This window comes from Amblyomma americanum, chromosome 9, assembly GCF_052857255.1.
Source record: "Amblyomma americanum isolate KBUSLIRL-KWMA chromosome 9, ASM5285725v1, whole genome shotgun sequence".
NCBI classification, from domain to species: domain Eukaryota; kingdom Metazoa; phylum Arthropoda; class Arachnida; order Ixodida; family Ixodidae; genus Amblyomma; species Amblyomma americanum.
Window position 1 is genome coordinate 127387538 of NC_135505.1, and position 143253 is coordinate 127530790.

General features: G+C 45.9%; 4 protein-coding genes across 6 annotated transcripts; 2 read left to right on the plus strand and 2 right to left on the minus strand.

Annotated features, from left to right (window-relative positions):
* Window positions 1-5845: 5845 nt before the first annotated feature.
* On the minus strand, window positions 5846-35315 carry sip1 (septin interacting protein 1). 2 transcript variants are annotated; one of them, XM_077637180.1, is made up of 16 exons: window positions 35045-35315; window positions 33806-33923; window positions 31870-32024; window positions 29120-29223; window positions 25437-25494; window positions 22627-22836; window positions 20734-20884; window positions 19555-19837; window positions 17675-17822; window positions 15143-15333; window positions 14491-14687; window positions 13124-13342; window positions 9728-9934; window positions 8318-8490; window positions 7637-7711; window positions 5846-6966 (listed from the first exon to the last, which is right to left on the minus strand). In XM_077637180.1, exons 2-16 carry the CDS (start codon window positions 33912-33914, stop codon window positions 6793-6795), a joined length of 2454 nt encoding a protein of 817 aa, XP_077493306.1. In that variant the 5' UTR covers window positions 33915-33923; window positions 35045-35315; the 3' UTR covers window positions 5846-6792. The 2 variants fall into 2 exon arrangements, with proteins under 2 accessions (XP_077493306.1, XP_077493307.1); XM_077637181.1 differs by having other exon boundaries at window positions 25463-25494; window positions 35045-35309.
* A 415-nt stretch (window positions 35316-35730) lies between these two features.
* LOC144104282 (T-complex protein 11-like protein 1) lies at window positions 35731-58434 on the plus strand. 2 transcript variants are annotated; one of them, XM_077637183.1, is made up of 9 exons: window positions 35731-35958; window positions 43149-43386; window positions 43950-44082; window positions 45099-45219; window positions 47509-47729; window positions 48231-48567; window positions 50901-51085; window positions 53216-53388; window positions 54432-58434. In XM_077637183.1, the coding sequence occupies exons 2-9, from the start codon at window positions 43218-43220 to the stop codon at window positions 54626-54628; spliced, it is 1536 nt and encodes a 511-aa protein (XP_077493309.1). In that variant the 5' UTR covers window positions 35731-35958; window positions 43149-43217; the 3' UTR covers window positions 54629-58434. The 2 variants fall into 2 exon arrangements, with proteins under 2 accessions (XP_077493309.1, XP_077493308.1); XM_077637182.1 differs by having other exon boundaries at window positions 35764-35958; window positions 43149-43479.
* A 1528-nt stretch (window positions 58435-59962) lies between these two features.
* Window positions 59963-118729, plus strand: LOC144104285 (poly [ADP-ribose] polymerase 1-like). The gene is made up of 25 exons (XM_077637184.1): window positions 59963-60211; window positions 63476-63617; window positions 67716-67825; window positions 69289-69422; window positions 70186-70257; window positions 78384-78480; window positions 83931-84047; window positions 84809-84891; window positions 85498-85620; window positions 86584-86664; window positions 88336-88493; window positions 89206-89351; window positions 91778-91817; window positions 91951-92031; window positions 93226-93358; window positions 94277-94475; window positions 95929-96051; window positions 97437-97520; window positions 99807-99929; window positions 102022-102255; window positions 106278-106430; window positions 107982-108109; window positions 113859-113920; window positions 115270-115390; window positions 117137-118729. The coding sequence occupies exons 1-25, from the start codon at window positions 60098-60100 to the stop codon at window positions 117207-117209; spliced, it is 2931 nt and encodes a 976-aa protein (XP_077493310.1). The 5' UTR covers window positions 59963-60097; the 3' UTR covers window positions 117210-118729.
* Window positions 118730-127359: 8630 nt separating this feature from the next.
* On the minus strand, window positions 127360-139198 carry LOC144103661 (uncharacterized). The gene is made up of 4 exons (XM_077636323.1): window positions 139153-139198; window positions 134426-134638; window positions 132478-132840; window positions 127360-129240 (listed from the first exon to the last, which is right to left on the minus strand). The coding sequence occupies exons 1-4, from the start codon at window positions 139183-139185 to the stop codon at window positions 127600-127602; spliced, it is 2250 nt and encodes a 749-aa protein (XP_077492449.1). The 5' UTR covers window positions 139186-139198; the 3' UTR covers window positions 127360-127599.
* Between the last annotated feature and the right edge of the window lie 4055 nt (window positions 139199-143253).

The following is a 143253-nucleotide window of genomic DNA, read 5'->3' on the forward strand; positions in this document are numbered from 1 at the left end:
GGAAGCACGGAGTCACGGAGTTCTCACGGAGAGACGCTTCAACAGCTGGAGTCGGCAAGAGGAGACGGTAATGGCGGCCGATCCGCGATAGCACGATCGCAACCTCATCGTCTTCGCGGACAGCTTGCGCCACCTGGCAACACTAGGTGGCATTATTCCCCCCTCCGAAAAAGAAGGGCATCGCAGTGGTGCCGCCAGCAGCGTAGGCGCGCTAAGGTTCAGAAGGGAAACAGAGAAGAACGCGAGGAAAACGGAGCGCACACAGAGTCACAACGGAGGGCCGCTAAGCCGTTATCGGGCATAGTACGGCTTAAGCCGCACAACGTGCACAATGTCAGAGCTGTTGGGCTGTCGACGTCTCGGTTGCGCGGCACCGTCGGGAACCACTTCATAGGTAACATCACTGATACGCCGTAGCACTTTATAGGGGCCAAAGTACCGGCAGAGTAGTTTCTCGGACAAGCCCTGGCGGCGGACAGGTGTCCACACCCAAACTTGTTCACCGGGATTGTAGTCGACCTGTCGGTGTCGAAGGTTGTAACGGCGCGCATCAGTGCCCTGCTGCTGGCCGATGTGTACGCGGGCAAGCTGACGGGCCTCTTCAGCGCGTTGGGCAATTTCATGAACATCGGGTGCGAGTTGGTCGTCATCGAGGCATGGTAGCATCGCGTCAAGCATGCTCTGGACTTCACGTCCATATACAAGACGAAAGGGAGTAAAGCGTGTAGTCTCCTGGAGGGCCGTGTTGTACGCAAATGTGACGTACGGTAGCACCTCATCCCAAGTTTTGTGCTGAACGTCTACGTACATTGACAGCATGTCCGCAATGGTCTTGTTTAAGCGTTCGGTTAGCCCATTGCTCTGCGGATGATAAGCTGTGGTCTTGCGATGGCTAGTGCAGCTCAACGTAAATATATGGTCGATTAGCTGCGCTGTAAACGCTGTGCCTCTGTCGGTAATAACGCACGAAGGGGCTCCGTGCCGCAAGACGATGTTTTGCATGAAAAAGTCGGCGACCTCTGAAGCTGTGGCACAGGGTATCGCCTTGGTCTCGGCGTAGCGAGTCAAATAGTCAGTAGCGACTATGATCCACTTGTTTCCTGAGAGTGACAACGGAAAAGGACCGAGAAGGTCCATTCCTATTTGATCGAACGGAGAGCGGGGTGTAGTAACGGGCTTGAGAAAACCCGCCGGCTTAAGCGGTGGCGTCTTCCGGTGCTGGCATTCACGGCAGCTTTTTACGTACCTTTGGACATCGTCCGAGAGTCCGGGCCAGTAGTACATGTTGCGTATCCTGGCGAGCGTCCGGGAAAAACCCAGATGGCCTGAAGTGGGCTCGTCGTGGCATGCCAATAAAATGTCGGCGCGAAGATCGGCCGGAAGTACCAGAAGGTAAGCTCTTTCTTGGCCTCTCGAGTTCTTCTTGTATAAGATACCTTCGCGCAAACAGAAAGAGCCGAGACGTCGAGCGAAGTGTCGTGGTAGAGGCATGGCGTGACCTTCAAGGTTGTCAATCAGCGGTCGGAGGTCCGTGTCAGCCCGCTGCCGGGCTATTATGTCCGATGCATTAAGTATACCGAGGAAACCGCTGTCGTCGTCGATTTCGGGACCGGAAGAGTCGAGTGGTGCACGCGACAGCGTGTCGGCGTCTTCGTGTTTACGGCCCGACTTATATACGATGGTAATGTCGAATTCTTGGAGCCGTAAACTCCAGCGGGCCAATCGTCCAGACGGGTCGGTTACGACTTTGAATGCGCGGCCGTAAAGGTAAGGGCGAAATTTCATGGTGGCCCACACGACAGCAAGGCATTCCTTCTCTGACGTAGAGTAATTGCGTTCGGCGCGGGAGAGAGTACGGCTAGCATAGGCTATAACTCTCTCAATGCCCTCTTGGTGTTGGACAAGGACAGCTCCAAGACCGATATTGCTGGCGTCGGTGTGGATCTCGGTGTCGGCCTCTTCGTCGAAGTGTGCAAGAACGGGAGATGTCTGAAGGCGTTGGCGGAGCGAAGAGAAAGCCGTCTCTTGGTCTATTGTCCAAACGAAGGAGGTGTTGCTCCTGGTGAGGCGCGTCAACGGCTCTGCAATCCTTGAGAAGTCCGCAATAAACCGTCGGTAATATGCACAGAGACCCAGAAAACGCTGGACAGCTTTCTTGTCAGTCGGAGTAGGAAAATTGGCGACGGCGGCTGTCTTGTCGGGGTCGGGTCGAACTCCGTCGGCGCTCACAACGTGACCGAGGAACTTGAGCTCTGTGTAACCGAAGTGGCACTTCTGGGGCTTCAGCGTAAGGTCAGCGGAATGGAGGGCTCTGAGGACAGTTCGCAGGCGCACGAGATGCTGTTCAAAAGTTTCTGAAAAAACGACAACGTCGTCCAGGTATACAAGACAACTTTGCCACTTGAGGCCGGTGAGGACAGTGTCCATCATCCGTTGAAACGTCGCTGGCGCAGAGCACAAGCCAAAAGGCAGCACTTTGAATTCATAGAGGCCATCTGGTGTAACGAAGGCAGTTTTTTCGCGGTCCCGTTCGTCCACTTCAATTTGCCAATAACCGCTCTTCAGGTCAATGGATGAAAAGTACTTAGCACGCCGTAATCTGTCCAGTGAGTCATCAATGCGGGGCAACGGGTAGACGTCCTTTTTAGTCACATTGTTTAATTTACGGTAGTCCACGCAGAATCGAAGTGTTCCATCCTTCTTTTTAACAAGGACAACAGGCGAAGACCACGGGCTTTGGGAAGGTTGAACTACACCGTCGTCAATCATCTCCTGAACTTGCTTTTGGATTACTTCCCGTTCTTTGGCGGAAACACAATAAGGCTGCTGGCGGATAGGGCGAGCGTCGTCATACGTAATGATCCGGTGTTGCGTTAGGGGCGTTTGACGAACTTTCGACGAAGAAGCGAAACACTGTTTATACTCCAATAGCAAGTGCTCTAAGGCCAGGCGCTTTCCTTCGGGAAGGTTGCAGTTGATGTCGACATTCGGAACAGATTGGTCGTCAGTGGCGCGCGATGATTGGTCGTCAGGGGCCGCTGCCGCGAACGCAAAGCAGATCGGAACATCCACAACAGCTTCAGCGGTAGCGATCGCAGTTCCAGAGAAAAGGTGCCGGTGCTCTGGAGAAAAATTTGTAACAAGGATCGCAGACCGGCCAGCGCGAATTGTTAGTAAGCTTCGAGCGGCGCAGATGCCTTGAGTCAGGAGGAGCGAATGATTAGCCTCGGCGACTGCTTCAGCGTCGTGCAACTCAGCACAGGCGACTTCAATCAAAACACTGCTACGGGGCGGAAGTGTGACGCTGTCGGCGAAAACGCGAAGTGCGGCACTGCGTTGGCAGGAGTTGTCGAGTTCGGCGGCTTGCTCTGTGGAAAACATGACGATTCGGTTGCGCAGATCGATAATTGCTCCATACTCCCGCAGAAAGTCGATGCCGAGGATTAGGTCCCGAGAACACTCGCCCAGGACGATGCAGCTGACGACGAACGTGGACTTGCTGATCTGAACGCGAGCAGTGCACATACCCTTGGGCGTAACCAGATGACCGCCGGCAGTTCGAAGGTGCGCGCCAGGCCAAGGGGTAATCACTTTTTTCAGAATGGTCGCCAGTTGTCCACTTAAGATCGAATAATCGGCCCCGGTATCAACTAATGCGCTTACTCTGCGACCATCGATAAGAACGGGTATTTCTAAAGAAACGCGGTTTTTTAACTCTGGTGATGGCGTCGGCGGATTTTTGTCGGATTGTAGCGGCGACGACGGGAGGTCTTCAGCACAGCGCCCCCCAGCGACCTCGCCCCCGAAGGTCGCTGGTTTCAGTTTTCCCGACGAGGACTTGGCGATCGGCCCGGTGCCGCTCGCGAGAAGCCGGGAGGTGTCGGGGAAGAGCGCCTCGGTGAGGGTGAGCGCGACTGCCGCTGCACTCGGGATGGATTGCGCTGGTCCGCAAGGAATTCTTCAATTTCAGGGGGTCGTTCACCTTGACGGGGTCTCGGTGAGTAGGTGCGGAAGCCTTGGATGCCGATGCGTCGGTAATAACAATTTCGATAAAGATGACCTGGCTCTCCGCAGTGAAAACAGAGCGGTCGTCGGTTAGGTGCACGCCAAACGTCGGCCTTTCGGAGGGGTGCTCGACGATCCTCGAAGTACTGCACCGGTTGCACAGAGGGCCGCGGGGCTTGAGGCGTGGCGTGAATTGGTGGCGGCGAAGCGGGAGCCGGACGCCTTGCAACTTCGGCGTATGTCGGACGGTGGTAGTCCCCAGGCAGAGGTGGTACGTCGACCGCAGGAACAGGGCCCCGGAACGCCTGTTGCACCTCCTCTCGTACAAGAGCGGAGATGGAACCGAGCGCAGGCTGCGACGGGCTACAAAATTTGTGAAGCTCCTCACGCACGATTGTGCGAATAAGTTCCCGCAAATCATCAGGATGCTGTCCGATGGTGGCAAACGATGATGTGACTGCAGCAGCATGCACGGGCCGGTCGTAACTGGCGCAACGCTGTTGCAGGACCTTCTCCATCGTTGTGGCTTCCGAAAGAAATGCAGCAACTGTAGATGGTGGGCTGCGCACGAGGCCTGCGAACAGCTGCTCTTTGACGCCTCTCATTAAGTGCCGAAGTTTCTTCACTTCAGGCATGGCAGGATCAGCTCTCCTGAAGAGCCGCGTCATGTCCTCGACGTACATTTGTACGCTTTCGTTCGGTAGCTGGACGCGGGACTGGATTGCCCGCTCCGCTCTTTCGCGGCGATCCGCGCTGGTGTAGGCCTCCAGCAGGCGACGGCGAAACTCTCGCCAGGAAGTTAGAACTTCCTCACGGTTCTCAAACCACGTGCGGGCGCCATCCTCTAGGCTAAAGTAGACGTTTCTTAGTTTCGCGGCGTCGTCCCACTGGTTATAAGCAGCCACACGCTCGAAGTGAAGGAACCAGTCCTCCACGTCTTCGAAAAGGTCCCCGTGGAAGGCCTTGGGAACCCGCGGGGTCTGCAAGGTATAGTGGGCAGGTGTAGCACCGGCAGCTTGCGTGAGAATACCGGTGGCTGGTATCATGACTGTCGCGAGTGGTCCAAGCTCCGGTGAAAGTCCCTGCAGCCTCCGGCTGAAGCGGTGTACCGGGGTGTCAATCGGCGCAGGGCTGGCGGCACGGCTCCCTGGAGGGGTTTCTTGCATGGGATACTCGTACCCAGCACCTCCACCAAATTGTCACGGAGTTCTCACGGAGAGACGCTTCAACAGCTGGAGTCGGCAAGAGGAGACGGTAATGGCGGCCGATCCGCGATAGCACGATCGCAACCTCATCGTCTTCGCGGACAGCTTGCGCCACCTGGCAACACTAGGTGGCAATATGAAAGTGCTGCTGTGGTCCTACTGAATGCATTCCTTTCAGGATTGCAAGCGCATTTCCATGCGGTAATACCCAATTATTCACGTATACCTTTTTATCTCAAGGTGAAGCACATTTCAAACAAGCGGCTTGGTTAATTGTTGAAATTCATCTAAACCAAACTCTTCTTTGGCCAGAAGGCTTTGAGGGAGCTGCATATCTTTATGTGGCTACATCGTTGCACTCGGGTAAATGTTTAGTGCAATCATTTCCTTCGTTTACTATGTTTAGATTTATAAAAGCATAGTGCAACTAACTAGGTAATCCAATCAAACTTTCTGTAACTTAATGTGGTGAAAGGGCTGTATATATGTATGCCCTGTTGCGGTTATTGCTGTTGTCATCCCACAATGCCTACAATTAAATTAATCCTAAAGTAAAATTAACCCATAGCAACATTAAAAATGTGCTTCTCATTCCTTGAGCCAAAGTGAAGCCCATGAAAAAAAGGAACAAGAGATGCATGCACCAGGAGAATTTATTTACAATGAGCTTGGCAAGTGAGACTAATTGGGTTACACCCGCAAAAGTGACTGCAATTCAAAAGATCAGATGTCACACCACAGTTGATGTGGCATATTATGCACCATACAAGGTGGCAGGCAACATGAAATTTTAACAACAAAAACACAAATGACAACTGCTTTATGTACATATGTAGCACTTATCCATAATACCTGCATACAGTAAACACAGGCGACATCAAACCATCTGCACAAATATTACAAAGAGGATTTCTGTCATGGACTATAAAATTGACTTTCTCATTAGACAAATCATTCCAATTTTCAGCCATCTGCCTGGCTCAGGAACCCAAAAGACCCAAACGCTGTTGCAGTTATTTCATGGTGATGCAGAGCTGAATCCCTGTGATAAGCAACACATCCATTTGCCAGCTGCCATATTATCATAAATAAGTCAACCACGCAAGCAACTACCGAGCAGGCACTTCCCCGAAGAAATGGTAACATGTCCATGACACAGCTTTTTCACTTGTCACACGTGCGACCCGAGTCACAAGATGCAGCAGCAGCTGGCATGATGGAATGATGACAACAGTAGTGGCAATGGAACCTTCACTGGTGGTTGTTTGCAAGCTCCGTTGCTGTTTAAAAAGGCCTGTGATGGGTTTTGGCAACAAGGGCAGTTTCAGCTAACAGCAAAGCAGAAGTGATTGTTATCAGCAGCTCTGACCCTTCACTGCTGATGCAAACAAGGACCCCACTGTCACTACATACATCGTAGCAATCGTCACGAGTGCTGTCACAATTCGTGATGAAGTCTGTGCCTGATTCATCTATGTGAAGCCAGCACGCGGTAAAGTAGCACAGCAACACTCTCCCAACTATCGACCGCTGCAGTAATACAAGTGCGTCACAACCGTGACAGAAGCCGCTAACAGCACTGTCAACCAGCCATATCGAGCAGAGATTGTAAAGATGTTGGCACCCAGGTCTTGCCATTGAACACAAAGATGACATTGCGATCCAGGTAGAGCATCACGTGACCGAGTCGGTAGACCTGTTTGCCCTCTTGGAACCGGTGTGCCATGGGGACGAATAGCAGATTTTTCTCCTGGGCCTGAAAGCATCATGCACATGAGCAAAGTCTGTCACTGGGTTGAATGTGCGCAGCAAACACTGCTTGTTAACCCTGCTGCTAAATGCCCCCTTCCTTGCACTAATTTTTTTCTTCCGATTCTAGACTGATGCGAAAACCCAAGACTACAAGTATGAACTTAATAAAGGACTTGGTCAACTAACACCTACAGCACTGCTGGTGGCAGGCTAAGGTGATCACAATTACGTTTTGAAGAAGTGAATGCTACAGAGTATGCCCACAGTCCTTGAAAGTTATTTATTTACTAAATACTGCAGAAGTAGTGATCAATTTGTCAAAAGAGTCAATAGTTCTAATCACATAAGAAAGCAGCTTGTTCTATTCCTCAATTATGCATGAATAAAATGAGTACTTAAAGGCATTTTTTTTGGTGTGGTATGGAGTTAAAGATTCAGCATGATGATGCCTTGTATGTCGAGTAGTAAGCGGCATAAGATAAGGTTGAGGAGACCAGCACTACGTAGCACATTTTAACTTTATGGGTGCAATTTTTGCCAAAGAGAAATGAATTTAAAATAAGAAGCTGCGCAGTGATCTACCAGACGTGTTTGGTGCAGTGCATGCATGCTCTGTTCAGCAGTGCAGTGCAAATCACAGCTATGGCAGGGCGTCTGAAAGACTTCTGACTTACCCTCTGCTCGATAAGTTCCTTGAAGGTCATCTGTGCGTTGGCTGCAGTGGTAGAGCTTCGTATTGTCGGCATGTGCTGGAGGCAGAAAAGGTAATTCATTAGTATTGTGACTTCAGGTCCCTCTACAGAAGCCACACCTCTCTCCGGCAGGCTACACTGCCCAAGAGTTCAAAGTGACTCGTGAGTAGACATCTCAAGAATATCGCCGGAGTATAATGCAGTCAACAGTTGATAAGTACTATGTGTGAGAAAAGGAGCAAATTAAGATGATATGTTACACTGATGGGTGTCAAGACTATCTTTTAAACTGCAGTTTTGAAATCTCTGAGGAGCCTACTTAAAGGCACTGTGAAAACCACTTGGCCACACAAGGAGATATGTTTGAATGTCGCTGAACATGGCACAGTTCTTGTCAAATGGTTGAATTCATGGCCATGAGAACAGCAGCAAGCGAATTTCAGTTATATAGTAAACAATAGTAGCCCATTGCTCACCAAGTGCTTGGTGAGATGCAACAATGGGTGTTTGAGACAGCCATGAACGGAAAACGTACTTTTTTTTAACCCGGACTGCAGGACATGTTTTTTAAGCAAGCCTGAACCACAACTTCAGCAAGATCACAGCCAGCTACAGCAAAGAATTTTCCCACGATGCCAGATGGCACACATCAAAGACACTCACACTGTACTCTGGTCGTCCCCCGATTGGCTCCTGTGGCGGCACGTGCTGGGGTGGTGCTGGTCGGTACCCTAGCAGCCCGGGTGGAGCCTGTTGCCCAACTCCTCCCACAGGGGGTGCAACCGGAAGTCCAGACACGGCGCGGTTCATCATGTCCAGTGCCACCTTGAATTGCTCTGCAGCCACAAAGGTACGATCATAACCTTCAGCAGCACAGGCACATTTGCTGCAGGATCACCCAGTGAGCTACAATGACTCCTGGCCAGTGCCAACTGGGCTCACTCCATCCATTAGCAGATTTCATATCTCGTAACAAATTCTTTCTGTTGTCCACAACTGAATCCCCCAACCTCTAGTCACTCCAAACAGACAACTCATCATCTTGTACTTGCTTGCCATTTGCATAGGTGCAAATGGCAAGCGTACTGTCATAGAAAGAATTTTCCATTCTGTTCTCTAACTGGATGTTATGCCGTAAACAATGTAAAACCTGGTAGGTAGGTCTCAATGACACCGCCCACTAAACTATTTGCTGGGGCTGTTCTCGGGGCACTCCAAAGCTCTAAAATTTTCCATTCTGTTCTCTAACTGGATGTTATGCCGTAAACAATGCAAAAACCTGGTAGGTAAGTCTCAATGACACTGCCCACTAAACTATTTGCTGGGGCTGTTCTCAGGGCACTCCAAAGCTCTAAAGTGAGGATGGCTGCCCTTAGCTTCTAATCCCGCATGATCTGCTGCACACCCCCGACACTGCAATTCCCTGCCTGTTGGCTCACACAATTTATTTGTTGTTTGTAATGTACTAACTCCAGAACTAGGTACTGCATCAGAATGGATGTTCACAATACGCAAATTAAGAAGAAGAATAAGGTGGAAGTTAAAACAGAAACAACCATAAAATATAAAAGGACAAATATGTGAAACAGCATGCTGCAATACAAAATGAAACAGGCAACAATAGTTTTACACAGCAATCAAACACACACACACAAATACTAAAAGATGTAAAGCTCCACACATGTGCACATTAAACACCTGCACTAAAACAGGAAACCATGCCAGAAATTAAAACAAGCTATGTCTAGGGGGCGGGGGATGTCTCCCAGCACTTTACGGTACATTTTATGGTAGCTTATGACTTGAAACTGTCAGCACAGCGCTCAATACTGTTGGCAGACAGGAAAAGGGCAAGCACGTCGTAAATCACTGATCTCCACAGAAAGACAAAGCTTCCTCAATAGTAAGTCAACAGCAATTCCTCAATAGAAAGTCAATAGACATTCTTCAATTCTAACTCAACAATAAGCCAATAGCAATTCCTCAATAAAAAGTCAACAAACATTCCTCAATTGTGAGTCAACAATAAGTCAACAGCAATTCCTCTACGGTAAGTCAACAGCCATTGCTCACCGCGTACGCTGGGCTGCTGGAGCAGGGCATCCGAGAATAGTGACTTCCAGCCCGTGTACCACTTGGAGATCTCCTGGTAGTTGGGGCTGTGCTGCAGCCAGCCGGCGAGCACCTGCAGCCACTGGGGGAAGAAGGTCTTCTCCAGCAAGGTGGCCATGCTGGATGCCGGACAGAGGTCCTCCCATGCCATCACCCACTGCCACACGTCTGCACGAGCAGGAGCAACCGAGGGGAGGAGAAAAAAAAAAAGACAGTGTTCAGGCATGGCCCAATGCTCAAAACAAGAACATGCACCAAGAAAAAAATTCTCAACAGCATAAGCATGAATGGAGCACCACATTCGATATCAATGGCAGCTTAACAGGGTGAAACTAAGGGCGAGTTGGTACTGCATTTTCTTCGAAGCAGAATGTGCGAAACATATGTGAAACAAGCTAGACTTTTTTCACAGACTCCATGTTTTGACACAGACACACAGGGCTGTCAGCATCAATGTTTCACCCCGTATCTCGTCCGTCTTGTGCCGTGTTTTACAAAAAAAAGCAATGCAGCCCCGTGCAGAAGCGTCACCTCGTAACAAATACGTTTTTATACATTATAATGTCCAAGACACAAATGTGCTGCACCAAGCAGGGTATCAAATAATGTGTAATTCTTCCTCAGTGGTCCATGATGTGGCTCCACCAGACCGCAGCAGACTGACCACACCATTCTTTGGTGCAATGCTTGCTACATTGCTGTATTTATTACAGTCAACAAACCCTGCAGGATGCAACTCTACACTCAATTATGTATGACATAGCTATGGCCAGGCTGTACTGGTGGAAAGTGGAATAAAGTGGAAATAATCAATGCTGGAAGCATTGGTGCTTTGCACGAATACCTCCGCACCAATACCTTCACCAGTTAGAGACACACAAGACAACAGTGTTATTACCATTTGCATTAATTTGTTTACTTTTTTACCTTTATCAAACTGCAAAATATTAGCCTTCTGCTGCAGTACAATGTTCGTGCATGAAGTTACAGTTACACTATCACAATATTTCAAGAACTTTTTCAAAATATGTAATGCACCATCAATGGATTCATGAGAAACAGCATTATGAAAAAAAAAAATTAAAGTAATTGCCTCAACGTTACGGTGTGCGATTAAATAACTATTGCATAATTTATTTTGCATATACTGAGCATCTTTCATATTAACTGTAGCTAGTATACATTGTAAATTGTGGTGTTTAATGTCGCAAAGCAACACGTGGACCACGAGGAATGGCATACTGTAGGGCTCCGGATAATTTAGGATATTTGGGATCCTCTAACGTGCAGTGACATCACACAGCACAAGATCGTTTTTGCATTTCGACTCCACTCAAAATGCGGCTGCCGTCGCTGGGATTCACTTCCGCCATCTTGGGGATCAGCAGCCGAATACCAAAGCAACTAAACTAATGTGATGAGACTTCTGAGGTTAGTATAGTCGATTCGATACTCGTTAATTTGAGCCTGTCAGACTGCATAAAATATTCGAATTGTCATATTTACTTGCTTAGCGCTCTTTTTCTCCTAAAATAAAGGCTTCAAAAAGGAGGTGCGCATATTATGCAGAGATTTAGCGACCTCGTCCTAAAAAACTCTGCAAAGGTCATAACACGCACTGCATACGGAGGGTCGTTTTGTCTGGTGTGATGTCATCATGCCGCGCACTAAGTTAGAGGGATGCTGCTGTCTGCGCAATGGTGTGTTAGGCACTGGAAAGTCTGATGAGGCGTTACGATGCCTAATACTAGCTGGCGCGCCTATTACAAGTGGTGCAACACTGCGTTATAAGTCGAAAATGGCTGTTTCTGGTTTTGCGGCGAATGGTCCTATTTCATAAAAACCTATTCCACCAAAACTCCCAGGGTGCATCACGGCGGCTGTGGTGTAGCGCAACTGCTTGTGAAATAGGTCTATTTGGCTGTTCCTGCATTGCAACCCTAGGTCTTTCAATTAACCAGGCCAGTGCCAACTTCTGGTTAAAATTATCCGGATAAAATTTACATAACATAACAAAATACAAAACACAAAAATCATATGAATTATCTAGGATTTTAAATTAGCCGAGCCCAAATTATTGAGGTTCTACTGCAAAGCTATGCTCAAGTAGTGCAAATTAAGAGATATTGAAAGAGATGCATTTGTAGTTTATAAATCTAAGGAAGTGGTTTCTCATGTTCAGTGCAATATTGTAACGTTCTAGATGATAGCGAACATTTAAGCTACGTGCATTTTTTTAAGCAATTCTTATTTCTGTTGCTGTTTCTTTTTTTCTCTACTGTAACCACTCCTGCTTGGGCCCCAGAGGGGCCAGCAGCCTATGGAACTTAAATAAACTAACAACAAAATAATGCTCTAGCAGTGCTGTTCCCGCATGCATAAGTTGCACAGAACCTCCACCATCACAAGGACACACTATTACAAACTATTATCCATACCATGCTGGTACTTATCCATAAATGCATATGGGCTTTCTTGGCCATGAGCATCTGCGAGTGTGTAGTTAACAGGTCGTTAGTGGGTTGCATCTCTCTAGTCTAGAAAAATAATACAGCCTAGCACGTGACTTACTAAACACAGTGCGAGTTGTTTATGCTAGTGGCATGAAACCCATTGAAGAAATGAAGGACAAAGCAAACTTTAATGTTCAATAGAAAAAATTCATGCATTTTTTTTTTGGCTAATGGGAATGTGAAGTGCAATACGTAGTGAAAGGAAAAAATTTTTAAAAATGTGTGCTATTAAAAAGCAGATTCTTAGGTTCAAAACTGTACACAGCTGGAGGTTCTCCAAATTGGTTCTGCGAAACCCTGGGGTTTCACAGAGTGTTTTTTGGATTCTTCAAGCACCCCAATCCATGCACGCCTTTTAGAAGCTGTTGGAGTTCCCCCCAGAAACTAAAAAAAAAAAGGGTAAAAAAATTTCTAGTTGCACATGCCTTGAAAACACTCAGTATATCTGGAAATCAAATTTGGCTATCCTAGCTGTTCGCAGGCAACTGCCAAAAACATGAAGCAAACAATATTCTTTGAGGAGAGCAACATATCGTGGTGGCTGACCCCCAAGCAATTCTTAACGTGGTCATCAAACGCACATTTGGCCATTGCACATTTTCTGCAATACACATCAATTAAAAAATAATTATGCTGAATTGCATTGATCTGGGTATTGAATAGATCCATCATAAAAAATGTGACAGGTGACGATATCCCAGCCTGATCAACTCGTCACATCACCACAAAAACTGTGACGGGAGACAATATGCCAGCCTGTTTGCCTCGTCACACCCGTCACAAAGATTGTGACAGATGGCAAGATGTCAGCCTTGCACCAAAACGACAAAATGCGGTCGCTGACCCAGGTGTTGCTGGTGGGGGTTGATGGGCATGGCCTGCAGGGCGAGCGCCAGCTTTGGCAAGATGTTGGCGACGACAAACGCCTCCAGGGTCCCCTGGGAGAAGACCGCCCGCCAGGGCTCCAGGATGAGCTTGGCCGAGCCGTCGCTGGGGTGCCAGGCACTGAGGGCATTGGCCAGCTTGAGACGGATGGGGGGGTACAGTGGCTCCAGTCGCGACCCTGCGTGCACAAAAGACAGGCTGTGAGACAACACGCCAACATCAGTGTCCATGATGTCCATGATATAGGAATTGTGAATACGAATCCAAATACCCAGTTGGAACTGATGGAATACCACTGACTTTTCAGAAATTCTGTCCATGGCAAAACCACAATATCTGGACAAATTATCCAGAGATAGAGTTTGAAGTGCTGGAAAATAAAAGTACAAAAGTGTGTGTTGCTTAAAGCACAGACCGGTCACATTCCTCAGCTTTTGTCGTCGGATGCAACGTGACTTGGACCCCCACACGAAAGCCCCACGAACCCCACTTGACGAAAACAAGACGGCCGATTACATGCTTCAAATTACTGTGACGCAAAAGTGATGGTTTTCCTCTTTGTGTTTCATACTCTACGGCCGCACCCGTGGCACTCTTTCTGCTGCCTTCACACCTCTACACCAGGCCAACTAGGGTACTGGCCCAGTGGTTAGAAAATCCGCCCTGCATTTGGGAGGTGCTGGGTTCTATCCCCAGTGCTAGATTCCCCTTGGCCTGGTGCTCGGCTCTCCTGGGGTAAAACTCTTGAGAAATCTATATTTGGCAACTCCTCCCACCGTTTCTTCAACTGGATCATTGATCCTCAAGCAACTAAAATCCGCTTTGTGCAGTAAAACCCATCGTGGCCCTTAAACCAAGCATTTCATCCCAGAGAAAGATGAGCACCAAGCTGGGGGAAAGCCTGTGGGTGCCCGAAGGCACTGGGATCGAACACCACACCCCCTGCAAGCTCCGCCATCTTGTTTTGGTCAACTGCGATATGCGGAAAAGCCCACTCAGGGATTTTCGTGCGGGACTTCTGAAGTGAGGTCAAACTGAGGTACCACCGGAACAGCAAGGGATGGTGTAAAAATTCTGCCTATAGCATGATGCATTGTAGCCCACGCACATCTGATATGCACTTAATGGTAAGCATGACAAGGATATGAGGGCCCATGTCGCTAGGCAAAAAATATAACCTGGTCACATAAATTCGCTTTCTGAGCTTCGCCACCAGCACCTGGACACGATGGCTATCGGCCGCGCATATGCCATCCGACCGCAACCAGTGGTGCACTGCTTTCGGATGCCGACTGAGAGATTGACCCCGACAGTTCTGTAACGTACCCATCAGGGGGAGCCACGGATGCAGCCACGAATGAATCGGCACGGTGTCTGTCAGTGGATTCCACGCCTCAACCTCGGTCTGCAGCCTCGGAAGCACGAACTGTTCGAGAAGGTTCTCCAGGATCCATCGCGGCAGCAATGGCATCCACGTCTCGAGCAGCTCGATCACAGGGTCGCAGTCTCGCGGACACCACGCCCTGATGCCATGCAGAAAAAACGCAGGCTCAGGAGAGGACTTTCAACAAACACAAAATACACCCTCTGTATCTGAAGCAGTAGATTACTTACAAACAGTAAAAGCTCACTGTGAAGAGAATAAGGTTCACATACATGAGTGATACATGATAACATACAAATTGTATTGATTGATTGACACAGGAAACTGCCTCTGGGCCTCCATTTTTAGCACAAAATTTGAAGTATGTTCTGTTACCGCATTATTGCGCGAGTGACGAGTGTGCATACACCAGGTAAATGCTTGCACACTTCTAATTACTTTGTCATTGATGCAGAACCGACTCCACAGATGTCCTTTGTCCTGACAGCTCTACTGAACACAGCAAGTCTGAATGCTCAGAAAGGACCGCTGTTTTTTTTTTTTTTCTCCCCCATTCATTTCCTTCAGCTTACTCAGTGAGGAGTTAAGACTTACAGCACAGCTTGCCGCACTGGCGGCATCCACGTCTCCCAGATCAGGTGGTGGTACGGGTCTTCCTCGGGGGAATCCCGATGGTCGTGCAGCCGGCTTCCGCTCGTGTCGAGTATGTCCTTCCAGGTGCAAAACATGCTGACGTGCGCATCCCGCTCTTTCAGTGGTGACCACGACTCTAGCTCCTTCTTCACCTGAAGGGAAATGAGCGAGGTTCTTGGTAACTGGGCACGGAAAAGGCTTAGCTACCCAATTAAGGCGGCAGATACTGTATGTCTCCATTGGCAAAGAAACACCAAAGTTGTTTCTGTAAAGGGAGACACGGTATGAATGGTGATTGGCAAGATAACGAAGTGCATTCCAGGAGGAGGGAAACGCAGCAGCTAGCAGCAGGATGTTGGGTGGACAATGAGATCCGTAAATTTCTGGGGATAAAATGGCCGCAGCTAGCACAAAATGGGATTAACAGGAGATCAATGAGAAAAATCTCTATCCTGCAGTGGCCCTAGCCGGCTGATGAAGATGATGATGCCATCTTACTGCCCCGCAGGGCTGGAACAAGGAGGCTGAAGAAAACCCTTGAAAATAAATTAAGGGCAGTTCAGTATTTATTTATTTATTTATTCACAGAATACTGCAGACCGAATCGGTCCAAGCAGGAGAGGGTACATACATTTCTTACTAAGCACTATGCCTTGGAATCAGCAACAATGGTGAAGTTACAATTTGCAACAAGAAGTATGCTATGGAAAGGAAAATGATAGGGGTAGGCAGACAGAAAGAGTGATATACGTGGGTTATAGAACAAGATAAGCTTAACAATAACCCAGTGGAAATAGAGCAAGGAGGTGGGCCTGGGCGGGGCATGTAATGCGACAAACAGATAAATGACAGACTGCCAGGGCAACAGAGCAGATTTTGTGCGAAGGGAAGCGTAACTGGGAGGCAACTCCCGAGCCAGCTGGAGAGATGAGATGTGAAGTCTAGTGAGTTTGGGTGGTCACAGTTGGCACGGGTAGGCATAATTAAAGAGGATTAGGGTGTGATCTATACTCTGCAGGTAATGTAATCTGGCTGATGATGATAACGACATCACAGTGCTATATGCAGCACTAGGCACAAAACACTGTTCACCGATGAGCTCATCGTAAGGTGACATCACATTGAGAAGCCCGATTACATTCAATGTCTTACATAAGCTCGTATTAAGGTTCCCAAAGCAAACTGCTGCCGTGCCTAAACAAAGCGATGCACTAAATTTTTCTACACTGCACAACAGTGACTTCGCCTCCAGGTATGAAACTAGAAATTGGCATCTCAATACCTGTGGAATGCCCTTACAAAGTGGAGCAGCTGGGTTTGCAGAGATTAAAGATTACAGCAGCACCACCAGCAGTAGCTGTACCAGGGAATTTTTTTTCAGCTGCTGTACTTCACTGCTATTTGTAAAGGCAGTACCACAAAAACCCGTATTAATACGAGTTTTTTTTTTCCGGATTTTAGCACATCAGGTTTCCACCTCATGTCACATGTAGATCCAAAGAATTTTTTTAGCCCAAATCTACAATTCTGGAGTTTTGTTATAATTCAGTGCTGTCACCATCAGACTTGCAGCGAGAGGAGGTGCTATCAAGCGCCTATCTAGCACCTCACACGATGTCGAGACCGTGAAAGCAGCACTCTGCCGCTTTCAAAAGGAAAATAATTGAAGCTGCTCAAAGCATCAGGCCCACGTCAAGCGCTGCTGCATGGACTGGATGAGGTGGAAAGAGCCTGCAGTTACTGCTGCCGGACGACTGAAGCGGGCCTCTCCAACTATGTTCTGTAGTTCGATCGCGGATGCCTCGGCCAGCATTTCCAGGAGCTCGTCGGTCACGCTTTCAAGAAATGCGGGATACCAGATGCGGTCGACGGTATCGAAGACTAGTTCCTATGAAAAGACATCTCTGGCAAGGAGCTCTCAGAAGATGGCACATCTCACGACCATGAATGCTAAAGTGTAAAATGCACAGACAATAAATGCTTTCTATGAGCTTTCCTCACTCACATTACATGCGGATGAAAACTTTTTTTTCGTTTTTGCTATCCCAAATTACACCTCGTATCATACGTGGGTCCATATTATACGAGAGTTTTTAAGGTATGCTGAGAATCGTCAGCAATTCTACTACTCTATTTGTTTTTCGCAACAGCACACTCACAGACAGTGGCAAGAACCCACACAAAGACTGCATTAGTCGTAGGCAAAAAAAAAAACTCCCATTCCTTAAAGAAAGAGTGGTGCAATTTTACCTCTCAAAGCCCAATTTGCAATCATGCAAAAGTACCAACTAGCCCGGCAACTTGCCCTTCTAAACTCCGTTTTGCCCACATGTTCAAAAAAAAAAAATTCCCTTTATGGGCTGTAAAAGAACATTTTTGACTGCTAATCACAACAATCGCTGAAGTTATGCCACAAAATAATGCACACTGCTTGCTCAGCTCGTACAGCTCTTGTGGTTTTGGTGAGAGTCTAAAGCCAAACGGCGCACTCACCATGGGGCACACCAGAGTTATGGCCAGGTCCGAAAGTCCATACATCTTGTACTCCTCGTAGTATTCATCTTGAAATGTGTGAAACATCACTGCACACTCTTCCAAGGTCAGGGGCTCCACGTGGTCCTCTTGGCTTCGGTCGACCATCCTAGAATGATTAATAAAAAAAACAAAAAACAAAGAGAAATTAAAAGGTGAAGACCTTGAACTGACAGGCTTCAATGGTCCCTTTTTAAGTAAACAGAGAGGTACACAAAAAGATTAAGGCATTGAGCACTTAAATTTAACCAGCCATCTTTCAATTGGAGTTTTAGTATGTTCTTTGCATTGCATCTCTCATAAAAGAGCTGTATATATATACAGTGAAACTTTGCTGATATGTGTAAATAAAAAAGGAAAAACATTATCCGTCAAAATGCATGATCCAAACCACCCAATTTAGAACAATGTAGCCGATGAATGAGGTACGAAGGCATTTATTGAATTTTCACTTCATAAAAATCTTGATTAGCAATTCTAGCAACAAAGTCTACGCAGCTCGTCTCCTAGCGCTCACCGAATTCAGTACGCATTGGTGTTGTTCTTGGCGGAGAAGAAACTTCAAAACACACAAGGTCCATTTACAGCGACGGCAAACATTTGTGATCTCTTCCTCGCCTAAGGATGCTTCGCCCCCTTGCACGAATGCACAGCAGAGAAGCTGCTGTGCAGCTGACTGTCTTGGCGTTTTTGCTCTGTGTTCCCCAGACCAGGCCCGCTTGCACATACGCCCGTCTGTGGAGTGTGGAGTGCCCTAAGGCACTCTGAAGAAGCTGCTGCATTTATCCTTTTCATTTAATCCTCTTAACACCAGATGGCACTAGAATTCGTACCTAAGTGCACTAACAATATTAACTATTGGCAAATGAACTTGCACATGGGGAAGTACACATGCTTCTTGTTCACCTCAGCCTTTTAAGGGGAGACACTGGTCTTTGGGACCAAAAAATGACCCTAAAATTAATTTTAAAAAATGACATTTTTGGAGCCTGTAGCTATTATTCTTCAACTCTACGAGTTCTCTCCTCCATGAAATTTGTATTTTGACCATAATATTAAATTGAGATGACTGTGTGGGCTCAATTTGTGCAGGAGCAGACGATTTAACACCATGAAAATTTTGGACACCTGGCTGTCTTAGTGCGTCAATATCTCAACGTTTAGGACAGATAGACATATCATATTGTTTGCTAAGGGAAGCTGAAGGCACAATGTATACAATAATCGAAGCACAATTGTTCAATCACGCTTCAGGAATTTATAATTTTGCGAATTTTATTTCTGCATGATATTCACACTTTGAATGCTGCTATTCCAAGTGCTGTAAAATTACTAATGAGGGTAAAATTATAAAACTGCTGTGATTACTCCATTCTTTACTCACCACACTATGTAGCCACAGTTAAAAATTAATTTTTATTGAGCCATTTTTTCTGTACCGAGGTACTAATAAATTACTCATTAAAACTAATTATCTTAGGAACTAACAATTTAATTTAAAAAGAAATTTCATACTTGAAATCAGTAAAAAAGAAACTGAGCAAGTTGATACAGTTTCATTAAGATTGAACTAAAAATAAGGAAAATAGGTCTAAGACCAGTGTCCCCCCTTAAGCACACAAATTCCCAGCAGTTGCACTAATTACCGTTACGAAATAATTGCAGCAAAGGAATATCACTCAATGATAAGAACTGACCCAATTAATATTAAGTGCAAACAGTGTCTTTTAATTACTCTGACATTCCATCTGCCCTTTGTTAGCGGAAGGTGCTTACACAATCGTGTTCTGAACTGATCATAACGACGAACCAAAAAAACCATCTCGTTTTAACCAACTCACGTCTTGACGATGTCACTGAGCTTGGCGAGTCTCCGCTCTTGCTTTTCCTCAGCTGTGATGAGCTCTTCGAGGCGTTCCAGCTCGTGCTGAAGGTTGATGGTGCGGTCATCCTCGTGCTTCGCCTCGCGGTCATTCTGCACGATCCTCTGCTCCGTCATGTCAACCAGGAGCTCCAGGTTGTTGGTCAGCTCCGGCACCGAGAAGTGCGATCCGACGGCGCGCTTGAGCTCTATTTCTTCGCGCTCATCGGGCCTTGAATGCTGCTGGTGAAGTTCGTGGTAACCTGGGAGTAGCACAAATAACAGAACGCGATTAGCCGCCTCCAGCCAAGCACAATTTTCATAACTAGTTTGAGACCAGTGACTATTAGTTTTAGCCAGACTCACGTGAATGGTGGCTTTTCAGTTAAAACCCAATTTGAGGTGAACAGTAATTTTCTTCCAATAATTATGGGGTGAATATTCCGGACACCTTTGTGCAGAAAAATGGGGTGTTGTGGATTTTTGAAAACCACTCACTTTTCCAATCACAAAGTAATTAGTATACACAGTAAAATGAAAGAGTGCACATAAGTTTTCAAACACAACTGTAAAAATTTCAAACAGAGCACCCCCCGAGCACAGAAAGCAATGTCAGCTTGCTTGGTATCAAATAAAGATAAACAACAATTACAAAGTCACAATAATCTGTTTCATACATCAGGTACAATGCTGTGAAAGGTACGGAAAAATAAAGGGAGGCGTCTTACTCCGCGCTTGTTCCGTCGCCTAGTGGTCTAAGGAGAAAGCGACAGCTTGTCGTCAGCAGTAAGAGTGCATTTAATCAAGCTGATGACAAATGTGTCATGTATTAAGCCTGCAGGCAAAGCCTTTATATGTTTCGCTCGCCACAAGGAGCACACTACATTTTGTTCGTGGATGCAGGCAGCGCAAACAAGAGAGCTAGCTTTGACAGCGTTGCACCTGATGTATGAAACGAAGTATAAACAATATTACTAACAATAATAACGAAAACATTCATCATCCATTACGTAATCAAGTCAAGTGTTTGGAGGTTACATTAAACATTCAAATCGAATTCAATACCGAATGTTTTACTTTTCACTCAAAACTAGTTCCAACTGCTAAAAGTACGATGCCAGTTCAAATCACTACAGCTTACAAGAATCGGCACACGTACCCGACAGCACCCGTTGTTCTGGCCCAGTCATGTCAATGACCTTGACTTTGCTGAGCTTGCTCTGCGGTCCTGTCGATGGTTTCCTGTACACCCCTTCCGACTTGACCTCTTCAATCGTCTTGTAGACATACGTCACCTTCTTCTCACCCTCCTTGTAAGGTGTAAACATGCAATGCCATGAACACCGAAGCTCAAAAAAAAAAAAAAAATCTTCCTACCATGAAATTCATCACAGGTAACTATATTTCCATTCCCCGTCAAAAATATTAATCCTGAAGCCTGAAATTTCCTCCACTGCACTTCCACAGCTGTCAGCGGACAGAGCCGTCAATCAACAGACACACTGATTTTACACGACTTTGGTTTGGATAAGCTGACGACACATGCAATGAAAACCACCATGACAGACGGGTGCGCAACACCAGAACAAGAAACATCTCGGCACCTATCTGAAACAATTCAGCACTGTATGGATCTGGCGGCAATTACTTCGATTCAGCTTTATGTGTAATGTGTAGAGAAGCAGTTCTGAAACATAAAAACTCATTTCCCGTGCGCAGAACTGCCCAGAGGGATTCTTCTTTTCAGTTTTCACACTTATGTGCTGCTCAGTCTCATGGTTTACACTATTACCTTTCCTGTGGTATGGGTTATGAGGTTATGCCGCGACTATAACTCCTTGCATGGTATCTGAAAAGGGTGCTTTACACATGCTATGTATGCTATGACGTCGTCTCAAAGTTGTTTGTGCACTTGGAAACATGTCACACAAAGATAAATTTTTTTTTCATTGCTAAATGACGATAATGAATTCAACTGACTGATCTCAAAGAGTAACCTAAATGCGACCGCGAGAGCTGAAATTAAAAAAAAAGTTATCGGTGGAAAACAAAATGCTCCATGTGAGATCACAGCAGTCATGCAAAGTCAATTCCAGAATGTCCACTAATCCTCCTGTCACACCAGAAGATGTGAAATCAGAAAAAAGAAGTGCCAACCAAAGGCTGCAGTAAAAAAATATTATACATAGACATTTCGACTTCTGAACAGTAAGCTTGAAACGCAAACCTTATGTGCGGTTCAAATTGTCCAAGGCATTTTGCATACGTGCAAAAACTTACAATTTCTTTTTTACGCCAACCTTTGTTTGGCAATTCCTTTTGCTGTTGTGACATGAACTTACTATCCTACCAGACGAGGTTTCGCCAAATCTTAAGCTACATCTAAATTCCGTGCTATTTAAGTTAGATGACGTTAGCATCTAATGTCAATGACTTAACTGGCTGTTAGAAACATTTAATGACAGCTGTGACTGAATAAGCTCTGTGAACTCATTCAAAGGTCACTAGTAAAAACAATCACTGTGCAATAACAATCCGTACAAACCTTAAAAAAAAAAAATTCTAGCATTTGATATTACACTCAGGTTAGCTTCAGCAAAAACGGCTGTATCCGCACCAAAAACTGTTGGAGGTACTCACCCAGGAAGTCACTGTGACTGTTTGGAATGAAAGAACACCTCATCACAGCAGAAATTTCACTAAAGCAGCCGAGTCCAGCATAACAGCGTAGCAGACTGGCCCTTCAACACCGAAAGAGGACTGGGCAGACCTTTCTATGCTTTATCAATGGCATGTACGGAGCAAAAATATGAAACAAACAAAAAAAGAAAACTGTAAACTGCTTTCAAAAGAGGTATGAATACCAAACCGGCTTCAGTCTAGATCAGCTACAATAGTGCATCGTGGACCACATTTTTCACAGCAGATATTTAACATGGCATATGCTTTTGCAGTCACAAATATTTGAGCCCACATTAATTTACAGATGCCAATCAGCCACAAACTTTGCATAGCCTCAAATCACAGAGCCCGCACAGAACTTCCACTTCACCTTGCGCTTTCGCCATTGGTTCAACTCAGTTTGGGCTGGTTTGCGGCCCATGGAATCCTCCACGGTTCCTTCGGTCACCAACAGCTTAGGCCCCGCGGTCTCTGGACCGTAGAGACCGATGGCTCCCTTGCCCTTGCGAACCTTCGCTTCTATGGGGGCCGAGATGCCCTGAAGGTCCCGGCCAAGACCTCTACCCGGTTGGTAGCCCATCTGGAAAAAAACCGGGAAAAAAGATATGCTGTCATGCCAACGTTCCCCGATGTCACAAAAAGGACCGTTACAATGCAAACCTGGAGCTCCAGCATGAAGTATATGATGAATGTGATCAAACATCAAGAGTGATGAAAGATGAGGCAGTCTTACGCAGGTCTACGAGATTAGAAAATAGCCCTGGGCAAAAATCACGGCTTCTCTAAGGAAGAACTCTAAAATTAAGTTCCTGCATCAAAATGGTGCAGGCAAAAATCAGTATGTGAATGTCCTTGCTAAGAGCCGGAGGGATGACCATGGCAAATAACAAGAAGGTTTGCGATTACAGTATTTTATCAAGTATGATAACGAAACTACATTATACTAACAAAAAAGAAAATCGGTGTTCAGAAGAGCATTACTATCATGCACCTAATTGAGAAACCATGGTAAGAAAATGCAAACACGCATGAATTAACTTTAAATCCTCTTTTCTTTTTTGTTAATGCCATGACATGCTATCAAAGTCATTCAGCTTCTTACACTTTATTCATGATGTCTTCACACATCTGTAACGTCAGTATGCCTAAGCTGTAATATATTTTTATAATGACCTTTTACAAACAACTTCTCCATCCTATTTACTCTTCATTTGTATGGTCTACATGGCCATTTTTCTTTTTTGCTACTGCACAAAATGAATGTTACACCTACAACCCCCCATGGTAACACCCCATAGGTTTGGTAGGTATTACAGTACACTAGCAAATAATGTACACTTTGATGCAGGTGAAAATTTGTTTATGGACACATATACACCCCCTATGGTGCAAGAAGGGCTGCACTTGGGTGGATGTTAATGAGCAATTCCCCACTTTTTACACCCTGTATAATGCCTAAATGCTTTGTCTAACCATGTTCAGAATGCATATTGTTTGTTATTTGCTTCTAACAGAAAAAGCCCGGAAAAGTCTCCACCCTACATGGCGTAAGGCCTGCACTTGGGTGGAGGCTAATGAGCAATTCCACCTTTTTTACACCCTGTACAATGCCTAAATGCTTTTTCTAACCATGCTCAAAAGCATACTGTTTGTAATTTGCTTTTAATAGAAAAAGCCCAGAATAGCCACTGCCTTTAATTCCTATTTTCAACAGTAATCCACTAACTGCTACATGATGAACAGGCCGTATTGTGCAGATATGTTAATTAATGCTAAGCTAATTAAGTCTCAAACGAGTTCTGGGAGACAAGCAAGAAGACATTGCATAAAGTTACATAACTAACAGCTTCAAACGCTGTCAGCCAGTGCTGCATAGAGAAGTAGACTAGAAGGAACATACAAAAACAATCATCTATAGTTCAGCTGTGTGGTAAGATGTTTAAAGGCAAAAAGTGCAAAGATTAAAGGCAGTTTTAAAAGTACTGGTAAAGAACTGCAAAATATGTTGATGTTTTTAGAATTAACAAGGTATTCAAATGCCAAGTTTTTATCAATTAAAGCTTGTTGGAAATAACTGTGATCAAATGATGCGATGCTGGGGATTTTGAAACAAGGAAAAAAAAATGACAAGGTAATTAGTATTTGCACTTCTACTTCCCACTCTATTAGTACTACAAGCTGCACCTGCCTTGTCTCGTGTGTTTCTTAGCATCTGTAACAGTCTTAATATTTGTTACCTTTTAACTACTTCAATAAAATATGGCTAAAAATTCACTGATGGTGTTAGACAGCATAGTGCACAAAGCTTTAAACTGAGCCCATATTTTAACTTGCGTCCCTTTAAAAAAAATGTCCCTTTCGGACAATCTGGTGTCACCGAAAAGGACGTTTTCGAAACACGTGAAAGTTAGAATGTGGACAGTTAAGTTTTACAAGTGCAACATTTAGTCCTTAAGTGTTGCATTTACAACATGCAGGTCACGCATTGCTTTGGGTACCTCTCCTTCTCTCCTCTTCCAGTGCAAATGAAGATTATTACTATTACTAAGTTTCAGTACTAATCACAGTTCAGCAAATAAAAAATATGCATTTTATACAGAACAGCATAAAAGTGCCTACATGCTTTTCATGTGTGTACAACACTTTCGTGAATGCTAAAGGCATTAACAGCTTTTTCTAAACGTAAATGGTTCCATGCAAAAAAACTGATTTACAATCCTTTTACACCATCTAAAGTCAATAACTGCTCACTGCACTAATTTTGGGGTTGGGCTAATCACTTAGCACAAAGATATAAAAAGGGTCTGCTCAATGATCCGTTTCACACACGCAAAAAAAATCAGCCAATCAATTTAAAAATCCTCTCAATCATTTCAGAGCCAATCCTATGAGCAATTTCATACATCTGAAAGACCTCATTCACATCGATGCTGTGTTGGTGCTTGTCACTTAGAAAAAAAAAGGGGATTAAAATAAAACGGCTTTGGGATGTGGTTACCCCGTAACAACTAACTAAGCCGTCAAGGATTCCTTCAGCATCCTTCCAGCTAACTGCACAGCCAACAATCTTTCACCACACGAGCCCTGCGGCTAGGCTTGCCACTCAGTGGGCAAGAATGGGATAAGCATATGGCTTCGCTCGACGAGCATTCCGCAAAAATCAATTGATCAATCTCACACCTGAAGGAGTAACTTAGCTCCAATACCCTTCGTGTGTCGCTCCCAGTTGCCGAAGCCACTGAAAAAAAAAAGAGAAAGAGAGAAAAAAAAACGAAAGTCAGGACACTGCATGAGACACAGACCGCATGTGCAAAAGACGGCTTTGAAATGAAGAAACAGCCTGTTACCGATAGTTGGAGTAGTGTCATCCTGAATCGGATTCCTCTATTAGCAAATCTACTGACACTTGGTAGCTTGGGCATTAGTAAATGAATGAAAAATAATATCGCCCGGCCCAAATCTACTGACACTAGAGGCACTAGTTCGCTTCAAGGTTGGTTACAAGCATCCACGTGAAGCCATATTTGCATGGCTCTGCCTATCTTAATTTGCTCTGAGGTGATCACCAACAAAGAAATGGTACAGTGAAACCTCGTTAAGATGTACTATAAGGAACAAAAGTGGTATACTCCATGCAGCCGGAGCCGTAGCAACGGAAAACTGCATCGTAACACCATCTAGAGGCGGCATCTGGGATCGAGACAGCCAATGAGAGCCCTTTATTATCTGCAGAGATGTCGCTTGACTCGTTTCAATGTTTTGCGCTTTAGATGGTGTTACGATGCAGTTTTCCGTTGCTCTGGCTCCCGCTGCGTGGAGTATACCACTTTTGTTCCTGCAGGACCACAGGAAAATTACATGGAAAATGGCATATGCCCTAACTGAAACAGCTTAAATATATCATCCACTGACTTGGTAAAAGATGATACTCAAGTTATTCCATGAAGAAAAGCACACGAGGAAGCTTTCATTCATGCATGTAGGACAGAAATCTGCTATTTATGTCAGCCGTCAATGGAGCCTCGCAGCTGCTAGTACTTCATCGAAGGCACTGGAACCAGGTCTCAACTACTCAATTAGTCCTCATAACTAGGCAACCAGACAAAGCAAGTCTAGCACGTATGTAGTTTCTGCAGTGGTAGGGCATGGGCTTTCTTCAGCTTCCTCGTTGTCGTCGCTTAATCGGAAGACGTTTCGGCAATGAAAGAATTAACATACCACTATCGGATGATGCTGAGAAGTCTCAAGTACACTGTCTAGCATTCTAAGCATGCAAAAGGTGAGTTTCCACAACGACTTTCAGCTGCAAAACATCTGCAAGGAGTCCTTCACAGGCATCTGCAGCGGTGGTGGTAGTTGGCACTTGGAGCTTCGACCAAATGAGAGACATGTGGGGTGTGATGCCGCCTGGGATACACTAGACGTGGGAAATGATCCAAGACAACACCACTAACGCAACAACACAACAAGATGGGTTCAAATCACAGCTGTGCAGTGACACTGGTCAGCATGCAATGTGGGAATGGTGACTAAGGCACACGGAGAAAAATGAAAGTTTGCCGCAGCCAGCCAAACTGCGGAGCCACTGCGCTACGAAGAACCTGAGTCATGTGACAACAATAAGTGATCACTATATAAATGGGCACGCTCGAGCAGCTTGAACCTTGACCGTTTGGGTACTGGTGGTGGTAGAGGTATGCTGGCGCCTTCAGCGAGGAGAGTCGCCAGAAGTGTCAACATCTACAAGCATGCCCGTCGTGTGTTGTGTTGCATCAGCATCAACATATCGCGATGACCTATGTGGTGGTTTGCGGTGGTGCACCATGTGCACCATAGAGACCCCTTCAGCCTCGTACACAATGATAGGTACACACTAACCGTGATGTGCACGATATGCTGGTATATCGTAAGCTACCAACAAATGCATGAGGTTTAGTGGAAGCCAAGTCAGGGATTTCATGCGACTGTGTCCTACGCGGAACTACCGCGTAAGCGAGTATGCCTAACGAGGTTTTACTGTAATAGAAAATGCAACTACACACGATAACTAAATGTCAGAACAAGCATAAAGACAAGCACTGAAGTTTTCAGCCGAGGAGCTCAAAGTAGCCTGCAAGGTAAATTAAGTAAATTAAGAAACACAAAAAATGTCGTCCACAGAAACACCAGCCTACCTACTGGTATACCGGACTTAGGTACTGATAAACAAGACAAACTACTAGCACACAAAATTTTTCTTTTAGAGTCTAAACATCCTTCACATCTATAACTGTCTTCATTTATAATCAAGGATAACAAAAGGGAATATTTGGCACTTTCTTAGAGTAGCCCTTGGAGGTGCTCCCTTTGATGCCTGGTTATTACTGGTTAAACTAGGCATGAAACGTGCAATGCTAAAAACATTTTCTCGTCATGAGCCTCTACCGAAAGGGCTCAAAAGTTGCATGGTCACCTACTGACTTGCATCAATAAAAGCTCAGAGGAAATTTATTGCTAGGGCCGCACGGAATTCAGGAAACCTGCAAACTAGAAAAATTTCTTCAAGAAAGTTTCCTTTCCAAGAAAAACCTGTGCTTATTACGATGATCATTTGCAAGCGTAATCAGTGACGACAAAACACTGCTCCCTTAATCACAGCTTTGTTTAATGGCCTGGCAACACTGACTAAATTTTCTTTTCTTTTTTACTGCTTCTGGCCTGACCCAGACTTGCTAAAACAGGCAGTAGTTTAAGACAAATGATGCTTGCTGAACATGCACCTTGAAAGTCTCAAGAAACTACTATGCATAAGCCTTGTGCCCTATATTTTTTTTCCACACTGCTTTTGCAGACAGCAACACCACTAGGCAAGCTCTCAGAAACCCAATGCTCGTCTTGCGCAACATTTTCTTCTCTTTGACTTTCACCAGGATTTCATCTCATACTGGTGATAACACAACATGCATTGTACTCCAGTGCAACCACGAACAACCAGCTTATGGCCATTCAGGAGTCAGACTTGTTCTCACTCTGGCAATATTGCGACTAATTGCCCTCGCACTTGTTTCATGACAGGAAAGCAATACAACAGACGCGACAAGCAAGGGCCCAGCCTAAACCTGTATGTAGCTGTTTGTCAATTTACTACCTGTCACATGTAACGCTGAACAACAGAGTGCCACAGAGATGAGAAATTGTGCTTGCAATACACATGAGCCAATCTGTGATCGGTCTACGATATCTGCAAAGACCCGAGGTCCATCCAAAGCCTATTCATGAGCTCAGTGGCCCACTCACTGCTCTTTTTCTAGCATTCTGGATTTAAATTTCTCGCACATAATTTTCTTTCCATCCCAGCAGCATGTTTCAACAGAACAACTGATTGAAGCTATCACCATGGCTCGTTAATTTTTTTTTGAGTGCCCATAGGCCAAATTTTTAAAACAAATAAAGAAAGGCCAGAAACAACAGGTTCAATGCTAATTGGCCTAAATCCTGAAGTCCTGCAAGCTGCTGTGCCACCTATAACAGTCCAATGAGCAGGTAACAGCTGTTTGGAAGTTACGACATGCAGTTACTATACCGGTGCAATTAGAGGACTCCAGCTAACATGACCAAAGCTACTCTAAAGCTTGCAAAAAAAAAAGAAAATAAAGACATGATACTATGCTACATAGCAAGACAATCATTTTAGTGATTGGCGATCAATACACTTGTGTGGCGCAACACTTTCTACAGATCTCTGCGTACGAAATCTCTCTGCCTACTAATTAGGGCATCTGGCTGCAAAAGCTCGCTCAAGTGACTAACTGGTGCACATGGATCTTATGAACCTTACAGATTTACAGATCTTATAAATCTTATGACAAGATGAGAGCCCTTACCCTTCGGAACCTAGCAGGCCATGAGCAACACCACGTCCGCCTGCAAAGCCCATCTTTTTGGACTTCGCCGGAACACGAACTTCTTCCTCGCTGCTTGATGACCGCTGAAATGAAGTAGAGTAGAGTACGTAGGTAAGTAAACAGTGACGTAAAAAGACAGTACCACCACAGCACCATGAGCCACATTCTGAAAAAAAAGAAGAAATAAAGCACAAAAAAAGACCTATGAAAACCACTGAAGCACTAGTGTGCAGGCAAAAAGACACTGATATGACTTGTATCATCATTATTCCCATAAGCTTTTAAGTGGGTCAGTAGAGCCACCTCACGTGCCAGCGTGTAGAAGACGATGGAGAGAGAACGCTTCCAGGAAAGTCCATGGCTGCCTTGCAGAGCTGACCCGTCCGTCAGCTGGTCGCCGTTTTCTCCAACATGCATCATGGGGCTACATCAATAAATGTGGATCACTCTCCCACAACTGGCGACCGCGGACTTCCGGACATTCGTCGCAGGCAACCACACCGACTTCACCTCCACAGTCATTCCTTCGCTAACTCCCGGCCTGGCAGCACCAGAAGCTAGTTCCACCGTGCAGCAGTCTCCACAGCAATGCGAACGGCCCGACACAAGTGTTCTATCATCTGCATCCTGCAGCACGCAATGTCATGGCCCACACCCACAGACTCTGTCGCCACATCGTTTGAGTGCAGTGCCAGCTCACAGCCTACACCTTTCACGACCACAACTTACAAAGGGCATCTATCATTCGCAGCCAAACGCATGTCGTGCACATTTGTTCACCTCAAGGACTTCCACTGCTGTGCCACTCCCAGCCTTTCAGCGACAGCGGCGCCGATACCACCAGCGCAGAGTGAATGCCACCTTGAAACCAGACCTGCACCGTCTCACCCGCCTTTGTCCGCCACACTTTGCATGCTGAGTTTCCAGACAGAATACAGCCCACTACAGCGACTGCCACCTCTGCTGTATCTTCCATCTTCCGACTGCAAGCCTGCCCCCACAACGAGTTTTGCTTTACCGCTCCCCAGCATAGTGGTACCCACAGGCCGACCTCTGCGTTTTGCTCAAGTGCGACCTCTTCAACTTCGATTTTGATTTCTCCTGATTAGTCGTCGGACTACGACCTGAACGCGGACTTACTTTACATAGTGCGTGTAAATAGTTAGTACATAGTTCCCCCATCACTCTCATTCCCCCCCCCCCCGCCCAATTTGTTTAATCTCTACAGCTTTACTTTTTTATCGACCAAAGGTCTAGGAGCGGGGCCCTGTAGCACCACCTCACATGCCAGCGTGTAGAAGACGATGAAGAGAGAGCGTTTCCAGGAACGTCCAAGGCTGCCTCGCAGAGCTGACCCGTCCGTCAGCTGTCCGCCGTTTTCTCCAGCATGCATCATGGGGCTACATCAATAAATGCGGATCACTCTTCCACAGGTCATGTATAATATGACCAAGTATTTAATGACATTTAGCCCATTACTGTCTCCCTCAGCCCCATTTTACTATCACCCAAATATCTTGCCTTTCTGCCAACTGTTTCCTTTCAAGCTATTGCTCATCATATACCTATTAATAAATCACGATATTCCAGATGAAACATTCTCCATTGGTGACCTCAATAACAGAAATAACTTTAGATTTTCTGAGCACAAACATTTTCTTCTTTCCAAGGTTAGAACTAACTATGCCAAATTTTCCACTAAATTTGCTGGTATATCCCTGTGGAATACTTTGTCCTTTGAGATTAAATCATCATGTGCTTTACAATCGTTTCAGACTTGCATTAAACAGCATTTCATAACGATATTTACTGATGCCTAATGAACTATCAGAGAGGTTTTTATTCACTGTATTTGGCTATTTGCTTGCTATCGCTAGTTCGAAAATTTCATCAATGTACTAGTGTAATCACTGTTCACTGCATTTTGTATCACCTTGTAATGTGCTTATAGTTAGGAGGCCCCCTGACAGTTCTCACTTCGGAGCCTCCTAGTGTAATATGTATTGTTTAACCAATGCTGTTGTATATTTTATGATGAATAAACTTGAAACAAAATCAAATGCAAATATTTCAACTACAGTTCTCTACTGACATCACAATGACAGATACAATAAGAGACACGTCTCCAAGATGGAGTGCCAAAGACCAGAAAATTAGAATCAAATCATGGATGACAATTACAATTATTGCCTTCGTTAAATAACTCTTCAGCAAACATTTATGATGCAGTCAGTAACTGCTTGCTTCAACTGAGCAGCTTTGAGTTCTTTGCCACGCAGCTAGCCTGCATAACCAAATACACAGCGCTTGAATGAACTTCCTTTTAAATCTGGAAGGGAGGACATTTGCCGTGATGTCAAACTCTTCATTCAAAAGGTATAAAGTGACAACCTGCCGAATCAACAGTTTGCATGTCGTATCTGTATGCTGTCAAGGAAAGTGTTCACGGCCAAAAATTTGCCAGAACAGCCCAAGCAGCCCATTCGCGAAAGTTAGCAACGGTGCCCCCCAAAATTCATTTCGACAAAGCTCCAGTTATATAGAACTTTTGAACCCATACAGGAAAGCATGAAAGCATGTGTATAAATTCCGAATAACACGTCCCCCCCCCCCCCCCCTTCCCAAATAAAATAAAACAAAGAAAGGAGAAAATTATGTCACCAGGAAGAATTAATAGGAGTGAATCTTGCCTGCAGCAACTGGTGGGATTAGGAAACGGATGCCCTCACCTCCTCTTCGCTGCCTTCCTTCTGTTCTTCCTGCTTTCCAACTTGGCGCACACCGCCACTGACAAAACTGATGGGGGCCGAGAAGTCCTTGTGTTTCTTTGAGGATTGAAAGCTTGGCCGTTCGTCGCCATCGTCTTCGTCATCAGCCCAGACACCTGCAGCAGCAGCAGCCCGGGGGGTCAATCAGCAATTTCATACAACTAATAGGATAAGGTCTGATCCTGCCCAGGTGGTTTCGTAAAATGGAGCCGCTGCCTCGTTTCAACAACGAGCGACTCAGTACTTCTACAATGATCAATGCTAAAAAAAAAAAAAAGCACTGTGTGACAAATACACTAGACTACTTGACAGTTCAAAATCTGAAACAAGGAAAGAAAAAAGGAGACAGAATTTCGACAAAAAGCAACTAGTACACTTGAAACAATGCATTTTCTGCACCGTGACAGTGACAGTTGCCCTCTGTGGATTATGATACATGGCACTGTGCGCTACTGCAAGATATTATCGACTCTCCCATCCGTCTAACTCAAGCAAAAGCAGCCATAGGACCCAAGTGCTGCACCTGTTCATTCGCTGGTGTGACAGCCTAACAGTGTGAACTATACTGCTAGCACTGACCAATGTTAACAGTTGTGTGCTCTACTGACCGAGCTAGCCAAGCAATTAAAGGAAAGGAGTACAGGCATCAAATTTAAGCCTGCACGTTTTCTACTTTCAAATGATGCATAAGATGTTGGTATACATTGATGCGGTATTCCCCTAAGACCGCTAAATAATTTATGACAGAATTTCATCTTGATGCTGTTTCGGTTTCATCAACCGAACTATGGCAGCGACATCTAAGAAATGTTTAGGTCACGTGTGATATAAAAAAAACTGCAATATAATGGCTGATACACAGTTTTAATTTACTGCAACTCTTAAAGGACTATAGACACCTAATTTTATTGCGAGTTTTCTTCTTTCAAATGATGTGTTACAAATTAGGATCGATAGATTACCGCATGGTATTCGCCTACGACCGCTAAAGAAATTATAATCGCACTTCTTCTCTTGTGCTGTTTGGGTCTCATCAACCGAACGATGGCTGTGACGAGTAGTTGATGTTTAGGTCACATGATGCACTAAATAATTGTAATATAACTACTGAAACGTCGTTTTTATTCACTACAACGCTTAAGCCAGCCTCTTTCATGATCTGGAATGACAAAAAATGATAGATGATCAACCATACAGCTGATTTTTCATTCCTCACGTGACCTAAACATCAACTACACGTCACAGCCATCGTTCGGCAGTTGAAACCGAAACAGCGTCAAGAAGAAATTCAATTATAAATTATTTGGCGGCCATAGACGAATACCACAGAGTGCTCCATGAACACCAATGTCCAACGCATCGTTTGAAAGAAGAAAACACGCAAGCAAAAATTTGGTGCCAGTAGTCCTTTAAGCCAGCCTGCTTCAAGAGTTGTAATTACAACACACCATGTATCAGTGGTTATATTGCAGTTTCATTCATGTCTCACATGACCTAAACACTTCTTAGATATCACAGCCATCGTTCAGTTGATGAAACCGAAACAGCATCAAGAAGAAATTCAATTATAAATTATTTAGTGGCCGTAAGGGAATACCACGAGGTAATCCATTTGGTTGTAGGGGAATACCACGTGGTGATCCAGTATTGTAATGTATAATGCATCATTTGGTGTATTATCACGGTATAGTTTAACTTTCTGAAGCTGCATGTGGGCTATGAAAAAGAGACCACAAAGGAGGGCTTTGGATTAATTTCAACCACCTGGGGCCCTTTAATGTTGAAAATTATACATAAACAAACAATTTTCCTGTGAAATTACGATAAGGTACTCAGAAATTTGTGCAACACGCAAATATGTCGGTGACAGCGGACGCAGGAAGTTGATGGGACGCACCGTATATTTGCTGATTTTTCGTGGGCCGCCGTCGAACTCTGTTGATGTTGAATTCGTTGGCGATGTCCCAGTCAGTGATCTCGAAGTTCTCAATTTCCACGTCACCCATGCTGGAAGTCTGAAAAAAAAAAAAAAAATCACACAATTCCTACCAGACCAGACATTTGTTTGTCTGCAACTTGAACTCGCATTGCCCATCTGGTCACCTCACCAAGTATATCTAACACCAAGTATATCGAATCCATACAGAACCGTGCTACACGCTTCATTGCTCGCGATTATATTCGTCATTCCAGCGTCACTAACATCAAGTTATCCCTATCACTTAACTGTTTAGAATCACGTCGTAGAGTTGCACTCCTTTGCTTATTTCATAAAATGGTTTTCAGTCTTCACAGTCACACTCTGCCTTTGTCACGGTCATGTCATACATACATCACACCGCCTCCAAAATCAAAACAGCTTTACGCGTATTTTTGGTCCTACTAAAGCGTTTAACTTGTCTGCCTTAGCACGTGCCATAAGCCTTTGGAATAGCCTTCCTGACGAAGTTATATACACCAGAAATCCTGCCACATTTCTAGATATGATAAGCACCATAATCAACTAATATCTTGGTTTTATGTGGTTTTACCAGAAAACAATTTTACTGCTGCTACATATGAATGAAAGTGCGCCCTTGCTAACTTAAGTGAAAAATCATGTTCCACTTCCATCTTGCCGCATTTTTGAAACTTGTACGACGCCTTTTCAAATTTACTTGTATTCTGCTGAATCTCTCTTGCTAACTATTTATAACACTTCTCTTCAATCGTTGTTTAGCTCTAATGATTTCTGAATTCATGTGTATACTGCCCCACTCCCGTAATGCTCTTATGTAAAATGAGCCTGTGAGTAACTTGAATAAATAAATAAATATCAGCCGAAATGTAAATTTCCGAGACATCAGTCCTGGCGTTCATGAGGCCGGCAACGCAATTGATAGCGGATGACTTGTTTACGCGTGTGCGTTGCATAAGGCCGTTAGAGACGTTAGGTTATCACTGGAAAAAAAAATACAATTGCCGCAAGCAGCGATCTGAGAATGGAATTGAAAAGCCTACTACGATATTCACGAGCAAGCAAGGTCTGAACATACCCTACATGTGGACAAATCGCTCACTGCACCAGACATCTACTGGCCCGCATAAACGTCTAGACGAAACTATAAACCAGTAAAAACAGCTGTGGCAGACCTACCCGGGAGATCAGGTTGATGTCCAAACCATCAATGGGTGAAGTGGGTTATGAACGAGTGACAAGCCGAAGACCCTCAGAAACCAACCACCGACCACAGAGATCGCTCACACGATGCACACCTGAGCAGCACAGTGGTGACGCTCTAGCTTCCTACGTTACTTCCTGCGGGGTAATATTTACGTGAGGCCGCATTTCCCAGACAACTACTTGAATCAGCGACGACACAACCACGCACAACAAGCGAAGGCGAGCTCGCTTCACTAACGGCTGCGGCTGGCTACAAGCCGTTCTTGAACTGCTCCGAGAACAGCCGTTGCGTAGTGAGCATGTAAGAATTTATTTTTTACATGCTACACGTGTTTCAGAATATGTTTCATAGTGTCATAAGAGCAAGTAATTTTTTTTTATTATTTTTCTCGCGACAGTTGCTAAAGGTCTAAACGCTAATTTATGCCATGTCTCTTGTGATTTCAAAGATTGAAGAATTGTGTAGTTGTGCCGGACAGCGCAATTTTAACGATTGCGCGAACTATCGGCAGCATGATGACAGAACAGGAACTGCAGCTATGATGCTATGAACTTGCATGAACCACATGAACCATGAACTTTATCAACATCACAAATGCATCACTTAAATCACGTGGTGCAAGACGTCACATCTTCTGGTCATGCGTCACTTCCCTGGTAAACTTCCGAGCGCTTCCGATCATCTGGCTTTCGCTATGCGTGCGACTGGCGGAGTTTTCTTCGGATAGTCGAGCCGTCGGGGCGCATTTCGAGACGCCGTCACTCCGTTTGTCGGCAGAGCTCTCGAGGAACCGTGCGTGCGTGTGGCATTGGCCATCCTGAGGCATTTAGCCGGCATCAAGCTTGGGGATTAAGCGGGGCCAGCGCCGGACGTTTCTCCACCCGAGGTGAGCATTGCCGTTTCCACTGTTTTCGTTTGCTCAAGCGCCCTTGTGATGTTATGTCACCGCTGTTTAGGAAGCTTGCGCCCGCGCTTTCACCTTGAGAAGCCTCGGCGCTGGAAGACGCGCGACACTTGCCTTAATGCCCGGCCGAAAGTGTTGCTAGCGGGTGTTTTGATTTCTCGATCGACGGTCGTCAAGAGAGCGCCTTTCTCTTATCGCGCACCATAACTGCGCACCTTGGCCGCCGCGCACGACGCAACAGTAGAGTAGCTGTACGCGTTTCCCGCGTTGCGCCACTATGGTTTAGATCTTACAACTGCGTCGCCGATTTTTGTTTGGAACGAATTTCAGCGCCTTGCACCAAGCCGAGAGGAAAATGGCGTAGAATTAGGGCGCCATTGCCTGCTCCTGACCTGCACTGACTTGCGAACAGCTGATTTTTGTTTGTGGTGGTCGGTGCGCTTGTCGCTTGGTTCTCTGAGAATCGGAAACATGCTTTCAATGGACGCCTCGAACAGCTGTGCTCAGTCTTTATTGCTCTGGTTAGAAAGTCACGTGTCTCTTCTTCGAACTTTCGTCCTTTCTAGACAGTTATGAATATAGCGTGATTTACGAGATGTCATGACCTATGGGTTGTAGTCGGTGCATATATTCTCAATTGTATGTCGAGAAAACTTGCACCTTCCTTTTATTGTTTTTTTTGTGAACATTTTTGGTTTTAATATGGGTTAGATAATGGAATAAATGCACCATGAAGTAGTACTGAAACTCCCTTCTCAAAAGCGAGAATAAGAAAGTAAGAAAATGCGTTGCAAGAGGAACATCTCGCAGCTCGGTTTCGTCATTTCGCTTTTTTAATTTCATTATTGTGCACAAGCATACTCTTGTTTAGACCTGTATGGTTAGAACCCCCTTCTGCAGTATATTTGTTCTAAATGTTCTAATTGTCCTAGACAGTGAGCCATATGTATTTACGTTTTCAGCATATTAGGATCTCTCTTTGAGATGTCAACTTTTCGGCATATTTAGTATGTCCTAATTGATACTTATAAGCAGGACGCATCCTGAAAGGGTGAAATAAATATGTGCATTGCAAGATTTTTCCTGGTCGTTTTATTGCAGATGTTTCTGAAAATATTTAGTGGATTACCAGTAATTTTTCACAGATAGCGTGCCAGCTTAATTTTCGCTCTGTGGACTTGAAACGAGAAATATGTTTGCAATCATTAGAAAGTTTACGGTGCAAAAAGAAGTTTTAACTTGTGAAATTGGTTTCCGGAATTTTATTATGAGCAAAGGACAGTTTTAATGAATTAAAATTAACCGTTGCAGAGATGAAAGCACTAGCTGTCATAGGGCATTCAAATGTGTGCTGTCATTATTCAATTTGCTGATCCTATGTTGCATGCTCTGGCATGTATGCCAGGCTGGAGTAACTTTCTTTTCTTGTGAGAATTAATTGCTGTCAGCAAATCTGGGGAATGTGGGCAAAATAAATCCTATTGCAATGTTCCAGGCATATCCTGCATGTTTGATTTAGATGAGTGATGAACTTCTGCTTTCAGGCATTAAATTTTTAAAAATCTTTATGTGGCCACATAAATGTTCATTCATTCAGACTCTGATACGAGATTTTATATTGTTTGATATATACCATACTGCCAAGGACTATTTCATATATAAGTAGAGCTTGTGCAACGACTATAATAGCTAGGCACAGTATCTAGCATGAACAAAGTAAGCTCTTTGTAGTATGGTAGCCAACATGCATATGAATAACTGCCTCTAAAAATGTGTATTTCTCTAGGCAATGGTCAGTGCTTTCATCCGGAGACGCATATCTTACATCATGCTTAGTTTAGTGGTTTGCATAGTAGTAGCATACTCGGAAAGTTAATGTTGACCTATGTTACAGGCCCCTTGAGGTGCTGATTATTATCCAATAGGGAGAAAAATTTTCAACATATCAGATTTGCGTAAGGAGCATGGCAAGAATGCACAGAATAAATTCCCATCATCTTCGATAATTAATTATGCAGTTTCTGTTACTGGCTGTCTGATGATGATGATTGTCTGCATTTATTTCGCATGTGTGGCTTGTGTTTCTACACAATTTCCCACGTCTCAACGCATATAATTGCATCCGCATTAGAGGACATAATTGCACTTTGTTCACGAGGAATTTATTCGTGTTCAAATTGCGTCCTTAAATTCGGACACAGTGTCTGAAGGGGATAATTTCACTTTGTGCATCAATGCTGGTGTTTGTAGTCACGTGGATTACTTCTGTACGCACTGTTCAGCCTCTCTGCTGTCATCAGATCAGCTTTCCAAAATGAACAGTGTCTGTACCAATTTCTTTATACAGCTCCGTGTATTTGGATTTGGCCACATACTGTCGCGGACAGGACTGACTTGTCGTGCTGCATAACAGAAATAGAAATGTTTTGTGCCTTTATGTGCAAGGGAAAAAGTAAGTATTACTTGCATATGCATCAAACATCATTAATTTTCGCTAGGTACCGCGTCAGATGACTTTGACAACCGAAGGATGGTCCACATCCCTACTACTGTACCTTTCTGTTCAATAAAAATTCACATATATATATGATGTGCAAGTGTGCCGTTTGTTGCGGTGCATAATTTTATGGGGTTGCACTGGCCAGAGTAGTAAAGCTTAACGCGGCCACTTTCTCTGACGTCACGGCGACTTAGCAACGCGTCTGCTCACCGTCGCGATTAAGGGGCGCGCGTGCTAGTAGTCTGCTTTCTCTTGCGTCAGCCGGCTGGGTCGGTCGGTGCGCGCGGATATCTCTTCATCGCACCGAGCGAGGAACCCCCTGCCGCCTGCTGCGCGCCCGCTGCCTTTCGAGATAGATTGCGTAACTTCCGCGTTTTTCTTTCTGCTTTCTGAAGAGCGAGGTCGCTAGAAGCGCAACTGGGTCAACCGGCGCAGTTTCAGGGCAGCAGCCGCCGCCAAGAACGGTGCGCGCCGTCTGCCGATGGCAGGAGCGAGACGGAAGTTCGGGTCCCTCCGCTCCGTTTCCATCCAAACAAACGCACCTGTGTGCTGCGCTTTGCACACTTCACACGCTTGAGTTGTACAAGACAAAGAAAAAGGAGTGTAGGACGAGAAAACTCGGGCAACGGGAACGCTCCTCCTCGTCTGCTCGGAACGCTTAAGGAACGCCTGGCGTGCGCTGCCATCTATCGCTCTTGCTTTCGGGCGGTCGTCTGTTCCTAAAATAAGCCACCCGTTCCCCCTCGAAGGCGTTGCTGCAAGATGCGCCCGTTCTCTGCTAGCGCATGCCTTTCAGGGTGCCGTCTGTCGTTTAGTTGAGGCCTGGCACCTCTGTCCGATTTGGGTCGCTAAGGGCGCGCCTGTCTTGCTTGCCATACCGTTAGCGGTGCTAGCTACATGGCTAGGCGCAATTACGCCGCGGATAATGTCAGGACACCGTCGGTTGCCTGCTGCAAATTTACTTTTTTCTTTTCAAAGAAAGCGCTCGGTATTCGAAGCGCATGTTGCCTTGTGCACACAAATAAACTTGGTTTATTGGGCGGCGTCCAAATTTGAAGAACGCCGCGCTTGTGGAGGCACCGCACGACGTTCACGCAACCGCACTTTACACCGGTGATTTGAACAGCGCGCTAACGGAGCCGCCTGTCATTGGCTGTGGCCATGGTGCCCGGGTGGCATGCGTGACTTCCCGTGCGTACTCTTGCGCGTTCGACGTGCGGCCGATCTAAAAGATAAGATAAAGAAATTAAAAGAGGGGCGCGAGAAATACGCTTTTTTATTCGGAAAATTTAGTTGCGCGACTTTCTCGCTCAGAAGGTCGTGTTCATCTGCAGTGCTTTTGCGTGGAGCTTGGACGCCCGCTGACGTTGGAGGTCACGAATTCAAACCGCCGAAGCGACGGTGTGGTCCAGTGCATCACACTCTTAACACGAATACACCTTATATGGGAGTAAAACGGAGTAAGCTGTCCTCTAGTGCACACCCTTTTATAAGAGGGTTTTCGCGAGAGGACAGTATACTCCCTTTTTACTCCTTTCACGTATAGGCTTACGGATTATAGCAAAACTCCGCGTAAGCTGAATGACCCGGCATAAAAATGGTTGACGTTGGCGCTTGAGCGTCGTCGGCTGCGGAGCTGGCGACCTCGCTCGCGAGCAAACCAGACGGCGACGCGTGTGAGTCAGCAACAGGGAAATCGTGTCGCTGGCCTCCGGCGAGAAGCTGTGTGGCCGTCGGTGGGAGGAACGGACGTTCATGGCCGCGAAAAGAAAAAGAAAAATATACGCGAGGGCGGCGGCGCGGCTAACAGCCTCCCCCGTTCCTTGCGACGTCGTGCTGGCCGCCAATTTGCGCCGCCCACGATTGAACGGCGGCGCGCAGTGCCCCAATGTACCCCGCCGTGACTTCGGCGAAGGTGTTGAATTCAAGGTCGGCCGGTTGAATAAACCTTCCCTTTTTCGATTTTTGAGGTGTATACACTAAAGGACATTCACTCTGGCTGCTGTCTAGACTGTGGCAGTGTATCGATCTGTATGTCGGTAGTTGTGGCATATATGTGATCAAAACACTGTGTGTAGGTTGTGGGACAGGCATGTGAGCGAGGCAACATTGTCTCTAGTGTGCAATGCCGACAGCTAGAGAGCAAGGACAATTAAGAGATCAAGAAAGGGCGCTCTGTAGGCACCGTCTTTTCTTCTCGTGCCCTTGTTTTAGTGCAAGGCCCAAACAGTTTGTATAAGCAGGCACTTCATTTGTAAAATGAATGTTATGAACATGTAAGTGTCACAGCTAGGTTCCTGCATTGGATCAGGCCAGGTTGGTGCATCCAGGAAAGCCGAAGACGTTTTGAAGCTCCTGTTTTGAGCCCTACATGAAGTCGCTTATGGTCGACGTGTACCCTGTCACCTGCTGCATTTCATTGTATGGAAATGCACCTAACATAAAGTATGGTGTCGCTATATAATAATAATAATAATTGGTTTTTGGTGGAAAGGAAATGGCGCAGTATCTGTCTCATATATCGTTGTACACCTGAACCCCACAGTAAGGGAAGGGATAAAGGAGGGAGTGAAAGAAGAGAGGAACAAATAGGTCCGTAGTGGAGGGCTCCGGAATAATTTCGACCACCTGGGGATCTTTAACGTGCACTGACATCGCACAGCACACGGGCGCCTTAGCGTTTTTCCTCCATAAAAACGCAGCCGCCGCGGTCGGGTTCGAACCCGGGAACTCCGGATCAGTAGTCGAGCGCCCTAACCACTGAGCCACCGCGGCGGGGCTGGTGTCGCTATATCACTTCCGTTTTTAGCCGTAGTGGAAACAGCATCTGCATGACCTGGAACGTGTGTATAATAAAGCCTAGTGCCACTTCTCAAGTTAATTTGAAACATATCGCAGAACTTATTGTCCTGCATGTTATGACTAACTCAGAGCGCCTACCTGGCCCTGTCACTACAATCACCGGTGCTCTTGCCTTGAAGGAATTCAGTATTGAAATGCTTGGTTATACTTGTTCTTGCATCAAGTTGCTTCTTTTTATTCAAAGAAACAAGTATCTGGGTTTGTCTGCTCTGTGGTTTTCTTGCAAGCAGTTCTCTAGTCTGGCAATCTCCGAACTACATTTTCGATGCTTTAATTTTTTCCGTTTGCTAGCTGAGTCACATAGCCTGTATAAATACTGATTGGTTGTGATACAAGGCCCTTCAAGTACAATTGTAAAAGTTGGAATTCTTATCCTATCTTGCCTTTCCAATGTCACTTTTTCTTTTTTTGGCTGTGGCAGGTAGGCAGAGGGGGTGCGATTGCCTTGAACATGCTGGTAGATGGTTCAGCAAAATGCTTGTGCAAATATTTAAAGCTCAAGCAAATACAAGAGTAGCAGGTATAATAAAGCTTTGTGAAGGATAGTTTATTGGGACCGTTGGGGGTTTGAGTTGGTAAACCTTTCAATCGCCAATTAGTGAACCGTATAATCCGGCACACTGTGTCATCAAACTCTTACCTATTTTTATTGTTCCTGCTGGTGCTACAAATATCACCTGAGAGGCAATGATATTGTGAATTGTTATATTTTATGCATTGTTATATACTCTGTGACAACTTTTCTCTGAGCTGGAACACACCTTCTCTAAATGCATTATATTGGTAACGCACATTATTTATGGTATATTTCTTACATCACATTTTCTACGGTCAAAGAAAAAACAGTTTCTTTGACTGCAACGACTTGTTTAGGTGCACCCAGTTCCAAAAAGCTTCCATAGATGGCACCAGCTGCTCCAGCTACAAAATTGTAAAACCGCGCTGTGAGCAGCGTACGAGGTGGCTGTCCTGCGGCTGAACTGTCGGGGGAGTGACGGTTACAGAGGCTCCAGCACTGTACTGTTCCTTTCAGTGCTAAGAAATGATTTCGCCAAGTATTGTAATGCATATCCCATTTTGTTGTGTGGTTTCTTCTGTGGCTGATTACAAGTGTCAGTACTTCTTTACATGGCGAAACTGATGATATCTTTTTTGAAGTCAAGAGGACGAAATGTACGCGGGAAGAGCACGTACTGTAAGCATCAGATGAAATGCGAGCAGCATAACAGTAATGAGACAGCAATAACTAAAAAATAACTGCTGGATCAGAAGTTTGAGACAAATCAGTTAACACTTCTCCACGATGGCCTTTGGGACACAGAAGCGAATATTGAGTACACTAATATTCAATTTTTATCAACCGAGGTCTTCTTGTTTTGTTCTGTGTGTTGCAACTGTCTTGTTCACATTTCATTTCATGCTTGCAGCACATATGGCTGAGAATAGATAAGTGCTAGCCCCTTAGTGTAAGGATATGTTCCACGAGAAGGTAATTGCAGAAGGGTGTGGTGGGTAGTCATGTGGGCAAATGCTATTTGGAAGTTTGCGGGGATACGCGGCCACAGATAAGTGTTAGTCCCTTAGGGTAAGGATGGATTCTACGAGAAGGTAAATGCAGAAAGGTGTGGTAGGCAGTCATATGGGCAGATGCTATTTGGAAATTTGCGAGGACACGTGGCCACAGCTGATGCTGGACAGGTTTAGTTGAACATAAATGGGAGAGACTTTTGTTCTCAGCTGGGCTCGGCTAAACTGATGATGATGATGGTGGTGGTCTAGGTGCCTCAACTTTTTTTTCTGTTGCTTGCAGAGCTGGAGTCCTCCAAGCAGCGGCTTCAAGGGTGCAAAGCCACGCCAACACCACGCGTAAGGTGTAGACATGAGTGACTCTGGCGATGCCTCTAAGCCTCCAGGTGGCGCCACCGGTGACGGTGATGCCTCTGGTGGCGGACACGTTCCACTCAAGGACGGTGCCCGCTTCCGGACGTCGAGCGAGAGCAGTGGCGGAGAGGCCAGTGACACCATGGAGGGCCTTTCGCTCTCTAATGGTGAGGTCAGGCAGTCCTCGCCTATAAAGAAGCCTCGCGACGATTCAGTGCCCACACCATTGGTCCTCGAAGGAAGCTTTGGTGTTGTGCCCGGTGCGTTTTTTTGTTTGTTTGTTCGTTTTTCTGGTTATGTCTCAAACCAACTCGTGACAGATAAGAGCTTTACCTTGCATATCGTGGCCCTTAGGTTGTTTGGCAGCGCAATACTCTGACAGTCCTCAGTACATTGTTTTGTATCAATGGCAGCCAGTTTGGTCACAAGGGCCAAACCTTTGATTTCAACAGGAGTAAAATTGACGCGTCTATATTTTTGACATTTTTTCGTTTTTCGTTCCAAGTGGCATGCAAAAAGCTTTCTAGCTCTCTCAAAGCCGGAAGCTGGCAAAATGAGTTTTGTCGACATGGATGGACATTCTGTAACCACTTACTTATTCTTGGTTTGCTGATGTAGAAGATGCCAACAGTTTTGTGAGAATTGATTACAGATAATGCATTTAAAAATTTTTGTAAAACACTTTAGAACCTGCTCGGTGGTTTGATTTTTTTCCTCTAATTTCCTTCAGCATCTCCACCGAAGTTTGTCTCCCTGGACCAAATTATGAAGACTGCCAATGGGGTGACGAACATGGCCTTAGCTCATGAGATTGCCATGGAGGACTCCTTTGAGCTGAAGCAAACGGAGTTTCCGCAAAACAGGTAAGGATTGTAAATTTTGCGCGCCTGAGCTGGTATAATATGACTGCTCCATTGCACTTTTGCGTTTCCTACTCTTCATCTTTGGCTGCTATGATTCCATGCCTCCAAAATCACTGGCCTTGAGTTGATAACAAAGAGCGAACACATGATATGGCGTTACGTGGGCCAGTGACGAACGCCGGGAAGTTTAAAACTGGTATGGGATTGGTTTGAGACTCTATATCATACCAGCTCTTCATGCTTGTTATGTGCATGCAGTTACAGGTAATGTACTCGATGTCTGCTGTCATGGTGAGAGGTGTATTTAGAGTTAAAGGTGCACTTGAGAGGAATCTGAAATAGTCTTTTTACTGCGGGAACTGGATCTGCACTCTCCTAGCATTCTTAGAAAGCCTGGATTATTGTCCTGTGTAGTCGATTTTCCGTTTTCTCTTTTTTAACTCACCTTCGAAAAGAGGAGTAGTCAGCCAACACGTGGAGTCCCCTTCAGCCAGTCATGTGGCAGCTTAGCTTTCGCTTTTATTTTGTTTTTTAGGTTTCCGTGAATAAGAACTTTCAGTCGCAGACCACATAGCCGCAAATTAGGTCCATGAAAATAAAAATACATGTGGACTCTTTGCTTTCGCCGATCACTGCGTGTCACACCATGCGTTGCCTGACTCCTCCTCTTTTTGGAATTGAGTTTAAAAAAAAAAAAGCGGAAGCTGGGACATTTTATTTGATTTGATAGGGAAATCGGCCGCACAAGAAAGTAATTCGGAGTTTCTAAGAATGCTTGGAGCGTGTAGGTCGAGTTGCCGCCGTGAAAAGACGAGCTCAGATTCTTCTTTAGTGCATCTTTAAGCGAACAATATAATTGAAATAAAAATTACGAAGAATATATTCTCTGTGTTACTTTTTAAGCTTCTGTGATATTTGTAGAACATCAAGCAAACAAAAAAAGGGCATTTAAGGCTTTCTTCTTTAGATTTTATATGGATATCGACCTTATGCCCCTCCCTGTTTGTCCCCCAAAGCCTCGAGCACTTGGTGAAGGAAACGTTGCACAAGGCCTTCTGGCACATCCTGGAAGAACAGCTGAACGAGAGCCCTCCAAATTATGACCAAGCCATGTGCTTACTACAGGAAGCAAAAGAGGTGAACTTTTTTCTTTTTTTTCCCCATGCAGCATTTGTGGGTTCTTTTAGCTCAGTATGGCAACAACAGTAGCTCAAGCTTGTGAAGTGCATTAGCCCCAAGTGGGCGAAACAGGACAGAAGGAATTGCTAAACGATACAAACATTATTTAGTAATCATGTGGAAGCATTCATTTGCTGCTCCTATTGCTTTGTTTATTGGAACTCCCATACCTGAGTTTTCTTGTGTCGTACTTGGGATCAGAACTTCTGTCTGCACCAAGCGATTGTCACGTGTCATTCGCTGGTGAAGCCCTAACGAATGCTACTGTGAGTGCTCTCATAACTTTGCACTGTAGCGTTGTGCATGTAGATGCATCAGTGGTCGTGAAACAGGTACTTTGGGCTCATTGGAGGCTATGCCCTTGTACACGTAACTGGTTTCATTACATCAATGTCACTGCAAGAAGCCCTAGATATGGTTTGTGGGTAGCTGGTCCAGTGTTTCGCATCCCAGCCTTCATTTTTTGCTGCTACAACTCTGTTATATGCGGCGAATGTAGCAGAGGAAATGCTGTGGTCCGGGGCCAGTTTGACACTAGAGGTTCCATAATGAGGGGTACAGTGGCTTCAGTTGGCTATTGGTTGGGATGGTGAGGCAGTTCCAGCTGGGACTACAGCAAAATAGGGAAGTCTAGGGAAGGTTTTCTGTTAGGCTGCTTCTTTTAGTGAATTAGTTTCGCAGAACTTTGGTAATTACTTTGATGCAAAATATTTTACAGATTCTAATGTCTCCATGGGATTTGCTGCATTGCATATGAGTTAAACCATCAAAAAGCGATGTTATTCAACCTTTGTACAACCTTTGTCTGTAAAGTTTCGAGACCGATTTTTTTTTCTTCTCTATAAAATAATTCCTTAAAACAAATGTTGGTGCATATGTGTAGCGCCATCTTTTCAGGCTAACCTGAGCTATTTATGTTAATTGGTGTGGCAGCTGCTAGATGGCACTACATGTAGAAAAAAATACGTTGTCACTAGTCGTTCGCATATTCTGCTGTGAGTGAATGTGGAGAGATGGACGTCCACCTCATACAGCGTGTAAACATAAAATTCGGTGTGAAGCTTGGCAAGGCAGCCACACAGACGTATGAGCTCCTTCATGACACTTACGGCAACGAGACATTATCGCGGGCGCGAGTTTTCAAGTGGCACAAGGGGTTCGTTTCGGGGAGAACGTCGTTTGAAGACGACACAAGGCAAGGGTACCCTTCAACCTCACGGAATGAAAACAACGTGGCTCGGATCAGGGAAATCGTGCAGCAAGACCGCACCATTACAGTCCGCATGCTGTCGGATGCTCTCGACATTAGTAAGACAACATGCCACCAAATTTTGCTTGAGAACTTGGGGAAACGAAGTCTGAATGCCAGACTTGTTCCGCTGTCCCTCACACAGGACCAGAAGGACACGCGGGCATCAGTGAGGGCTGATTTGCTCTCCGAGACAGAAAAGGATGCTGCATTCATTGACAGCATTATTGCTGAAGACGAAACATGGTGTTTTCAATGCGATCCTCAAACAAAGAGGCAGAGCGCCGAATGGCGGTCCACAAGCTCTCCGGCATCGAGAAAGGTGCGGCGACAGAAGACCTAAACAAAGACGATGTTGATAGTTTTTTTCGATGCCAGAGGTGTCATACACCATGAGTTCGTCCCACAACGGCAGACAATGAATTAGGAGTTTTATATCCGTGTGCTCCAACACATTCGTGATGCACTGCGACGCCGTCGCTCTGACTTATGGGCATCTGGACAATGGAGCCTTCTCCACGATAACGCAAGGCCACACACTGCTCTCAGCATGACAAAATTTCTCGCCAAGCGCAGCATTACTGTACTTCCCCAGCCGCCATACTCGTCTGACCTCTCCCCATGCGATTTTTTCCTGTTTCCTCGTGTGAAGAGAGCCCTAAAAGGATGGGGAGCATGGAGGCCATTCAAGACGCCACAAAGGAGCTGACAGCCCTGCCAAAAGAAGCATTTTCCAACTGTTTCCAAGACCTCAAGAAGCGTTGGAAGCTGTGTATAGACAGCAAGGGAGACTATTTCGAAGGGGTGCTGCACAAATGATTTCAATGTTAAACAAATTTTTTTTAATGGACTCAGTCCCGGAACTTTACGGACAAAGGTTGTATTTTTACCTCGGACATAGTAAAGGTGACGCAGACTCTTTGGAAGATAGCCGAGTGTTGATTGTTGGAAAAAAGACGTGCCGGGGGATCCCTGATGTAGGCGGTTCGTATGCGCAGGTCCTGCTCAGCCTGCTGATGCCGTACAGCACCCGGATGCGGGAAGAGATCGAACAGGTGCTCGACGTGGACCTCATCCGGCAGCAGGCCGAGCACGGAACCCTCGACTTCCACGGCTACGCTCGGCATGTCATCTCCCTGATGGCCCGCATGTGTGCTCCGGTCAGGGACTCCAGCATCAAGGAGCTGCTCGAGATCAAGGAGACTGTGCCACTCTTCAAGTAAGGGGAAGAGGTCATGCAGCCTTTTTTGGATGCTGGGTCACTCTCTGCCCGAGTTTCTGCAGTGATTACCACATGCGCCGATTCTCATGAAGTCAGTGGAAGTCAACCCTTTTGCTGCTACCACAGATGAGTCGTAGCTGTTGCATCTCATAGGATGTGTTAGTGTGGCCTGCTAGACCTGATGTAGCTGTTAGTCAGAATGGTTAGCATTCTTCAGAGCACTGTTAACAGGGCAGATTTGTGAATTTTGCTTCTAGTTACAGTTATTAACGCAATCAGGCGGCAAGTGGTCCACTTGACAGGTTTTTGGTATGATGGGATTTTGTTACATATTGTGCAACTTGAGAGCAAGAAAAGCAGCTGGTAATGCTAGTGGCAGTGTTGGTCATTTCTTGCAGTAATGGATGGTTTTGCTTTTATCGGCATTAAAATGATTTGCCAAGTTTCTTCTGTGAAGATAAAACTGTTCACAACACCAATTGTGGTACCTGGCTACAGGGGCATCATGGAGCAGCTGTACCAGATGAAGATGGACATGGCCAACTTCACCATTCAGCAGACGCGACCGCACATCCAGTCTCACTCGGTCGCCTACGAGCGGGCCAAGTTCCAGGAGTTCCTGGAGGCCCAGACGAGCGCCAACCCGTCGGTCGACCCGCTGACCCATACGCGGGCGTGGCTTAAGCGCAGCTATGACCACCTGCGCAGCCTCAGTGACCAGCACAGCCCGGACCCCATCAACGGCCCCGGATGCAAGGGACCAGGCTTCGCCAGCGTCCTGGCCGGAGCGTACATGGAGCTGCTGTGCTGGCCGGATGACCTGCCATACCCGGAAGTAAGTACCAGTTCCACAGAACTTGGTCCTAGATACAATCGATCCCGAATATGTCAAACTCGAAGGTGATCGTGAAATAGTAATGTAGTGATAATTCGATATATAAAACGTGGCAACAGACAAGCTTAACTGTAAACCAGAAATGTGAATACGGTGCACCCATGCTAGCGACGCACTTTCTGCAGTGGCGAGCTGCCCGCTGGCATAGTGGCGGCACATCGCTTACTGGGTGCGTTAGACCTATCTATTTTAATTAGTACCACTAATTAAGTGACAGCAGTGTGATTAATTAGTGCCACCAATTAATGTCTCTAAACAGGAACTTGCCCATATGTGTTAGTGATAGAGTAGCTGCCACATGGGGAAAGTTCGTGGACGATTTTGTTTCTAACGCTGTCACTTAACACTCTTAGTGAACTTAAGTGTCCCCCCTAAGTTTTTCCCACATGCTCCGCACACTTTGCCTCATGGCCCCAAGACTCCCGAAAAGTTAGCTTTTTCTCGTGCCATTTTATCATCTTTCGGTATTCGTTTGCCTCCGAATGTAGGCCTTTTCACTATGCGGTTACAGGTCTGTGGCTCTGAGATGTCTGAGACTGCGCGCTGGCTGAGGTGTCATCATTTTGCAGAAAGTGCATTGTCATGACCAGGCGTTCTTTCATTCTTCATTAAATATTCATTAAGGGGGGAACACTGGTCTTAGACCTATATTCCTTATTTTTAGTCCAATCCTAATGAAACTGTATCAACTTGCTCAGTTTTTTATACTGATTTCAAATATGAAATTGCTTTTTAAATTAATATGTTAGTTACTAAGATAATTAATTTTAATTAGTCATTTGTTAGTACCTCGGTACAAAAAAAAATGGCTCAATAAAAAATAATTTTTACCCGTGGCTACATAGTATGGTGAGTGAAGAGCGCAATAATCAAAGCAGTTTTTTAATTTTACCCTCTTTGGTAATTTTACTGCACTTAGAATAGCAGCATTCAAAGTGTGAATATCATGCATCGATAAACTTTGAAAAATTTTTAATTCTTGAAGCGTGATCGAACAATTTTGCTTCGATTATTGCATACATTGTGCCTTCAGCTTCCCTTAGCAAACAATGTGACATGTCTGTCTGTCCTAGACGTTGAGATATTGACGTACTAAGACAGCCAGGTGTCCAAAATTTTCATGGTGTTAAATCGCCTGCTCCTACACAAATTGAGCCCACACAGTGATCTAAAGTTAATATTATGGTCAAAATACAAATTTCCTGGAGGAGAAAACTGGTAGAGTTGAAGAATAATAGCTATAGGCTCCAAGAATGTAATTTTAAAAAAATTGATTTTTGGGTCATTTTTTGCTCCCAAAGACCAGTGTCCCCCCTTAAAGCTGTCTTTACTATAAACGTAAGAAAATGTACACTCATCTGTGAAAGGTGAAATGGGACTGCAGTTTTCTTTAACTATATCTAAGTTTACTAGAGCGGGGTTCTGCTGTAGTAGTAGTAGTAGTAGTAGTAGTAGTAGTAGTAGTAGTAGTAGTAGTAGTAGTAGTAGTAGTAGTAGTAGTAGTAGCAGCAGCAATAGTGGTAGTAGCTATAGTGGTAGTAGTAGTAGCAGCAGTAGTAGTAGCAGTAGTAGTAGTGGTGGTGGTGGTAGTGGTAGTAGTAGTAGTGGTAGTAGTAGTAATAGTGGTGGTAGTAGTAGTAGTAATAGTGGTGGTGGTAGCAGTAGTAGTAGTGGTGGTGGTAGCAGTAGTAGTAGTGGTGGTGGTAGCAGTAGTAGTAGTGGTGGTGGTAGCAGCAGTAGTAGTAGTAGTAGTAGTAGTAGTAGTAGTAGTAGTAGTAGTAGTAGTAGTAGTAGCAGCAGTAGTAGTAGTAGTAGTAGTTGTGGTGGTAGCAGTAGTAGTAGTAGTAGTGGTGGTGGTAGCAGTAGTAGTAGCAGTAGTGGTAGTAGTAGTAGCAGCAGCAGCAGTAGTAGTAGTAGTAGTAGTAGTAGTAGTAGTAGTAGTGGTGGTGGTAGCAGTAGTAGTAGCAGTAGTGGTAGTAGTGGTGGTGGTGGTGGTGGTAGTAGTAGTAGTAGTAGTGGTAGTAGTAGTAGTAGTAGTGGTAGTAGTAGTAGTAGCAGCAGCAGTAGTAGCAGTAGTGGTAGTAGCAGTAGTAGCAGGAGTAGTAGTGGTGGTAGTAGTAGTGGTGGTAGTGGTAGTGGTAGTAGCAGCAGTAGTAGTAGTGGTAGTAGTAGACCGCCAGAAATGGTTATGGAGTGGTTTTTCTGCCAGGCTCTTTCGCCCTGCCTCGTCGGTTGACTCTTCGCATGTCGCCTTTGTCGTTTCTCTCGCGAAGACTGTGCGGTTGGACCAGGCACGCTTTGAGGCCCTGAAGGACAAGGTGCACTTGGCTGCACTGGTGGCCAGCATCCTGAGCATCACCTACCGGCTAGGGGGCACTGCACTGCAGGGCATCTCGGACTTCAAGGAGGACCTGAAGAGCCACACCCAGCTCCTCCTGGAAGGCTTTGCAAAGTGCAGGCAAGCATGCTCACGTGGGTCTCTGTGGAAACAAATGGCTGTTTGGAAGTGGGTGACTGCGGAGGAGTTTAGTTTTGAGCGGAGAGGCGTGTGGGAAAGTCAAGGGGGGGAGAGGGTCTTAGCAAAACATTTTTATTAATGAAGTCACAATTACAAAATCTTCAGGGAACATGTATTTTTGCGTGCTGATTCCAAATATGGGATTTAATTTAATGTACAACAATTCCTTGAGCACTTATGCAATATGTTATATAACATTTTGTGGAGAGCTTTCAAGAAATCCTGCGGCAGGGAACTTGCTAGAATGCATGCCACTGGTTTTTCTTGACATTAAGCTATGCAATAAAGCTAAAATTATTATCCTGCCTGTCATAGAAGTTGAGTTATAGAATTTTGATGTTGTCACTTCAGAAACAGGAAGACAAATTTTTCTTCCCGTTTGTGAAGTACGAAGTTCAAAACCCTGTAACTCAACTTCTGTGATAGACAGGATAATAATTTTACCCTTATTGCATAGCTTGTTGTCAAGACAAGCGGACGGCATACATTCTAGCAAGTTCCCTGCAGCAAAATTTCGTTCTCCACAAAAAGTTACATAACATATTGCATCATGTCCACAAGGACAGCTTGTATATTAAATTGAATTTCATATTTGGAATCAGCGTGCAAAAATACATGTTCCCTGAAGATTTCATAATTGCGACTGAATTAATAAAAAAAAAATTTCTAAGACCAGCTTCCCCCCTTAAGCTGAGGTTGAGTTGTATTGAGTGGACTTGAATGGAACACCGTGTAATAGGAGTTTCCCAATTCTTAAGTTGGCCTCTCTGCAATGCACTGTGCCCTTCTAATGGTGGAAAGGCGGTTTTCGGAACAGAAAGTACTATAAGCGCAGTTTTCGCATTTTTCAATGCAGGAAATGCTGGCCTTGCAATATCGAAACCATGTTGACATATCCTGTGTTAGAAAATGCATGAACTGTGCTTAAATTTCTTTTTCGAAAACTGCCTGTTCCGTCATTAGTTGTGCAAACTGCATTGCAGAGACACCAACTAAAGAATCGGGAAACTCACTCACCTACCGTAGAAGGAGTTGGAATCGGCATTATTGCTGTGAGGTGTGGTTGTATTGGAACTTGATGGAGTTTGGTTGAGTTGGAGTGGTGTGTTGTGGAGTGCATTTCAGTACCTGAGGTACATCCTTGCAATGTCTGAATAACTGGAAAAGGGGGGCAGTGCTGGAAAAGAAGGGATACCACAGTTTTGAGAACCGCTAGTGTCTTCATTTGAGGGGCAGAAACTGTCTAGTCAGATGTGGTTGATTCGTGCTTACTGCTTATCAGCTGAAGGGGTAGGGGTGAGGTTAAATGGCCCCGGCTCTATTGTTCGTGTCGTTTGATGTGTCTTACACCTTGCAGATGCTCTTAGAAATGAGTGTCAGTGACAGAACTCCAGATTTACATTTTGAGTGTCTGAGCAATGCACCTCAGGAACACGAAATTATCTCTTAGCATATATGCCCAGGGACTTCGCTGTTCAACTCAACGAAAAAAAAGTCGCCGTTGACCACCTCCCCACAGTGCGACAACGTGACTAACAGCCTAAACCACCTCCCCCTCCCCCACACCTTTCGCATCGCAGCTTTCGTTCCTTTGACCCCCTCCTCCCCTGTATACTTAAAGGACGCTAGCTACTGCCCTCAGTCACCCCTGATGAAGGAGCCGAGTCGGCTTCGAAACGTTGGGGTAAAATTAAAGTTTTTGGTTGGAGATGTGCAGTGTATTATGTCTTCAAACCCAACCAGACAGGCTAATCTGTCAGAATGTTTAATTTTTCATATGTAGACGAGAACCACTGTGTGCATAGCTGGAAAAGTTAGCACAAATAAGTAGAAAAAAGAATCCACAACAATATAGCCTGAGCACATGGTGGGAAAAGAAAAAGAATGATGGAGTTGACGGACTTATCCCTGTTGTGTTCTGGGACACTAGTCACAGGGGGTAGGAGGCCAATCAGCAGTGATCTTTTCAGACTTCATCTTTCATATTGCTTCGTTATGTCGCATTTCATGCTCCGTGCACTCTGTACATCCCGTGTCTCACTCTGTATATTGCACCATTTGCTGCCGCAGTGAGGAGGAGCTGAGGGAGAAGTTGCAGAGTGTGGCCAGCCAGGTGATCAAGGAGGTGCAGGAGTGCCTGCAGAAGCACGGCTTCAACCAGCTCCAGCTCAGCCAGGAGCGTGTGCTCTACGATCAGATCGTCGTCATGGTCTCTTCTGAACACCCTGTCCGGAAGCTGCTCTGTGAGTGCTCTTCACTTGGCCCCAAGCCCTCAAGTAATTTCAGTGGGCATATTCTAATGCGGCAGATCTGTAGAGGTGGTCTCTGCGGGTATTCGAGTCAAATGTGAAAGCACTGCATGGACCTCATAATTTAGAAATAATTTTTAAAAATCGCTATTTGCAGTAGCTCGCAACCAATTAGGGTGACACCTCACTGCCTCGAACCGCACCTCGATGACATCAGTGGGCAGTCTGGGCGAGCCTGCCCACTGACGTCATGGGGAAGTCGGCACCCGTTTGCACCTCTCGCTGCCATTGATGGAGCCCCAGAACCTGTGGCATGGTTGGTTTTAGCCTTTCAGTAGACATCCTGTGCTTATGTTGACTAATGGAGGTAGTAAAAATTATGGTCCAGCTTACCTTTAAGAAGACTTCAGGAGATCAGTACGAGCGGGCACATTAGGTTGGAAGTGTGGTTGGCCACACATTTGAGCTGCAGGGGAATGTAGCTGTTGAAGCTGTCATGAAAGCTCAATGACAAAGCAAGGCTTAAACTTCACGTGGGTGGACCCTAGCTCCAGTGAAAATCTTGAGTTTTCATATAGTGTTACCAGATACTGCTGCCATATACCTGTACTGTATATTGCTGCTGTGTGCTGCTACTGATGCTGCTACTGTATGCTGCTATTGTATATCACTAGCACATATGGTAACCCTACAACGTTACTGTATTCAGCTGCTCTATATTGCTACGGCTCACAGCATACTGCATATCACCACCAGGTGCAGGCACAGTGCAGTTTTGGGCCAATCGGGGGCCACTTTTTCATGTGGTGCTGTTAGGTGGCAGTAGTGATATATGGTAATGCTATGCTAAAATTCTTATATAGCAGTTGTGTCATGTTTCTTAGTATCGCACCTGATGTTATGGAGGCTATGAAAGTGCAAGGCTCCACCCTCTGCTAAGAAGTGTCGTTGCTACATTTACTGCCGCTTATGAGACGGACAGGTATTGCTCCGAGAAACTCTCCTATGAAAACCTCTTGCTCCTCGTGCTATTCCAGTGATGCGGGTCTTGGACTTCATCAAGATGGCAATCTCCGCTGGATCGGCGCGGCCCACCCAGATTCCTCCTGGTCTGTCAGTGCTCGAAAAAGAGCTGACGTCCATCACGGGACAGTTCCTTCGCCTCGTGACCCACAACAGGGCCGTGTTTGGAGAGACGTACGGTGACATTGTGACAGAGCTTAGGAAAGCCTAGACGCACTGCTGGCCTGGGAGGGGAGGGACCGCAGAAGGCCAGGCATGATTTCTGCGTCCTCTCACGCTATGGTGGCACTGATTTTGGCTTAAGCTGTTACGTGCGGGACAGTGCCCTGGAATATGTGATAAGGCAGCAGTAATTTGCGAAGGTTAAAATTGTGAAACGCACTTCCCTGCTGTTTGCTGCAGGTGAAAGAGATGTAGCTAGATTTCGAAGATAAGTTGTCAGGCTGATAAGGTGTCACTTTATGCAGTCTGGCAGCCTTGCTGCATCTGCTGTTGGGGTGATGTTTTGTGCCAGCCTGCGTGCCTGGTAATTTAATGTTATTCACTATAATTTTTTCCACTCAAACTGTGTGGCTATATTAAGTTAGTGATTGTTGCTGAGTGTGATTTGAAAAGCCTAATTTCATTTTGATATTAATGTAGTCTGATTTTGTGTGTCATTAAAAATTAGAACCATTATTAGTGTGTGTTCTTAAGCTCGCTAGCTGACTTAATCATTATCTCTTTTGTTACTATGACCTTAACTCTTGTAACTGGACAGGAAGTGGTATTTTTACGTGTTGTGAAAACAAATCTGCTAGAGAATTCAGTGTATGTTAACGTGTATATTAGGGCTTCATTTTGTAGTGTGAATATTGCAATGAAATATTATGCGTAGAATGCACATGCATTGCATGTTACAGTGGTTTATATTGCAAGAGAAAGCGTTTGCATAGAATCAAAGCCACCAGCTTTTATTTCTCTTTTGGTGCTTGTGCTACGGTTAATTTCCTGCTCAGTGTGCATGTCTATACAATGTACACAGCTAATAGCATGGACATCTGTTTAGTGTGACTATATTGTTATTTATATTTGTTCATATGCTTTGAAGTCTACTGTGGAATTACATACTGTATTTTTTTGTCTTCTGACGCATGAACCAATGTGACTTATTTAGTTCACGAAGTTGCAATTCCGAGTTTTAGCGTTCCCAGTTTCTTTAATTATATTGATGGACAACTAAAACCGTCCTTCATGGGAAATCTTTGACAAGTTCATGGTGTACATGCCTCTGTGACTGTAGCATTTAATTGCGAATTGATTATTTTTTTTTCTTCATTTTTGTCACGTGTACTTCAACCATGCTATGTGTTAGCTTTGAACGTGGTGGTGGCATATAGCTTGAGTGGAAATTGTGCATACTGTCGCAGGTGTTACTAGTGTAATGGCCTTAGCTTCTAGCCTGCCAATGCTTCAATGCCTTCCTAGAAGCCAGTGTCTAAGAGTTGCAGCTTCCAGATCAGTCGTCCACATCTGAGGAGTGTCAGATGGATTTTTTTTTTTTTTGACACGGCTGTTGACTGAGAGTTAACAAAATGCAGGCATGGGCACCTCATGTTTGTGTGTTGTTCACTGCCTGTTTTTTTTAATGCTCCAAAATGCCAGGGGGTGCAAAATCTTAAAGAACTCCCATTGAGTGTTCGAACATTCCATATTCTTTTTAGATACGACCGCAGTCATCCACTGGTCAATGAATGAGCGTCCCTACATCCTACATCCTACTTATATTGGTTTAAACTCGTACAACCAGACTGTTTACTAGTTTGGTTTGAGTTTTCCCTGCATCTTCTTTATCTGAAATTTATTTTACTTATATCCAGGCCATGATTTTTCAGTGGAGTACAAACAGCCACAAATTAGGGGCTTTTTTTTAATCTTTTCCTTGTGCATCGGTGTAGCTGTTACAGGCGTGAACAATATTGTTTGGAAAACTTCTGAAATATATGTGTTTGTCCACTCTTGTCTTCTGTTCATGCTACCATTTTGTGGAGAAAAAAGCAGAAATCAAACAAATTTGATGAAAAAGCATTAAAACCCAGCAGCACCAAAGAATAGAAAACTGAGTGCTTTATACTTTCTGGTGAAGACATGTCCTGAGTTGGAGGGTATGAAGAAAAGGAAGATTGGATAGGATCGAATAAGCCTAAGCACGATGGACGAGGTGTTCAGAAGTAGTGCTAAAGGACTTGTCTGTCTTATGATATAGGGCTACAGTTTTGTTCTACATTTGGGGCATCATTTTTGCTCCAGCACCATGAATCTTCCTCTAATTTTGTTTGTTCGCCACCTTGTGAGCGTTATCTTGACTGTGGGTGCCTCTGCATTCTCTCACAATGTCGTAGCATGAAACAAAAACTGTGAATTAAATGGGTTTGATACTGAATTAAAGTGAAGCAGACCAACCGAAATACTGAAATTTGTTTAAATTAGCTAGAAGTACGAATTATTCGTGCTTGCGTTTATGTTGGCTGTCTGCATGTGTTCTCCACGAAATGAAGCAACATGAGCCTGTTCACAAAGGGGTGTGCTGTTGCCATATTAGAGACTGGACTGTGGGCATCTGCCAGCACTTGCTCGCAAGATTTTATTATTTAGCATATTTTTGAGCCGCCGCGGTGGCTGAGTGGTTATGGCACTCCTCTGCTGGCCCGAAAGACGCGGGTTCGATCCCGGCTGCGTTGGTCGAATTTCGATGGAGGCGAAATTCTAGAGGCCCGTGTACTGTGCGATGTCAGTGCACGTTAAAGAACCTCGAGTGGTCGATATTTTCGGAGCCCTTCACTATGGCGTCTCTCATAGCCTGAGTCGCTTTGGGACGTTAAACCCCCATAAACCAAACCAAACCATTTTGCATTTTTCATTGTTATTAATATTATGTGCTGTACATCTTATGTTGGGTGGTTCCATTATTTTTACCAGTTATTGACCCTCTAGTGAACGTGAACACATAATGTATGCAACTGAAATGTATTTGAGTGTGTGCTTCTAACTACTGCCTGTCCAGGTTCTGTTTTTATGCTGTATGTGGTTCGGTAGTCAGCTCTGCAAGCAAGTTTTTGCCGTTTGTAATTTTTATTTTCTCTGTGGCTTGTTCTGCCAGCGGTGCTAATGCAATGTCTTTTTCTCTCTGAGTGGGCGGGCAAATGATTATGCTTGAAGCACAATTTGCGAGTTTGATGGCAGCTTATTGTTGTTATTTTATAATGAAAACTTGGGGACTGCGTTAGTGTAAACCAAACACTATAATGTTTTGAGTGAAAGTATTGGTATGACTGTTAAACCAGGTAACCTGAAGTCCTTGTTCACTAGAGTGAAATGTGCGGCTGCGTATCAAATAACTTGTCCTTTTGGTGGAGGCCCTCAGAAGCTTCTTAGAAAAAGCTGTATAAAGATTGCACATATCAAAAATTGAGATTTTCAGAGTTACTCAAGGTATGTTCTTTTATCTGGACCAAGTGTTTACTGTTCTAATGGAATGCATCTAATCATAAAATCGACTTACTAAAACTTTAAAAGCTGAATAAATCGAAGTGTCGCAGTTTAGGGCGAGCACTACAAGAACAGCAGAAAAAGAGTATACTTCATGTCTGCATTGATGCCAGCCATTTCTGTTGCTGATGCAGAAATTATGGGTTGGCCTGTACTTGTGTAAGATACAGCCATTTTTATGTAACAAACACATGTGAAGTGAATGTTATAGACACGCTTTGTACGTACCATTTAATCATGATCCAGGCATTTTACTATCTTAAATTTTTTTGCTACCCAGGCACTACATCTCGTGAATACTCTGTGTGTAGACTGACTGCTGTCAGCTTGCCATTTTATTCACAAAGCAACCTAAATTTTCTGTAACTAAACCGAAAGTGAACGTTTTCATACAGATGTGGGCTTCTTGATGTGTAGAGGTCCTCTGCTTTGTCACTATTCGCATGTAGCTTTGAACATGAACAGTTTTATTAAAGACATCCTTTGTTAGCTGTCTTCTTCGGGCAGCTGGTTACTTTAAAGACTGAGCACATTTTTATATTGTATCCTAATATGCATTGTTTCTAAAGTGGCCACGGGAGAAATATGTTTATCCTCCTGCCTCGCGAGGTCTTTGTGATCTTTATGTTGCAGTACAAGCATTTGTCAACGATTTGGCAAAGCGTGCAGTCTTTGTCAAGAGTATACGGGCTACGGAGATTGGCTTGAAGCTTTCTCACAGGGTGCTTATGACACATTTGAAGCTAAAGAACTGCAGGGTTGGGATACAAGGTCTCTCTTGACACTTTTGGCAAAGGTTCTTTGCGACTTATTCTGGAAACCAACCTCCCTATCGCACAGATTCAGAGTTCAGTTGCTCAGGCCAAGTTTAGCGTACATGTGAAAATATTCACTTGCTCTTGATTTATGCTAAGGATTTTCGAGCTTTACAGGATGCTTATATGGTGATACCACAAGATTTTTGCTGCACTTGGTGCGTCATACTTCGCAAATCATGCTTCATCTAGTCTCTTCAGTTTTGTCCAATTTTGGTGCGCTTGAAGAAGTTGCCAGAGGCACACTTCCGTTGAGAAGTATTGCCTCTGTGCAGTCTGTGCTATTGTTCTTGGAAGATTTTAACTAAGGCAACACTTTTGTTCAGAAGTATTGACCTTGTGCTGATAAAACAAATGCTGACAGTGTTTGACTGCAGCCTGTGCTATGCTCCTTGTTTACTTTTTTTTTGTGATGTTTGTTTTGCATAAAAAGGCTGTGCTGTTCAATAAAAACCATGTCTGCTGTATACAACTGTTGGCTACTTTTTTAATGCACTGCAAGTAATGGTTATATTCTAGATATTAGATATTCTGAATTGTAATGTTAGGGGTTGAAATATCTGCTTGCTTCATGTAATGTGCAAGATGCTCGACATTTTGATTGCAAGGAAAATGTCGACCTGCTCTGTGACATATAGTGTACTAGTTATCAAAAATTAAATGGTCAGCGACAAAGAAATTGTGTGTGTGGAGCTGTGTGCTCCTATGACTAATCATTAAATGAGTTTAATGACAGTTCTTGAAAAATTTCATGCATAGTAAAAGACCCCTAGTTAAATAGGTTATGCAGTACCGGTTACTGCATCACTTATCGTCCATCGTGGGATTTGCAAAAAAAAAAAAACGTTTAAAGTGGCGACCACGGCCCGCATTTCTGACAGAAACGACCAATAGGTAATAAAGAGTGCCTAAATATGCAGCGTTCGAGGTGCAAGCCGGCGAAGGCCAGCCACGTGGTCGTTGCTTTCGCGCGCTTTGTGCGAATCAATAGCCTCGTCCCAGGTAGTCCGGAGGGGTCGCGTTTTCTCTTAAAATAACACAAAATAGCTGCGTTCTCATAAAATAACCCTAATTTGTCTACATCATAACTGTTTTAAAGCAAAAGCAAAAAGTTCTTGTGGACACTGATGCTACCGAACTACTCAAACGCTTCACGCTTTCAACGACCGCTGGCTGCGTTCGAGACTGCGCGAGGTTTTTTTGTTTATGCGCGGTTGTTTTGGGGATCTGGATAGCGGCGGAAAGCGTGGTGCGGTGCACTAGGCCCCAATCGCATTTCACGGCCTTCGTGAAAAAAGAGTATTTCGTTCCTCTGCGCCTCGCAACCAAAAGGCGAAATGGCTGAAGACCTTCCCTACATGGCTGAATATGCCAAAAGCGGCCGTTCTTCTTGCAAGGGCTGCAAATCCAAGATCGAAAACGCCGAGCTGCGCCTCGCTGTCATGGTTCAGGTGAGGCCTCGGAGACACCGAAAGAGGACCGGCGTTTTGTGTTGGAAACTGTCAAATGTCGTATCTCAGCGCGGCAGAGATAGCTTGTTCGAAGTCCGAGCGATGCTCCCAAATCTCGCTGATAAGCTGTCAACCTCACGCTTTTTTGTTTATTCCGTGTGTTCTTCATTAGCTTTGCCGACGGGCAGGCCGTTCTTTTGCGCACCGCACCAACGCGCCGACCCCGATTGCGAGCTGCCCGGCGCGTTTTGTCCGTACGAGGGTGGTGAGGCTTGCGCTGTAAGCAGCTAGCTCACAGTTATGTCAGAGAGGCTCATCTTGAAGGCGTTACTGGCTCCCCAAGGCCGCAAGCCGGATTCCGCGGGAGTTTTCGCGCGCGAAACGAGGACGCGGCGGCAGGCAGTTGTATTTTTATCGCGTGACGCGCGCACGGCTGTCGGGTTGCCGGCTGCAAGCCGGGTTCGCCTGACGTATTTGCATTCTTATAGTCATTGCTGTGATCAGAATAAGCAGAGCAAAACGCCGCGCGCTTGTGTAGTGCAGTGTCTTACGAACGCTTGAAGCAACACAAGTTGAATGCGCCTGTTTAGTACAGTGTTTTACGAATGGTCGAAGCTCCACGAGTGGAACGCGGATCGCGTCGGCGACGCGACTACCCGCTTAATCACTGCGGTAGCCGAATTATTTAACTGAAAAATAATAAATGCGCGCCTTGCTGGAAGTGAAAAGGAGAAGCTCCGACCTTTGTCCTCTTCAGTTGCTGACGTTTAGTGCGTGCAATAAAGCTGTAACGGTTTTGTAGCTACCCGCATATCGTTTCGTTGGGCTGTGTGCCAGCTGCTGTTAAAACTGGTAACATCAGAAATAACGGGATAACCGACAACACTAGCGGCGAGTTATTTGCAGCTAAGCGCCATATAGCGCGGATCAACTTTTCCATGGGGTACAGTTTGTAACTTCGCGTAAAACTACTCGTCAAAAAAAAAAAAAGAAATAAACTGCCCGTGCGAAATTCCATTGTTTCTGGTTCATATTTTTTCTTCTTTTGAAGCATTGATGCATGTAGCCAGAATGCTGGGGATGAGCAGAAAACGAATCGTCCGTGCTGTGTAGATCGTGTTAACCGCCTCCAATATGTTTCTTTTTCAATAGGGCATTGCTTGGACTGCACCTGTAATTTTTTTTGCCATATTAAACATTTTACAAATACTCGTTTCGTGCTCTTTCAATTTTGTGTTTATGGTACCCTAAATACAAAGGAGGGATGTCTTGAAATATACATCGCCTTTCCTTGAGCAACCACTTGACCAAATATTGTTCTGTTTTCAATAGCAGTTCATTGTACAGCTTGAAGTTGGAGTCTGTGGCATGGTAAGACACATACAAACATGTTGTTTGTGTTTGTCTTACCTAGTCTGTGAGAAACAGAGTACACAAATATTTTATGAGGGTTTTAACGTCCCAGAGCGACTCGGGCTATGAGGGACGCCGTAGTGAAGGGCTCCAGAAATTTTTATCACCTGGGGTTCTTTAAAGAAACATGTACTGACATCGTACTGTATGCATGCCTCAAGAATTTCACCTCCATCAAAATTCGACCGCCGTGGCCGGGATTGAACCCGCATCTTTTGGGTTAGCAGCCAAGCGCCATAACCATAGGCACCGCAGCGGCCGTACACAATAAATGCGTATGCAGCTTACTTAGCAGTGTATATATAAAGCATCATGTTGCTTCCCCAGGATATGCAGTGGCTTTATGTTGTATAAGTAATGGCATGTTACCCTGTTTTGCTAGAAAATGAATGTTTCTGCCTACCTTGTGTTACTGTAACGCCTGCCATAGATACATGCTTCGGCAGCCAATGAATTCTGCATGTGGGCCAGCATGAATGCTAAGGACCCACTTCTGGCTGTGGTGGTCGAATTTTGATGGAGGCGAAATTCTAGAGACTTGCGTACTTTGCGATGTCAGTGCACATTAAAGAACCCCAACGTAGTCAAAATTTTGGAGCCCTTCACTACGACACCCCTCACAGCCCGAGTCGCTTTGGGACGTTAAACCCGCATAAACTAAACCAAACCTCTTCTGCCAGGCTCCTCGTGTGATTGGATGTATGGGTGCGATTGCTTATGGCAGGTAATAAATTGTATTTGCTTAGCATATACAATGCTACAACTTAGAAGGGTCAGGGTTCGGGCTAGTGGGTAATCAGGATGAGGATTCAAGTCTCTTCCTTCTGGCAGCTTCGAAGAATTAGAGGCACCAAATTTTTGGATTTATATTTTTCTCTTTGTTGTGGTGCCGTGGACAATGGTATACATGAGTCGTGAAGTGGAATTCGTCTGCGGCGACTTAGTAATTTGTAACTGAATTTTTTTTCTTGTTGTTTTGGTTTCAGTTTCAAAAACCAAACTGCAGTTGTGACATACAAGATGTGTTTAGGTTATGTGAGGCATGCAGGAACTGCGATATATGGGCTGTTTGTTTACTTTTGTCACCCTATCCCTTGAGCAGGCCTGCGTAAGAGTTGATGTGAATTAAAACGAGCAGCGACCACGCTGCATTTTTGTATGCCTCACGTAACCTGAACACGTCTTTTACGTCACGGCTATCATTTGGCTGTTGAAACCAAAACAAATGGCAGAAGAAAAATTCCAGGGGTGCACTTAAGTCTGCTTAGGTGGAGTAATGCGAAACCATTTCTGTTACTGCGCGTCCTTCTTCCCTCAAACGCGTCCGCCATCTCGCCTACGCATACACCATCTACTGGACCAGCGCCGTAAATTGCGAGGGGAGGTTTCAGTGGGTGATGCATGATGGCGCTACGACTACAGTTTTTATTCAGTTCGTGTGGACACGCTCTTCCACAACTTCTGGTGACTCCACTCATGAGCCAAGAAATGCTGTCGCATTTAAAAAAAATTCAAATAATTAGTTACCGCTTGTTGGTGTAATCCATGTAGCTGTCTGTTTTCTAATGTGCTGCACATCATTCTAGAGAAAGAAAATACAACTACAGTTTGATGTCCCTGCTTTGAATTTCCGCAGTGATTGTCACATCCGGAATTGGTGCAGAAGCTGAAACAGTGGTTCATTTTGTCCATTTGTATGCCGCGTAAAATACCACGCTGCTCTGTATCTAGAGGTTCTTCTGTATGTTAAGCAATACTTGTCTAGCCCTCATTCTTCCATCAAGTCACAGTGATGTTACTTTCCGCTTCGCCTCTACATTATTCACATGCTTGGTTTCCTCTTCTGTGCAGTCTCCCATGTTTGATGGAAAGACACCCAACTGGTACCACTTCATGTGCTTTTTTGCCAAGCAACGACCAAAGTCCGTTGGTGACATCGACAAGTTCGGCACGCTGCGGTATGAGGACCAAAAGCGCATCCAGGAGAAGATAGGTGATCAACTATGAGCAACGCTTTGCCTAGACACACCAAATTTCTGGGTGCTTGTTTTTTTTCCTTTGGGATTGTGTGCAAGGCAGCTGTGCACCGAAGTCACAACGTAGGATTCACCTACTCCAGCTGAATAATTTATAATTTATTATGTTTGTTTTCATTGTCACTTCATTTCGCTTTCAATGACCGAATGATGGCTGTGACGTAACAGTCAAATTGGGGTCACGTGAGTAATGCGGTAACTTCAGTATAATCACTGCTTATGCATTTTTGTCATTCCAACTCGTGGACAGGCTTGCATTAGAGTTGGTGCGAATTAAAGTGAACGAAGTAGTGATCATATTGCAGTTTTGGTGTGCCTCATGTGACCTCAAATCATCTGTTACGTCACAGCCGTCGTTTAGCTGTTAAAAGCGAAACTGAAACGGCATGAGAGGGGAAAAAATTAAACTTAAATTATTTACCACTTGTTGGTGCAATCCACGTGGCTGTCTATGTTGTCTGATGTGCTGCGCACTGTTCTAAAGAGAGAAAACACAACTAAAATTTAGTGTTTGCACTCCTTTAAAGGAGACTAGCACTGAATCACCAGCTTAACTCATGTACACACTCATGACTGATGGTACAGACGATGCATACGCCTAAAACACTTCGAAAACCGACACATGTGGTTGCACACAATTGTGTACATTATGAACTCACAGCTCTAGTTCAGATTGTGACCTACCTAGCATTGATTTCCTCATTTCAGGCGAACTAAACATTCATCAAAGTCCAAATAGGGTGCTTTTTTTATGCCGACTAGTGAGTGCAGCAATGTCATCAGTAAATTGCAGATTATTTAGGTATTCTCCATTAACTCTTATCCCCAACTGTTTGCAATTCAGGCCTCGGAATACCTCCTGTAAACAGGCGGTGAATAGCATTGACGGGATTGTGTCTCAGGCTAGCCTCATTGGATAAGGTTCTAGCATTAAACGTTGCCAGGTTCCCAATGGCGGCCTGTCCGAAGCCAGTGATTCTTAGCACCCTCCGCTGCGTCACAGGTCTGTCTGCCACCTTGGTCAGTTGCTCCGCAGCCACTGGGGACTTGGGGCTGAGGGTTAATTGGTTTGTTCATAGAAGGTTATGGCCAAGTACTAAACCAGGGTGGCCAAATCCTGTTCTGGTGTGGGAGTGTGTTCATAGAAGGTTATGGCCAAGTACTACACCAGGGTGGCCAAATCCTGTTCTGGTGAGGGAGTGCGTTCAGAGAAGGTTGTGGCCAAGTACTACATCAGGGTGGCCAAATCCTGTTCTGGTGAGGGAGTGCGTTCAGAGAAGGTTGTGGCCAAGTACTACACCAGGGTGGCCAAATCCTGTTCTGGTGAGGGAGTGCGTTCAGAGAAGGTTGTGGCCAAGTACTACACCAGGGTGGCCAAATCCTGTTCTGGTGAGGGAGTGCGTTCAGAGAAGGTTGTGGCCAAGTACTACACCAGGGTGGCCAAATCCTGTTCTGGTGAGGGAGTGCGTTCAGAGAAGGTTGTGGCCAAGTACTACTCCAGGGTGGCCAAATCCTGTTCTGGTGAGGGAGTGCGTTGCGATTTGCTAGTGACATTGCCTTGCTGAGTCACTCAGGAGATTAATTGCAAATCATGATCAATGAGTTAGACAGGCAGAGCAGAATGGTGGGTACAAAAATTAACTTGCAAAAAACCCAAAGTAATGTTCAACAGTCTCGGAAGGGAACAGCAGTTCACAATTGGTAGCGAGGTGCTGGAAGTGGTAAATGAATACGTCTACTTAAGGCAGGTATTGACTGCTGATCTGGATCATGAGAGTGAATTAACTAGAAGAATAAGAATGAGGTGGAGCACATACGGCAGGGTCTCTCTGGTCATGAATGGCAGTTTACCAATTTCCCTCAAAAGAAAAGTGTACAACAGCTGTATCTTACCGGTACTCACCTACGGGGCAGAAACGTGGAGGCTAACGAAAAGGGTTCAGCTTAAGTTAAGGACAACGCAGCGAGCAACGGAAAGAAAAATGATAGGTGTAATGTTAAGAAACCAGAAGCGGGCAGAGTGGGTGAGGGAACTAACGTGGGTTAATGACGTCCTAGTCGCAATCAAGAGGAAGCAATGGGCTTGGGCAGGGCACATAATGCGAAGGCAAGATAACCACTGGTCCTTAAGGGTAACAGAGTGGATACCAAGAGAAGGCAAGCATAGCAGGGGCCAGCGAAAGTAAGGTGGGCGGATGAGATTTATACCTGGTGTCACACGGGCAACTCGGATCTCCTTCAAACTTCCTTCCCTTAAAGGACCTCAAGGGAGTTTCACCTAAAAGGGGTTAGCTTCGTGTCACACGGCCTATAAGCGAGCTTTTGAAAGTTGCCGCTGGGGCCTCATTAGGCGCTTCTCACCTCGTACGCAGTCATGAAAGAAACACGTTATATATTGCTAAAAAATTTTGGTTACTTGTGTTTTCTTACAAAATGCAATTATTTAGGCATTGCATCTTAAAAAGGTCATCTGTCTTAAAGAGAAAAAAATGGCGCGGTCAGGGCAGACGCAGCGGCCATTCCGAGAACGCCCGGTTCGAGAGTCGAATGTAGCTGCTCAACTCAAATATCTGTCAGTGCTCAACTACTATATTATATGCAATAAAAACAGTTATAATTGCGGGTAAAAATGAAATTAATAAAAATTAGGGTGATTTCTTGACTCGAAATTTCTTGACTCCCTTCAGTCTGCAAGGGAGATCTTCCATCTCCTTTCGCTGGGAACTTCCTTAAACATCCTTTGCTAAAGGACTGCCGTGCAACACGGCGCGCATCTCCCTCGAGATAAAGACGTCCTTGGTTGAAGGGAGTTTGAAAGGACTTTAGCCGTGTCCGTGTGACAGGGGTATGAGAAGTTTGTAGTCATACGGTGGGCGTAGCTGGCAAAGGACAGGGTTAATTGGAGAGACATGAGAGATGCCTTTGCGCTGCAGTAGTCATAGTCAGGCTAATGATGAATGCAGCAAATGTTTGTCAGAGCAGCGAGCGTCATACAGCATGACCTTTGCCACATTTTTGTAAACAAATTTTTCCTGCCAGTACTATTGTGGATTATTTTTGCTGAATTTCTGGCGTCGAGTGTATCTTCGCAAAAGAAAATGATTTTGCGATCTCTGGGGTGCTAATTTCACAAATGCTGGTATATTTTAATATTAGGTTCCGCATATTATGACTGGTTATCAGAAATTTTGTATGTGCAAAAAGTTCACTGTTGGTTTGTTCGGTTGGAAAACTAACAATTTGTTTTGAATATACCTTTTCACGACCCTTAAGAAAACTGGTTTTCTGGGCTGTGGGGAGAACATGGGGGAGCTTAATCCTCAACTCTTCCTGTACTACGAGCGCAGCCAAGTGCCCAATGGTGCGGCACCCACCAACCTCTTTTTGAAAAGGTCTATAGAAACGATAAATGGCATCGGAAACGGTTAAGTGTGCTCAAATTATGAGTGGATGGTGAGTCCGGACAAAGATTTTTGTTCACGCTGTGTGGTGATAGTGCACACCTTGTCCACTTTTAAAATAAAACAAAATGTGCTGCCTTCTGCTTGTTGTTGAGCTGAGAAAAAGTACGCAAACTTTTGGAGCAGTGAGCAGTGGTACCATCTATTGTTTAAAAAGCTGATATAGTACCTGATGGCAGTAGACTTCAAAAATGGAGGGCGTTCTCTTTGCCTCCCTAGCCACAGAGGGTGGTATGATTTTTGTGACTAAGTTCTATATTTGTGGGTTGGTGTAGCTCTACTCATAACGTTTTTGAAGAAAGCAAGCAGGCAGTATCACAGAATTTGTTGCTCGATAAAACTTTGCCGTTAAAGAAATCAGTCACTCCAAACTTGTGCAAGGATCAGTGGCAGCAAGTGGTTTCGTACTTGATGCTAAAAATGTACAACACGGCAACACTTTGTCTTTGCATAAGTGTTGTAGAAAATTTGTCCTGGTGATTTGCTGCTTAAAGCAGCAGTGATCGCTAAGAAGGTTTCAGCTTGTTTTGTTGACGATATCAGGCTGTCTTTGCCGAGTATTCTTGTAGCGTTACTCTTTGCGTTCCTTTGTAGAAAGCAAGCTGGAAGCTGGCACAACTGCAGAAGACCTGAAAGACTTTGCAACTGAGTATGCCAAGTCCGGCAAGAGCACCTGCAAAGGCTGCAACGAAAAGATTGCTAAAGTGAGTAGAATAGCCAACAACCCTGGCTGCACATACATTTTAGCAGTGTTGACGAATGGTGTGGGCATGTAACCTTGTCTCATGTCCTAAAGGTGTGCATGAAATTAGTTCTCAGGGTTGATTTGGCCTAAATGAAAAGCTCCTAGTTGTAAAACAAATGAAAACCTCTTAGTTGTAAAACAAACTTGTTGAGAGTCTGGTCTATGACAACCACCTGTGGAGATTTACAGTGACAGCTGTTGAGTGCCCATTCCTGGGTTTCACATTGGTGTAGTAGTAGCAGTAGTAGTAGTAGCATTCGTAGTTGTAGTGGTCGACGGAACCGGTGTGTGGTTGCCATGGGAACCACCGGGAGGGGGGTGACCATGACGAGAGTGAAGGAAGAGTAACCGGAGTGTGGTTACCACCAGAACCTACTGGAAGGCGGTTACCATGGCAGGCAGGAGGGTATGGCAACAGTCGAGGAGTGCGCATTCAGAAGGTTGTTGCCATAAGAAGAACTCTGGGAGTGGTTACTGTGGAAGGAGCAGGGAAAGTAATCTCTCATTACACGATGGTAACCACCCTGTGAGTTTTTTCTTTTAGTTCTTAAAGTTAACTCGTTAAAATTGTTATAAAGAAATGGCTGTGGTTTAGCTGTGTTAAACCTGCAGTGACGCGATGGCTACAGCTGGCCGAGTGGAACTCACTCAGTTGAATTGCAAAGTCAGTCTTTCACTGCGACCTTTCAGTGGGTGTTCCTTCTTCATCTTCGTCCCTGGACGTGGATTCACTCTTCCCCTCTCCACTCCTCCCCACTCGGTTTCACCGGCGTGCCGCGCAGCCGGCAGATGCCATGATGGCCACGGCGCCGCCACGCTGAAGGCTCGAAATGCTAGTGTTATGTAGCCACGCGGCGCACACATCAGCTGCGTGCTCTGACGTCACTCCGCACATGTGCACAACTGATGACACGGGCGGCGTCTGCTCCGCCGTCGGCGCAGTGGCGAGGTGCGCAGCGCGCTAACTAGCTGCGCACTATGACGTCACTCCGCGCATACGCACAGCTGGCGGAGCAGTGGTGCCACGGCTCAGTGCGCAGCCACGCTGACCTCGCAAAGTGGCTGGCGTAGTGTAGCTATCGCTACAAAAATCAGTGCATATCGGAGTTGGTGGCTACGTTGAAATGCCAAGATATCTGCTTGGACTGTGCATCTCTTCTGAATGTTGCATGTACATGCTGGAACATGGTTCCAGTGCAACTTTGTTCGAGTGCACTCATGAGCTTCTGAAGGCTGTTGTGTTTAGCAAAAGCATGCGTCAGATAATGTTACCAATATTGCCTTGAGTGGTAAGGAGGGCCTGAATGGTACGACCAGTTTGCCATGAGTGCTAGTACCACGAATGCCCTCTGCGAACGGCCTGCGTCATGTACGCCGTTGTCCTCGGCAGTAAAAGAAATCTTGTTTTTCTTTTTTCTCCAGGGAGAGGTGAGGATCTCCAAGAATGACTATGACAGCGGCTATGCCAAGATGCGAGGTGCCATCCCCATGTGGTTTCATGTCGACTGCTTTGTCCAGAAACGCGACGAGCTCGACTACACATTGGGTGCTGACAGGTAACTGTTTATGGATGATGCCGTGTTCCCCTAGCACAAATGCAGGCGTATTAAGGATTCATGTTGTTCTGTTGAAATTGACGTTGTGGTAATGTCTTTGATAATTTAGTTTTAACGGAAATCTTCCTGAGTCGTAAACTGGTGTTGCCTTGTAAAACAAAAGGAAAAGCTGTCTGTAGGCAGGCTTTAATCTTCCTGCTTACCTGCTGACTTTGTTTTGGTCTGGCGTCTGAAATGTGAAAGAGAAGACAATATTAATTGGAGCAGTAATGGTATCTAAAATCATTTTTTGCGACAGCTTGAAAATTTGTCGTGACATGTTTATGTGGTGCGTCCATTCATGTCAGCATTATACTTGACATCGTGAATACAGCTTGTGTGGTGTGAAATGCCCTTTCTGTTGTAAAAATTTTGAGTTTTTAACTGATAAAAAAAAAGGAAAAAGTTTATTTTTTGCATTTCACAAATGGAAATAATTGCAAGGGACCTTAGTATTTGACCACAGTAATAAAATAAAGTGGTCGGAAGTTTATCTAGGGTCTGTTTATTGCCTAGGTGTTTTCAGTATGTCCAATCTGCTTGGTGCTTGAGAGGGCAGGCGATGAATGTCTGAGTTAATTGTGATGCCTTGCTAGTTGCCACCAAACTGAAAACAAGTTTGTGCTTGCAAATTCCTGGTTCGGTAAACATGTCTTTAGAGGCCATTACGGGTTATTGCATTGAAGGTTGTCAACTCGGAGAATGCAAAGGGTTGTGATGTCAGCCTTCCAGGGTTCATGACGCTGGGTGTCGATGACCAGAAGATGCTCAAGGAAAAGCTGAAGAAACAGGAGAGGTGCGTGAAAGTTTCATTTTCTTCTGCGTCTGTGAGCGTTAGTGTCAGTCATTTTATAAATTTTAAGACACTCGTGGTGTTTCAAGCGGCGATACAGTGGCTTTGTGGTTTAACTTTTTACCTGGGCCAGCAGTGTGTTCAGTGCCCAGCTAGAGCATGCTGTTTTTTCAAGCTTGCTTTGTTGTGCTCTCTGGACCATGCATGTGCCTAAGAGTGGCGTGATAATGGCATATGGTGCAATCTCTGTTTCACTGGTGGGGGGGATCGTATTCACCTTTGTTCAGCGCTTGGAAAGTCGCACATTGGCAAGTGCTGCCACTTCAGAATTTCTGTGCTTCGTTGGAAAGATAGCACTGCTTTGGTAGTGTGTTATTTACAGTCGAGCCCACATATAACAGCCCCACTTAAGACGAACTTTCGCTTATAACGAACAAGACCTGTGCGACCGTCAGAATATACATTATTTCAATGGTACAAAATCGCACGTATAATGAACGTCATTAAGCTCTGCTGATCGGTTACAGCGAACGGACGGCGTAAACCCGGCACCGCGATGCGAGATAACCTGCCTCCGACTCCTTTGTGCACCCGGCGCGCAACATGTTATCCCGAGCCTTATGGCAGGCGAGCTGCCCTTCCCCCGCCGACGCCCCTGCCAAGATTGCCCTCCCGCCCCTCCTCGCAACTTTGCTCCCCACTCCTCACTCTCTTGCAAATCCGCGCGTGTCCTCCGCGATCGACCGCGCCGCCGCCGGTGCCAATCGCGGAGGCCACGCTCCGTAAAGCAGGTGTTCCGTGGGAGCCAAGAGGTGGCTGCACTGACACTCACGGACGCCCCTCATTGGTATCTCTGCTGGGGCTGTGCGTCTGTATCTTTAGCGGCTTGCTTGCTGCCTGTGTACGTAGCACTTCTACCCCATCGTGCGTTTTTGTCACCTGTTGCGATGCGTACGTTTCGTTCGCTTCGTTCAAATCTCGGTCCCTGGTTGTAATTCGGGATGGCGGACGGGAACACCGTGCCCATTTCCATTGTATTCAGCGGTAGAGATGATGAAAGCGGCCTGGGTGGAGGTAACGGCCACTGGCGAGTGGAACTGCTTCCGCAAGGCTGGCTTCGTCAACACATTGTCTGATGCCGAGCCTGATGCTTCGGAAGATGACCAGCCCGGCGGCGATTTGTGGCAGCGCGTCGTTGACTCCGACATGGGGGCTCATGACATTGGTTGGAATGATTTTATTTGTGTCGATTTGCACCACGTGACAGCGTGGCGGTCACATGGCGGCTGTGCAGCCATGGGATGGCGGCGCCACCACGCTGAAGGCTCGAAATGGTACCGTAATGTAGCTCTCGCTACAAAAGAAAGAAAGAGGTGCCGTTGTGGAGGTCTCCGGAATAATTTCGACCTCCTGGGGAGCTTTAACATCGAAACACGGCTGGGCTCGAACCCAAACGAGCCGACTTCCCTGCATTTGTTGAAACGCCGCACTCTGCAACACCACCACACACACACGCACGCATGCACACACGCACAAAAAAGGAATGCGCTGACCTCGCCCTCTCAGACTCTGGCTGTTGCAGTTGCCAACTGCGGCCCCCTCTCCTCCCGGGGGAGAGGGGGCCCCTCTCTCTTTCCCACCCTGATAGGTCTGTAAGAGCTCTACCTATGACCGTTAAAGGCTTCACTTCGCAGGGCATGCGCCATTGATCTGACAAAGGCAATCAAGCTCTGTGTCGGACAATGTCACGGCCATGATGAAGTTCACGGATGCATCCGTGCCAGGTAGGCCTAGACACGGATTCCCGCTTAGTCACGCTTGAGCTACAGGTCTATTCAGTGGATCGACACGGAGAAAAGCCCCTGCCAAACGCCACTGCACAGACGTACGTAGCACAAGCCTGACCACTCAGGAAGCACGTGCCTAGGGCGGGTCCGGTCCTTGCCGTCAGGCAAACCTGGGCCACCACGCAATCCCATCGGCCCATGCTCGAATGGTGTATAGGTGCCCCTGACTTCGCGTGTGAACACTGTCATACTCGCGAATGTCATGTGAACACCACACCCAGGTTGGAACACACAGCCTTCCATCCCAGACCGGAGGCTCTATGACGCACTCCATCATGGGATGGTGTCTGTAGTAGATTAAATGGACCTTAAATGTTTACTAGGTTCATGGGATTAAGAGTCATTCGGCGCCCTTTTATTAACTCAGCCAGCTGCCGCTGCGGCCCTGTCATGAGGCCGGACGAAACAAGGGTAGGGGTGTATGAATATTTGAAATTATAACATGACAATTTTTGTACCCCATGTCGTAAAAAAAAAAAATTGGCGGTGGTTTAGCTCTGGTTAAACCTGGAGTGACGGGATAGCTACAGCTGGCCAAGTGAAATTTGCTCAGTTGAATTGCAAAGTTAGTCTTTCGCCGCTTCATTTGATGATAATGATGATGTCCTAGGGCTGAATTCTCCGTTTCGCTGGGCGTTCCTTCTTCATCCTCGTCCCACTTGACACGGCGCATGCGCACAGCTGTGGCAGCTTGGTTTCGCCGCCGCGCCACCGGCAGCAGCAGCTGCTCCACACCACGTGGCTGGTTACATACGAACCATGTGATCAGCCACGGCGCCGCGCTGCCGGCAGCTGCTTTGCACCACGTGACAGCGTGGCGGTCACGTGGCGGCTGTGCAGCCATAGGATGGCGGTGCCGCCACGCTGAAGGCTCGAAATGGTACCGTAATGTAGCTCTAGCTACAAAAGAAAGAAAGAAAGAGGTGCCGTTGTGGAGGTCTCCGGAATAATTTCGATCACCTGGGGAGCTTTAATACCGAAACACGGCTGGGCTCGAACCCAAACGAGCCGACTTCCCTGCATTTGTTGAAACGCCGTACTCTGCAACACCACCACACACACACGCACGCACGCACACACGCACAAAAAAGGATTGCGCTGACCTCGCCCTCTCAGACTCTGGCTGTTGCAGTTGCCAACTGCGGCCCCCTCTCCTCCCGGGGGAGAGGGGGCCCCTCTCTCTTTCCCACCCTGATAGGTCTGTAAGAGCTCTACCTATGACCGTTAAAGGCTTCACTTCGCAGGGCATGCGCCGTTGATCTGACAAAGGCAATCAAGCTCTTTGTCCGACAAAGTCACGGCCATGACGAAGTTCACGGATGCATCCGTGCCAGGTAGGCCTAGACACGGATTCCCGCTTAGTCACGCCTGAGCTACACGTCTATTCAGTGGTTAGACACGGAGAAAAGCCCCTGCCAAATGCCACTGCACAGACGTATGTAGCACAAGCCTGACCACTCAGGAAGCGCGTGCCTAGGGCGGATCCGGCCCTTGCCGTCATGGCAAACCTGGGCCACCACGCAATCCCATCGGCCCATGCTCGAGTAGGGTATAGGTGCCTCTGACTCCGCGAGTGAACACTGTCATGCTCGCGAATGCTATGTGAGCACCACACCCAGGTTGGAACACACTGCCTTCCATCCCAGACCGGAGGCTCTAAGACACACTCCATCAGGGATGGTGTCTATAGTAGGTCAAATGAGCCTTAAATGTTTACTAGGTTCATGGCGCCACCACATGGGTGGTCACGTGCCAAACCACGTGATCAGCCATGGCTCCGCTGCCAGCTGCTCCGCACCAGGTGACAATGTGGCGGCGCCACCATGCTGAAGGCTCGAAATGCTACCATAATGTAGCTATTGCTACAAAATTGGCAGTAGTTTAGCTCTGGTTAAACCCGGAGTGACGCGATAGCTACAGCTGGCCGAGTGGAACTTGCTCAGTTGAATTGCAAAGTCAGTCTCTCGCCGCTCCCTTTTGCTGGGCGTTCCTTCTTCATCTTCGGCCCACTTGACAAGGCGCATGCGCACAGCTACGCACAAACCACGTGGTTGGTCATCAGCCACGGTGCCACGCTGCCGGCAGCTGCTCCGCACCACGTGACAGCGTGGTGGCGCCGCCACGATGAAGGCTCTAAATGCTACCGTACTGTAGCTATTCTTACAAACAACATTATCACGATGCTCGCCTGCGGTGCAAAAGCGAGACTAGATTGCATCCTAGTCGGCGTCGGGCTTCTTGCAGCTACATTGCGCCCACCGGCACGCTGGATGACAGTGGATTGTCATGCGCCGCTTGCTCGGTGTCGCTAGGCCTAACACCTAACGTGCTCCGCAAAGAAGCCTTGGAAAAAGCCCTTAGAACTAGCCATCGGTTATCATATAACATTAAGCATTTTCGCTATTTCCATTGACACGATTGCTTCACACTGAAATGAACACTTTAGAACTCATTTCTGTTATGCCTTCATTGGCGAGCGAAAAGGCCAAAAGCCGCCATGCACCGACTGCGGTTCGCAAGCGCGTAGTCCGGGCCGTTAGCAAAATCATCGCAGGCAGTCGTGTGCCGCATCGCATCTTTGTGCGCACATGACTGCACAGTAATTCCGATTCTCCAGGGAAAGTCGGCTGCGCTGTTCAAAGTGCAAACTGTCTTCAGCAGCCGTTTTTGGTTTTCAGCAGCTGTTTTTGGTGAAACCTAACGAGATATGGGCACATGTGGATGCAGAAAAAAATAATAATTTGGCCACTTGGAAAAATTTTTTTGAAGCGGAACCTTGCTCCGAAAATTGTTCGTTGTGGGGAAAAATAATTGCATTGCCTAATATGGTATGTTGACGGGGAAATTTCGCTGTCGCGGCGTTTGTAGTAGCGGGGGTTTGACTGTACACACTGGCGCATGGGGGAACGATTGTCAGGGCTGTTGGGGCGCCATGGCTGTTAGGACGCCAAGGCTTCGGATCCCACCGCTGGCAACCAGTTGTTCTGGGCCGGGTAGCATGGCCAGTTGTTGTTATGCAGGGTAGCGTTGTTTGGCCGGAGAAGGGATCGGGAAGGATGGAAGCTTGTCATATGGGAAGAAATAATAAACAAGTAGGTTTACTGGCACTTCGAACAAACTTATTTACATGTCTGACCACCGTCAGTCGCAAGGAAACAGACAAAGGGAAGGTCATTTCCCCCCCTTCCTGAAGAGCGTGGAAAAGATTCCGCAGGCAGGTTCCCAGCACATCTTTTTTTCGTGGAGTCCTCGGGATGATCACCACTGTGATCATCCCGGTCGATGGAATCTTCGCATTAATCTTCTTCGGCTGGTGAGCATCCCGTTCATAACAGGGCACTGTTTGTCCTCGATGGTATCAAGCAGCAAAAGGAGGATGCGAAAAATGGAGCTGCTGTGAGAACTACATTTGACCTGAGCTTGGAATGGCTACCTCTAGCAAGAGACTTAATAAATGCAAGAAAACCAATTTATCTTTGTGCCAGCATAACGTGAAACTTCCTTCTGTAGTAGGATACAACTTAAAAAAACAGCAGTTGTTAACACTTGGCCACGGTCCGCGGCATACTGTATTACTCCGCTAGCCAGTCGCAAAAGTTCACGACATCATCATTTTAATGTTTGACGTTATTAAAAAAGCCAGGTAAGAAAATTCTAGAGCTTATAACATTTTTCTCGTGATTACCTTATTGTTTAGGTGATGAGCAGTTTTAACAATGGGGTATGTTTTTGTCGTAGAGGAATACTGTGCATCGTTCCTAAATGTGGGCGGAGCATCACGGCAGACTTAAAGGGACTATGCAATAAATTGAGGTTACGTAAAGAAGACGAAAGATAGGCATTCTATGACTCATCACCCCAGCGCAAGAATTTTAGAGCTAGCTTCAATAACAACGAAGATATAGACGATTGAAAATTACGCTCCTCCTCTCCCCCCTCAACTCGTACACGCGGGGCACCAGAAAAAAAATAACGAAAACAGCTCTAAGACTGCACCCTGCCCATTAATACGTCATCCGCTGACATTCAGTTTGAGACTTCCGGTTGTCGCACCCCGGCAGCAGCGTCGGCATGATTGGCAGCGTCTATCAGCGTAGCGTCTCTCCGGTCTCTCCCGCCCACGGCCTGTCTCGCTCACGCCCTGCGGGGGTGCGCGCACTCCCCTTGAGACCGGCCATGCTCTCGCCATCCTGGATTGCGGTGCGCGTTGGGATTCCTTTGCTTGTCATCTGTTGTAGTTTTAAGGGCCTGTCACACTAAGCCAATAGTCAGCTGATTCGGTCTGCCAAAACTGTGTCGTCGTGATGTCTGGCTCTATGTCACACTGCGCCGGCCGAGTGTCGACGTCAGCGCCAGGTCTCCCACAAGACGGCAGTTGGCCGATGGTCCGCCAACTCCCATGTCTCACACTAGCGAGACGACGTGTAAGACCTCCCGCCGACTTGGCCCTTTCTCGTTCTCACTCTTCTTTTGTCATAACTCTACTTAATACCCATATAGTAAAGCAAACTTCTTAACAATCGGGATTATGAACCTAGATTTAGTGCCGCCCAGTACTGAGCGGCACTGATTGTTGGGGCAGAAAGGCTCGCAGGTAAAGAAGGGAGAAGTTATGTAAGGCGAAAAAAAAAAACGAAAAAATGTTGAAACACGCGGACTCTGTCTTGGCACCTCCAGAATGAGATCCTACTACTATACCCGCGACGCCACGGAGGACAGATGTATTTGCTTCCTTCAGAAGTGCACACACTCGCGACAGGAGTAAAGCAGGTGACACGTGCGAAAACTTGGCCGGCACGCTGCACCGGTCGCCGCTTGCAAACTGCAGTATTCAAGTGCCACGAAAATTCTATTGTTATAACCGATAATTGTTATAAACGGGTTGCACGAAAAAAAGCATAACTGCAAAGAGGTATGGAGGGCTGGTAGCCAAGTGGTTGGCACGTGCTCATGCCTCTTGCTCTTGTTAGCAGCGCCCCGGAAGCAGCGGCGTGAATGGTTGTAGCCATACATCGATGAACCAGCACAAAGTAATATGATGGACAAAATGAAAGCGGACAACAGAGGCACTAGTCCATATGATCCTCCTTTGTCTTGTCCGTGCGTTACTTTGTACCGGCTCATGAAATCAAATCAAGTCAAATCGGGTTATACAAACATCGTGAGAACTAACTCAGCAGCAAAGGTTGTAGCATTGCAGTAACCATCCTCTACTCGTGTCGATTTTCGCAGAGGTCGTGAAAATAGCAATATTTTTCTCTTCTATGCACCGTTTTCCACGTGACACAGCTGTAATGTAGGTAAGCCACCCTAGATGCCGCTTGCCATGGTGCCGTTGCGTGCTGGTGGTACTGTGTGGGGAAGTACCACCAGTACCACCAGCACGCTGGGTTGGGTTTTTCTGTGCTGGGTTTTCTGCGGCCTCCGGAATCATCGCGAGTGCCTTCGAAACAGTTCTAAAACTCTGGTTTCCTCTAGAAAGGATCACCAGAGTTGCCGTTCCTTCACTAACCAACTTCACTTCACTAACGAAATTTTGCGCAGTCGAGTCTGGATAAATTTAACTGAGATATATCGCATTATTGTTTATATCGAACAGTCTGGACATTCCCTTGAAAATTCCATGCACATGTATTGCGCAACTGCTTGCGTTTACCAAACACATTCAGCAGTATGTTCATTATACCGAAGTGGCGGTTCTTGTAACAGCACTCCCGTGATCATTAACATGTGCAAAGCTGGGTCAGTTGCTCGTCCTTGGACACAGTGCAGCACTAATGCCAAAAAAACCGTGTGACGAGGTTAATGTGGAATGTGGTTGAGGGTAGCCTTTGATTGTTGTGCTCATTTTCCACGTGATACCACTGTAATGGGAAGCTGACACTCTGTGCACCCCCATAAGAGTTTTTAGTGCGAAAGCACTACTTCACGAGGAAAGCTATTCTGAAAAACCTGGGATATGTGTGAAGCCTCGACCTTTGACAGATCACCGGTGGCAGAGGCCTTGCGCAGCTGCTCCGTCAATGTGCGGAACCGGTCCCTATTTTGTGATCCTATTTCGCGATCCCCTTCGAGTTCGGTACATCTGAGATCGAATGTGTTATGAATTTCAGCTATATTGAAAAAAAATATTACGATTTTTTACCTGTTTGCTGTAATGAGCTTCGACTGTTATCACTTTTGAGGCTGCCTAAAGCTTCCGTACCGGTTTCGTGCTCTTCTGGAGTTGCTGCTCAGTTACGATAAAGAAAAAAAAAACATTTTGTGGCTTGGGTTTTTCAGGAAGCGGAAGCCAAAGGACGCGGACACAGTTGATGGGCCATCTGCAGCAAAGCAGCCCAAGAAAGAGGTGGATGTTGAAGAGGAGAAGGCCCTCAAGGTAGAAGAAGAGACCTCTTAGTTGGCCTCTCGTGCACCCTTGTGTACAGAGGCATGGATATCACAGCTTTCCGCCATAGTCTCGAAGCGCCAAGTGCCAAAGGGGATCACCTTATGCACCTTCTAGACTAATAACTGTGCTGTAGCTCCTTGCGCTTACATTAACAGAACCATCACGCTTTCTAGCACAGACCTGCTTTTTTGAGCTTTCATTGGATGACGCGGTCCACAGCCATGACGCTGATCTTTACGTCTCCAGTGATGCACTGAGATGTGATGTGGCCAGCATCTCATTCCACTGCGAAGTGGCGGGTCAGAACAGCTCGCCGTCATACCTCGTACGAACGAGGTATACTTGCTTCTGCTAGGAAGCATATCGCTTTGAATCGTAAACAGCTGTGAGTTCTGCTGTGCTGCCCCGAAGACAGTGTTTGAGGAAACGGGGAAAAAAAAAAAGTTGAGAAAATTGAAGTTAGTTTGAAAAAAAGTTGGAGGACAGTTCAGAGAAAGTTTTGAAACAGAGGTTGTATTTGTTATTGCCATTATACCTTTTTGCTGAAAGTCCTTGGTTGGAGAGTCTCGGTTGGTTGTGCTCTTAGGCTTTAAAAAGGTAAACTCTCCCATGTTGTATAAGTTTTTGAAAAATAGTTGTATATGGTGTGAAAGGGTTAGAAAGAGCTGCGAGTCTCCTGCTGTTTGTGGTAGAAAAGCCATCCAGAGCTTGTGCTAGCTGCTGCGGCTTCCTTTGCTAAGGGAGCTATTAGGAAGCCTGAGCACCCCATTTAAGTTGTGCTTCACGATATCGAATGCAGCTTGCTTTTTTGTTTTCAATTCCGAGCAGCTTCTTTTTGTAGAAAGGCCGCGTGTGATCAGTGGCCAGAGTGAGCCGATGATTTTCTTCACCTTTCTTGCATGATATTTTTTTTTCTCTCTTCCTTTTTTCGTGCTTTGGAATGCATTCTGTTTGTGATGGGTAAGGCATATACCGTATGTGTTGCTGTGTCCCTCTTCTTTGACTGCTGACTTTTGTGGGTGAAGGGTTCTCCACAGGGTTCTTTCCCGAGAGCTTGTTGTAGATTTTTCTCTCCTACACATACGTATGTTGTGTGACCTCTGTCGTTGTTTCTTAAGTTCTTTTTTCTCCTTGTCTCAGTTTGTCTCTATTGCATGCAGTGGTTAATTTTTTTTTTTTTCTGGACACTTTTCTGCTTCTTAGTCTTGTGGTGTGCATGTATTTCTTTTGAATTTGTCGTGCCATACTGGGATTCATATTTTCTTTTCTCTGTTTTCTGAGTGTCTTGGACTGTTCAGTGTGTTTCTTTCTCATGACCATTTTTTTTTTTTGCCATTTGGCATCATTCCTCTGTGTTGTTTCTTTTTCTAGACTCTCTCTGCGTCCTTGCATGACTTTTCTCTGGTTCCTAATAAAAGTAGTCTCTACAGGGCATGTAGTGGTCTCTGTGTCTCTTTCTTTGGCTTTCTTTGAATTCTGCAGAAGTATTTATTTAGTTGAACATAGCTATATTGAGTTGTGAAAGTGTATATGATTTTCAACTCAGTCTACTCATAGTCTCAAAAATTGAATGCTCAGTGGCGCTTCAAGCTGGTGCTGGAAAATTGAAAAGGTGGTTGAGATGCAGCACGAAATTGAGAGCGAGATTTTAGCACGTTTTACACTGTCGGTGTAAAACGGACAGTGTCTTGGCTTGTCTAAAGCAATGATGGTGCACTAGAAGCAATAGAAGCAGGAGGAAATATACTGACAAACTGCTTGCACTGACAAGCTCTGCTTATTCATTGGTGGACAGTTGGAACAGCTGGTTTTAAATGGTTTGCCTTTGGTGAAATTTTTACAGTTTGAAGTCTGTGCAGTTCCTCCGAAGTCAACAGCCAGCTCATTCACAAACTTAGTTTGCCATGCAAAAGGGAATGTTGCTCACATCCAAAACGAACAAAATTTGCATGCAGAATTTACACCGATCTGTTTTCGGCTCTTCATTAGTAGCATCTGCATTGGGGTGGGGCGTTTCTTGTAGCATCCAAATTTCTGCTTATTGCACAGAAGCACTCTGGCCAGGATGTTTTACCAATTCGAATCATCCCGAAATTCTTATTAGCGGGGATCATGTCATCGAGATTCTACTGTAGTTGCCATTCCACTATTAGTGTTTAGCAATGCAGTCGAACCTCATTATTGCGTAATAGTGGATACAACACAAGAATGACGATTCCCCTAGGAAGCCCGGTCAACACTGGGTACAACAAAGCTGTGGTTATAACAAAGTAATTGCCGGTCCCTTACAGCTTCGTTATGAGGTTCAACTGTATTTTCCTTTCGCAAAATGTGCCAGGGTTTTGGAAGTCTCAGGTGAGATGCAGCATCTGCACGAGGAAAGGCGTGCAAGACTCGCATGCCAACTTCATGGTTTCATCTTGGAATGGCGAACACAGTGCCAGAAACTGGACGAGTGAAGCTTTATCACTCACTGATGGCAGCTGAGTTTTGGTTGCCGTGGCTGTGTTGCGTCAGACACTTGCATGAAGGAAATCTATGCGTGCAAGCCTTTGGACTTTTGCCAATTGACTGACGTCCATCCTATGAGGGGAACTACACTGCATGCCATCGTAATTTTCCTTTGCTGGACACAGGTTGGGCCTGTTGGAATTACTGTATGATCACTTTGGTGGTAGTCGCTTCAAGTTGCACAGACCTTTTTGTATGTCCAAGGCACAAGAGACCTGTGTTAAATCTTATATGCACTAAGTTTCTTGATACAGCTTTCGCAGAGAGTTGAAACTAAACAAACTTCTGTGTTGACTCTTGGTAATTCGAACATTTGCTGATCTGACTTAAGTATGGTTTCTTGTGTAGCAGCCATTCAAGGCATTAATTTTTAAATGTTGAGAACGAATAATTTTTAACGTTTGCTTCAGCTTGTACCAAGCCGACACTGGGCTCCATTGGTTCCTTGGAAGTTATTTCTTGCACTTTGTGCAAAACTGATTGCTTCATACATGAATAAAAGCATGGTTGATTGGTAGAATAAGAAAGATCCATCCAGCTGTAATTTCTTTTTGTTTTCTTAAAACTTGGAAGAAAAGCCTCAGCCTGAAAGAAGAAAAAGTGCTGTGCCTTACATTTTTGCATACATCTGGCGAAGTGCGACATCGTATTAGATTCCAAAGATGAAACAAATGGTACCAACTGAAATAATAAGTACAGAAATGCTTCATCATGCAGTGAGCAAAAAAATCTATGAAAACAGAACAGAAAGAGGTAATAAATGCTTAAATTATGTAACTATTTGGGTATTCATATTTGAGATTAAGCTTAATTGAGGAGTGATTGAAAAGAAGTTTTAAATAAACAACCCCCCTCGACAAGGACTCTCTACAGAGGGCATATGTATTGGTACAAGCATTAGGGCTATTATACTGAGGCCTTTTGATAGTTCGTCTCTTTCAGTGCAGTTATCCTGGGCACATACCACAGAGGTGTTTTAGGGATGCTGCAGGTCAGGTGTTACGTATGATGAAGCGACTATGAACATGCCACCAAGTTGTTGGGTCATTTTCCCGAGACGTCATCAGCTACATGCCAAAGTGTTGTGAACGTAAAGACACCTGATGTATTTCTGCCCTAACACTAGTAGTATTATTTTATTTTCTGGATAGAAGTCAGGGTTAGGTTTGGTTAGGGTTAGGGGATAGAAGTGTTGTTTTGTCTTCACATCACATGCTAACTGTCTGTGCTTCTCTGCTATGCTGTGTACAGTGTTGGGAACAGTCCGGGCTTCTTACAGAGGAGCTATTCATTTAAACAAAGCGAATTTTCCAGTGTGTTGTCCTCATTGTGCTTGAATGTGTGCATCTCCTTCAGATGCTGTTTGTAGATTTGTACATCTGTCCGGAATACTGTTCAATCCCTGTACAAAAGGTGCGGTGTGCAGAAATGTGGGTGGTATATTAAAATGCCCAAAAGTGTCAGTCTACAGAACCATTTCAAGCCAGGCATGCGAAATGAATTCAGAGAATTGGTTTTAAGATGGATGCGTCCGCATTTTACTGTAGCTTTGGTATGATTCCACTCAGTGCGCATGTTCTTTTGTTTGTTTTTCAAGGATGAATGCTCTAAAATGCTTCAAATAGGCTGATTTGATTGCAAAACAGGTGATGCCAGCAGTCAATCAAAGGCAATGGAGACCCCTGAAGCCTATGTGGAATGTGATATGGGAGGGCGGGGATTTTTTAAGGCGAAAGTAATGGCTCATGCTCGCGGTCGCGTCTGTCCGTGCGCTGGAATCGTGCCAACTATGGCCTCTCCTCTGCGCAGCGGCGCAACCTCGTCCCCTCCTTATTAACTGCCGCGTCGGTTGGGGTGCAGCTGTCCATAGCAACCGTGACGTCGCTACGCAGTAGCAGTAGAACGAGCGCGCACGCCCGTCGGCGGTGGCAGCTGCACCGCCGCTCCTTCGCCAGACGTCTCGTTGCAGTCGAGTGAGTGAGACGCATGGCTCCGAAGCGGCCCAGTGATTCCGCGCTAAGTGGTTTGGGGAAGAGCCAGCGGACGCTGGATTCCCCTAACACCAAACGCCAGAGGAACAAGGAGCGAATGCGCATGCGACGACTGAACATGTCACCAGATGCGAAAGCAAGGGAGGCAGAATGGAAATGCCAACAGCGACTGATTAGATCGCCGGGTGCCAAAAGCAGGGAAGCAGAACGAAAGCGGCAGCAGCGACAGGCGATATCGCCGAACACCAAGGCAGATGAATTGGAGCGCAGATGGCAGCAGCGACTGGCCATGTCACCGAACAATTCTAAGGGATATCGGCGAACACTTTGGCCATCCCACTGGGGCACCATGTACAACATGGTTTATGCAGTGGGTCGACCACAAGGTTTTCGCCTAGCACACTTTAGAATTTCCAAAGTGTCTTCGGCAATTTCTTTTTTCTGCATTTCTCACATGACTGTGAAGAAATTGAGAAAATTGAACGTTTTCTCCTCTTTGGATAATAATTCATACCAGAAAGGTAGGTATATTTCTGAAGGATATATGAAGATCACTTTTGCGTGCTTGTTCTGACTAGGAATTGTTGGTTGTTCTTTCTGAAAGTTGCAGCAGTTTTCATGGGAGAACATAACATGTCTGACCACATGGGTCCGGCGCAACAGAAAGAATCAGTAGTCGTTGCAGCTGGGTTACTACTGCGAGTAACATGAGGTCAAGGACGTTTTGGTGAACTTTCATTTCTCAACTCATGTGTCCAGTTTGGAAGTCGACATCAAGGTGTTTGCCTTGCAACGTAGGGGATTCCTCCATTGAAATGTTCTTTGTGCGCAGGTCTTCAATCGATGATAAAAGCCTACTGAACGTGATGCGAGGCTGAGGCATGCTGTTCTGGCTGACTTACAGTATTGTGGTTTCCTTGCTTTATCTGTGTGCAGAAACAATCTGACCGTGTGTTCAAGCTTCGTGGTGACCTGCAGAAGAATCTCACTAAGAAAGAGTTGCAAGAACTGCTGGAGTTCAACGAACTAGACATACCTCCTGGGGAGAGCCGGGTATGGGGCAAACAGTTTTCTTTTTAGAGTGCAGCTCTTGAGTCTTTTGTTACCATGGGAAAAATGACGGTTTTTAATAGGTCTCGGTGATAATTTTTTCCTGCAAAATATTTGAGGTATGAAAAAACGTAATGTGCATGAAAATGATGGCAGTAGAATGCGTTTTCTGGAAATGTATGTTTAAACGCAAATAGTTAATGTGAATTTTGCGGAAGAAATGGGATACGCAAAAAAAGTTAAAAATTGAGGAAAAAAAAATTATGTTGACTAGACAATCTTTTGAAAAAAAAAATATTAAAGACATTCTGGAACGTACATGTCTGTGAACTAGCTACTCGAATTTTGAAATCGTAACTCAGATTATTTAGTACAAATATTTTTCTGGCGCTCTCTGGCGTGCACACTACGCCATAACTTTAACATCAAGAGTGCTTCAAAAATTGCTGCCTTCCGGAAAAAAATGCAAACTACACTAGAAACGAAAGTAGAGTGTCTAAACAGCCCACTAGATGGTGCAACAAGTCCTTGGCAGTTCCGGTAGCACTGAAATCGTGCTTCGAATCCATCGTATCACTGGTGGTCAATACATGGTGGTCAATGCATAGTGGTGTTGAAACGAAAGAGTTCAGCGCCCGCTTCTGCGTTGAGCAGCATCATTGTCGCTGTCGTCTCTTAGTGTAACCGGGTGAATGAGAATCACAGAGGAGGACGAAAGAGCGTGAATGCAGAGATTCACAATGCCTGATGTTCTGCTCATGCAGATCTTGGACCTTCTTTCGGACAGCATGGCCTTTGGCATCTGCGAGCGATGCCCAGAGTGCCACGAAGGACAGCTCAAGCTCAAGTGAGTAGTACCTTGTCTCTCTGTTCTCAGTTTGGAGTTTTTCCAGCACGAAAGGCTTATAGGATAAGCTCATCAAGTTTTGGCTCCCCTTATGCTGCATCTGCAATTTGCATGAGAGTCTGGTCAAAACTTGCCCAGTGACTGGTCATTGGGTGGTAAATCATAACATAAACTGCAGAATCAAGCTGATCATCAAACTGTTAACCTTCCGACTGCAAAGACGGACCAGCATTGGCCTGGCTTTGGGCCCATCAATGCCAGTGCGCATTTCGAAGAGGCCTTGGTTCGGGTGTAATGTATGGTTTGTTGTGCTTTTTCTGTTTCGTCATTCTGTTCATTGTGCCGTTCTGTCAGAGTTAGCACTTCGTTGCAAAAATGCTGTACCAACTAGCTTCTGTCGTTGGTTTATTGTACGGTTTTTGGAGTAAGAAGGAATTCTGGGACATTGAATCTGTGTGAAAAGGATGATGCCAACAATGACGAGCATGAGATAGGCTGTGTTAAAACCTGACTGTTTTGCTTCTACCTATTTGACGCTTAGTTCTGCCTTTGGCTTTGGGATAGGCCCTGAACTTTTTTCTTTTTGTCCCCCCTTTTGCCGAGCAGGACCCATGGGTATGCCTGCACGGGTAACCTGAGTGGGTGGACCAAGTGCTCCTACGTGACTCTGGATCCCCCACGGGTGCCATTCAAGGTTCCACAGGAGTTCAAGGAGACGTACCCTTTCCTGTGAGTTTTTTTTTTTTTTTTTTGAAGTTGTCTATTTTGGGTGGCTAGAGGCTTACTGGGAATAATGTTAGTATTTTTGTTTTCTCAGAACTGCCATTCTGGCGGTTGTAAGTTTTGAGTGACGGCATCCCTGGTGCTGCTCATGATGTTGCTTCCCACGTATGAAGTGCTGTTATAGTGCTGCGGTGTCCAAGTAAAGAGGGCGCTGTAAGGGGTACCTACTCGTGTATCTTGTGCAGTTGATCATTCTAACTTGAGGGGGTGAGTTTATTGGATGTTGAAGGGGCCAAAGCTGGCAGTTCTAATAAATCAGAATTTCAGTCTTAAGTGACATCGAATTGGCAAGATTCCTCTGCGCTACTGTCTTCATTTCCCATTTTAAGTGACACTGTCTTGTGATACCTTCAGTTTGGGTTTCTCCTTCCGACTGCCATGCAGGCATCTGATGTGCTGTCCTGATTCTTTATCGGCAGAAATCTTGAGTGTGGCACATTTCGTGCACAGAGTTTGAGATTTTTTTTAAATTTAACTTCAGCTCCTGCCTGAATGGCTTTGCCCTATGCCGCTTAGGGTTGTCTGTATCAACATCTGTGTCACAAAACGTGTTCATGGCTCTCGTTAATGACCTCACTAAGCCCTAAGGGTACCTGTTTTTGGTTAAGCGGTTTGTAAGGAGAAGTGTTCTCAGTAACTATCTAGTTTTAAGCATGTAGCATGTGTGCACTTGTGGTGTCTACTGCTGTTCTAATGTTTGCCTTCAGATCATTGCCGTCATTGTCATCCCGAGCACTTGGCTGTTGATATGAAAATGGTCGTCGTACGAATTGCACTGGTGAATTGCTGGGAAACTCAGTGCAGTATTGGTTGTACAGTGGAGTGGAAAACAATAACAGTAATGATGATCATAGGAGTTTCAAGTTCGCACCTCGGCAGAATCAGAGTCCCTTTTCTTTTGTTTTGCAGCAACAGCTACAAGGCTGCTGTGAAGAAGCGCATCTTCCCCAAGAACCTACCCAAGCCCTCGGAGCCATCGACATCGGCCAAGTGAGTTGCCTGTTTTCAGCCTGAGCATTGTAGCTTTGCCATCCTTGGCAACGGTGACTGTTTTATACCAGCGGTAGAGGGTGCGGGGAAATCCGAAAAGGTGCAGCATGGAGCGTGAATGTATGAACTGTGTTGTTTTTAAAAAACAAAAGAAAAATCCTTTCTGTGAAGGAAAGCAATGAAGCTGCATGCATTTTCAAAAGTATGCGAACTCTGTTGTCTTTAAGTCAGCTTCCTCCCCTACCCTTTCTGTGGTTGCTGTCCCTCGTGGCCTGTGCCACATATCGATGTTCTAGCCGCATGAAACGTGGGAATTTTTTTGGCTGTTCATAATTCACTTGCTTCATGACAGCGCTATCAGGATTGTGCCGTTGTGAAATTGTTTTCACCTGCTTTGCGGTGGCCGTAGATTAAAATGTGCGTCGCACCATCAGAAAACCAATGTTTACTAATAAATTGGCGGAAGAGGGAGGAATGGCAGGCCTTTCGTCGGCTTTGCACCGAGCCTGTCGCACAATGCAGAGTATTTAGTTACCCGAATGCAAGGTGTTTGATTTGTGAATTGAATAATTCGAGAACTTGCTATTCGATTAGTGTTCGAGTATTTGCATACCCCTGCTGCAAAGGGTTCATGGCAGATAGTGTAAGCCACTTGTAATATAGGCTGCAAGAGTTGAAGCACGAATGTCCGCATTGCTCAGTCGGCTGCTGTGTCATTTAGGGGGCTTACCACTGAAACATGCTTTAGCAACCATTTAGACGTGGGCTAATACTGGAAAACAGCTGGCAGCTGTTCGGCTTGCCCGTGGAGCATGTTGTGGGGCTTGGTTGGGGTAGTCAAACGGGGACATGGCTTTGAAATTGCCAAAAATGGGCAAAAATTTCGTTCTTGTAGGCCTTGTTTTTTTTAATGCCGTCCTGAAGTTTTGTTGCTGAAATCGATCGGTAAGTACTGTAAAAAAAAAAAAAATGTTTATTGAGCCGCAGCGGCTGTGTGCTGCAAGGAAATGCGTGAACACTGAGCGTTCTTCTCCGTTACGGCATTCTGCTTAGATACTCACCTTGCGAAGCAGATGTCTTTACTATTGTTTAATCTGTTTTGGCCTCATTTGTTCTGTTGCATTCCTAGGACTCTAGTGTAGGTCTTTGTTGTCCAAATTTCTGAACTTCAAATTTCATGGGCGTTTTCTTCTCACTATAGATATGTCAGTGGACACTGCGTCGCAAAAATTCAAAGCCAAACTGTGTGCTTTGCATAAATCAAATTTCCAAGAATGTCTTGACCTGTAGCATAGTGGTAGGAATGCAACGAATGTTGAAGCAGCCTTCTGCCAGGTTATCTAAAATTGGTAGCCTTTTCGCAAAATTCAGAGGAAAATTGTATATTAGAAAACCCTTTTCTGGAGATATAGCTGTGAAATTTTTTTTAGAGTAGTTACTATGTAATTGTTTCTGATTTGCTCAAAAAAGTTAGTTTATGCATCAAGAAATAAAAAGAATTTGGCTGAAAGCCCCCCCCCCCCCCCCCTCCCCCCCCCTTAAGTTTTCTTTGGGAAGTCTGCTGCAGCTGTACTTTCTTGTAAAGAGACAGGTTGCACTTTTGTGTATATTGTGAACTGAAACAAATTTCATACTGTTCTGTGACCACTCTCTCTCTCCCCCCCGTTTCAGCGGAGGCATTGGCAAGCAGCGGCCGCTGGATGGCTTGGAAGTGGTCTTTGGCAAGACCACAACACCGGTGGAGGAGCTCAAGAAAAAGCTGGCGCCCCTCGGTGCCAAGGCTGCTTCCAAGGTGTCTGAGAAAACCCTCTGCCTCATCTCAACCGCTGGCAAGTTTTCCTCAGCCTGCTTCTTCCTCTGTTGCTTGTGCTGTTTTTTTTTTTGTACCTTTTGCTGATGTCAGTACTAGTTGAACACATAGCGAGTGGTCTGCTGTTTATTTGAGCTTGCAGAGTTAGTTCTAACTGCTGGTTTATTTGAACTGACACTTTGGTCCTGTCAGTATGAGGTGTGTATTAAAAAAGCTGCCATTAATGTGAAGTCCACATAATTCAAATTGTTGGTTCTCTTCAGTTTGAATTATCAAGCGTTGGCTGTGTCAGTCCTCACGGGTTAGCAGTTGGTGATAATTATTGGCTGTTAACAGTTGCTAATTACTAAGTGGCTGGTACAAATATTGGACCGTCTACTTGCCACCATAAGGATTTGGTGCAGTGTGCCGTTTGCCTTTCATTGTTTCAATTAAGGATAGCTGTTCCTGTCTGAAAAAAAAAAAAAAAGCGCTGATTGCAGAGTTGCTAACAGGAGTTCTTCCTTAATCCTTTATGAAGTAAAGCTTGGTGCAGTAGATTCGCTGACTGTGCTGTCTACATTATTGTCTTCTTTCATCTGTTATTGCATTGTGGCAGCCATATTTCCTTGGATGCTTTGGGCCTGAGGACACATGCAAATGAATGAAACCCTTTGCCAGAGGAGGTGTGACATTTTGAGTAACTTTAGGATGTCCAAACTTTCTGCTCCGTCCTTTTTCGTTCTCTGCAGATGAGGTGAAAAAGAAGAGCAAGCGTGTCAAGGAAGCGGAGACGTTCAACGTGCACGTCGTGTCTGAAAACTTCTTGGACTCTCTTGCCAGTGGTGGCCCGGCCGCAGCCGTTGACCAGTTCAAGCTGGCACCCTGGGGTGGCGATGTGAGTGTAACCTACGAATCAGTTGGATCAATATGGCTTTCGGACAAGGGTCCATAGTGCGGCAAAATTGCTTTGTCTTCAGCCGACAGCAGCCGACAGGAATGGCTTTGTTTTGTGTCCCTGTTTGTGAGTGAGTAAACAATTTAATGTGTCATCATCATCAGCCTGACTATGCCCACTGCAGGACAAAGGCCTCTCTGATATTTCTCCAGTTAGCCCTGTCCTGTGTAAGCTGCGGCCACCCTATCCCCACAAACTTCATAATATCATCCGCCCACCTAACTTTCTGCCGCCTCCTGCTACGCTTGCCTTCTCTTGGAATCCATTCTGTTACCCTTAAGGAAAACTTTGGCTAATGCTAATGCTTTGGTCCTCTCAACGTGAAGTGTATTAAAAAAAAAGCACTGTAATTCGAACTTCGCATAATTGAAAGAAATTCTTGGTCCGCTTCAATATTGCATGGTGCATAGGGTCCGAATCAATGCCAGTTATCTGCACTGGCAGGCGTCAAGTTTGAGTTCAGCTTACAGAGCTTTGGCTCACAGGTGCTTTGCCTTGTTTTGTTGAGCATCTATGCTGTCAGGAAATTGTGCTGTTGTGACATGGGCCCCAGAATATGCTGGGCTGCTCGAGGGACTGCAGCTCGGGTTACTGCGGGGTCCGACACTAAGGCACCATGCTCCTTTGGGGCAGGGCAGAGATAGTACAAGGCCCTGTACGGTAAAGGAGCACACAGATCAGGAGGCGTGCTTGTTCTGCGTTCTTGTTGGCTTTATAGCTGGTTAGTGTGCGCTGTCTTCGATGCATCTTTTGTCTGGCTCGTGTGCTGTCTGCTGCCTCTGTTTACATCCCTGGAGCCGTGGTCAATCTCTTGTGTTATCTGCGGTCTCTGCATGTTGTGCCTGTCTCACGCGAATGCGCTGTCAGCTGCCTCAGACAGTCACGCCTTGCATGCTCTGAAACTAAGTGATGTAAGCCGATTTTTCTCATGTGAGGCAGTACATCATTATGCAAGTTGTGCATGTTTACATTCATTTGCATCTTGCATTCTCACTGGCTTTGCAGCCAGAAAGTGGCTCTTATGACTTGCAGGCGCGGCCGCATACAGCTGTGTTAGTTGATAGACTAACAAACTGAGACAAATTGGCAATTTTCAAACGGTGTAACAGCAGTTGCCTTTGCCAGTGCAAATTTACTTTGAAGGAGTAAGTGTGCAATAACGAGCTTTTAAGCGACATCTGGTGGCGTCCCGAGGCTATACCATCAGAGTTCCTGATATGAGCCTAGATGCCCTGCAGTCTCGACAGTTGCCTCGCTGTAACTGTAACGTGCAACTGGCACAGCAGGTGGCATGAAACGAAACAAGACTGCTGGCCTTGACCCATCCATTTTTTAAGATCTAACCTTTCCTAACCTGTTTGTGTTCACTTCGGCTTGGCAGTATGGCTTCAGTCCTGGTTGGCTCAGTTGGGAGAGCGGCCACACAAGCATTGTGTGGCAGTCCCAGGTTCAATCCCTGGACCAGGTGCACCTTCATGCTGCTTACATATTTTTTTTTTAAACTGGTAGGCAGTTTGTGGATTAGGTTCTCTGGTCTATATATTCTCATTTCATTTCACTGTGCATCTGTCTTCATTTGCAACATTGAATGAGCTAGTGTTTTTTTTGGTAGAGTAAGAGATGTCCTTGTGCCGCATTGGTTAGTTGAATGTGGCTTTGGATGTATGTCCCCTGGGATTCTTGCTTGTGGTTGTGATGCCTGCTGCTTGACGGCATGTTTGGTGAGACTGCTTTGCTCGACCCCAGTGCACGGCATTGTCTTGATAGCAATGGTTTGAAAGCTTAGCACCTTCTTTGTTGGACTTCGAGATACGCTGGGCCCTCTGAGAATTTGGCGGCTTAGTCATAACGAGGTCCTAAAGAAAGTCCCATTGCGCTTTTTGATGAGCAGGGTGTTGGTAGTACAAGTCCCTGTACAGATACGGAGCGCACAGACGGACACCTAGGTGCGGTGCTTTTGCAGATGCCTGCAGATGGGCTTCCTTGATTCTCGAGCTTTGAGCAAGTATTTTGAGCGAGCACTTTGCATGGTAATAGTATCTCAATGGTATTTGCTTTGGCGAGCTTTGAAAATGCTTCTATCGCTTTGTTGATTGGTGTTCGGGTGCTGAGGGTTTTGAAACAGGTTTCAAGCGCAAAATTCTTTGGCTGGCATATATAGCCTTATGCCAGTAGTGGCTGCTGTGCTAAAATGAACTGAATTTCTCTGCTGCTCTTTCTTTCTGCCGATTGCAGAGTTTTATCAATCAAATGTGGCTATGATTGTATGTACTGTGTCTTAATGTGGGGTTGTGTTTGCTGCAATCTTCGTGCAATCTGTTGTAAACACTGTGCAGTGACGTCTGGTACGTCTCTCTCCTTTTCAGGCTGGTTCAAAGATAGAGAAGTACAAGTCCAAATCTCAGAGTAAGCATTTGCCATTTGTTCCAACTCTGGGGCAGCTGTGGTTCAGGTGCTCACTGAGCCACTGTATATGTAGTTACTTTTCCTCTTTGCTGCTTGCTCACTTTTTTTTTTCCCCACTGTCCCTTTCCTTCAGTGGACCGCATGTTTGCCAAGAGTGGCCCCTCAACCATGAAGCTGACCGTGAAGGGACTGGCAGCCGTCGAACCCGACTCAGGTGAGTGTTTGAAGCTTTTGTGAATGAGGAAACTGAAGATACAGCAGTGTGTTTGTGCGTGCGTGTGTGTGTGTGGAAGGGGTCATCATAAAATAAAAAAGAAATAATAAAAAAATTCTTCATCAGTACCTACGTGTTTTTATCAGCAACGAATGAAATCCAAACAAGAAAACAGAGCAGACACCATAAAAACAACAACATATTAGCTCCTGGGGAGTAAGTACAAGCGAAATTGATTAACTCTTTTGAGGGAGAGTCTTTGCGCCTTCGAAGTTAAAATAACCTGAGCAAGTGCTGAACTTCCCCTGCCTAAAAGCTTCTTATTTTGTAGTTCGTGGCTGAACTGTCTTGTTCGCGTTTTATTTCTTGCTGATAGTACCTATGAGCATGTTGTGCTTGTTTATCAGGTCAGCTAGTAGGTTTCGCACTTTTTTGCTCTGTGCAGTCGCCTCGCTTGTTTGACTATGTTTATGTCTCATTTGTCAGTTTCTGCCTTCCTCGGCCCGTGGAACATCTTGTTGCTTCTTGACTGTGGTCATGAGTGCACTCGTTTATTGCATGGTGCTTTAGTGTCTGTAGTTATGCCTTATGGCTGCGGCCTGCACACCGTTCTACTGTGTGTGCTCGGTGCTTTGCTTTCTGAAATCTGTTCCATCTTTGGTGCATGGCGTTGAAGGTGTACAACTGTTTGTGGCCATTAAAGCAAGCAAATAAGTAAATGTACGAACAAACGAATTCTTGCAGTCTTAAACTGCTGCATCGAGTAGAGACACTGCTCGCTATCCCACCTCTTTTTCATCTGATGACAGAAAACTTGTGCCCAGCATCAGCCCTGCGAGTGCGGGCATTTCCTGAACACTGCTGAGGCTGAGTTTTTAGTGCAGTTTGACCCCAAGAAGTCCGTTTTATGTGCATTGATCGGAGAAAATCTCCATCAGGGCACATTCACCAGTCCCTCTTTCCTGGACAGTTCTTTGAAGCCATGCCATGCATGCTTTGGTTCTTGAGCGAAACACTCAAGTCTCTGTGGGACATTAGCTTCGTGGTAACCTACTGCGGCTAGATTTTGGTGCTGATGCATTTGTTGGAATGTTATGCTGGCAGACAGCATCTTCTTTTGTCTTGTTGCGTCTCATAATGAACTAACTGTATTCAGTATCCAGGGCATAACATGTATTTCTACTGCCGCTGTAGGTCTGGCTGACATTGCGCACGTGTACACCAGGGGTGACGAAATCTACAGCTCGGTCCTCGGTCTCGTTGACGTGAGCCACGGCACCAACTCCTACTACAAGCTGCAGCTTCTCGAGAGCGACAACAGGAACCGGTGAGCTAATAATAATAATAATAAAATAATGGTGGAAGGGACTGTGTGCTGGTGCCAGGAGCCTTCCAAAAGGGCACCTGAAGACGAGTATTAGGCTGTGATAGCACGCTTGCTTCGTGGAAGAAACTTCCTGCACCACGAGAGCTAAGTTCACACCATTGATGTGAACTTGAAGCCTTATGTGCGTGCTGTAAGGCTTGTGGTGAGCATGGATGGATCTGTATGGCGGCCGGTTGGGAGAGTTTGTGTGTACTGTATTTATTCAACTGAAAGTTGGTTGTTTTCCTACAGAAGCGCTGGGTTCTAAACTCGCAGGTCTGCCTAAATTCACAAACTACACCTCAACCAGCACCTTTCCTGCCCCATCTTGCGGCATTAGTACGATGCGTAGCTTTCTTTATTGTGCAACATGATGGCGCCGGCTGAAGGCTGCACTGCACTGTTGTTTTCAGACTTGCTTTTTCTTAGCTGCGGCCTGTTCAGTCTTCAAGAGCAGTGAGAGTAGGGCTTGGACGTAATGAATTACATTTAAGTACAACTTGTCGGGCTGGCTTGTTTGTTATTATTGGTGGTATCTGTTTCCTTTTTGCATTGTATATTTTTGTGATAATTTTTGATGAAAACTTTAGTTGTGAGTTAGTGCTTGTGTCATGTCAGCTGCTTCCTCATTTTCATCTTTTTGGCATTGTTCAGCTGCGAATACAGAATGACACGTATTATGCATTCAGCAATGGTAGCTGAACGTAATGCTGCAGTGAAGATTGCCTGGGTGAAGAATGTGGGTGGGCCATGGTTGCTGTCCTTGATGAGTCAACGTTGAGTCAACGTTGAGTGATGAGGTTCTGCCTCCGTGTTATGGGTAGAAGACAGTAACGATGCTGTGGGCCTCGTGAGAATGTGTGCCTGCTTCCACCGCAGGTTCTGGGTTTTCCGGGCGTGGGGCCGTGTGGGCACCAGTGTCGGGGGCCACAAAGTGGAGGAGATGGACTCGCTCCATGAGGCCAAGAACCACTTCAAGTCCCTCTTCGAGGAGAAGACGGGCAACCTCTGGGAGGACCGCAAGGACTTCGTCAAACAGCCCAATCGGTTCTACCCGCTCGAGCTCGACTATGGACAGGTGGGCGCGGGGATTGTAGTGGGGATGGAGTGCCCAGCTTGAAGTTCATCTATTGATTGGTTTGCGGGTTTTCATATTACCTGCCAGATCAGTGCTGCAGGTTATGTGGCATGCTGTAGTGCAAATATCTGGATTAATTGTAGCTGCCTTGGATTTTTTTTTTATGGGCTGCTGTTTGCATTTGGCTTTGTGGGAATTTGGTCATTGCTGCCAGTATCAGATCAGTGTTCTTCTGCTGATAAGCGAACGCCATAATTGCTGAACATTTGTGGTGGGCGCGAGCTTCAGGTTGGGCTTCAGGTTTATTATTTATTGGAATATATGTAGTGTGCATGTGACCTTACCTTACAAGTGACCTTATAAATAGTGCACACATATAATTGTGCGCGTTGTTTGTAATGCTAGCAGCTTCCTTGAGTGTGCATTTTTGCATTGCTAGTGATTTTTCTGACAGTTCGTTCTGTGCAAGTTTTCCTTAGACAGAATTCTTTTACAGTAAAATCTCTCTGATATGGACATGGTTGATATTAATTTCGTGATGACACAAATTCATTAAATTCCCTGGGAGGACTGCATTGTGTACAGTGCACAGAATTTCGGATGTTCTGAACACTCGTCCATGCCGCTACTTATGGTAAGAATGCGCGAGCCGCGACCGCACACTTGAGCACTAAGCGCTGCTCCTACGTGGCCGCCTCCATGATCGCCAGTTGCGCTGTAGGCACCGGGAGCAACGAGCATGGGCACGGGGTCCTTATAGCCTTTACATGATTTGAAAGCGATCACTTCAGGCTTAATCTACTTTAATTAAACTGCACTAACACTGTTCATTTTCACAAGACTGCTGCAACGAATACATGAGCTAAGCTAGCCGAAGGATTCCTCTTTTCTGCACCGTATTTTTGTTGCATGCTCAGTGACCATTACACAAGGAAAAATTTCTCAGTCTGTTTCAGCCGGAATGAGCGCGACAAAGCTTCACATAGCGCTTGATCGCCAATATGGTGGTAGCCAGTCCCGCTGAACACACCGCAGATAGTGAGCTGTGGCCGCGCAGCCATAAATATGAATCCTGTCAGCCGTAAACAGATCTGCGTGCATTTCCCATGCTTATACATATAGATTTTGTTCGTTTTGGATGATACCAGTTTTTTTTGCAACCCTGTGAGATTCGTTTCATCGAGATTCAGCTTATAATGTTTTGACAGCCATGCCTTAGTCGGGCACTTCTGCCGTAATAAGGAGTCATATTGCACTTCGTCCAGCTATATACAAATGGCGTGCGAGAGTTCGGGCAGTGAGTTTTTCTTTTTTTTCACAGATCATTAAGGTGGAAACAGAGAACTTAAATAAAGCTGTCCGGCTACCCTTGTTGTTTCCTATTATGGTTTTATGGACTGCTTCTTTGTTGCATAATGTGTTGTTGCCCTTTCTTCCCCAATGTTGCTTTCAGGAGAGTGTTGACAAAAAGCAGCTGAAGCCCTGCAAGGATTCCAAGCTCCACACAGCTGTCCAACAGCTCATCTGCCTCATCTTCGATGTGAACAACTTTGAGAAGACCATGCTTGAGTTCGAGGTGGGTGACGGGTGCGACGCATAATCATGCTTTGGGACCTGGGTAAAGCGCTATGGAAAGAACTACAGTAGAATCTCGTTACAACGAACTTCACGGTACCGCCGAATTTAATTTGTTATTTTGAAATATCGTAGTACTGAAAAACCATTATTTTTATGTCAGTAATGCATCACAAGAACTAAAATTACTTACCTTTGCAGCAGATTTACGTGTTGGTAAGTAAATAATAAACGATAACGCTGGTTACTGTTTAACTACAATTTATTGCTTGAAGAAGTCTGTTATCTTCTTCTGGCGAGTAGACGACAAGCGCTGCAGGACGAACGCCTCCACATCCTCGACCTTCCTGTGTACGTCATCGGGGACATCTTTGCAGCGCCCGAGGAATGATCGGGTCTTCTCTAGAAAGACTAGGACATCCGAGCTGGAAACAATCTCTTCCTCTTCGCGCGCTGATCCAGTGTCGGCATCGTCTTCGTCGCTACTACATTCTTCTTGCTCACGCACTTGACTCACAATGTCTTCGGTGGTGAGCTCTGCGGATGTAGCCGCCGCGCCGTCACTGTCCGCATAATTCGAAAGTCGCTGTCCACGGTAGTTGCCCAGCCGCAGACGTTTTCTTGAGGGAGCCAGCTGCGACTCTCTATGAGTTTTATGATCTTGTCCCGACCTTTGAGTATCGTTGCAATTGTTGACGGTGTGATGTCATGCTCCCTGCACAAGTCCACTTGCTTTTTTCAAGCATTCAGCTGCGACAGAATGTCCACTTTTTCTTTAAGCGAAAACTGGCGTCGCTTCTTTTTAACGCGGGTGCCAGGAGAACTCGTTGTCCGCAAAGCTAATGCACAACACAATCACAGCGCCGATAACTTTGCAAATCCTACTGTTCGCTGTCAACGTGGTGACACCACGCTGAATAGGCTTACGACTGCGGCGCAGTATGCGATCACACGCTGGATGATGGATGGATGATAATGGCCTTACCCTTTGCATCGGGCGGTAGCTTGCGCCGCCTAGACTATATTCATTCAACGCAACACTCGCATTGATGCCGATGCTGCTGGGGTTGTATCCGTTGTAACGGGTTCCCCAGCGCATAGCTGCTGCTTCGGATGATGATGATAGGCGTCACCTTCAAGGATTTGGTACGAAACTTCGTAATAATGAAGCGTCTTGCGACGATTGCGAGCTTAAATTACATATGTTATTCTGAAATATTCGGTAACCCGAAATTCGTAGTACTGAAAGTTTTTTACATTGAAAATATAGGCATTTTGGCGGGGATTTAAAAAAAAATTCGTATATCTTAAAATTTCGTTAATCTGATGTTCGTAGTAACGAGATTTTACTGTACCTGGATGCCAATTATTTCCTGCGCCTTGCAGATTGACTTGACCAAGATGCCACTGGGGAAACTATCCAAGCGGCAGATTCAAAAGGCCTACTCGGTGCTGACGGAGCTCTCGGAGGTAAATTGAAGTCCTGTTTCTCTGATTGTCTTTGGGAGTGCATGGCACTTCACAGCCGCTGGTTTTCGTTGTTGCTTTGCTTTCGTCATTCTAGTGTATTCTGTGTGGCAGCCTTACTTGTGACCAGCTATGGTGGCTGTCAGTGGTTGTGGTGTTGGCTGATGAAACCAAGGACACCGTAACGAATTATGGTTGCGGTGGCTGCATTTCGATGCAAACAAGCCTTGGCACAGTGGAGAACTCCAGGTGGTTTGAAATTCATCTGGAGTGCTTTACAGTGGTGTTTCTCATGCATAGCCTATGTGGAGTTTTAGGATGTTAAACCCCTAATACCTTATTATACCAATGCCATACCTTACTTGTCTCAACAGGCAAGCTTCAGTCCTAACATTCGCGTTTTCTTTCTCTGGTAGTGGCTTTCTTAAACCTATCGTGCATGCTGTATGCGTGTCTCGCATGTGTACAAATGGTGAAATTGCACTCGGAATAACTCTAGAAATTAAATGACATCACTTTCAAGCTGTTTCAACCACTGGTTTTGAAGACGAAAAAAAAGGTGAACACATTTTGTACTAATGACTGTGTGAAAACTCCTCAAAGTTGTTTCATATTCGTACCTTAATCTTATCGACGTGTAAGAAAACTTGCAATAATACAGTTTAAAATTTCTTCAAGGAGTATTAGGCAATTCACTGATGGAAAGGGTTCCAGATCTTCCGCCAGTGTGGGCTGTGCCAAACTGCACACTGGCAATCGTGAAAACACGCAGAACACCAAGGAAAAATGCAAAAGAGAAAAACGCAGTGAAGGGTTTGTTCAATCGTTCAGTACAGTCGACTGATTTTTCGGACCCTCTAGGCATCGCGAAAACGACCGAAAAATCAGGCAGTCTGAAAAATCAAATTTCACCGAAAAATCACAAACTTATTGCTATTATGCTGGAAGAAGAGGTCAGTTGTGTTGTGCACATTCTAAAGCTCCTAATGACTAAACTTCGCTGCGTGATACGTGCACAGACAATGGGCGGCGACTGCTTTCATGAGCTCGGCCTGGCTGTGCTGCCCTCGGCATGTCGCCGATGAACCCACGGGTTGGGATAAAGTCTAAATGGGAAAGCGAACACGCCGCTGCGGGAACTGCATTGCGCCCGCCATACGATGAGCCCAGAACGAGAACGCGAAGATGGCGAAACAATAAGAGCCGAGAAACGGCCGAAGCAAGTGCTCCGTCGGCGTTGGCCTCTTGCGAGGCCAACGCCGACGGAGTATCACAAGAGGCCCCCTTTAAGCTTGAATTTCGTTTTATTTGATGAAGTTTTCGATCTCTCCTACAGTTTGAAGTAATGAGGTTCCACTGTGCACATTATATGGCGGCTTGGGTATTGGCGGCGAGTGAGGTCCGAAAAATCGAGCAGTCAGTTGCGGTGCATCCTAAATTTCAGGTGCCCGTATACATTGGCTCTATGGGCCATGTCGCGTTGCCGCGAAAAAGTCCGAATAATGAAGCATGTCCGAAAAATTGGGCGCCGAATTTTTGGTTGTCGACTGTATTGGTATTGAAGCTGCCACTTCAGAAACAGGAATACGCACTTTTCTTCACATTTCTAAAGCGACAACTTCAAAACCCTATAAAAAGATAATTTTACCCTTATTGCATTCCTTGGTGTCAAGAGAACCCAAAGACATTTTTTTCAGCAAGTTTCCTGCAGCAAATTGTTTTCAAAGCTCTTCACAAAATACATGCACAAAAATTCGTAAGTGCTCATGAAATTAAATGATATATTTAGAATCGGTACGCGAAAATACATGTTCCCTGAAAATTTCTTAACTGTGACTTTATTAATACAATTTTTTTTTTCAAGACCAGGCTTCCCCCTTAAAGCAAGTGGGACATGCTTCTCGCTGTCCTACAAAGGGTTAAGCACTGATTATTTACATGCATTATCATACAGTCAAGTACTTTACTAGCAGGTAACTTTGTTGCATTTGATGTTACTGAACAATATTTGACTACCGCAGACCATCACAGATTCAGACTGCTGCCTCGTTCATCGGTGTGTTCCCCTTAGTTCTTTGTCTTGCTTTTTAGTTTCGAGGTAAGTTCTTTGGTCCCAAGTAAAGTGTTCGGCTTTAATCGTGCCCATGGCGTTTCCATGGTGCATTGCCCCACTTTGCCTACTTCGTGGGTTATTTTGCCTATGGTATGCTCAAAAGCGGGCAGGCCAGCATTGTGGTAAAATTTGTGGGCACGCTTACTGCTAATGTTGCTGCTTTACTTTCCTTGCAGTTGGTCAAGTCGGGTGGCACAAACAACCAGTTCCTCGACGCTTCAAACCGCTTCTACACGCTCATCCCGCACGACTTTGGCATGAACAAGCCGACCATACTGAGTGACGACAAGCTTATTGAGGTTTGCCTTTGGAAGCATTCAGTTGGTTTTGTGCATCTACTGTGAAAGCTTGTTAATTTGAACTTCATTCATTCGAAATGTTTAGAACTGTATGACTTGGTCTGGTCTGTTCGTGTTCCATTGAAGTCTGTGTATAAAGCAGCCCAGTAAGTTGAACGGGAATTGGTTTGGTTGCCGATAATTCGAACTATGCTCCGGCTCACCTGAGCACATTTCACCGGCGAGGCTGCACCACCTCTTTGGAGGAGAGAAGCTGAGGGGATTGGCACCAGCAGTGGCAGCTAGCTACATGGCCTCAGTGACTTGCACAAGCTGCTTGTCAACAGTAATCTCAAAGGACTCAGTAGCTTGCTGCATTAGCTTCTGGCAAAGCATGACTACCACTGAGGTACAGTGAATGAGGTGCGTTGCAGGCACTTGCGATGCGAGCCTGTGCACTTCTGCCTCCACTGCCTCCAGTCTAGCCGTGGCCTCATTTGAGTGCCCTCTGCATCATGATATGTGATGTGCCATGGCGCTTTGAATTAAAGGTGTCGTCTGTTGTGGTATATAGCATGCTGAAATGCTTAAAGACGGTTGAAATCCTGCATGCAGTGAATGCCGCACTGTTAACGAGATGAGAAATCTCCAAAAAGCATGTGACAATGAAAAGCATGCTATTGGAGGGTGATTGAAAGAGTTCGGCTGGCTGGCTTAGTCGTTTGCAGATTGAGGTCACCAGGCCACCAATAAAGCAGTATGCGGCTATTCTGCAAATGTTGCTTTTGACATCGGCACTTTCATGGCACTCCTTGGTCGAAAATTGCCGCCATTTGCATGCCTGTCGTGACTCCGGAGTGGCCCTCTGCTTCGCAAGTAATGAACATGCTGAATGCTGCTTGCCTCTTCAGCTCTAGTTAAGGTGAAGAGGAGGCCTTACGTAATGTAACATTCAGTCTTTGGAACAGAAGATGTAGGGCATTGCCTTCTGGGAAAAAAAGTAGAAGGGGATCACGGGCTTCTTTAAACAATATACTAGTGAGGCGGTCTTGCTACCCGACTGGTTCCCAGTAGCAGCGTACTGTATTTTTTTTTTCCTCTGCTTTCGTTAGTTCAAGCTCCTCCCTGTGCAGTTAGAACTCACGAGCTTTCGCTGTGTTCTTTTTGAGCTTTGTGTGCTTGTTCAGTTTTGCATTGCACATTTTGTGAGGAACCACAATGCATTGCAATTTTGTTGTGACGTCTTACTTGGAAGAGAATGCCTCTAAGCCATTTCAAATTATGCTCATCGGAAGCAATCTCTAAGCACTGGAATTGGATGGTATAGATTACCTTTGCCCTTCTCCGCTTCAGCTGCTCACAGTTGATGACGTGAATGGGTTAGGAATTCTGGTTTTACAGCCATTTGTAGTCTCGGGGAGACAAAGTTAAGGAAGGAACTGCGATTGTCCATTCCTTGGTTTTGTCGTGTGTGCAGGCATATTTATCGGCTCAACTACCTGAAAAAGTGGTTAATTTTATTTCCATTCGTGAGAACAAGGAAAAGTGAGTGAAGCTTATTATTTGCACATGGCTACCCGGTATGTACAAGTCATTTTTTGACGACTCGGGTATTTCCAGTCTTGTAGCACGTAAGACCTTGTATGTGAGCGATGTGATGAGCGACAGCGGTTTGACGGCCCTCAGCTCATTGTGCAAAGCACAATAAAGCACAGTGAGGTAAAGCACAGTGAGGCAGCACTGGTGAGGTAAAAAATTTCTTGGGCATGAAATTCGATATTCTCTTGGCATTGCGCGTTTATCTGCTTTTCAGTCAAAAGCTTGGTAGTTTTGTGTGTGAAGAATGCTGAGGTTGTGGCACCAATTGTTAGTGGTGAAGGCAGTTCAAGATTCCAAGTTTTTATAGGAGTCATGACAAAGGCGAAAATTTGACCTGCGTACACATTGTCATTAATATGACAACCGAAGAATTAATCCAGGAAGTAGGGAACATTACATATTTAAAGAGTTAAAAACACTTAACTTTAGAAGGTACCATATTGAGTAAAAAGATGTGGACATTTTTTTTTTGTCTGAAGCCCTGATGTGTGTCCCCCCTCAATGATATCAACAGCAAAAGGTGAACATGCTGAGCTCACTGCTGGAGATTGAGGTGGCCGTCAACCTGCTGAAGAGCGAGGGTGAGACCGAGGAGGACAAGCTGCACCCCGTGGACTTCCACTACAGCCAGCTGAAGGCAGACATCCAGGTGCTGGACAGGTCACACGAGGACTTTGCGCTGCTCAGCAAGTATGTCGAGACGACACACGCCGAGACCCACCGCTCGTACAAGCTGGAGATCCTCGAGGTGAGAGCCCATGCGTGGTACGAAGAGAGACACGAATCCCGAAACAACTGGGGTGCATCCTGAGAGCACTTTTTACTGACTGCTTGCTGCGAGGTGATAGTTCTCAAACTTCATTTTGCAGAGCGCTTGGGCTCCTTCAGGAGTGCTTTTTGGTTCCCCTGAACACCGAAATCCATGCTCGCCTTAAGAGGGAACGCGAGGTTTGAAAACTAAAAAATCGCGATGAAGTCGATTTTCGAAAAAGTGTATATTCCATAGTATATGTTAGAAACTACCTTTCCTGTAATTATCAATGTCAAATTCATCGTGAAACTATTGGAAATTAAATATATAACGCCGCGGCGGCCCCTGTGCCGCGAGCAAGCGCCGAAAATGCTTTAACTACGCGCGCGCGCCGTTCCTCTCTGAATCGAGCGCCGCCATTTTGGTCTTGTTTTGTTCTTGAATTCTTGCGCTTTTCTTCGCTACCTGTGGTGGCGGCGTGCTTGAGGCGTGGCTAGCTTTTGATTGGGGGCCTCGCAGCGGCTTTCGTGTTTCCCGCGACTCAAGTCCGAGGCTATGATTGGACCAAGCGCGCGCTCCTCGAGAACGCGGGAGAACGGGCGGCTGCTATTGGCCGCTGTGCGCGCTGACGCAGTGGTCTCTGCCGGCCGCCCCTGGGCGTCGTCTGCTCTGGCTTCTTGCGTTCCTTTGTGCGGTGTGTTCGCCGTTGGCCATTTTTACGATCGCTGTCTTTGCGATCTCTCACCGTGCCCTTTGAACAGTTTCATGCAGCCTGTTGATCGTTGCGTGGTTGGGCACGAGGCCTTAAATGGGATTCAAGACTTGACACGCATTCGGTGCATGGGAGCATTATATAGTCCGTCCGCATGGCGAAGCGCGCCGCCGCCGACTGCATCGACACTTCCAGCGTTCTTTAGTCCACTTTGATCTTAGCCTGTAATTCTTTAGTTCATTTCATACATCAGGTGCAACGCTGTCAAAGCTAGCGTTCTTTGCGCTGCCTGCATCCGCGATCAAAAAAGTAGTGCGTCCCTTGTGGTGACCAAAACATAGCAAATGCTTTGCCTGCAGGCTTACTAAATGACACTTTTGTCATGAGCTTGATTAAGTGCACTCTTATTCCTGACGACATGCCATCGCTTTCTCAAGCCGTAGACCACTTGGCTACAGAGCAAGCGCAGAGTAATACGCCTCCCTTTGTTTTCCCATGCGGACTAACTCCGTGCCTTTCACAGCGTTGTGCCTGATGTATGAAATGGAGTATAGGACCCGTTCACCTAGCCATCCAGCGAGCTGCTGAGATGCCCTGCGCATGGGCAACGCTGAGAAACGGAATGATGTGAAAACTTAGGGGCGGGAAAGAAAGAAAGGGCACAGAGACAGCTTCAACTATTAAGGAGGAGCATTATAGACCTGGAAATGTAACTTTCGAGGGCCATTTTCTCGGAATTATTTTTTCTCGGAATTGTTTTTTTCCTTGTATGGCTGCTCATCCCAGCATCATACCAGGAACTGCTCATCGGATTTCCATTTTTTTTTTTATCCTGTTCATAAACAAATTTCTGAGGGTAAGGAAAGCCCAATTATTCAACATACTGTGTTTGGAATTTGTGATTAATAAAATATTGGTTAATTAGTGCACGTCTAATTAGTAACTATATTCAGTGATGTGCTAAATTTTTTTTAGTAGGAAAATGTAGAAGGGCCTTGTCTTGCCCTGGGTACCTATCCAGGAATGACAATACAGAATTTCACAGTGCCAGCACGTTTCGCAAATTCTCCAGGCATGTCCCAAGGAACCCATGTAAACCACCTTGATATACTCTTGTAACTTGAGAACCAGTGGGCACAGCTCCACAAAACTTGGTAGTTCTTCAAATATTTGTGATATGAGCTTACCCTGAAAATTTCATCCAGATGTGCTAAAATTTTTTTAGTAGGGAAATCTAGATGGGCCTTGTCTTGCCCTGGGGTACCTATCCAACGTAAAAAGTTGGTGCTCAAGAATAGCCTCCCCCCTTAACTCCCACGTTCCTTTAGCCACTTTATTTTGGAACCGATTAGCTGTATTGCTTGCAGCGGACTGTGTCACTATAGTGCTACTTATTATTGATTGAATTGTTGCCTTTTTGAAGGGCAGTGTTCCTGTGTGCGAATTTTAGGGAGGAATGGATGGAAGACAAGACACCCAGGGTTGGTCAGCACATTTTGAGAGTCATTCGGGTTTCCTGAGGCATTCATGGTGAATGAACTTGTGTCTGGTCAGACTTCAAAAGTCATATGTGTTGGCAGATTTCAACAAGGGGCAAATTTAGTGGTGTTTGTAGGTTTTGCATGCATTGTGACATCGAACATAAGCACTGTTAGCAAAAGGGCAGTTCCATTTTTTTAAGTGGAACGGAAAGATGGGCATATTTGCCTGCTTCACAACAGGTGATTCTCTGCTCGTTAACCTGAGAAATGTGCAGTACATTTGGTCGGCAACACTGCAGTGAATGGACAATATTGCATAAATGTGTTGACCGAATGGCAGTCTGTACAAAATTTTAGCTTAAATTAAGGCTGAGCTAGACGTAAGCAAAATTTCACGCAAATTGCCATGTGTCGCTCTTGCCTGTGTTGCTTGTCTGTGTCGCATGTCCATGTTGCTTGTCCGTGTCGCTTGCCCGTGTTGCTTGACTGTGTCGGATCGTTGCTTGTTTCTGTTTCCACTGAAAATTTCGCTCATTGCCCAGAAGTCCCCTGGCTTGACGCATTACCCATTTGCACAAGGCAAAATTTCGCACCTTCACTTGTAGCGGTGGTAGATCTGGGATCGGGCGTCATCGCTTCAAACTTCCGTTGTGTCGCTGGCATGGCGCCAAGTCTTTCTTGAACAACAGCACGTTGTGCATCCGCCGCCTCGATCTCCTCGCGCGTCAGGAAATGCGTTTCCAAGTGAACGGCGCGCGACGTGTTGTCATGCTCCGGGGTAGATTCCAGACCGGAGCTGGAGGCCGCAATCGCCGAGGTTGAAGAGTTCGGTACACAAGGCGTGCCCGAAGCAACGCTTTCTTGCACCGAAGAAGCTGCTGGTACGTCGCTGAAAGCGGTGACGCAATCACTGTCTGGTAGCGATGTAGCAGAAGCTACACGGCTGGAAGCATCGACACAGTGGCTGTTGGTGGCACGCTTCGCCGCACGAACCAACTTCATAGCACGCTTCTGCGCACCGAACGCGTGTAGCGTCTTTCGGTTTGTTGGACGCATCGTGACTGACCCCGCAACAGTCTGCAGGAAACTGTTCGGACGGCATGGCGAGGTATTGTAAAGACGGTGACAACAGCGAACACATACCTGGCAAAACGTGAAGAGAGCACACAAACCACAAAGACCGCCAACAACGAGAAAAGGAAAGAGCCATGGCGGCCAGTGCAGACGATGCTCTGGCCGCCGCCGAAAGGTTACCGCCTCGTCAGCGCGTGCAGCAGCCAATAGCGGTCGCGCGATCCCCCGCGTTCTCGAGGAGCGCACCCTTCGCCCAATCGCAGCCTCGCATTTAAAGCGCGGGAAGCTCGAAAGGCGCTTTGAGGGCCCCAATCACAAGCGAGCCACGCTTCCACCATGCTGCCGCCGCGGTCGTCGGAGGAGGCAAAAAAAAGAGCAAGAATTAACGAACAAAACAAGACCAAGATGGCGGCACTCGGTTCGCTGGGTGAGAAACGGCATGCGCTCGAAGTTGGGGTATTTTCGGCGCTTTCTCGCAGCTCAGCGGCTGCCGCGGCTTGTTCGATATTTAATTTGAAGTACTTTCACGACGAATTAGGCGTTGATATTTGCAGAACAGGTAGTTTATGATACAAACTGTCAGAATATTCACTTTTCCAAAAATCAACTTTTTCGCGATTTTTCGGTTTTCAAGGGCCGCGTCCCCCCTTAAAGAAACAACGAAAGTTTTCTCTTCACAATCACTGTGGTGGCTGAAGTGGTGATGAACTGTAAAGAGTCCTGCTTTCTACCTGTCTCTGTTACCTGTGCAGCTGTTCAAGGTGGCGAGGAACGGGGAGGCCAAGCGCTTCAAGCCTTTCCGCAAGCTGCCCAACCGCAAGCTGTTGTGGCACGGCTCGCGGCTCGCAAACTTTGCAGGCATCCTGTCCCAGGGTCTGCGCATTGCGCCTCCAGAGGCACCTGTGGTATGTTTCAACCTTTTTTAAAGTGAAAGCTTTACTAGCTTCGTCGAGCCAAGGTCATTGGCGCGGTACATTTGACCTTTAAGTGGGGGTGTGTCAGCCGCGTGACGTACGTCGCATGCTGCAGCTGCACCGACCGCCGCATTGCCAGCTGGGTCCCCTTGACTGACGACGTGACTCATCATTCACTTGAAAGGGAGGGCACCGCTCTCACGTGCATACACGCTGGCGCCTTTCAGTTTCTCGTTGTGAATGAAGCAAGCCGGCCGGTACCGTCTATGCTGTCGGGACAGTCTCGTAGATGACGGGCTGATTCTGACTGTGCGACTGACGTTGCCAGTTATGCTAAGTATTTAGCTAGAGGAAGGGAAGTTAAACGTACCAAGCTAGTGGCAGGATCCAACGAAAAACTGGAGTGTGCACTGGCTCAAGGGTGGTTGAAGGATGCCAAAAGGCTGCAGTGCTTTGGAGGCAGCTGCCGCTGCTGCTGCCTCCGCCACGACTTCGGCGACGGAAGAAGAGGTTGAGTTTAATCTTGCTTAGCAGCACTGCATAATCACACATGACAAAGCATTTGCTTGCATAACCGGGCTTAGCCGAGCTTGCCGCAGCCATTTTTGCTCATTTCTTTTGGTGAAGATTGCTGTTACATATGGAGTTGCTTGGTTTCGTGCATTTCGTGGCGACAAATGGAACTGCAGTGGGGGGAACATTGGAAATGAGGTGTAGTGGAGCGAAGATGCGGCTAACCAGATTATATAGCCCCCTTATGTCGAAATATGGTTGGTGCCACATTGAATGGCATGTTTCCCCGTCACATGTGCAGTCTAACCGTGCTACAACGAATGCCGCTTCAACGAAATATTTCCAATTCTCTGTCAGTTTGCCATAGAACGTAATGGAACAGATTTCTTGCCACAATGAACCATTTTTGGGGCGCGTTTCTGCTTCAACAAAATTTTTGCCAAGTGCAGTTGGGCTTAAAAATGTATTTGGTAATAAAATAAGCATATTGCCACCCATCTGCACACTCGTGTAGATCCACGCTGCTTTGTTTCACTAAAAATTTTCGCTGGAATTGATGTGTTCTACTGACCCACTGATTCACATACGCATGGTGGCTGCCTTTGTTTGGTGGTGATTATTGAGCTGGCTGACTTTGACAAGGCGCAGGTGTAAGCTTCCGTTTTCTTCAGAGCCGGAGCTGCAGTCAATCCATATTTGATGCCTTATGATAGCATCAAAGAACGCAGCGCATTTGGCCTGTTTCTTTTTTCACTTGTGCTTATGCGCTGCACTCGACGCTAGCATGGCAACTTTGTCTAGGAAGGGAAAGTTTCTTCAGAAGGCAAAGCACAAATAATGTATATTCTCTTTAAGACGATCTCCAAGGGACCATGAAAATTTTTCGTCACATCAGAAGCTCGTCTAATCAGGAGGGCTCCAAAAATGATATTTGAGCATGCAGAGCCTACTGTATTAGCATAGCATGTGTTGACTTGCTGCATTTTCTTTCCACGTTCCCACTGTGTTCCCCTGCTGTTGTCTTTGCAGACTGGTTACATGTTTGGCAAGGGTCTGTACTTTGCGGACATGGTCTCCAAGAGTGCCAACTACTGCTGCACGTCGCCCAGCAGTCCAATTGGCCTGCTGCTTCTGTGCGACGTGGCTCTGGGAAACATGTGAGTTCATGCTGATGACCTTCGTTTGGTTGCTAGTACAGTGAAAGCTCGTTAATTCGCACCTCGTTAATTCGAACTTTTGGATAATTCGAACTGACCGTTACGGTCCGGCCACGCTCCATAGGTGTCTATGGGTAAACCAACTCGTTATTTCGTCCGCACGTCGGCTCCTCCATGGATTATTCGAACTGCGCGCCACCGCGTGGTGATATTTCATACTTCACTACAAGCTTTCTTTGTGTAACGATAGGTGGCGCGAACGCTCCAATCCAGCTCACCCACTATCATCGCCATCAGCTCAGTCCCGGATGAGCGGAGCGAGGGGGCGAGGGCAGCGAGGTGTCGCGAGTAGCAACAGGTTCTTTTTCCTTGTGGGTTGCTCTTTGTGCCGGGTCGCCCTTTGTGTCGTGTCACTAGGCCTAGTATTTTCTTCGACGCTCCGGAATCGTCCTGCTGCTGTGGGATCCGTGCCTCGAGTCTTAAGAGCTGTTTCCTTCGATCGTTGCGGAGTTCGCAATGTCTTCTCGCGGCCAAGGCTACAGCGCCAAAACGCTCAAGGAGATGGTAGAAATCCTTCATGAAGTGGATGCCGGGAAGGCAAGCAAATTGGAAATTGCGAAGAAGCATGGCATCCCTAAAAGCACGCTCTCAACTTATATCAAGAACAAGAGAGCGATTGAGGATGCCTATGAAAACGAAGTTTTCGCCAGCAGTCGCAAGAGACTTCGGCCTGCGAAGCACCCGGAATTGGAGCACGCGATGGTCAGTTGGATAAGAGAGATGAGAAGCCAGGACATTCCAGTGAGTGGCCCGATGGTCATGACGAAGGCAGCAGACTACGCGCTTCGCCTTCACATCGAAGGTTTCAACGCCTCAGAAGGCTGGCTTCATCGCTTCCGGGACAGGCACAACATCGTGTTTCGCGCTTTGTCGGGTGAAAGCAAAGATGTCAACAGCGAGACATGCACGACGTGGCAAATGGGTGCTTTGCGGGAGTACCTGGAAGCCTATTCGCCGCATGATATATTCAATGCGGATGAAACAGCGCTCTTCTACAAGCTGCTACCAAGTAAGACGATGACTTACAAGGGAGACAGCTGTGCAGGCGGGAAGCGTAGCAAGGAGCGCGTAACCGTCTTGGTCGCAGCAAACATGACCGGGACGGAGAAGCTGCCCCTGCTCGTCGTAGGTAAGGCCCTGAAGCCTCGCTGCTTCAAGAACATCCGGACGCTGCCAGTGGAATACACCGCTAATCGTAAAGCGTGGATGACGCGGGAAATATTCAGACAGTGGCTGATCAAGCTCGACCGCAAGTTTGAACTGAGTGGAAGAAAGGTTCTTTTTATTGTGGACAATTGTTCCGCACACATGGTTGATGTGGAACTGAAGACTATTAAGCTGGCCTTTCTCCCGCCGAACACAACTGCAGCTCTGCAACCCATGGACCAGGGCGTCATTAAGAATGTAAAGTCATTTTACAGGCGCCACATGTTGGAACGCTTGGTTTTGTGCGCGGGCACGGACTACTCTGTGACACTGCTCACAGCTTTGCATATGTTGGTGCGTGCCTGGGATCAGGTCACGGCAGCAACAGTTTCTAACTGTTTCCGGCACTGTGGCTTCAGTGTGGCCGATGAGGGCCCAGGCACGGAAGCAGCTTGTGAGCCAAGTCAGGAGTGGATCATCCCCGCAGGTTTGCGTGATGCGCTGGAAGATGTCAGCTTCGACGACTACATCGACGTAGACAACAGTGCAGTGGTGTGTGGTGCTTTGACCGACGAGGACATCATCGCGCAGGTAACGGGCGAAGAACCTGTCGTCGATGACGACGAAAAAGACGACGAAGAAGAGGCGCCAGTGCGGCCTTCAGCTTCGCAAGTGATGGAGGCGATCGGTGTCGCGCGCCTGTTTTTCAGTTTTGAGGAGGGCGAGGATGATGCTCTGCGTCAATGTCGCACTTTGGAAAGCAAAGTGATGAACATTGCTTTCAAAGAAAAAAAGCAGAAAGTGATCACTGATTACTTTCGTCAATGAATAAAGTGAGTTGCAAGTGTTTTCTAGCAACCCAGTCTCGTTTCTGGCGTTTTTTTTCATGCCTTTCGTTATTTCGAATTCGGCTTAATTCGAACTCGTTAAGCGTCCCCGTGGAATTCGAATTAACGAGCTTTCACTGTACTTGGTCAGTGTATTGCTGCCTGTCACTTACATGTCCGTTTTAGTTGAAAGTTCTTGTGCTTGAGCCTACAAGAAGAACCTGGGTGCGTACCGTTTAAACGCATGTAAGGGCCGCACCCGTGTATGGGCAGCACCCTGTTTTCCAGAAGGAAATACAGTCGCCGACTGATTTTTCGGACACGAAGGGACCCGAAAAATGGTCCGAATAATCGAAAAGTCTGAAAAATCCGTGAAGTACAAAAAAATCACTTTATCGAGATGAAATTGGCTTAAATATGTCGCTGATTTTACCTTCTGGCAAATTTCTCTTGCTGGCGACGATTTGTGCCTGTATTTGCGCTAAGGTTGTGCTTTCACCGTACACGCTAGACAGCAAGGTCACCGCATTTAGTTGGAATACTTCCCATGCTTCTTTGACGGACCTGGCGGGGCCATGTTGTCCACAATCCGAGAGTGCACCACACCGCTCGTTAAACACACGCAAAGATAAGGCACTTTTCTTTCAAAGCGGCGGAACCGCTGGACGCAATCACAAAACGGCAAACAAATGTAACTTCGTGAAGACTGAGCACCACTCGGTCAACGTGGTCAGAGAAACCCAAATTACGGAATGGCAAATGGCGAACGTATGAGACCCGCCGCGGTGGCTTAGTGGTTAGGGCGCTCGGCTACTGATCCGGAGTACCCAGGTTGGAACCTGACCACGGTGGCCGCGTTTCGATGGAGGCGAAACGCAAAGGCGCCTGTGTGCTGTGCGATGCCAGTGCACATTAAAGATCCCTAGGTGGTCGAAATTATTCCGGAGCCCTCCATTACTGCACCTCTTTCTTCCTTTCTTCTCTCAGTCTCTCCTTTATCCCTTCCCACCGAGATGTGAGATAGCTCCTGCACAATTTCCTTCCCCCACCAACCAATTTTCAACGTATGGGACAAGCGATAACTGCCCGCGACAAAAGCAAGTTGGTGGCGATGACAATCCGGCTGCCACCTCGAAGTGTCAGAGATCGCAAGGACCTCTACTGGCAACAATGAGGTGTCGAAAGTGTGTCAAGCCAAGCCAACTGCAGCATAAATCCACCTCAATTCAAGATGGCGCCTTTTGCGCCGGCGAAAAGCCGATAAATATCACCAGCTCTATCACCATCACCAGCTCTAGCATTTTATTGCTGTCAAAGGCACGGGTGTTAGTTGTGGCTTTCGCATGCTGCCGCGGAGCGTTGTAGTTTTAGCAGTTTTAGCACGATAAGGCAAGCAACTTAATAGCTACACGGCTGGGAGTTTGCTATCGAACACGGCGAGCGTATCGCAGGCAAGAAATTCGACGTGGCCGAGAAGTGCGTCCGACGATGGTGCAACCAAAAGGATGCATTCAGGAGCACAAGCTGCAAAAAGCGCGCTTTCCGAGGCAAGCCGTGCAAGTTTCCTGAACTGGAAGAGCTGCTCCGCTCAAGTGATGGAAGCGCGGAACAACGCCTAGCCGTTGACGGCAGACGTGCTGCGCGACTTCTTGTGGGATGAGTGTGCACCGGAGCACAGCACCAGCTCAGAGTGGGAATACACCGCGAGTGGCGATTGAATGTAGAATAAATGCCGCTGATTTCCTGACCGGAGTGTTCATACCTTTAGAAAGTTTTTTGTTGTAAATCAAGTGTATGGGCCACACCCCAAAAATTGACCCTCAAATCTGGAAAAAAAAAAAAAAAGTGTGGCCCTTACACGTGTTTATACTGTATTTGCTGTCTCATGTTAAATGAACTCTGTTTTTATGCTATGCCACAGGTTCCATTTTCGATGGGAGGTTTTTAGAAATTTGCACTTGTATTACTACACTAAAACCCCGCTGTTATGCTCCTGGGTGCTGCGTTTTCCTGGCTGGTACATTGCCGTGAGCCAGTCCTGTCCAAGCTCTTGCAGAAACCCTTGCAATACAGACCCGCCTGTCGCATCACTATAGCACACAACTGTGGCAGCATGCCTGCATGCTGCATCGCGAATTTCATTTCGCTTTAGTGCTGTACCTCATGCTGGCATTTTGACAACCGATGTTTAGCACGCTCGAAATGGTGGCTGCGAACCGACTAAAGTGGGATCTGAACTCCATCAGTGGCTTCTGCCATGTTGCACTGGATGCTGAGTGCACTTAAGGGCGGCATGAGCCTTGTGACTGTCGGCGTAGTTCTATTGCTGCCGTGTCGCGAATGCAAATGACTGAAGGCGTGAGAACGAAATTATGCCGCGCATGCAGCACAGTATGAGATAAAGTTGTGTGGGTTGGCTCTAAATTATGTCCCTGTCATGTGCATTTGTTTGCCTTGTTGCCTGAAGCTTAAGAACACAGTTTATAGGTCCTTATAAACAGTTATTGTGCAAGATTGAAGCGGCTACTGTGAAAACGACACAGAACAACGCGCGCGTACCCAGATTTAACTTGTTTGGTATGCCCTCCTTCGTAGCTGCTTCCCTTCCCTTCCCTTCCCTTCCTTTGTAGCTGCTCAGGCACAGAGAGAGAGAGCCATTGCAGGATGTTTAGGACAGTTTGTTTGTGCATTATAGTGAGAGCCTGTAAGCCTTGCAAGTTGCAGGGCAGCATGCTTCTCTTGCTAGAAGTTTAAAAAATAATCAAACGTGATGGTTATTATTTTTACGTGCACTTGCCAGCTTCTTCATTTCCTGGATGGTACTTCTTTTTTTTCTGTGGTCCGGTGGGAAACGTAACAATGGAGTTATACCCTGTATGTATGCCCATTGTAATTCCAGAAATGCTGTGTGCTGTGTGTGCTCTGAATAACAGATGCGACTTGCATGCGTTGCCAACAGATTAAGTTCAGGCATACCACCACGAAGGAGGTGATATAAATTGTGGATTGTGGGGTTTAATGTCCCGAAGCAATGCATGGGCTCTGAGAGATGGCGCAATGAACGGCTTCGGATTAATTCAGGCCATCCGGAGCTGTGTAACATGCGTGGACACAGCACGTGGGTGCTTTTATTTCACCTTCATTGAAATGTGTCTTCTGTGGCTGGGACCAAACCCATGCCGTTTGGATCAGCAGCCGAATGACAGTGCTACTGAGCTACCACGGTTGGTTAAGAGAGTGCTTTGCGGGATGAGGAAGACCAGCAGTTCCTGGATGCATGGGGTTCCAATGCCTGGATATTATAGCTTTGTGCAGTTTCTTTCTATACACGTACCGAGTTTCTTTTAGTGGGTGTTTGAAATTAAGAATGTCTTTTTCGTCCATCTTTGGCCCTGTCATGCTAGTTGGAGTTGAGCATCGAGGAAAAAAAATTCTTTAGAATGGTCTCCATGTTCTGTTTGCTGATATATATGCATGTATCTGTAGTGCTCGGCTGCTGTTCCTAAAGGTGCTGGTTTGATCCCGGCCACTGTGCTCACATTTCGATGGCGGCGAGGTGCTAGAGGCTTGTGCATTGTGCCATCTTGGTGCACGTTAAAGAACCACAGGTGTTTCAAATCATCCAGAGACCTCCAGTGCAGCTTCCCTTAGAGGCTGAGTCACTGTGGGATGTTAAATCTCATAAATCTCATATATATCTTGTTTTCCCATTTCAGGTATGAGCGAAAGAATGCTGACTTCATTACCAAGTTGCCTCCAAATTACCATTCCACAAAGGGTGAGCCTGCCACTGTTGAGTCTTGTAGCGGTAGCTTGGGTGTTTGAACCAACTCCGCTGGACTAAATTTTCTAATGAGCTTAGCACACCTGGAATATTTGAACGATATCCTGTCGAAACAGTGCAAAAAAACACCCCAAAATATGGTTAAGATGAAGTGTTGGTCTTGTGCGCATTATTGTTAAACAGTTGCAGTGTGACGAGAGCATACTAAACCTCTTTGTACATCTGACCAGTTCTTGAACAATGATTGTGCAGCACTCTGATAAAACAGCAGCAAAACAGGCTGCAAATAGCACGCACCTCACGCATGTGCACACTGGGCCCGTTTCGTCGCTTCACTGTGTGGCCGTTTCTTTGACACCTGGGTGGTACTGTGAAAGAACTGGTCATACAGGGAAGTGTTTTTGGAGCGTGGTAAATTGATTGCAGTTTACTAGCTATTGATAGCTATATTGAGCTATCAGGAGCTCAGTTTGCATTGGCTGGCATGTGAAATGCCAAGGCCACGAATGAAGTCTTTGCTGGCGATGTGTTGCCTTCTACCTTCTTGCAGTTGAATAAAGATTATTCAGACTCAGAGAGGGCTGAAAGTTTCGCAGACTTGTGCAGGGTTTGAATTAATGGGAGTGCTTTTGATACACATTTCGCTGATGGGGGCCACGAAGTCAGACTAGTTGTGAGTCCACTGTAATTGCCACTTGTAGCCTCTGTGCCTTGCTTTGTAATTCCTTTGTAATTTTTTTAATGTGACAGCATTATATGGCTCATCAGCAATGAAATCCGGCGGCACTGACCAAGAAAAATGGTACTAAACCTCAAGGTGTCACAATGATCTTGCATGCCATCGGCAGTAGACTGCGTATAAGATACTAATGAGTGATCATAGGCAGTGAAGCAAAGACATTAGACGACAGTAGTAGTTACTTATAGGGATAGTTAGTGATGTTACTAAATGGTGAGGGTCATTAATGACATTGGCAATGATAAAGGCCTTTATATACAGGTAAAGGCCTTTAGGTCAAGCAGCCTTTAGGGTGAAGACCTTCGGGGTAAATACCTTCAGGATAAAGTTCTTTAGGTCAAAGGTCTTTGGTAGAGGCCTTTAGGTGAAGGCCTTTGTGGTTAAGGCTTTTAGTGTAAAGGCCTTCAGGTAAAATTATGCTTTCGCATTCACAGCACGTAAGGACCTTCAGTGCCCATCATAACTATCCCTATGCCTACTTGCACCTGCCTCTCAAGTCCCCCGTCTTCTCCTGTTGTTGAAAGAAGCTGTAAATTGTGTATTTTATCATGAGATGCAAACAAGGTCATTGGGGATTGCAAGATGCAAATGTTCGGTGATCCAGGTGTCGGCATGACGTACCCGGACCCAAAGTACAAGGTGCTCAGGCCTGATGGCGTTGAGGTGCCCTTGGGGCCATCTGTCAAGGACACCAAGGCTGGCGGCTCCAGCCTGCTCTACAATGAGTATCCTTTTCTGGCCAATATACATGAGCTGTGTTTGCAAGGATTTTGAAAACGATTTTTTTCTTGTTTGGACGTTGATCACAGTGGTGCTGTTCTAGGTAATGTTCACTTATGCACGATACAATGCATTCCACGAAACTAGATAACCAATGAAGCTAATGCGCTGTCTTTTGTCGTATCTTATTCATAGCAGAAATTACTGTATTTGCTTGCATAAGTTTCTCTGCGAACTTGGCAGAGTGCCAAGAGTGTCCTGTAAGCTAAGGCTTAAACATTCGCACTCGTCACCATCCTGTGTGTTTTTTTAACCTCGTGTAAAAAATACGCGCCTGCCCTTTGGGGCCGGTGTTCAGCATGTTCGCGTTATCTCACCGCTGTGTTTGGCGGGCGCCACCGGCTGGCTACCACAGAATTGCGCCTGACCTGTGTGTTTGTTGATGACAGAGGGACGGAGGTATATGAAATCTGAACCCTTCTAAAAAAAAAAATCTGTTGAAACTTTTTTTCCCAAGTAATGAACCCTCCCCCCAAACTGATGTCGACTTTTCTGGGAAAAAAGTGGGTTCATTACGCGAGTATATACGGTAGATGCAATCGTATCAAAAGGCACAGGGCGGGCAGTGCATGCCCTTCATTGCCACCCGGTTGCTTGCGTGATTCCAACACCGATAGTAAATGTGCGCCGGATGCGGGGTGGCTCAGGATCCTAGATAGGTACGCAGTAGATAGTGTTCAGGAAGGTGCTTGGGGAACGGTGATGAGCGTTGGTGGGGCGAAGACACGAATCTATTTCCTAGGGCGACGGCTGGGCGGACCGAGAAAGGCGACGCGCAGAAGAGGCTGCTGCGTCCCCTCTACTCTCCCCGCCCCATATGCAGTGGTGTTGTGCGAGCTGGAGGTGTAGACAGTAGTGGCGGCTGCCACAGTTGCATTAGCAGCACGATCGTGGGGGAGGGGTGGTTAGTATAACGTCTTGCTTGGAGATTTCATTTCCATTTGTCATTTTGGATTTCGTTTTGGATTGTTCTTTCAAGCCCACACAAAGTAAATGAAACAAAAATTATGAACGTTTGAATATCCTTGTATCCAGGTTTAACTGTTTCTTTTTTGCCTCAAGAAAAAAATTGTGTACTTGTTGATAGAGAAGTTTTACATTCATGAAGCAAGGTATTAAGTACATGGGTCATCATAATCAGCAGTCTGACTATGCCCACTGAGAAAAACAAAGACCTCTCCTATATCTCTTCAATTAACCCTGTCCTTTTCCAGGAGCGGCCACCTTATCCCCGCAAACTTCCTGATCTCGTCCGTCTACCTAACCTCTGCTACCCCCTGCTATGTTGCTTTCACTTCGTATCCAGTCCGCTACCCTTAACGAACATCAGTTATATTGCCTTCGCATTACATGCCCTGCCTTAGCCCATTTCTTCGATTTCAACTGGGATATCATTTACCCGCGTTTGCTCTCTCACACACTCTGCCCTTCTCCTGTCCCTTAACGCTATATTTCTCGTTTTCTTTCCCATAGTTCTCTGCATTGTCCATAATTTAAGTTGAACCTTTTTCGTTAGCCACCAAGTTGGGTATTTTTGTTGACACAGACATTGGGTTCCAATTGCATCTTATGTGTCTTAGATACGTATCAAGAAAGATGGCTCAAGAGCTGCTTCTTTTTTTACACCTGGGTTGACTTTTTTTCCTTACACCTGGGTTGCCTTTTTTTCCTTAACATTTCTCCCCTCCCAGGTACATTGTGTATGACACTGCTCAAGTTACCATACAATACCTCATGAAGGTCAAGTTCAACTACGGGGTCTGAAGCTGGATACTGTTGGATTTGAGGTTCCCAACGCTTTGCTAGGATGCTTTGCCTCAAGTGGACAGGGAGTTACAGAGTCAGCTGACCTACTGTGCAGTCATGGCTGCCGCCTTTTGGACCTATTTTTTTTGACTGAAGCATTTTGTTTTTGCTGTGCTTTTGCAAGTAGATTTCTCATGTCATGAAGTTGCTTGCTCAAAGAAAAGTCCAGTGCATGTATGAAGTGCATTGAGAAAGTTCTCGGCAACTAATTGTTCTAGCAGCACATATTGTAATCATAGCGCACACTCCTGGTGAAATCTCGCACGACTGAAAAATTGTGAAGTTGTTGATAACAGGATTGCTCTGTCGTTTCTGCGGAGACTGGAAGGTTTCTTGACACGGTCAAGGTTAGTATTGTTTAAGGGAAAAACACTGAAGCCTTGATAAAGGCCTTCAGCCGAAAGGAATCTAAGTGTTGTGAAAGGCTTAAGTAGGGAGTTGATAGCATTCATTAGCAGTACTGGTTAGTTTTCGTTGTGGTGATGTGGGTAAAGAGGAGGGACCTCATGCTTCTGAAAGTTGAGCAAGCATGATAGCAGTGGGGCGTTTCCTTGATTGAAGTGAGGCCGATTGTTCACAAGTCTAGAAGCAGCCTCTCTATTATAGCCTGTGGGAAGTTTTCTTTTTGGCTTCAGAAGTGATAAAGTGATATACTGAGCCAAGCACTAACCTAACACAATTGTGCATCAACGTTGGGGCTGGTAGCTCAGTGTCCGCAGCTGCCATTGTTGAGCGTGTCGTTCTGTTTCACCCTGAGTGTTTTGTCGATGGCATTTCATTTATACTGTTCTCGGGTGCTTATGTATAGTGAGCGAATGTGCAGTTTTTACATTACAATAATTGTCCAAGTTGCCTGCCTTTTAGGTTTGCCAAAGAAATCTGCGGTGCTTTGAATTTTAAGGAGGGAGTTTATATTTCACGTACCTGCATAATAACATTATTTGAAAGATATGCAAGAACTTTTTCATTCCACCCTTGTTCCAGCTGAGGAGCCTCGTGTGCTTTGAATCCCATGTGTCTGTTGCATTTTTGTTTTATTATACACGTGCAGTTGTGTGTTCTGCTAGCTTTTTGGATGTCATCTTTTGTACATACACCACTTCAATTAGAGCATTCAAGGCAAAGTTGTCAGTGGTGGGCTGCTAGTGTTTGTGCGTGTTTATGTTTGCACTTGTAAGACCAGCAGTGCAGTTCAAATAAGTTACTTTCTGTTTGCAGGCAGTTCTAAAACGAGAAGGTGCACAAGTAATGAAACGGTCAAGACTGCACTGCTATAGTTTTGTCACTTGTAATTTTCCAGCTCATATGTTCTGCCCACAAATTTCGTGTTCAACACAGATGAAGGGTTTTTTTTTTTTTTTCAGGCAAAAATATGGTAAGGTTGTACACCTTTTAAACAGTTTGACATTTGGTTTGTAGCTGTCACTGGTAGAGTCAAGTTGTGTTGTATGCTACATTAAAATCTCAAGTCGTTTTCAGTTCCCTCTTGAGTGGCTTCTTTCAGTAGACCAGTTTTTCAAAAGCAACTGGCGTTTGGTGTTGTAATATATTTACCTTCTGATGCTGACAGGATGCTGAGTAACGGTAATTATTTTAGAGTTACGGCAAACTCTACTGATGGGCTAATGAGCGCTGTGAAAAAGGTGCATGGCATTTTCATAGCTTCTTCGTTTAACGCACGAGCACTTAAGAATGGCTGTAGTGCATCCCCCCTGCTTTAATGCCTTCAGGCAAAGTAGGGTAATTATTGAATAAATAATAACTGCCATGTCTTTTGTTTGTTCCATCTATCAAATGTGCAGCCATTGAATACAGCATATAAAGTAGTAGATGGTCAGTATTGTCTGAAAGATGTGCAAATAGTCGAAATGAATGCCAATAATGAGTGGACAAGAACATATGTGCAAGCGATGCTATTTTCACCATTGATTTACTCCTATTTCACTTTCATAGCCAAGCGCTTAGTGATGGCTTAATGGTGACCTTTTAGCCAACTGACCTTTCAGCCTGTCGGATCACTCTTGGCTGACAGTTAACTGCAGTTTCAATGCCACCATTTTTGTTTTTTGGGTGTTGGCACTTATTTGCAGAGATCATGGGAGCTGGAAGATGCTCTTCAATCTCTGCTCTGATGGGAAATGAACGTTTTCTGACAGCAACGGCAAGCTACGGTGCCTCCTAGTTCTCTCTCTTGGGCGCTCATTGCACTAATACTGTGCAGTAGTGCGACTAAAACCGCCGTTTTTAATGTGCCAAAACACGCACCCTGAGCCACTTTATTGGACAACTGGTGCCATCTCACATGAGTCAACAAAATGCCTGAAAAGTGCAGGAAAAATGGATGCGACTACTTTCTACGCAGCGAACAGTAAGTGCTTATTTTATTTTTCACTGTTAAATATGCACTGACAAAAATATTGGCATTTATTTATTGGCATAAGGTCCCGTGACTGGAATAAAAGCTGTCACTTTTGCTATAAACGTGTACAGCCTTGCATGCACTTCTGAATGTTAGTGTTAGGGGACACTACGTCTCAAACCCGGCTCTCCCGGCACACTCTTTTTTCTGAGTGCGCGGTGTCACTCTCACTCATGAAGAAAACCACATTTTTCCAGGTATCTGCAAGCATGCTGCAGGAAGAAGGAGGCTCGACGACAACACAGCCGAAAATTTGAAGCTGTTGCAGCCATTCTGCTTACACACAAAACAATGAATGCGCTGTATATATGTTGACCATCTCACGGTAACAATACATGAGTTAGAATGGAAAATGTTTTAGATCGGCTACCAGAGCTTTATCAGTAGTTGGCGATTTTAATGCACATTCTTTCTGGGGCAGTAAATCACACCTGAGGTAAAATCGGAGAATTTTATTCTGAGCAGCGATATTTGCCTGTTGAATTCTGGTAAAACCACTTACTGCTCCCCAACCTCTGGGAAAATGAGCTATTTAGATTTGTCTTGTAGATCACAGTTTGTTTTTAGCAATAATAAATGGTCTGTAATAATCAGTTTTAACATCACCGGAAGTCATCTTAACAAAACCGTGATGGAAGCTTTCTTTAGCAGACTGGCAACATTTTAGAGCAGAAGCCACTTTAGGAAAAATAGAAAATCTTCACGTCAATGAAATAAATGCTATGTTCACAGATTGCATCTTAGCTGCCACACACTTAGCTATTCCTAAGTCTTCGGGAATGGTATGGCAAAATTGCAAAAGTGGTGGACACCAGATTGTAAGGTTGCAAAAAAATGACAAAGTAAAGCTTGGGGTACTTTTTGCAGGTACTGCAGACGATAGAACCTTGTAAATTTTATAAAGGCAAGAGCTAAAGCTCGGTACGTCTGTCGTAGTGCCGAGAAATCATGGCACAGTCATGTCTCATCCATAAACGGTCAAATCGTGTTAATAAAATTTGGGAGCAGGTAAGAAAATTCAATGGCAGCTTCTCACAATTCCGCTTTTGACAACACCTGGTAAACAAGTATAATGAAACAGGCAGACCAATTAGGGGACCACTTTGCTGCAGTTTCTAGTTCGTCACATTATACCCAGTCTTTTCTAAAATGCAAAAATATAGCCAAAAAATGCTTCCAACAAGTGTTGCTAACGAGGAATACAGCAAATTAATTACCCTCGAGGAAATCAGTAGAGTACTGTCTGTCGGCAAAAAACTGCTCCAGGACCTGACCAAATACGCTGAAATGCTGGCCAATTTTTCCCAGCGTGCTGTAGAGGCACTTTTAAGATTTTTTTAACAAAGTTTGGCTATCGGAAAATACACGAAGCCTGGAAAGAAGCTAATATTGCACCATTTCTTAAACCTGGGAAGCTGCCAACCTCGCCTAGCATGGACCCAGAGTCCTCACCAGTTGCCTCACCAAATCCTTTGAAAGTGTCCTGAATATAACATTAACTTTTGTCCTTCAATCTTGTGAACTTGACAACCATCAGTGCGGTTTTAAAATGGATGCTCCACTATAGATCACATAGTTTGTCTTAAACGTAATGTCCAAGAAGCTTTTGTTCATAAACAACACTGTCTTGCTGTATTTTTCGATTTAGACGGCATATGATGCGGCCTGGAGGTTCAGGTTTCTTCAAGACCCTCCCGAACTTGGCACCCGAAGCTGAATGCTGAACTGCCTAAAAGATTGATTATCTAACCGTTCATTTGCGCCTGGGTACAACCCTTTCGAGGAAGTTCATTCAGGAAAATGGAGTACCTCAGGGGTGTATTTTAAGCACAACACTGTTGTAAAAATGAATTCTTATTAAAATAAACCCAAATAATTTGTATTCAGCCTATGTAGACAACTTCCAGACAGCTTGCACATCCTCCAGCAATAATCAGACAAATACAATGAACAATAAATAAACGCAATATGAGCAGACAGTTTCTGGTTTTCACCACAGAAATCAGTGGCCATTCTTTTCTCACTCAGACGAGGTGTACAGGCAGATCCCACCCTTCACTTGAATGAAATAGAATTGCCTGTAAAAAGCATAAATTTCTAGATATAACATTTGACGGCTCACATAAATGTGTGGTCGTGGAAATGCTGGGGTGCCAACAGGTCATGTCTTACAAATTTACTGCTCTGTAATGCGCTCTACCCTGGGTTATGGAGGTATAGTGTATGGGTCAGCAAGACTGTCGTACCTTAGACAACTGGACCCAATACATAATTTAGGTTTGCTTCTTTCCACTTGTGCATACAGAACGTCACCCATAGACAGCCTTTTTGTAGAAACAAACAAACCATCACAGACAAAAGAACAAAGCTCATGTGTTCATACATTCTGAAATCCATTCACTGCCTAAACACATCTGTCACCAAATAGTCACAAAGTGCCCATCTGGAACACTAACAACAAAACCGCAGACTACTAGGCCACTGCTCTTGCGTATTGAAGAGATGTGCCAAAACCTCGGCCTACTGGGCATATTGCCTGGCATTGCTCGAAGACAAGATCCTCTCTCCATGCTACCATTTTCGTTCTTACACAGCTCTGTAAAAAACGAGTTCCACAACAACATATACAAGAATTTCTAGCACTCGGGAGGAAAATACAGTACTTTTTATACAGATCGCTCGAAAACAGATGTTTATTTTGGAAGCGCAGTGGTACAAGGGAATAGGAATGAAGTAGGCTTTCACAGTGCCAATCAATTTTCACTGCTGAATTTTATGCCACCTGTGTAGCCATGAACAAATAGTAAACGAAAACCTCGCAAACTTATTTGCATACTCCCTAAGTACTTACTGCTCTCCACTCTAAAAATGCAATTACTCCTATGGTTGGTGACATCATAGACAACATTGTAAGAGCAACAGCTCAAGGACAAAACAAAACTGGGTACCAAGTAATATTGGAATTGAAGGCAATGAGAGAACAGACTTGTGTGCTGCTCAAGCTCATGACAAGCAATTAAAAAAGAACATATGGTTTAAAGATTGCATTAATTTAGTTCATCGTAGCATAAGACAAAAATGGCAGTCCGTATGAAACAACGAAGTAACTAAAACCACGTAAAACCAGTTTCAGGCGAATGGAAGTCCTGTACACACCAGGAACATTTCAGGGAAGTGATTATCCGCTGTCTTCGTATAGGACACACACACTTCACACATAATTTCCTACTAACATAAGACAAACCCGAATGTGAATTATGCGAAGATAAGTTAACTGTAAACAATTATATTTTCATGCAAAAAACTCGAAACACTAAGGAAAAGGCATTCTACAGTTTTTTATAATGATTATGTACCATATTCCATGCAGCAATGGTCTTAGGTGAAGATGCACTTGCTTATTTCTGACAATTTTAAGTTTTTAATGGTTGCAGGTGTTTTAAACAAATTGTAGATTTAATAGAATAGGGACAGTTTATTACAAGAAACAATTTTTTAACCACACCTCAGGCATTCATTCCTGAGAAAAAGGCTGAGGTCTTTATTTGATTGAGAGCCTCGACATCCTTGCCCAGCCAAGAATGGTTGCAGAGGTTACCCCACTTCCTTTTACTAGCGGCCATTTTTGAAATGTCCTTCCTTTGGCATCATTTGGTAGTAAAACTAACATTTTAGGCCGTTAAGCCATCGTAAACTATAACCTTCTCACTTTTTATAAAATTCTGCAGAAAGCTTCAATACCTTCTGCTTGGTGCATGATGGCCTTAGCTGCCTATGTGCCATTAAACCCAACACACACACCCGAAAATTTATTTAAATTCAAAATGATATTCCTGACACATCTCTTATGATGAGGACACTTAGCTGGACACACACAATACGGCAGTGGTGTAAATCACGGGGTCTCTGACCCCCCCCCTTCGCTATAGGGTAGGGGGGCACAGCATGCGAGAGGCCCCCTTGAATGATTTGTCTCGGGACTACTCGGTCAGCGTCGAATTATCCTAGCACCACATGCAACACAGGGAAGCTGCAGGAGCGATGAGTCCTCCCCTTCCACAGAATGGCTCAGCAGAATCAGATGTTTAAAAAAAAACAGCGCCATCACAATTAGTCTGACAACGTACATAGGACATGCCATATGACTGCGTATGATTGTGTTTAAGTCTGCTTTTGCTGGCATCGATTAAATTTGAGACGGAGATGTGAACGGGTACGTAGTACTGCGCGTTCGAGGATGGGCACCACGCAAAGCTTGGAAGCTTTCTTCGGGTTCTTGTTCAAGCTTGGCGAACCTTTTAACAGAGCGCGAGATGCGCTGACAGATGAGACTAGCCTTGGTGGTATGCATCAAACTACATATCAACTGGCCGTCTTTATTAAAAAAAAAGGAAATGAGTAAAAAACATTAAGCAATGCCTACCGCCGTCACCCTCAGTTTCTTGGAACTGCCAGTCTTATTTGAAAATTGTGAATCTCCCACCATCTCTGGCCCATGGCTTTTATGGGCCAAAAATAAAGGAACATTGAGGCTGTGATTGTATCGCGAGGAAGATGCTGGTTAAATGCTACGGAATAGTACAACCGCTGAACTGGAATACTTAAATGACGAAGTGCAGGCTTTAGATTCGAGGAACGAAGCAAAACATAACTATACTCTGCGCTAGAGGTCTGCACGAGCTGGTATCTAAACGGGGCCCTGCCCTACTCGCCGCTACTCTGGTACGGACTCCAAACCCGACCGCGGCCCGCTATCAATTTCTAATGACTGGCTTGGGCCGGACCGGTGCTCGTTGTGCCCGTGCAGGCCCGTTTACTTTCATGACAATTACGATAATGAATTTTTACGGCGCAATGGCGTCTGTGGCCAAAGAGCGCCATGGCACAAGGCTCTTTTGTTCTGTTCAAGGTGGGGTCCACCACCACCTTTCATGACGAAATTTCGCTCTTAAAAAAAGTGAGAAATACAAGAAGCAGTAAACAAACATTTGCGTAGCAGCTAAATATGTTGCAGAAAGCAAGAAGCGCACCATCGGGTTCGTACCAGCGAAGAGTTGTTGCAAGGTGGGCACAACCGAAATAATGGGTTATAAAAAGAGTGCTGCGTGCCATCGTTTCCAGTGGCTCGTAAGGCAACACTTTAAGAGGGGAATTTCTAAAAACGGTGGCTTTAGCGTAAGCGTAACCTGTTCCCCTCGTAAGCGCACTAGGGTGCTTAAGTGTCATAGCGCAATATGAGCGCATTGTTATGGACTTAGCTTTACTTACATAGCAAGAACACTTAAGGCAGTGAGAAATTTGGAATCCTATCGTTTTCAAATAAGAGAGCTTCCCTTCGAGCGAGGCTGGTAGCTTTGTAGATCTCAAAGAGGGCTTCGCAATCCCAAGGACCACATCCGCATGGGTTATGTCCGATAATACGAGGTGTATTCAGTTAATCAGCTTTTCGTACGTTAGGAACGCAGGCGAATATGCCGTTCTATTCTAGTGGAAAACATAAACAATGCGGCACAGTGTGCCGCATTTAGCTGTGCGTATGGGGAACTATGCAGCGTTTATAGCTGGACGGTAAGGGCCAATTTCACTAGCGTATGTTTTGGAGCCTTCTCTTGTCGACTGTCCAATCTGCTCCACTGTATTTCCCCCTGTCAGCTAGGCTTCTGCTGACGGAGGCGGCTTTGCCGCTACTAAATCGAGGCATACCCGCATCTGGGAGTTGTTAGTTCGAGGGGAGGGGGGAGCACGAGAGCCGTGTGCCCCCCTGAAATTTTCGTGGATTTACGACACTGAAATACAGTAATGATGCCAGTTTTGTGTTTTAGAGGTTATGAAATAATGTGTTTTTGTTGAGAGTTCTAAAACTAGCATGGTGCAGGAGCATTGCCTGGAACATCAAGCACTCAGGACAAGCAAGTTCCAGATGTGTAATCGAAGGAATTGAATGCATTGAATTGGGTGTCCCAAGCTTTTCATCCTAAGAACACTGATAGCACCTACCAGCCTCAAGGTGGATCAGTGCCTGAGGACCCTACAGCCAGCATACTTCTCAGTATTTTTGGGCCCACACTTTCATGATCTAGCGACATTCAAACATGTACAGTCTTGGTCAAAAGTCTCAAGGCCACAGCGTTCAGCTGCAGCGAAATGAACTTTCCTACATTGCTCCGTGTAGCAGACCATTCAAAACACAAGTCAAGCAGACGGCTTCTCTACCGCAAGAAACCTGCTAGCATTTCAAAGTCATCCGGTCTTTAATAGCGCCGTAATAGCTCTGTTATGAGGCTGAAGCGAGAAGCCTTTGGCCTTAATACTTTTGACCAAGACTCTACGTGCTCCAGAAAGACAAACGCGCTTGGAACTCCCGACGAAATCAAAATTTTTTGTGGAATCCTCTTCTTCAAGGGAGTTCTAAAATTCCCCGGAACTTGAATGTATTGGCAAGCATCGACAAGCATTTCCGAAAAAGACGAGCCCATGACAGCAAAGCAGTTTTTTAGAATTAGAGTCGCGCTGCACATTATGGATTCAAACGCCGCGGGACCCAACCAGCCAGTACACGTTCCGGAAAATGCTCCCTGTCGTAGAAGCCGTCAGGTCACGGTGTTTGCAGCACGAACCCTTGGAGCACAGTAGCATATATATGAACTGATTGTTCCCTTCACAGGCCATGTCCCTGCGAAACAGTTCATAAAGGGAAAACCAAACCTTGAAGGGGTGAAGGTGTTCCTCCGCTGCAGTGCCGATGGCCTATAGCACATGACTGAGCTGTAAAGGAACAGGGGTCAGCGCGCAGCATTCACATCTCGGACTTTGCGAGTGAGTTGTAATTCGTCTTGTCGAGGCGATGCTTAACGAAAAGATCGTGAAATGCTTCATAGATAACTATACCACCTCGGTTCCATTGATCCTGCAGCTTAAAAAAATGGCCATTCTTTTCAGCGGTACGATCTGAGCCAACCTAGTGTTTAAAAAGTGACGAAATCAAGAAAGAAGGTCGGGGAAATATGGATGAGAAGGTATCCGCTAGCCGGAACGCCATGAGAGAACGCGGCCGGTTAGCGGAACAAGCTAAGTGTAGCTTTCGCTACGCGTATCCAGGCTTAACGAGTTGAGCCGCCATCATTTTTTTACGGTAGCCCGATCTTTGTTCGTAATAAGGGAGTGTTCGTTATAACTAGTCGTTATGAGTGGGCTAGAGGGTATTCGGGTACGGATCCCGAATACTGCGCCACCATTCAGGCTACGCCATCATTCATTTCGACATGATGATCACGCGGAATCTTTTTCTATATAACCGTCACGAGTTTGAATTGAGGGATGGGAAAATTTGTAATTCAATTTTCCTGACTGTTTTTGTTTTGCTGCATGATAAACGTTAAGATGCCTAAGATAGTTGCATCATTTTTGCCATGAACATTAACTGGATTTAGTTGTCTAATATACTGTGTGTGGGATAAAGGGAGCGCTGCGAATTGGGGTAGCGCGTAACAGCTGTGCGTGTTTTATGCACCTTCAACCCATTCATCGTCCCAGGAAATAAATCTACGCCTTGATCTAGCCTTGAAATATTTCAGTGAGATCAGATGAGGTGTTTATTACTGCGTAGATAGCATAAACTTTTTTATTGCTTTCGCAGAAAACTCGGCAACAGTTTTGCATTGTCATGATATTGTCTGCCTTGTGCTGCTTGCAGTTGTCAGAACTTCTATTTTCACGAGTAGGCCGCTGAGACAGATGTGGCTACGTTCCTTTCTTGATGATCGCTGATATCCGATGAAAATGTTACTCCTATCTATGTGAGCTTAAATGTCACGCTAAAATTATGGGGATGGAAAAAAGTGAAATGTTGAAAAATGCTAAGGTTAAAACTACTAGTCGTCAATGTGGTTAAAATGGAAATACGTGTATACCCTATCGCCGAAATCAAGTCTAGGTCCTGAGCTGAAAAGACATGCGGTCCAAGCATCGCCGAATTTCTGCACAGGTGGTGCTGTTAACACTTTGGAATTGGGAACGTCTGGTACTTGGTTGGTCACCTTGGGGCATCTCTTTGCACAGGCAGGCTATGCTGAACGACTCGTCCTCGATTGTTCTGATGGCGTCCGCCAGCTTCATGTCAAGCATGTTTTTCTTAAAGCCCGCATTTTGGCAGATGATGTCATTACGAGCGTCGCAAGTCATGATTCGATTGAAGGCAAACATAGCACTTGCGGTAAGTTTTTTTCTTTCCAAGAAATCCCCAGCCCTTGACGCTAACATCCTGTTGATCTGCACGGACCGCCACAGACGAAAGTCGTGTGCATCCACCTTTCCATGCAAGCTTTGGAGTCTTAACCTGGACACACTGTAGTTTTCTTTCAGACCCCGTTGCAGACATTCTGCCAGGACAGGGTTCAAATTTTCCTCTTTCTGAATGATGGTCATCTTGATGACGCTTGAGTTAATCTTGAGGAAGCGCTCGAAGCCCTTCGCCGTAGCTTCTTCCAGGCACCACCTGTCCACCTTCAGTGATCTGATCGATGTCGATTGCGATAGTCCTTGTAGGATCAGCAGGCAGGCACCTGCGCCAGTTATAGCGCCGATTTCGACGTTCCTCAGCACGGTACTGCGCCCAAGGAACCACGACAACGACAGGGCAGCTGCGCGATTGATGAATCCCAAGTCGCTTAGGGATAGTGTCCTCAGCCAGCTCGTGATGTTCATCAAACCGTCGAAGAGAGATTCAATCCGACGAGCGCGTGGACACCGGAGCCTGAGTTCGCGGAAGGCGGTGCCCCGATGCAACGCAGTTAAGACCGCCTCTGCTTGACCGTGAGTAAAGACGCAGGATACGCGCTTGCACAAGTCGTTCGCCAAGAGCTCCTGGAACAGCCGATGCTGCTCGTCCTCATCGCCCGTCAGGTCACCGAGTCGCACCTTATTCAAGGTCAAGTTCTGACACAGAGCCTGCGTGAAGGCCAGGGCATCGGTGAAGGAGAATCCGCAGCACTCGAGGTCAAGTGTGCTTAGGGTTTGGTTCTGCTCAATGGCCTCGCTTAGCTCGATGACAGCGCTGCTGCCCAGGCTTGACTTTCGGAACCGCACGAATTCCAGCGTACGACTGTTTTTGATCACAGACCCCAGATGGTTCCAGGCGCTGCTAGTAGCCGACAGCCATGTCATGTCCAGGCTGAGTATGAGACGTCGTAGTGTGGTGTTTGCGGCCAGGGCCGAAGCCAGCGTGTCCAGTGAAGCTACAGCTGTAGACCAGCGCCCAAGTTCCAATTCGTACAGTCGTTCGTTGTCTTTGAGTCTCTGGAACAGCTGGGTCAGGTTGCCGAAGACTTCTAGCCGCAGAGTATGAAGGGGTGTTGCCGCTAGTCTCGAGACGAGATCTGTGTGACGTATTGAGTCGTGAAATTTTCCCCTCAGCTCAAAATGTCGGGGCCTTTGGTACTCCTGCATTCGCCGGACGAGTTTCGCTAGAACGGATACCGTTAGGGTGACGTTGCGAAGGGCAAGTGATTCCAGGTACTTGTTGGTTGTTACCAGGGAAGACAGGTACACGCTGTCGGCGTTTGTCAGAGTCACCTGCAAATCGAGGACATACAATGCTTAGTTGTTAAAGAACTCAATTTCCTTTCATTGTTTTGGCTTTTAGCTGTTGGACTGTAACAATCGTTGAATATCCCCATAACCAAAGCACGTGCACGGTTTATGCTGTTATGCCCGGGGCTCCTCTCCAGCCTATGTTTATTAGAACGCGGACCATCTCCGCATCGTGACTATCCGGCGCAGCCACCACGGCGGAGACAGCGAGCCATCTCTGGAAGCAGCCAACGCGCCTTTGGTAGTGTACCCTTTGTCTACTTGACCAAGACTGCACCCAAGACCTGCCATATGGACCCCCCGGGGGTGACCCTGGTGTCATCTGGGCCTAATTCCCGTGTTTGGCCGCGTCACGGTGCGACTGTCCAACTCCAAGGAACGTCGCGCTGAACTTTGAATAATACAAAAGGCCCCGTTTCCGGTGTCACTTCGGCGTGCCGAGCCATTACTGTCTAGGAGGTAATGGCCGAGCCCGGTGGGGGCGGACATTCGTCATCCCCATCCGTCGCGACCATTATGCAGAAAGGCGCAGTTTTCGACGGTTTTGACTGCTGCCTGTGCCTGCCTTGGGCACCGCGACTTATGAAGAACAGGTGCGGGTCACACGTGTCGACCGCTGATGGATGGATGGAAGGTAGGAGCGTCCCCTTTGAAACGGGGCAGTGGTTGTAGCCACTATGCTCAGTTTTTTTCCGTTATTTTTGTTTAACTCTGCTGTAAGTTGTTAATAAAATTCGCCGTTTTCTTTTAAAAAAGTCTTCCTACACTTTAAAACTTATGTCATCTCTCTGCTTTTGAGCCACCAATCCTCCAATCGCTTTTTGCTAATTTCCACCGCAGATTTATTTACATGACTATTGTTATCTTTAAACGCTAAGGCCTCAGGAAGTGTGACTGTGCCTGCATCGACATCGGGATGGATACCATCACATTTTACCACCTGTTGACCTCGAGAACGCCACCTAGAGGGCGCTCCCTCACCCTCAACACGTGACGGGGGCGTGTCCACTAGTGAGACAGTGTGTGATCATGCGCCAAAGTGAACTTTTCAGGACACTCCTTCCTCGGCAGGCCCGGCCTCTATCTAGGGACTTCTTGAATGAAAGCCTTATAGAACTCGAAAACTAGTGCTGCTGAGATTCATTTGCTCTTTACGTATACAAAATGTAAATAGTTTGTTTAGTTTCTATACTTCTTTGTCGTAACCACGTCTCCGACTTTCTCGTACCTTTTTCGGCACGATCGCGCTACCTGAATCCCGACAATGCCTACTATCTGAAGGTTATCGCGTGATGAAGCCCGTTTCTCGGTGTAAAAAAATGCTGAATAGTACGAGAAAGCAAAAATAATTATCCATTTTTATGCTGTTTCAGTCGAGGCTTCCAACAGCTTCATTTAGCGATCGGTAAAGATGGGGCGTGACTTTTGTTTTGTGGGACCTGCTTGTTTTTCATTATGCGGATTATACGATTTGTCCTCTTGCCGCAATCTCGAGACAATAGACCACCCGCCTTTTTCACGCGATATTTTTTTAGAAAACAGCGCTGAAAGCAATCCTGCTTCGGCTCCAAGCATACGTTCACTAGTTCGAGTGCACCAAAATTAAAGAAGAAGACGCGGCCATTGCGATTAGCTCCTGTTTGCGCGCCAGTGACTGCGCGAATTTCTTTGTGGACATTGCACGTCATTAAATGCAGGAGGACTTCATACTGGGCCCTCGGCTGGGTGCTTTCAAGTGATTTCTTGGTATTTCAAGCTTTACTATTTGTAAGCAGCCCAGTAACTGACTCGCATCTGCTATAAGGCCGGCTGACCACCTTATCTTTACGCACAAAGGAATCAATGGAAATAAACTACTTAACGAGAAGAAATCATGCGTACCAGTGGCGGCGTGTGTCTCCTTTTTTTTTTCTCGTCCTGCATCTTGTTTGCACGTGTCCGTATGTGTATCTAACCTATCCTCACAGTCACGCGGGATTGAATCACGCCCGCATCTTGAACATTTCGATGAAGCATGCCTTAAGAATACCAGGTAATTGAAATTATTCTGGTGCCCTTCACTGCAGCGTCTCAGCACATGCACATCTTTGGGGCGTTAAATCTCCCATATCATACGAGCGACTTCCCTCAAACTGCGTTTTCGCTATTAACATGCTTACTGATCCGGAGTACTCGGGTTCGAACCCGACCGCGGTGGCAGCGTTTCGATGGAGGCGAAACGCAAAGGCGTCCGTGTGCTGTGCGATGTCAGTGCATGTTAAAGATCCCCAGGTGGTCGAAATTATTCAGCGGCCGTCCACTACGGCACATCTTTCTTCCTTTCTTTTTTCACGCCCTCCTTTATCCCTTCCCTCACTGCGCGGTTCAGGTGTCCAACGATATATGAGACAGATACTGCGCCATTTCCTTTCCACAAAACCAATTATTATTATTCTAATAACATGCGCAGTCTTAATTAGCCCGACAAAGTTATGCAGTGGTCATTATCGACTTGGGCGGTGCCAAAGTTAAGGGCATTACGAAGAAAAGCGGGCGCAATTTCAAGGACTATAACGTGTCGATCGGCGTTCAGTCACATTTCCAAAGCGGACGAGACACATGCCGAGTAAATTGCATGCCCTTGACGCGGGTGCGACGGGTCGTGCCTTGATCGCTTTGAAAATAAGTAATAGCATCATGGTCTGCCCATATTAATACGAGCTCGTGTTCCCTTTCACACTCGTTGGGGCTGCACTTAGTGCTGGACTTTCAACGCGACAGCCTTAAGGAGATCGCGTAGCAGAAAATCCGGCGTCGTTGTACGCGGGCGAAAAATCCACGAAAAATCCCCAGAGAAGCACCCCCAGAGGGCAGGTGGGTCACCTAGGTCACGTGACCTCGCGGGTCATCACAACCTGCCCACCGGATTGTGAGCAAACTGCCCGCCGTGGCAGGTGGCAGTTAAATTAATGATTGATCGGTCGGAAGAACAACCTTGGCCAACCGGTGGCAGCACCTGCCATCCCAGGGCAATGGTGCATTGCTTAACGACTGCACCACTGTGCTGGGAGTGATGGAGGACTCCCAGAGATCAATGAATGTAAATTAGATAATGACCAATTCTGCATATATGGGAATGAAGCCATTATGCTATCGCGTCATACCGTTAACTTGCTTAAGTGTCCTATCCAATTTTTTACGTGCCAGAACTGATAAAACTTTTTTTTCACAATTGCTCACCTGGTCAAGTATGACGTGGGTTAGCCTCTCGGTATCGTCCAGCGCTAGCAGTAGCGGGCACACTTGGAAAGGAACCTCCAGCCCATCGAGGCCCTTAAGGTGGACCGTGACGACGCGCTTGCTGATGACTAAGTGCTTCATGAACAGCAGAGGGTGGAAGCGCGCCACCATCGACACATCCAGCTGGACTCCAGAGATGCAGCGGTGCTCACGCAGGAGCCACAGCGTCACCAGGAAGATTAGAATGCCCCTGGGGCCTTCTGTCATGGCGGGACGGTTCGAAATCATCCGGAACTCGAGGGTGTCCTCGTGAAGCTCGATAAACTCCACTCCGAGCGGATTGAAGCTCGTGTTCAGCTCCTCCTGCAAGGAGCCCCAGTACACACACTATAACGAGAGCTTCGAACAGAGCAACTCATTAGTGTATCGAGGATTTATTCGGTACTCAGTCGATATTTGCGTGCAACATGATTTACTTTTAGCGCACAGCATGAACAAGGCTATAGGGGGGAAGCCACAGCACACTAGCGAATGTTTCGACAAGACGCGCACTTCACTTATAGAAGTGGTCTGTATATGTTGTCTACAGACTTCTTAGACTGTTGCCTTCCTAAAGATATTTACTTTTGTCTATTTCTAGTCTATAGATAGAAGTCTACTAAAAGTGTATGACCGTAAATCTATAGCTTGTCTATAGACTGTCTGTAGGATTTTTATCTTCTATAGTCGGGTCTATAAGATTTGTCTATATACTGTCTGTATTTATACGGTTTTATAGACTGGACAGTATAGACTGAAGGCTGTCTACAGACTATCTGCAGAAATTTTTGAAGAATTGTCTGCTTCGACAAGCCCTCTTGTCGAAACGCTGGCTGGCTGACTGCGGCTTTTCTCCTGCCTCTTGCTAACTTCGTGGTGTCAAGAATTTCACTTCCTCATCTTTCTGTCTATCGCGGTTGATTTGCAGTCCCTCTGGGTAAGTCGCAGGTACACCTGAGGCGGCCTTGTGCATGGCATGCGTTGTAAACTGGGAGGACACGTTATGACGACTTCTTCTGCTGCCTCTCCGGAAGATGTGGACTACTTTCTGAATGGATAAACGCGGTTCTCACAGAATTCATCGTGGTCCCGCCATCGAATTTCGCGAGTGATCCACCCACTCCGTGCTCTAAGACCGGTAAATGCACGCAGCAGAAGCGGGGTAGAGTTTTGTACCAATATTTCTTGCAGTTTTGGGCACAGACAGGTGACAGGCGAGGACATGGATAATTCGAGAGCCCCTGTCACCGATGTCAGTTCCTCCAGTATGCACGCATACATACGAAGATGCATCCATGTACAGTCATAAGAGAAAGAAAGAGAGAGAGAGAAGTGGTAGAGGAAAGGCAGGGAGGTCATAAGATCTTTAAAAGAGAACAGGGGAGCACATGACAGTCTCGAACCCTACTTGTGGCGACACGCAACGGCTGCTTTTCGCAACGTAGTCGAAAGAGTTGCTGCAGTGCCTGCTTCTGGAAAACAGGGAATCGAACCTCCCTTTCCACTTTGTTTCCGAAAGCAGCCACCATGCATCGCCACAAGTAGGGTTCGAGACTATCTGCCACTCGCTCCACTGTTCCCTTTCATAAAACTTATGATGGTAGAGTATGCGTAGTACGTAAAATCAGCTCGAACATGAGAGATGAGTGATTATCACTATTCAAGCAATGGTATCCCCATGAATATGAGTGAAAAGCCCACTTCTTCCTTGTTCTCTGGACTGATAATTCCCACGGGATAGTTCAGTAAAGTAGCAACAGAACTCGTTCTTGCGTGCAAGATCAGTGTTCCCTTTCACACTGTTCACAACCGTGCCGTGTTGAGGGCAGTCGGCGCTCACGCTAATGCACATGATCAGTGATTAACACAGGAGGCGTATGATGCACAGTGAGTGTGTTGGAGTCGTTACCGCTTTGGTCAGGGCCCAGCAGCGGCCGCTTCCCCCTTCGCGTTGCGCGCATGTCTCGAGCAGCGAGGGCGTCCGCTGGTCCCTTTTGCGGATCTCTCGGTCAGCCAACTCGAAGGTGTGGATTATCCGGTACGGGCTCTCGAACAGATCCGGGTCGTCCCGGAACAGCTCGCGTGCAAAGAGTAGTGCTCTGTCCAGCTCTATGTCTGGGTACTGCAGGTTCAGTGTATGTAAGCGTCAACGCCTGGACAGGCAGATATATCGACCACCCTAAATCAACTCACGCTAAATGAATCCGTCGTCTGGCGACAGCTACTTCACTTTATTACCTTAAAGGCCCAAATGATTGGGGATATTGCATAAGGGGTGGCTTACATGAACTAGAACAAATTACGTACCCAAGTAAAATACATCAACTACACATATACATACAAACCAATACATGCCGTATTTACTCGATTCTAACGAGCACCCGTTTTTCACGCTGACGATGGCAATAGGGTGTTGCTGACAGTTTATTATTCGTACTCGATTCTAACGCGCATGTCATTTTTATACGTGTTTTCGGGAAAAAGAAGGTGCGCTTTGGAATTTAGTAAATACAGTATATTCTTTAGAGTTTCCTGCAGAAACAACACCTCACACACTGCTTTAACGTTTGCCCACATCCTAGTGCATACGCTTCTATATCATACTACCGCGGTGGGCCACCTCACCTAGCAGTCGCCCCTATTCCAAACCTCATCCCCGTCCGATGGGATGTGGTGCTGTCCAGCTCAGGTATGAAATATCAGCTCAAGATGGTAGGCTGGGTCAGGCGGATGGCAGATGCTGCAGAAGCCCTGGACTGAGAAGCTCTCCAGATCGGGGCACACTTGTGATTGAACCAACTAAATCTTTACATCGCTATCATCATCATCAGTAAAGGCGGGCTTGCGCTGTCAAAGCACAGCTCCACACAAAAGCCCATAGTCATCCAAAGCTGACAGCCTATAATCATATCCATTTGCACCAATACAAATCGCAACCAAAGCACAGCTCAACAAACAGCTTGCTGTTGGTTTTGTTGAAGGGCTGTGCGCAGTCCATATCCCTCTCCGCTCTTCTAATACATGGCGTCGTGGGCGAAAAGGTTTGAAATTATACCCCGAAGCGCATACAATCGAATCTACATAACTCGAACGCTCAGCGGACCAAAAATTCGTTTAAACTACACGGAGTTCTAATCCAAGGGAGACCTATCGGGTTTACCCTAGCACAGATGCATTATTGACGGAACTGTAACGTGTCAGTTTGAATAAACCGCAGGTCTGAATTAAGCGAATTTGAAGTAATAAGGTAAACGTTTTTAAAAGTTGCATTACGTTAGGCGTTGTCGAATGCGGACGCATCCTTAAATTTTCTCGTTCTCTTTTCAGACGTTTCATTAGTGATGGTTAATGACCGCTAGTTTCCAATTTTTAACCTATATGGTGCGAACGTTTGCGCATGACATTTTTTTTTTCTTGCTGTACGGTGGTCGTGCCCTATAACCGCCCGATTGACAAGTATTTTTGCTTTAAGTTCATAGTTTTCCACCGCAACGGCATACGACCATCTACTAGCCATGTGCCTTTGCGCCCAATCACTAGGCACACAACAAACAATACTGAAGTATGTATTTTCGCTTATGCAGGCCTCCACTACGGCACCTCTTTCTTCTTTCACTCCCTCCTTTATCCCTTCCCTTACGGCGCGGTTCAGGTGTCCAACGATATATGAGACAGATACTGCGCCATTTCCTTTTCCCCCCAAAAAACCAACCAATTACTGCCTTCTGGTATTCAACAAATATCGCGTGGCGGGCTCGGTACGACCATATATTAAGCAGTGTCAGTCTTGATACCGTTGCAAACTTTAGTGGCAATGTCGACGATTCAAACCTGCCATGTTATTTGACGTTTAAGCGGGTACATCTGCTGGTCAGTTGGCAAGACATGATTAAAACGAACAGCTGCCACACAGGAAAACAGGGAGGACTCAGCAATGCGCTGGTAAAATATTTGTGAAACACTTTTACTGCTCTGGCGAAATACGCGAAAGTAATTATGATGACGATGATGATGATCTTGTGTTTTAATGGCCCAAGACCAGCTTTTGTCAAAGAGCGCCTCGGCACATAGTATTTTTTCTTTATACAAGGTAGGATCAAAGAACCATTTCCCAAGCGTTTCACCCAGATAAGCCGAGCCCCTGGGCAGGGGAAAGCGTGTTGCTATTGTGTGACCCGTGGGTACTCTGTGGCACTGGGGATCGAACCCCGCACCTCCAGAATGTGAGGCGGATGCTCAAACCACTAGGCTACCATTGCGGTATACGACAGTAATGAAATGTCAGTAATGGTTCAAAGGGGGCTCGTTGAATGGGGAGTTTTGGAGTGAAACTTCTACTCTACGCCCAAAGCTATAAAAGCGGGGCCATCTTTGAAGCCATGATCTTGAATAAATAAATGAGGTAAATAATTCCGCGACTCTGTTTCGAACCTGTGCCGGCGCGATCAGATAAGCTTCGCTGGTCACTGCACGAGGGCACAATGCTACCGCCGCAGCAGATCACGCATACAGTGTTAAACTGCAACACACTCTGGCACTGTGCATTGCACGTCATCGTCTTCACAAACTTCCGTCTGCGGCGCAAAACAGACCAGATCAGCTTAACCTCTATCAGAGCTTGATCTGAGTCTAATATCGTCGCCAGATGGGCCGACAACCCAGCAAAGCAAAACCATAAGACAGTCAGGCTAAACACTGCTTTCGCGCGTCTGCTAGGTTTAACTATGCGTTAAAGCCCTACTATTTTTCTAAGTTCAGGAATGACATGTCACCATGTTCTTTACAGGATGACATGTAGCAGGGGATCTGAGGCAGTCTTCGGTCTCCGCGGCGTCTGGAAACGCGAGTTTTTAGACACCTGAGGCCAGTTTACGGCTCTTCGTTCGCTGTAACCGGGTGGTGCGGTACACTTGTTCGTTATATCTGAGATGCATTGCTATAATAATAATAATAATAATAATAATAATAATAATAATAATAATAATAATAATAATAATAATAATAATAATAATAATAATAATAATAATAATAATAATAATAATAATAATAATAATTGGTTTTGGGGGAAAGGGAATGGCGCAGTATCTGGCTCATATGTCCGCAGACACCTGAACCGCGCCGTAAGGGAAGGGATAAAGGAGGGAGTGAAAGAAGAAAGGAAGAAGGAGGTGCCGTAGTGGAGGGCTCCGGAATAATTTCGACCACCTGGGGATCTTTAACGTGCACCGACATCGCACAGCACACGGGCCCCTTAGCGTTTTGCCTCCATAAAGACGCAGCCGCCGCTGTCGGGCTCGAACCCGGGAACTCCGGATCAGTAGCCGAGCGCCCTAACCACAGACACCGCGGCGGGTGGCTCAACCCTAATACATATTTTGACGGTAGCACCGCCCTCGTTCGTAATAACCAAATATTCGTTATATCTGCGGCCGCTTTAAGTGGGCTAGCTGTATATACTAGAAATATTCGAATGCCACTAGACAGATCAACGAGACAAAAAAAAGAGCGCAGTTCTTTAAAATGCTGAAAGTAATCAGCGGCAGGATTATGATCAACAAACGCTCGTTCGTCGGTCACTCACACCGAAAGGAGCTACTGAATCGAAGGAAAGTCAAAATGCATTTTCATTCCTAAACAGCCGTCGGTAAAGAACCTTTGCCGTGATAGTTGTGGGCAGCGGGCAGCCAGAGTAAAAATGCACGTCCCAGATTGGACACCTTCACCGGTTTTAATTAAATGAACTGCCCGAAATATAACATGCGTATATGCTTGTTTTACATGTTAAAGAAATAGTGACCAAACTTCGGCTGCCGTATGATGTTTCGTGGCATGGTTCGCACAATCCTCGACCCACAAACATATGTTTAGTAATTAGATCATTACTTTCCCAGATTGCAAAAGTTTCCGGTCTGTTATTGAAATAGTTTAACGCTTTAACAAGGTACTTACAGTGAAGCCCACATCAGGATCGAGCGCTAACTTACTGGCATGGGCTGCTATCTTCTCATAGCCAGCAATTCTGGGAAAAATCATTTTTAAGCGGGAAACAGTTTATGAGCACAAATGTTTCATATAATGTAACATTTCACTACAACAATCAATATATCCGCAGATCAAGTGACGGCAGTATTGTATTTGTTCTCTATTAACGTTTTTGCTGTCATTAAAAGCGTTCCCCATTGGTTTTCTATGGCAGTCACCTGTTCGATGCGATCGAAGGGAACACTTTAAGAGAAAGATTCTGCAACATAACAGAAGAATGGATCATTAACTTCGATATTTTCATAACAGTGTCTTACAATTTCCCGATTTGCAGAAATTTTGCTCGAGAATGCTGGACACTGAAACAATGGCTCGAAAATGGCACACCAGCTTGCGTGCTTCGAAGGCGAAGAAAACGGTGACCGCATCTAACACGCTGTTCTTGACGTGTTTGCTCAGGCTTGCAGACAGCTGGCAAGCTTTAAGTTAGCGCTCGTGGCGTGTGCCTCAATGCCCGTCCTGTGTTCCAGCGCTAAACTGATCAATAGTGCATCACTACACTATCCCAACATTCTAAACTTCTACGGTCTGACGTTATGAGCATTCCGACCGCTATCCGAGCGACAGAAATGCAGCGATGGTCACAGCACTTACCGTGCTTGGGGGCGGTGGCGTGTCTTCCGCCATATCGTCGGAAAAAAGGCGGGGAAGTGGTCACACACACACAGCTGCTGCGGAAGTTTTGGGAAGCCTGCCACTAGGGCAATCATGGAGCGCTTAGAAAACATGCGCGTTAGAGCAGAGTTTTTTTTTTTTTGTTCCTGTTTCGTCTGGGCTATAATGCTGAAGCGTTTTCTTGAAGCTGAAAAGAGAACTTTCCGCGTACGTAAGGGCAATGCAGGCGCCTCAAAATACTGGTCAGGTAGGCTGGGCTTATCTGAAAGCTGTACTATGCTATGAACAATCTAGCGATAATGTTCCGCTCACTTATCGACAGGATTATTTTTATCGCCTCTTATTTTCTTAAAAAAAAAAAAAACAGCGGTGTATGTCACGCGTAAGCATTCTAATGGCGCATCCCAATTGTCGTTTCGGAACAAGTTTTTTTTTTTTATCCGCGAAACCAAATAGTATGTTTCGAGGGGCTATTTATATTCAGATCCCGAGTTCTGACTGGACCGCGACAGTATGGTACTCAGACTCCCTACGTGTCTTGCTACTTCGGGGATTCGGAGGGCAGCTTCGTATCACCGTCTGGAATACGGCATGAAAGTTCTTGATGACAAGATATGCCCAAGACTTTCGCCACCCAGCTGTCAAAGATTATTGTAGGATACAACTTAAAAAAAAACAGCGCTTGTTAAAACTGGGCCACGGTCCGAAGCGTGCTGTATTACACCGCTAGCCAGTCACAAAAGTAAACGAAATCAGTTTTTTAAAGAGTTTGGCTTTATTAAACAAGTCAGATCACAAAATTTTAGATCTTATAACTTTTTTCTTGTGATTAGCTTCTTGTTTCGGTGACAAGAGAAGTTTTAACAGCGGACTACTTTTTTTGTCGTGGAGGAATTCTGTGCTCCGGTCCTGAATGTGGGCGGAGCTTGACTGCAGACTTAAGTTGTATGAGGCTACAGACGCTGTGGACTGACGTAAAAAGACCGCGTGGCATTGCTACACTCTAAACAAATAAGCGAAGCTGGGAGTAAAAAGGCAGTTAGCGCACACCCTCTTAGGGATTGGTTACGTTGCCCAAGTTAAAAAGTTAATATCGATCACTAAACTACTCTTAGCAGCGGAGGCATATTCCCACTGAAAAATGCTGTTAGAATTGAAGGATGCTTTTAAACGCGGCGACGGAGGTGCTGAGGTTAGCAAACAGAGGAGATTGAAACCTCGGTTAAAATCTCCGTAACTGCTAGAGCTTCGCATGTTTTGACGAAGGAATTTGTTTCCACTGCCAGCCGTAAGTATTCCCTATTTTTAGTGATGAAAATCTAGCCCAGGGATTGGGCAGCACGCCCTACCCTTTAAAGGGAGTGCCCTGGAGAACAGCTTACTCCTTTCTAACTCCTTTCGTGTTTTGAGTGCAGCGTCGCTTGAACTACAAAGCACACATCCTATAGTTGTGACCAAATTTGAGACACACATCTCTGCTACGTGCTTGGTTGTACGTGCTTTTATATTTACGTTTTCAATGCTCTGTATGGTATGCCCAGTTTTTTAGTGCATTGGGCGCTGGGCCTCGACCAGCTGACAATGGCAGCTTTTAGCCCAGGTGAGCCAGCAGAATATTCCTGGAAATAAATGAATTGAATTCTCCGAACAGGACAGCTCGGCAGACATTGCGGACTTGTACCCTTCTATCAAACAGACGCGTTCACATTTTTACACGTGCGCCCTCGGCCAGTTTAAGCAACTATTTGTTCTCACGCGTCTCGTTCGCGATTCCCACCCAGCACTTTGCATCTTGCTGGTGTGTCTCCAAGTTGGCTGGCCAGTTTCCTTGCCGCTGATCCGAGCACGGTGACATAAAGCAATTGGACACTACTTACCGGCGGCTCGCGGCCTATTCTGAGATGCATGGCACGTCTGGAGGAAGCGCTGCTTATGCATGCTCTGATGAGCGCGTGCAGTGCTGGGAACGGGGCATTGCGGACGTGTTGTGACTCTTAAGTACAAACGATGCAAAAATGCCCTCGGCCGGCCTCTGTAAACAGCGTGCATTTACGCTTAGTTGTAGGGTAAGCATTCTACTATTGAGAGCGTGGCGCAGCAGGTGGCAATACTAACAACGACACATGGCAGGATGAACAGTGGCGAGTGCAATGTGTGGCAAATCTGTAAACACAATTGAACATCATACTCGACTGTGATGATATCCATCCGGATGCCGGTGCAGGCACAGTCACTCTCCCTGAGGCCCTAGGGTTTAGAGATAACAATGGTCATGTGAATGAATCTGCTGTGGAAGTTGGCAAAAAGCGATTGGAAGATTGGTGGCTCAAAATCCGAGAGTTGGCATAACGTTAGAAGCGTAGGGTTCAATTCAATTCAATTCCTTTATTTTACCATATACATGGAAGCAGCTCTTGGGCAAAAAGCTGCTCGAGGCAGCTTGACTTGAAAATGTATTTCAAGAAAATGGCGAATTTATAGACCGATTTATTACACCGTTAAAGAAATATAAATTAATAAAAATTGGCAGGGGTTTAACTTAGCTAAACCGAGCAGACGTGCGAAGTCAGGTGATGATTATTTAATTGCAGGAGGCACTTAAGCTCCGCCTTAAGGGCATGACACGATGGATTATGTGGTTTAATGTACATATATGCAGAATTTCTCATTCTCCACTTAACATTCATAAATGGCGGCGATACCACTACCAGCGCAGTGGGGGAGCGGTTAAGGGACGCGCCACTGCACTGGAAGGTGGTTGCTCCTGTCACAGCCACCCGTAGGGATTGTGCCACCCAAGCTGTTCAAGCATACACTGACTGTACCCTCTTGAAAACCTGGCTTAGTGAAGCTTTCGGCTCAAAAAAGCCGAGCATAGTGGCAGCCAACCGCCACATTTCAAAGGGGCGCGCTCCTATCTTCCATCCCATTAATGGTTTATGGAGGTTTAACGTCCCAAAGCGACTCCGGCTATTAAGGACGCCGTAGTGAAGGGCTCCGGAAATTTCGACCACCTGGGGTTATTTAACGTGCACTTACATCGCACAGGACACGGGCCTCTAGAATTTCGCCTCCATCGAAATTAGACCGCCACGGTCGGAATCGAACCCGTGTCTTTCGGGTCAGCAGCCGAGCTCCATAACCACTGAGCCACCGCGGCGGCCATCCCATCCATACAGTGGTGTTAGCGTTTGCGAGACTGTGAAAGCAACCTTGGTTAATAATAATAATAATAAATTGTTTTTTTTTGTTGAAATGAAATGGCGCAGTATCTGTCACATATATCGTTGGACACCTGAACCGCGCCGTAAGGGAAGAGATAAAGGAGGGAGTGAAAGAAGAAAGGAAGATAGAGCTAGCCGTAGTGGAGGGCTCCGAAATAATTTCGACCACCTGGGGATCTTTAACGTGCACTGACATCACACAGCACGCGGGCGCCTTAGCGTTTTGCCTCCATAGAAACGCAGCCGCCGCGGTCGGGTTCGAACCCGGGAACTCCGGATCAGTAGCCGAGCGCCATAACCACTGAGCCACCGCGGCGGGTGCTGTCCTCTGGACTGGAGTAGAATTTTGGTTTTGTCTTAATATTTGTCAATTCACACGGCGAAGGGAGGTACCGCGAAAAGCGTGGACGATGTTACGTCTCGCCTACGACGCGCGGTATAGCCGGCGCGGATGCAACGGACGCCGCGGCTTCGTTCAAAGTGGCGGTCATTTTGGGCCCGTTCATCGCTGCCGCAACGCCTCCCGCCAAGCGCGTCCAGGCAGGTTTCAGTGCCACGTGTCGTCGTGCGTGCGTGTGTGTGTGTGTGCATGTTGGTGCCCACGCTTGTCAAAGCGCGGCAGCCGGGGAGAGGAGCTCCCCAACTGGGAGGCGAGGAGGTCTGACCGGCGCCGGCCCGGCGGGCGCGCACGTCACGTCAGAACATGTTCAAGCGTCGCCGCATCGGACGCCTCTTCCCAAGCCGTTCCTTCTTGCCCTCGACTCCGTGGGTATAAAGGGAGCTGCCCCGGACGCCAACGGAGAGACTTCGATTTCTTCCTTCGAGTAACGTGGTCGCCCTGACCGGCTGCTCTTTT

Bases quoted from the DNA above. Each gene is read 5' to 3' on its own strand.
- LOC144104285 (XM_077637184.1), top strand. From the start codon at position 60,098: ATGGCTGAAGACCTTCCCTACATGGCTGAATATGCCAAAAGCGGCCGT. The intron at 88,494-89,205 runs GCAAGTTTTCCT...CGTTCTCTGCAG, and splicing joins CTGCCTCATCTCAACCGCTG to ATGAGGTGAAAAAGAAGAGC. The intron at 97,521-99,806 runs GTAAATTGAAGT...CTTTCCTTGCAG, and splicing joins TGCTGACGGAGCTCTCGGAG to TTGGTCAAGTCGGGTGGCAC.
- LOC144103661 (XM_077636323.1), bottom strand. From the start codon at position 139,185: ATGGCGGAAGACACGCCACCGCCCCCAAGCACG. The intron at 134,639-139,152 runs GTAAGTGCTGTG...CTGAACCTGCAG, and splicing joins CGCCACCGCCCCCAAGCACG to TACCCAGACATAGAGCTGGA. The intron at 132,841-134,425 runs GTAACGACTCCA...GGCTCCTTGCAG, and splicing joins GCTGGGCCCTGACCAAAGCG to GAGGAGCTGAACACGAGCTT.
- sip1 (XM_077637180.1), bottom strand. From the start codon at position 33,914: ATGGGTGACGTGGAAATTGAGAACTTCGAGATCACTGACTGGGACATC. The intron at 17,823-19,554 runs GTGAGTTGGTTA...TAATCATTCTAG, and splicing joins CTCAGTGACATCGTCAAGAC to GATGGTCGACCGAAGCCAAG. The intron at 8,491-9,727 runs GTGAGCAATGGC...TTGTGGCTGCAG, and splicing joins CCAGCAGCCCAGCGTACGCG to AGCAATTCAAGGTGGCACTG.
- LOC144104282 (XM_077637182.1), top strand. From the start codon at position 43,218: ATGAGTGACTCTGGCGATGCCTCTAAGCCTCCAGGTGGCGCCACCGGT. The intron at 44,083-45,098 runs GTAAGGATTGTA...TGTCCCCCAAAG, and splicing joins ACGGAGTTTCCGCAAAACAG to CCTCGAGCACTTGGTGAAGG. The intron at 51,086-53,215 runs GCAAGCATGCTC...TTGCTGCCGCAG, and splicing joins GAAGGCTTTGCAAAGTGCAG to TGAGGAGGAGCTGAGGGAGA.